This window comes from Oncorhynchus kisutch, linkage group LG29, assembly GCF_002021735.2.
Source record: "Oncorhynchus kisutch isolate 150728-3 linkage group LG29, Okis_V2, whole genome shotgun sequence".
NCBI classification, from domain to species: Eukaryota; Metazoa; Chordata; class Actinopteri; order Salmoniformes; family Salmonidae; genus Oncorhynchus; species Oncorhynchus kisutch.
The window spans coordinates 28,168,379-28,305,340 of NC_034202.2; the positions used below are offsets into that span (position 1 = coordinate 28,168,379).

At 41.7% G+C, this 136,962-nt stretch overlaps 7 protein-coding genes, 1 long non-coding RNA gene, 1 other non-coding gene and 1 pseudogene across 15 annotated transcripts in view; 4 read left to right on the plus strand and 6 right to left on the minus strand.

Annotated features, from left to right (window-relative positions):
• Positions 1-755, plus strand: part of LOC109873658 (uncharacterized) — a 6,150-nt gene extending 5,395 nt beyond the window's left edge. The window contains exon 3 of the long non-coding RNA XR_002252607.2: positions 1-755. This exon is cut by the window's left edge and continues 468 nt beyond it. This is a non-coding gene — a long non-coding RNA (uncharacterized LOC109873658).
• Positions 756-4,943: 4,188 nt separating this feature from the next.
• Positions 4,944-29,871, minus strand: LOC109873641 (phosphatidylinositol-binding clathrin assembly protein). 4 transcript variants are annotated; one of them, XM_031809187.1, is made up of 19 exons: positions 29,056-29,871; positions 27,384-27,526; positions 26,532-26,607; positions 26,212-26,314; positions 25,790-25,883; positions 25,571-25,682; positions 24,635-24,741; positions 23,639-23,680; positions 21,735-21,820; positions 20,751-20,844; positions 20,366-20,493; positions 20,035-20,135; positions 16,850-16,987; positions 16,695-16,725; positions 10,585-10,723; positions 10,065-10,088; positions 9,910-9,966; positions 9,376-9,495; positions 4,944-8,126 (listed from the first exon to the last, which is right to left on the minus strand). In XM_031809187.1, exons 1-19 carry the CDS (start codon positions 29,183-29,185, stop codon positions 8,112-8,114), a joined length of 1,740 nt encoding a protein of 579 aa, XP_031665047.1. In that variant the 5' UTR covers positions 29,186-29,871; the 3' UTR covers positions 4,944-8,111. The 4 variants fall into 4 exon arrangements, with proteins under 4 accessions (XP_031665047.1, XP_020320871.2, XP_031665048.1 ...); XM_020465282.2 differs by having other exon boundaries at positions 4,944-8,144; XM_031809188.1 differs by lacking the exon at positions 23,639-23,680 and having other exon boundaries at positions 4,944-8,144.
• A 242-nt stretch (positions 29,872-30,113) lies between these two features.
• On the minus strand, positions 30,114-32,891 carry LOC109873860 (ras-related protein Rab-38-like; annotated as a pseudogene).
• Positions 32,892-38,633: 5,742 nt separating this feature from the next.
• On the plus strand, positions 38,634-50,568 carry LOC109873649 (ras-related protein Rab-39B). The gene is made up of 3 exons (XM_020465291.2): positions 38,634-39,037; positions 39,816-40,042; positions 46,404-50,568. The coding sequence occupies exons 2-3, from the start codon at positions 39,828-39,830 to the stop codon at positions 46,828-46,830; spliced, it is 642 nt and encodes a 213-aa protein (XP_020320880.1). The 5' UTR covers positions 38,634-39,037; positions 39,816-39,827; the 3' UTR covers positions 46,831-50,568.
• A 6,016-nt stretch (positions 50,569-56,584) lies between these two features.
• Positions 56,585-70,234, minus strand: LOC109873639 (cationic amino acid transporter 3-like). Its single transcript, XM_020465280.2, has 12 exons — positions 70,140-70,234; positions 61,037-61,498; positions 60,716-60,877; positions 60,287-60,476; positions 60,001-60,119; positions 59,030-59,252; positions 58,762-58,901; positions 58,391-58,493; positions 57,992-58,215; positions 57,694-57,860; positions 57,463-57,571; positions 56,585-57,323 (listed from the first exon to the last, which is right to left on the minus strand). The coding sequence occupies exons 2-12, from the start codon at positions 61,401-61,403 to the stop codon at positions 57,175-57,177; spliced, it is 1,953 nt and encodes a 650-aa protein (XP_020320869.1). The 5' UTR covers positions 61,404-61,498; positions 70,140-70,234; the 3' UTR covers positions 56,585-57,174.
• Positions 70,235-73,064: 2,830 nt separating this feature from the next.
• Positions 73,065-77,277, minus strand: LOC109873653 (sorting nexin-12). Of its 3 annotated transcripts, none has more exons than XM_020465296.2 (6): positions 76,865-77,277; positions 76,442-76,537; positions 76,064-76,188; positions 75,703-75,793; positions 74,672-74,678; positions 73,065-74,274 (listed from the first exon to the last, which is right to left on the minus strand). In XM_020465296.2, the coding sequence occupies exons 1-5, from the start codon at positions 77,027-77,029 to the stop codon at positions 74,673-74,675; spliced, it is 483 nt and encodes a 160-aa protein (XP_020320885.1). In that variant the 5' UTR covers positions 77,030-77,277; the 3' UTR covers positions 73,065-74,274; position 74,672. The 3 variants fall into 3 exon arrangements, with proteins under 3 accessions (XP_020320885.1, XP_020320884.1, XP_020320883.1); XM_020465295.2 differs by having other exon boundaries at positions 73,065-74,437; XM_020465294.2 differs by lacking the exon at positions 74,672-74,678 and having other exon boundaries at positions 73,065-74,437.
• Positions 77,278-80,971: 3,694 nt separating this feature from the next.
• LOC109873647 (cytokine receptor common subunit gamma) lies at positions 80,972-86,289 on the minus strand. The gene is made up of 8 exons (XM_020465289.2): positions 85,685-86,289; positions 84,603-84,696; positions 83,506-83,672; positions 83,224-83,360; positions 82,945-83,116; positions 82,749-82,848; positions 82,522-82,591; positions 80,972-82,396 (listed from the first exon to the last, which is right to left on the minus strand). Exons 1-8 carry the CDS (start codon positions 85,752-85,754, stop codon positions 82,175-82,177), a joined length of 1,032 nt encoding a protein of 343 aa, XP_020320878.1. The 5' UTR covers positions 85,755-86,289; the 3' UTR covers positions 80,972-82,174.
• A 9,990-nt stretch (positions 86,290-96,279) lies between these two features.
• hif1al2 (hypoxia inducible factor 1 subunit alpha, like 2) lies at positions 96,280-116,661 on the plus strand. 2 transcript variants are annotated; one of them, XM_020465278.2, is made up of 12 exons: positions 96,280-96,495; positions 109,689-109,939; positions 110,040-110,179; positions 113,501-113,585; positions 113,672-113,769; positions 113,884-114,059; positions 114,171-114,277; positions 114,377-114,524; positions 114,743-114,900; positions 114,997-115,076; positions 115,181-115,440; positions 115,900-116,661. In XM_020465278.2, the coding sequence occupies exons 1-12, from the start codon at positions 96,395-96,397 to the stop codon at positions 116,468-116,470; spliced, it is 2,175 nt and encodes a 724-aa protein (XP_020320867.1). In that variant the 5' UTR covers positions 96,280-96,394; the 3' UTR covers positions 116,471-116,661. The 2 variants fall into 2 exon arrangements, with proteins under 2 accessions (XP_020320867.1, XP_031665140.1); XM_031809280.1 differs by lacking the exon at positions 96,280-96,495 and adding an exon at positions 108,340-108,784.
• Positions 116,662-117,040: 379 nt separating this feature from the next.
• Positions 117,041-117,122, plus strand: trnas-gcu (transfer RNA serine (anticodon GCU)). Its single transcript has one exon. It is a non-coding gene; the product is annotated as a tRNA-Ser (tRNA).
• A 1,546-nt stretch (positions 117,123-118,668) lies between these two features.
• On the minus strand, positions 118,669-121,695 carry LOC109873638 (endosialin-like). Its single transcript, XM_020465279.2, has one exon. It carries the CDS (start codon positions 121,520-121,522, stop codon positions 119,438-119,440), a length of 2,085 nt encoding a protein of 694 aa, XP_020320868.1. The 5' UTR covers positions 121,523-121,695; the 3' UTR covers positions 118,669-119,437.
• Between the last annotated feature and the right edge of the window lie 15,267 nt (positions 121,696-136,962).

Here is a 136,962-nt window from a genome sequence, read left to right on the forward strand (position 1 = left end):
AATAATTAAATATACTGCGCTTGGTAGTAGCAGGGACTGCAAGAAGCCCCTGGAGTGACACGGTGTCCGCTGTGATTGGTCGAGATATCACCACGCGGTGGACTACAACGTCCCTTGACCCCACCCCTACAGCACCGGGAAGATGTAAACGTCATCACTCAGAAAAACGCCTGTCACTCAGTTAGTCTGCCGCATAGCATTAGTGCTCAGCATCCTTAGGCTATTGGGTTTCAGTCAGAGTTATTTAATAGTATATTTAGTGAATGAGCAAGATAAGGGTGTTGATATAAATCATGATATTAGGAAAAGCGTTCATTTCTAGCGAGTGTATTTGATTTGAGTTTCGTTTCTTGGCTGATTAGCTATTGGCTGGCTAGCTAGCTGAGATTGAAGAGATGAGAACGTTTGCTGATTGAATCACATATCTTTTGACCGTGACACAGTGCTCCCCTGTGGACTGAAGCTGAACTTTACTACAACATATTTAACCCTGTTTGAAATGTGTAATGTTGAGGTGGGAGAATTGACGGTGTTCCCCTGCCAGAATTCTCCCCTTCGTGTAAACGCGCACGCACTCAATTCTTCATTGCTGCGACTTGCCTGCTAGTTGAGAATTCGGATCAAATTAGGCAGCGTTTCATTTGATTTTTTAAGTCGGTTTGATCGCGGGGGAGGCACTAGTAATGTCTGCAGTTTTCGGTTTGGCTATTTGTTTCAAGTGTATTAGTCTATCTATAAATCTCTTTGCCAAAATTCGTCATCTCTCCCATGTCTTATTCGACTAGTAGTTGTTCTGAAATGTTTATTGCTTGCCTACATTTTACTCCCTCTATGCTTAATACACATACATGAATTATTCATTTCGTTGGACGTGAAGTTTGTTCTATAGAAAGTATTTGACTCTAGCCACAAAATTAAGGAAATTAGAAGGTAGAGGGCTATTTTCTTGCTTGTCGAAATTCTCAGCCCCCCCTTCCATCTTGGGACTGCAAGAAAATGGCCTTATCGAAATCCCCCCCCCCCCCCCCCCCCCCCTTCTATTTTCCTTAATTTTGTGGTTGTTTTTTTTAAAAAGTATTTTTATTCACAATAGCTACTTAATTGTTCTACTGTTGCATTATTGAGAGGTTAACCTGCTAGTAAGCATTTAATTGCACTGTGTACCTACATGTACACTGAGCATACAACACATTAAGAACACCTGCTCTTTCCATGACATAGAAGGACCAGGTGAAAGCCATGATCCCTTGTTGATGTCACCTGTTAAATCCACTCCAATCCGTGTAGATGAAGGGGATGAGACAGGTTAAAGAAGGATTTTTAAGCCTGGGGTCAATTGAGACATGGATTGTGTATGTGTGCCATTCAAAGGGTGAATGGGAAAGACAAAAAATGAAAGTTCCTTTGAATGAGGTATGGTAGTAGATGCCAGGAGCACCAGTTTGTGTCAAGAACTGCAAAGCTACTGAGTTTTTCACGCTCAAAAGTTTCCTGTGTGTATCAAGAATGATCCACCACCCAAAGGACATCCAGCCAACTTAACACAACCGTGGGAAACATTGGAGTCAACATGGGCCAGCATCCCTGTGGAATGCTTTATACACCTTGTAGAATCCATGCCCCAATGAATTGAAGCTGTTCTGAGGGCAAAAAAAGGATGCAACTCAATATTAGGAAGGTGTTCCTATTGTTTGGTATACTCCTCCATATTATCATGTGTGTATGACAAATAAACAAAGTTGAACTGAGAAGGAAAGGAGGAGGTTAGCCAGAAAGGCAGGGGAAAGATGGTCAGCTTTGTGGTGAGATTGTAGGTGAACACATTGAAAATACATAGGCACTTAAATGATGTGTCCTCAAATGTTATGTAATCGAAAAGTCTCATATTAGCTGGTAGAACTGATGAAATGAATCATAGATGTCTTATAACCTATTCCATTCTACAGGTAATTGGTTTTGGCTCATGTCTCTTTATATTCATATATTTACAGTACCAGTCAAAAGTTTGAACACACCTTCTCATTCAAGGGGTTTTCTTTATTTTCTACTATTTTCTACATTGTATAATAATAGTGAAGTCATCAAAACTATGAAATAACACATATGGAATAATGTGGTAACCAAAAAAGTGTTAAACAAATGAAAATATATTTGATTGCATTTCAATTAACAGGTGTGCCACGTTAAAAGTTAATTTGTGGAATTTATTTCCTTAATGCGTTTGAGCCAATTAGTCATGTTGTGACAAGGTATGGGTGGTATACAGAAGATACAGTAGCCCTATTTGGTGAAAGACCAAGTCCATATTATGGCAAGAACAGCTCAAATAAGCAAAGCGAAATGACAGTCCATCATTACTTTAAGACATGAAGGTCAGTCAATGCGGAAAATCTGAAGAACTTTGAGTGCAGCGGATAAGTTCATTAGAGTTACCAGCCTCAGAAATTACAGCCCAAATAAATGCTTCACAGAGTTCAAGTAACAGACACATCTCAACATCAACTGTTCAAAGGAGGCTGCGTGAATCAGGCCTTCATGGTCAAATTGCTGCAAAGAAACCACTACTAAAGGACACCAATAATAAGAAGAGACTTGCTTGGGCCAAGAAACACGAGCAATGGACATGAGACTGGTGTAAATCTGTCCTTTGGTCTGATAAGACCAAATGTGATTTTTTTTGTGAGACGCAAAGTAGGTGAACGGATGATCTCCGCAAGTGTGGTTCCCTCCATGAAGCATGGAGGAGGTGGTGTGGGGGTGCTTTGCTGGTGACACTGTCTGTGATTTATTTAGAATTCAAGGCACACTTAACCAGCATGGCTACCACAGCGTTCTGCAGCAATATGCCATACCATTTGGTTTGCGTTTAGTGGGACTTTCATTTGTATTTCCAAAAGGAAAATGACCCAACACATCTCCAGGCTGTGTAAGGGCTATTTGACCAAGAAGGAGAGTGATGGAGTGCTGCATCGGATGACCTGGCCTCCACAATCACCCGATCTCAACACAATTGAGATGGTTTGGAATGAGTTGGACCGCAGAGTGAAGGAAAAGCATCCAAGAAGTGCTCAGCATATGTGGGAACTCCTTCAAGACTGTTGGAAAAGCATTCCAGGTGAAGCTGTTTGAGGGAATGCAGGGAGTGTGCAAAGCTGTCAAGGCAAAGGGTGGCTACTTTGAAGAATCTAACATCTATTTTGATGTGTTTAACACTTTTTTGCTTACTACATGATTCCATATGTGTTATTTTATAGTTCACTATTATTCTACAATAAAGAAAAAACCTTGAATGAGTAGGTGTCCAAACTTTTGACTGGTACTGTATATTATACACTGGGTATACAAAACATTGAGAACACCTGCTCTTTCAAATCAAATTTTATTGGTCACTTACACATGGTTAGCAGATGTTATGTTTCTAGTTCCAACAGTGCAGCAGTATCTAACAGGTAATTTCTAACAATTCCACAACAAAACCTAATATCTAACAAATTCCACAACAAAATCGAATATCTAAAATATTCCACAACAAAACCTAATATCTAATAATTCCACAACAAAACCTAATATCTAACAAATTCCACAACAAAACCTAATATCTAACAAATTCCACAACAAAACCTAATATCTAATAATTCCACAACAAAACCCAATATCTAACAAATTCCACAACAAAACCTAATACACACAATCTAGTAAAGGAATGGAATGAGAATAATAAATATAAAACATATGGATGAGCAGTGACAGAGCGGCTAAGATGCAATAGATAGTCTCCATCGGATGAGTTTGGATGGCACTATGGTGTTGAATGCTGAGCTGTAGTCAATGAACAGCATTCTCACATAGGTATTCCTCTTGTCCAGATGGGATAGGGCAGTGTGCAGTGTGATGGCGATTGCATCGTCTGTGGACCTCTTTCCATGACGTAGACTGACCAGGTGAATCCAGGGGAAAGCTATGATCCCTTATTGATGTCACTTGTTAAATTCATTTCAATCCATGTAGATGAAGGTGAGGAGACAGGTTAAAGGAGGACGGGCTCATTTAATGGCTGGAACGGTATTAATGGAAGGGTATCAAACATTATATATATGGAAACCACGTTTGACTCCATTCCAATGATGCCATTTCAGCCATTACAATGAGCCAGTCTTCCTATAGCTCCTCCTCTGGTGGGCAGCTACATCCAGGACTTCCTTCCCAGCGGTGCCTGTGTCCTCCAATGAGCTTTCAGCGACACATACTATAGTAGGGATCAGAACCTGAGAAAGTGGTATTTTATTATAGTTATCCGACCTGTTCAGACCTGTTCCTCATGGAGGTTAATTTATTTTGGTATATTACATACCCCAGGAAGACTGTGACTGACATAGACAGGGAGACACTCCCTATGAGGGAGAACACATCATAAGATAACACTATTTTGAATACCAACTTCCTTTGATATGGCAGATTGTTATGTAATGCACTGTTTCACAATTCCAGTCCTTACGCAACCCCAACAGTCCTCATTTTTATTGTAACCCTGGACAAGCACACCTGATTCAACTTGTCAACTAATCAACAAGCCCTAAATGAGTTGAACGTGGTTTGTCCCGGGCAACAACAAAATGTCTTCTGTTGAGGGTACTGGAGGACTTGGGAAACATTGCTGTAATACATATAGCTAGGTTTCCAGGCTTGTTGTTCACAGCAGGTAGATATTTGTTACTAAATAGATGGTAAACTGTGATTCTATGTCATAGTGAGCGATTGTTGCAATACTAGTGGTAGTGAAATTAGTTATTAATTATACATTTTTGTGACAGGTACTGTATGGATCTTTGAAATGGATAGAGAATAGTGACAATCTTCATCTTGTACACGGTTGTTGTGAGTTACAAGGTGTAGCGGCTACAATGGGCAGCAGGACTACTGCCAAGAACTACATAAAACCTGAGCAAAATATGACATTTTATTCTATTTTATTCCAAAAACAACAACCTCTGCATTTAAAATAAGAACCAATTGTTTATAACAATGTAACTTATCATTGACAATACAGTGTATTATGTATTATCAATCCATTTGATGTACAAAATCAAAAGGTATGGGCCCTCACTCCTCAAACAGGACATCCTGGACAATGCTTTCATCACAGGAAAAATGACAGTTTCCAGACAGACAGTATGGTATACAGTAGGTAATACTGTTCTCACATTGTGAAATATGCATATATTATATATAACCAGAGAACATCAGGCAAAAAGTGAAAACGCATGTTGTTGACATCTTTCAGTGGCCAAAAGATATGGGAGTGAGATTTTCCACTGCAAACACAAAGGAAGCGTATTGGCAAAGAATGATGTGGTCCAATGACAAGGGGATAAGACATCCTTAAAGATGTCCAAAAATGTTGTCAGAGTACTCAAAAAAGAGCAAGCATTCAACAAATGTATTGCAAATAGCAACGCTTTAATAAAGAGGGGTTTTGCAGACTAATGTCTAGCTAGCTAGGTGATGCATGTCATTCACATTCATGTTGTTTCACAAACGTGTGGTCTCAGAACTGATTTGATAGAGCTTCCGAATTGCATTTCGAATGCAACACAGACGTCTGGATATCTGGTGGGACAAACATTTATGAATTCCAATGGATGCTTCTGTAAAGAGGTAAGTAAAATATTGTTTTGCAAACACACGGTAAGTGCAATTTCACACATGATCATGCTTTTTACCGGGCACACAAGTCAATAAAAAGACAACACTAATCATGCATAAAGACTTGTGTCTCTGAAATCAAATTCCTTCAAATTGGATATCAGCAATGTGACCTTGAGAAAAGCTGCGCTTGATGACTTTGGTGCAAAATGTTCCTGTACGGACTGAGAGGACAGTGTCCACTGCCACAATGAAGACACTCTTGGTAGACAAGTTGTGATACTGTTGAGCCCAACCCCCATCCCTCATCAAGATGTAGACAAACATTACAGACGAACAGCCCATGGCATCTCCAAACACAATAACCCCACCACAGACACAGCTATAACAACCCATGGCATCTCCAAACACAATAACCCCACCACAGACACAGCTATAACAACCCATGGCATCTCCAAACACAATAACCCCACCACAGACACAGCTATAACAGCCCATCACATCTCCATGGGCCATCACTTACAGAGAACACATCAAAAACACATGAGGTTATATACAGAGGACAGCAGAACGGTCAGAATTGGTCTATGGGACTGCACAAACTTGCATGAAACCATTTAACTGACACAGAGGACATTGAGACTGAACTACAACGTTTCTAATAACATCTACACAATGTGGGCTGGTCACAGATCAGAATGCAGTAGTCCGACAGGCCAATGATTAGCAGAATGAGAGGCTCTATAGCAATCTAACAGACGGACATGTATTGAGACACGTTACGACACTTGACTACTCATTGCTAAATACACGCTACCGGATTGCCTGGATGACTTCAGTGACCTCATTGACCTCGGAGGACCCAGGAGCTGGGAGGCCTCGTGGAGGATCACTACCCTGTTTAACTCACGGGGAAGGCATGGACATAGAGAAACACAATCAATAGAAAACACAGTTTTCCCCAGCCCCTTCGACTGTACATCCCAGCAATGGTTTTAGTTTTGTGCAGTAGAACGCTCACCCCTCCAGGGTTTGTGCTATATATGCTGTCTGTCACCGTTAGTTCTTTTGGGAGTTTGACAGACATGACCCTTGATCACATTTACAGATCCCTGTACTTCCTCCTCACTTGTCCCCTGCCTTCTGCTAAAGTTCCGGACAGCTGGGCTCTCTCTGGGGCTGGAGTTAGCAACGGTATGTCAGATAGTTGCTGATTCACTAGAGCGAGTGTCAGTTTCACTGTCTCAGGACGCAGTCTCAGAAAGAGCTCCTCAACAACATTCCCCAGTGGTTGGTGAGGAGCTACACTACAATAACTGCCACTCAGAAACACAACCACTCAGTAGGCCTCAACCTGGAGCAGTACATTTAGCTGGAGAAGAAAAACAAAGAACGCACTCTCCCAACATTTACTCACAGACAGGGCAAGACTGGTAGGACCATTACAAGAACAGCACATCTATCTATAAAACGCAACCAGTTTCAAAGAGCAAAATCTGTGGTAGCAGCTCAAGAAACATGGATCATATAAAACAACCTCAAGCAGAGCGAACAATGGACGGGACAGCAGAGGCGGAATGTGTTATGACGTTACATATGAAATTATGAGTGGGCCTTCTTCATTGCTTTCATATGAGTAATACTTTCAGTTTGTGGATGTATGTAGACATGGAGTTCTCCATTTCGAACTAGCAGTGGCCAGTCAATGCCATGCAGACCACAGCTTTCACAGGAACCTATGAAAACAATACACAATAGCCTTTGTACATTTAGATGTCTGAGTGCTACCTAACCATCAGACAGATACACAGTACATACACACAACATGTGTCTCCAAGCCATTTATCCAAGGTCTTACTACAACTGGCTGTGGAATCTGCAGTTAACAACAACATGGAATGAATACTGATGGTGGTGTACATTGATTTAAATACACACAAAAAAAGGACACACTTATCCATGTTACAACGATGGCAACAGCAACTCTGACAGGAAGTTGGAGAGGAAAGACGTAGCGGCACTGTAGTGGTTTGTATGAGATGCTAGGGTGGACAATGCGCATGTAGACATTGATTAAAGTGCGTGAAACTCTTAGAGAAAGAGATAGACACCGGTGGATGGGGGCTGGCAGTTGTCTGGAATTCACTACAAAGGGCCAAGCTCCAAACTGGAATACAGCAGTCATCATACCAGGGGTTCAACAGACAGAACATTACCCATTCAAATGATCAAATAAAATACAGAATGAATGTGAGCTGTGACTTTTCAAAAGACTTGGATGGGACTATCAGTCATGATACACAATGTGACAGAGGTTCCATTCCACAGAGGCCACTGAAAGAGCACAGACACCAACACATCTCCAGTCTCCACCCCGATCTTCTGCTCCTCTATCTTGCATTGTATTTGGTTCTGGATTGGTTTGTTTTGTCTCTCTGCTTTGCTGTCATGGTAAATTACTCCCGGTCCTACATGAAGTGCATCTGCATAGGAAAATAAGCCTGTTACGGTTTAATAACAGATCATTCAGTGTAAGAAACAAAACAGTACGGTAACACTACAAAAAGGTAATATAGTAACAAGATCTTACATTATTCCAGAACCTACTGGCAAACCAACACTAATTGGCATTGACAAATGAAGTATTAAACAGTAAGTGATACATTCTAAAAGGAGCAGAGACAGGATTAGAAGTATGATTATGATTAACCTACTTAGGCCTCTTAACTGATGCCTTGAATCATGATTCACATAACAGAAGTATTTAGGGAGAGGGCAGTGAGGAGTGGAGAGTAGAGAGGACAGTGAGGAGTGGAGAGTAGAGAGGACAGTGAGGAGTGGAGAGTAGAGAGGACAGTGAGGAGTGGAGAGTAGAGAGGGTAGTGAGGAGTGGAGAGTAGAGAGGGCAGTGAGGAGTGGAGAGTAGAGAGGACAGTGAGGAGTGGAGAGTAGAGAGGACAGTGAGGAGTGGAGAGTAGAGAGGACAGTGAGGAGTGGAGAGTAGAGAGGACAGTGAGGAGTGGAGAGTAGAGAGGACAGTGAGGAGTGGAGAGTAGAGAGGGCAGTGAGGAGTGGAGAGTAGAGAGGGCAGTGAGGAGTGGAGAGTAGAGGGCAGTGAGGAGTGGAGAGTAGAGAGGACAGTGAGGAGTGGAGAGTAGAGAGGACAGTGAGGAGTGGAGAGTAGAGAGGACAGTGAGGAGTGGAGAGTAGAGAGGACAGTGAGGAGTGGAGAGTAGAGAGGGCAGTGAGGAGTGGAGAGTAGAGAGGGCAGTGAGGAGTGGAGAGTAGAGAGGACAGTGAGGAGTGGAGAGTAGAGAGGACAGTGAGGAGTGGAGAGAGGGCGGTAGGGAGTGGAGAGAGGACAGTGGGGAGTGGAGAGAGGACGGTGGGGAGTGGAGAGAGGTGAGTGAGGAGAGGACAGTGAGGAGTGGAGAGGACAGTGAGGAGAGGAGAGAGGACAGTGAGGAGAGAGGACAGAGGACAGTGAGGAGAGAGGACAGTGAGGAGTGGAGAGAGGAGGAGAGAGGACAGTGAGGAGTGGAGAGAGGACAATGTGGAGAGGAGAGAGGACAGTGAGGGGGGGACAGTGAGGAGTGGAGAGAGGACAGTGAGGAGAGGACAGTGAGGAGAGAAGACAGCAAGAAGTAGACAGTAAAGAGAGGACAGTGTAGAGAGGACAGTAAAGGGAGGACAGTGTAGAGAGGACAGTAAAGAGAGGACAGTGGGGATTACCTGGGCTCCTGGCATGGGGGCAAATGGATTGGTGTGTCGCAGGACAGGCTGGTTGTACATCATAGACTGTGGTGCCATCATAGGGACTCCACCCATCTGCCCCATCTGATGAGGAGGCATCTACAACGGGGGGAGGAGGACAAAATGTCACCTGAGGATCAGTGGTCTTTGTGTGCAGATCCCCCTTTATTGTTAGGCCTGGGTACTGTACCATGGTGCAGATCATTCCTTATTGTTAGGCCTGGGTACTGTACCATGGTGCAGATCATTCCTTATTGTTAGGTCTGGGTACTATACCATGGTGCAGATCATTCCTTATTGGTAGGCCTGGGTACTGTACCATGGTGCAGATCATTCCTTATTGGTAGGCCTGGGTACTGTACCATGGTGCAGATCATTCCTTATTGTTAGGCCTGGGTACTATACCATGGTGCAGATCATTCCTTATTGTTAGGCCTGGGTACTGTACCATGGTGCAGATCATTCCTTATTGTTAGGCCTGGGTACTATACCATGGTGCAGATCATTCCTTACCATTCCATAAACAGGCAGTTGCTGTGTCGTCATGGGAAAAGCGACTGGTGCTGGAGCCTATGGAGAGAAAGGGTGAAATGGAACAATGCAAGACTAGAAGAACAGACTGAGGAATGCACTACAGGTACTCCCTCTACAGATATTCATGTACTTACATAGCCAGTATAGATCATTCCATTCTGCAGCATGAGGGTAAGAAGAGGAGGAGAAGTAGCAGGACATGTAGATGGGAATGGATGGTGTGGTGGATAATTGAGTGGAAAATGTAAAGAGAAGATGGATGAAAAAATGAAATGAAAAGAGGAGAGAGATAATTAGAGTGCAAACTTATTCAAATATGCAGAGGGAAAATGAGAATTGCCAGCGCCCGAGAGGAGCTGCAATAACCACTTCCATTTTGAAAGATGGGATTTGCAGCAGAATCCCAGTGTGTAATGCGTGCTGTTACATTTTATAAGGAAAGAGTACATCTAATATCAAAGCCACCTTTTGCATTGCTGGCTTGTCCTTAACATTATATTTGGTGAGAGTAAGCAGGATACTCTTGCAACGCCAGGAACCCGTGTTCGATTCCCGCTGGGGCCACCCATATGGAAATGTATGGACATAGTATGATTAATGTCTCTTTGTATAAAAGCGTCTGATAAATGGCATATATTACATATTATCACTCACCAGCTGTGGTATGGGCATAGCTTGAGGAGCCATGAGTGTGTGGTGGCTCCAGTTGGGGGTGGTGCAGGTGGTTTTGGCCTGCCAGTGAGTCCCCCCTGTGGGCCTCTTCTCTACCAGGTGGGTCCACTGGAGCTCTGGCCTGAGGGGGTGGGGGTTATGTATCAGATCATACTGGATCCAATACTGTAATATACTGGATCCAATACTATAGTGTATTATACTGGATCCTATACTATAGTGTATTATACTGGATCCTATACTATACTGTATTATACTGGATCCAATACTATACTGTATAATACTGGATCCAATAATATACTGGATTATACTGGATCCAATACTATACTGGATTATACTGGATCCAATACTATACTGGATTATACTGGATCCAATACTATACTGGATTATGCTGGATCCAATACTATACTGTATTATACTGGATCCAATACTATATTACACTGGATCCAATACTGTATTATACTGGATCCTATACTGTATTATACTGGATCCAATACTATATTATACTGGATCCAATACTATACTGGATCCAATACTAAACTGGATTCAATACTAAACTGGATTATACTGGATCCAATACTATACTGGATCCAATACTAAACTGGATTCAATACTAGACTGTATTATGCTGGATCCAATACTATACTGGATTATACTGGATCCAATACTATAGTGGATTATACTGGATCCAATACTATACTGGATTATACTGGATCCAATACTATACTGGATTATACTGGATCCAATACTATACTGGATTATGCTGGATCCAATACTATACTGGATTATGCTGGATCCAATACTATACTGGATTATGCTGGATCCAATACTATACTGGATTATGCTGGATCCAATACTATACTGGATTATGCTGGATCCAATACTATACTGGATTATGCTGGATCCAATACTATACTGGATTATGCTGGATCCAATACTGTATTATACTGGATCCAATACTATATTACACTGGATCCAATACTGTATTATACTGGATCCAATACTGTATTATACTGGATCCAATACTGTTTTATACTGGATCCAATACTATATTATACTGGATCAAATACTATACTGAATCCAATACTAAACTGGATTCAATACTAGACTGTATTATACTGGATCCAATACTAGACTGTATTATACTGGATCTAATATTGGATTATGCTGGATCCAATACTATACTGGATTATGCTGGATCCAATACTATACTGGATTATGCTGGATCCAATACTATACTGGATTATGCTGGATCCAATACTATAGTGGATTATACTGGATCCAATACTATACTGGATTATACTGGATCCAATACTATACTGTATTATACTGGATCCAATACTATACTGGATCCAATACTAGACTGTATTATACTGGATCTAATATTGTATTATACTGCATCCAATACTATACTGGATTATATTGGATCCAATACTATACTGTATTATACTGCATCCAATATTATAGTGTATTATACTGGATCCAATATTATAGTGTATTATACTGGATCCGATATTATAGTGTATTATACTGGATCCAATATTATACTGGATCCAATATTATAGTGTATTATACTGGATCTGATATTATAGTGTATTATACTGGATCCAATATTATACTGTGTTATACTGGATCCAATATTATGCTGTATTATACTGGATCCAATATTATACTGGATCCAATATTATAGTGTATTATACTGGATCTGATATTATAGTGTATTATACTGGATCCAATATTATACTGTGTTATACTGGATCCAATATTATGCTGTATTATACTGTATCCAATACTATACTGTATCCAATATTATACTGTATTATACTGTATCCAATATTATACTGTATTATACTGTATCCAATATTATACTGTATTATACTGTATCCAATATTATACTGTATTATACTGTATCCAACATTATAGTGTATTTTACTGGATCCAATATTATACTGGATCCAATATTATACTGTATTATACTGGATCCAATACTATACTGTATTATACTGGATCCAATACTATATTATACTGGATCCTATACTGTATTATACTGGATCCTATACTGGATCCTATACTGGATCCAATACTAAACTGGATCCAATACTGTATTATACTGGATCCAATATTGTATTATACTGGATCCAATACTATACTGGATCCAATACTAAACTGGATCCAATACTAGACTGTATTATACTGGATCCAATATTGTATTATACTGGATCCAATACTATACTGGATCCAATACTAAACTGGATCCAATACTATACTGGATCCAATACTACATCCAATAATACACTGTATTATACTGGATCCAATACTACACTGTATTATACTGGATCCAATACTATACTGTATTATACTGGATCCAATACTAAACTGGATCCAATACTATATTATACTGGATCCAATACTAAACTGGATCCAATACTATACTGTATTATACTGGATCCAATACTAAACTGGATCCAATACTATACTGTATTATACTGGATCCAATACTAAACTGGATCCAATACTATACTGTATTATACTGGATCCAATACTAAACTGGATCCAATACTACACTGTATTATACTGGATCCAATACTAAACTGGATCCAATATTATAGTGTATTATACTGGATCTGATATTATAGTGTATTATACTGGATCCAATATAATACTGTGTTATACTGGATCCAATATTATGCTGTATTATACTGGATCCAATACTATACTGTATCCAATATTATACTGTATTATACTGTATCCAATATTATACTGTATTATACTGTATCCAATATTATACTGTATTATACTGTATCCAATATTATACTGTATTATACTGTATCCAACATTATAGTGTATTTTACTGGATCCAATATTATACTGGATCCAATATTATACTGTATTATACTGGATCCAATACTATACTGTATTATACTGGATCCAATACTATATTATACTGGATCCTATACTGTATTATACTGGATCCTATACTGGATCCAATACTAAACTGGATCCAATACTAGACTGGATCCAATACTATACTGTATTATACTGGATCCAATACTATACTGGATCCAATACTAAACTGGATCCAATACTATACTGTATTATACTGGATCCAATACTATACTGGATCCAATACTACATCCAATAATACACTGTATTATACTGGATCCAATACTATACTGTATTATACTGGATCCAATACTAAACTGGATCCAATACTACACTGTATTATACTGGATCCAATATTATACTGGATCCAATATTATAGTGTATTATACTGGATCTGATATTATAGTGTATTATACTGGATCCAATATTATACTGTGTTATACTGGATCCAATATTATGCTGTATTATACTGTATCCAATACTATACTGTATCCAATATTATACTGTATTATACTGTATCCAATATTATACTGTATTATACTGTATCCAATATTATACTGTATTATACTGTATCCAATATTATACTGTATTATACTGTATCCAACATTATAGTGTATTTTACTGGATCCAATATTATACTGGATCCAATATTATACTGTATTATACTGGATCCAATACTATACTGTATTATACTGGATCCAATACTATATTATACTGGATCCTATACTGTATTATACTGGATCCTATACTGGATCCTATACTGGATCCAATACTAAACTGGATCCAATACTAGACTGTATTATACTGGATCCAATATTGTATTATACTGGATCCAATACTATACTGGATCCAATACTAAACTGGATCCAATACTATACTGGATCCAATACTACATCCAATAATACACTGTATTATACTGGATCCAATACTACACTGTATTATACTGGATCCAATACTATACTGTATTATACTGGATCCAATACTAAACTGGATCCAATACTATACTGTATTATACTGGATCCAATACTATACTGTATTATACTGGATCCAATACTAAACTGGATCCAATACTATATTATACTGGATCCAATACTAAACTGGATCCAATACTATACTGTATTATACTGGATCCAATACTAAACTGGATCCAATACTATACTGTATTATACTGGATCCAATACTAAACTGGATCCAATACTACACTGTATTATACTGGATCCAATACTAAACTGGATCCAATATTATAGTGTATTATACTGGATCTGATATTATAGTGTATTATACTGGATCCAATATAATACTGTGTTATACTGGATCCAATATTATGCTGTATTATACTGGATCCAATACTATACTGTATCCAATATTATACTGTATTATACTGTATCCAATATTATACTGTATTATACTGTATCCAATATTATACTGTATTATACTGTATCCAATATTATACTGTATTATACTGTATCCAACATTATAGTGTATTTTACTGGATCCAATATTATACTGGATCCAATATTATACTGTATTATACTGGATCCAATACTATACTGTATTATACTGGATCCAATACTATATTATACTGGATCCTATACTGTATTATACTGGATCCTATACTGGATCCAATACTAAACTGGATCCAATACTAGACTGGATCCAATACTATACTGTATTATACTGGATCCAATACTATACTGGATCCAATACTAAACTGGATCCAATACTATACTGTATTATACTGGATCCAATACTATACTGGATCCAATACTACATCCAATAATACACTGTATTATACTGGATCCAATACTATACTGTATTATACTGGATCCAATACTAAACTGGATCCAATACTATACTGTATTATACTGGATCCAATACTATACTGTATTATACTGGATCCAATACTAAACTGGATCCAATACTATATTATACTGGATCCAATACTAAACTGGATCCAATACTATACTGTATTATACTGGATCCAATACTAAACTGGATCCAATACTATACTGTATTATACTGGATCCAATACTAAACTGGATCCAATACTACACTGTATTATACTGGATCCAATACTAAACTGGATCCAATACTACACTGTATTATACTGGATCCAATACTAAACTGGATCCAATACTACACTGTATTATACTGGATCCAATACTAAACTCTGATCCAATACTACACTGTATTATACTGGATCCAATACTAACTGGATCCAATACTACACTGTATTATACTGGATCCAATACTAAACTGGATCCAATACTACACTGTATTATACTGGATCCAATACTAAACTGGATCCAATACTATACTGTATTATACTGGATCCAATACTAAACTGGATCCAATACTACACTGTATTATACTGGATCCAATAATAAACTGGATCCAATAATACACTGTATTATACTGGATCCAATACTACACTGTATTATACTGGATCCAATACTAAACTGGATCCAATAATACACTGTATTATACTGGATCCAATACTAAACTTGATCATACTGGATCCAATACTAAACTGGATCCAATACTACACTGTATTATACTGGATCCATTACTAAACTGGATCCAATACTATACTGTATTATACTGGATCCAATACTATACTGTATTATACTGGATCCAATACTAAACTGGATCCAATACTACACTGTATTATACTGGATCCAATACTAAACTGGATCCAATACTACACTGTATTATACTGGATCCAATACTATACTGTATTATACTGGATCCAATACTATACTGTATTATACTGGATCCAATACTATATTATACTGGATCCTATACTGTATTATACTGGATCCAATACTAAACTGGATCTAATACTAGACTGTATTATACTGGATCCAATATTGTATTATACTGGATCCAATACTGTACTGGATCCAATACTAAACTGGATCCAACACTAAACTGTATTATACTGGATCCAATACTGTATTATACTGGATCCAATACTGTATTACACTGGATCCAATACTATACTGGATCCAATATATACTATATTATACTGTATCCAATACTATACTGTATTATACTGTATCCAATATTATACTGTATCCAATATTATACTGTATTATTCTGTATCCAATTTTATAGTGTATTGTACTGTATCCAATATTATACTGGATCCAATATTATACTGTAGATAGTTTGCACATCGGTCCTTTTCAAATAGTATTGACACTCACTTTTTGGCTGGTATTTCTCCGAACTGCAAGTCTGGAAAATGAGCGATTAAGATGTGTTACATGTTCAGATGTTATTACAGACCATATGACCATTTAATTACTACTGAAAAATAAAAGAATATGTGAAGCAACAAGTAAAAGCGAGAGAGACTCACTACCAACGAGGGTGGCTAAAGAGGAGTCCAGGTGGCTGGGTATCATCTTCCCCCCAGAGTGCAGTGGGATCCCAGGGCTGTGGGAGTGGACGTGTGTCGGCTGAGCTGGCTTCAGAAGATCCCCTGGGAGCGCCAAACCTGAGGACAGAGACATACAGGGGGATAGAGTTTGTTCTCACAAGGAAAGAGTCCAAGAGTGACTTTTTACTGTTCATTTTTGATTGTTTATTTCCCTTTCATTTATTATCTATTTAACTTGCTTTGGCAATGTAAACATGTTTCCAATGCCAATACAGCCATTTGAAATGAATTAAGTCAGGTCACAGAGACAGAGAGAGGGTCAGAGAGTCAGGTCACAGAGACAGAGGGAGAGAGAGAGACCGGCTACAGAGAGAGAGAGAGAGACAGGCTACAGAGAGAGAGAGAGAGAGAGAGAGACAGGCTACAGAGAGAGAGAGAGACACACAGGCTACAGAGAGAGAGAGAGAGAGAGAGAGACACAGGCTACAGAGAGAGAGAGAGAGAGAGAGAGAGAGAGAGAGAGATACAGGCTACAGAGAGAGAGAGAGAGAGAGAGAGAGAGAGAGAGACACAGGCTACAGAGAGAGAGAGACACACAGGCTACAGAGAGAGAGAGAGAGAGAGAGAGAGATACAGGCTACAGAGAGAGAGAGAGAGAGAGAGAGAGAGAGAGAGAGACACAGGCTACAGAGAGAGAGAGACACAGGCTACAGAGAGAGAGAGAGAGAGAGAGAGAGACAGGCTACAGAGAGAGAGAGAGAGACAGGCTACAGAGAGAGAGAGAGAGAGACAGGCTACAGAGAGAGAGAGAGACACAGGCTACAGAGAGAGAGAGAGAGAGAGACACAGGCTACAGAGAGAGAGACAGGCTACAGAGAGAGAGAGAGAGAGAGAGATACAGGCTACAGAGAGAGAGAGAGAGAGAGAGAGAGAGAGAGAGAGAGAGAGAGAGAGAGAGAGAGAGAGAGAGACAGGCTACAGAGAGAGAGAGAGAGAGAGAGAGAGAGACACAGGCTACAGAGAGAGAGAGACAGGCTACAGAGAGAGTGAGAGAGACAGGCTACAGAGAGAGAGACAGGCTACAGAGAGAGAGAGAGAGACAGGCTACAGAGAGAGAGAGAGAGACAGGCTACAGAGAGAGAGAGAGACAGGCTACAGAGAGAGAGAGAGACAGGCTACAGAGAGAGAGACAGGCTACAGAGAGAGAGAGAGAGAGAGAGAGTCGGGCTACCAGGAGAGAGGGTCCAGCTACAGGGAGAGAGAGAGAGAGTCAGGCTACAGAGAGAGAGTCCAGCTACATGGAGAGAGACAGTCGGGCTACAGGGAGAGAGAGAGTCGGGCTGCAGGCTACAGGTTAATAGCCCTAGCCTCAGGCATATTGTAAGGCTATTTCAGTCCTGTCATATTGTAAGGCTATTTCAGTCCTGTCATATTGTAAGGCTATTTCAGTCCTGTCATATTGTAAGGCTATTTCAGTCCTGTCATATTGTAAGGCTATTTCAGTCCTGTCATATTGTAAGGCTATTTCAGTCCTGTCATATTGTAAGGCTATTTCAGTCCTGTCATATTGTAAGGCTATTTCAGTCCTGTCATATTGTAAGGCTATTTCAGTCCTGTCATATTGTAAGGCTATTTCAGTCCTGTCATATTGTAAGGCTATTTCAATCCTGTCATATTGTAAGGCTATTTCAGTCCTGTCATATTGTAAGGCTATTTCAGTCCTGTCATATTGTAAGGCTATTTCAGTCCTGTCATATTGTAAGGCTATTTCAGTCCTGTCATATTGTAAGGCTATTTCAGTCCTGTCATATTGTAAGGCTATTTCAGTCCTGTCATATTGTAAGGCTATTTCAGTCCTGTCATATTGTAAGGCTATTTCAGTCCTGTCATATTGTAAGGCTATTTCAGTCCTGTCATATTGTAAGGCTATTTCAGTCCTGTCATATTGTAAGGCTATTTCAGTCCTGTCATATTGTAAGGCTATTTCAGTCCTGTCAGCTGTCCAGTAGAAAGCTACAAGCCATGTTGACTCAGCGATCAGAGAGAGAGGGACCCAGCAGGAATTGTGTGTTTTTATTGTATGGATGTGTAGTCTGTGAGCCTCACCTCCCCAGGCGTTGCTGTTAGACGGTACAGTGTGTGTTTGTACTGTATGGATGTGTAGTCTGAGCCTCACCTCCCCAGGCGTTGCTGTTAGACGGTACAGTGTGTGTTTGTACTGTATGGATGTGTAGTCTGTGAGCCTCACCTCCCCAGGCGTTGCTGTTAGACGGTACAGTGTGTGTTTGTACTGTATGGATGTGTAGTCTGTGAGCCTCACCTCCCCAGGCGTTGCTGTTAGACGGTACAGTGTGTGTTTGTACTGTATGGATGTGTAGTCTGTGAGCCTCACCTCCCCAGGCGTTGCTGTTAGACGGTACAGTGTGTGTTTGTACTGTATGGATGTGTAGTCTGAGCCTCACCTCCCCAGGCGTTGCTGTTAGACGGTACAGTGTGTGTTTGTACTGTATGGATGTGTAGTCTGAGCCTCACCTCCCCAGGCGTTGCTGTTAGACGGTACAGTGTGTGTTTGTACTGTATGGATGTGTAGTCTGAGCCTCACCTCCCCAGACGTTGCTGTTAGACGGTACAGTGTGTGTTTGTACTGTATGGATGTGTAGTCTGAGCCTCACCTCCCCAGGCGTTGCTGTTAGACGGTACAGTGTGTGTTTGTACTGTATGGATGTGTAGTCTGAGCCTCACCTCCCCAGGCGTTGCTGTTAGACGGTACAGTGTGTGTTTGTACTGTATGGATGTGTAGTCTGAGCCTCACCTCCCCAGGCGTTGCTGTTAGACGGTACAGTGTGTGTTTGTACTGTATGGATGTGTAGTCTGAGCCTCACCTCCCCAGGCGTTGCTGTTAGACGGTACAGTGTGTGTTTGTACTGTATGGATGTGTAGTCTGAGCCTCACCTCCCCAGGCGTTGCTGTTAGACGGTACAGTGTGTGTTTGTACTGTATGGATGTGTAGTCTGAGCCTCACCTCCCCAGGCGTTGCTGTTAGACGGTACAGTGTGTGTTTGTACTGTATGGATGTGTAGTCTGTGAGCCTCACCTCCCCAGGCGTTGCTGTTAGACGGTACAGTGTGTGTTTGTACTGTATGGATGTGTAGTCTGAGCCTCACCTCCCCAGGCGTTGCTGTTAGACGGTACAGTGTGTGTTGTCTGGATGGTTGGGTTGTAGGCGGGCTGGACGTTGAATAGGTCGCTGGTGAGGTTTGGCACGCTGGGGAGACAGAGGAGAGAGTCAGACAGCAGAGATAAAAAAGATAGCAGAGCAGACCCCTTCAGGGGAGGGGGTTCCTATTCACTAATAACCCAACTAATATACTAGTGTATTAAGCTAGGTCCCATTTTTTATAAGATACATAGAGTGGTTATACAGAGCAAACAAACTGAATGAAACATACCCATAGGTCTTAAACACGACAATTATCAGACAGCGGGTCTGCTTACTTATTTGTCCCGGATAGAACAGATGAGTTGGAGAAGAGTTCTGTGGCCCCGCTGCTGGCACTGCCCACTGACTGGGCACTGGGAGAGATGGTGGGTGTCTGCATGTCAATCACCTTGGCTCCCTCATCCTGTGGGACAGACACACAGGAGTGAATCCACATGAGACAAAAGAACGTACAACAGGGCTGGGTTTTACATGTGTTTCCTAATTAGCCTATATATGAGTACATTATCTGAAAGAACAATGTAGAACAATGTAGAACAAGTGTTTATAAGCGTTATAATTTATTCTCATTTATATAAGTATTCATACAGTAATGCATTTACATTGTAATGGGCTATTCAAAAAAGTTGTTCTACAGTGGTAGCAGTGACCCTGTCTGACCTGGAGGCTGTTCGGGTCCTCCTTCTGTTCCATGAGGCTGAGGGAGATTCCAGTACTGGACAGTGACGATACAGCATTGGTTAAGGTGCTGGCTCTAGAGAGACCACACAGCGCTTGTCAGGGACCACCACGCACACTAACTGTCACACATAGCACTCTGGGACTAACCTCAGGGATCAGAAAAACACTAATAATGTGTCTGACTGTGTGCCTGTATTGTATTTGTATTGTCAAGACATGACAACTAATGGTGGAGCAGTGACTGATAAATATGTTGACGTGCCAGCTTCAGTGACTGATAAATATGTTGACGTGCCAGCTTCAGTGACTGATGAATATGTTGACGTGCCAGCTTCAGTGACTGATGAATATGTTGACGTGCCAGCTTCAGTGACTGATGAATATGTTGACGTGCCAGCTTCAGTGACTGATGAATATGTTGACGTGCCAGCTTCAGTGACTGATAAATATGTTGACGTCCCTGTATCAGTGACTGATGAATATGTTGACGTGCCTGTATCAGTGACTGATAAATATGTTGACGTGCCAGCTTCAGTGACTGATGAATATGTTGACGTGCCAGCTTCAGTGACTGATAAATATGTTGACGTGCCAGCTTCAGTGACTGATAAATATGTTGACGTGCCAGCTTCAGTGACTGATAAATATGTTGACGTGCCAGCTTCAGTGACTGATAAATATGTTGACGTGCCAGCTTCAGTGACTGATAAATATGTTGATGTGCCAGCTTCAGTGACTGATAAATATGTTGACGTGCCTGTATCAGTGACTGATAAATATGTTGACGTGCCTGTATCAGTGACTGATAAATATGTTGACGTGCCTGTATCAGTGACTGATAAATATGTTGACGTGCCTGTATCAGTGACTGATAAATATGTTGACGTGCCAGCTTCAGTGACTGATAAATATGTTGACGTGCCAGCATCAGTGTAAATGCCTCCTTCAGACTCAAAGTGTTACCTGGTGTCTGTGGAGAGCTCCTTGGTTCTCCTCCCCTCCAGAGAGGCCAGATGCTGCTCCAGAGCTTCCAGGAGGCTGCTAGGGGCCTGATTGAGAAAGTGTGAAGTAACAATACTTTACCAAGGGAGAACAGCATTGTGTAGAAAAATTGGGAAAACACACACACCCAAAAGCGTGCTGTCACACACACACACATACACTCACAGGTGCGGTGCGCACAAATTTTTGCACGCACAAGCACACAGACACACACACAGACACACTCACGCACACAGAGCCAAATAACACATTGTTCAGCATAGTCTCCATATTTGCAGCTAGTTTTACATATCAATGCATCTGGTATAATTAGGTTTGGGTTCACACCAGACATGCACAGATCAGTCATCTCTCTCATGCAATCAAGTAGACAGGCCTGGGAGGTCATTACAGTGTATGGGCCTGAGGGGGTCAGAATACAGAAAAGAGCTTAGCCCATGCATCTATGCCCCCCCACACACACACATTCACAGTCCATTAATGGCCAGTTAACCAATGGATTCTGTTTATATGCTAATTTGAGTATCACTATTCATTCATGAATATTAATTTAATAAATTGTATTTTACAGGTTAGAGGAGACATAATATTAGTGGATGCTACAATTTTGTCATTAGCTTAGTGTCCAATTCAAAAAGGGTTTGGGAGCCAAACGAGTTAACTGACAGAAAAGCCAAATATCTGATGAAAATTAGGTAAACACATTTGGCAAATGAATAGCATATTTTATAAAGATATAAAAAAAGATGGTTTAATAAACCAAGGATGAGCTAATTAATTTTGCACATGTCATACCCATGTTTCAACCAGAGGCTTGCTTTTCATTACAGAACACAATCTTAACTCATGCAGCTACTTGTATAATTATTTGGGGGAAACGTGAATAATTAAAATTCTGGATATCCTTCTACAGAGAATGATAGAATATTCTAAAAGTTTCAAGTAAAGAAAAAAACCATCTACAGCTCACTAAAGACATGGGTTACTACTTAGTTGAACAGGGACACATAAGGTCTTCATAAGCACTGCAAACATGACATCACAGTTGACAGAAACATTTGTTCATGATTCTTTTTCTCAATGTGGAGGGAAAACATGAGTGTCATTGAAGAAGGCTTCAACAAGTGTTTGTAGCGTCACATCAGATGTTATGCACTGCTTAGGATGGTATTACGGACACTTGGTAGAAACCATTCGCTGCTCTCCCCACAGCTATGTTGATGGGATATCTTTTCAGGAAAAATATGTACAATAGTGTTCATTTTGAGGCAACACTGTAAACTGTATGAGAAATCATGAAGGGATGTCAAACCTTGATGTACAAAAGGCTTATATGGGCGAACACCATAGGCCCATATCTGCTAGGACAGAGGCTGAATTTGCCTGACTTTTCAGTGTCATTTCAAAATCAAACTAAATATATTTTGTGATTCAACTAGAAAAATAATAATAAAATCAAGGTAGAAAAAAAAAAATTATAATCACCAGCACTTGACCCCCCCCTACTTCTAGCTCTGACTTTACTGATAGCTACATTATTGAGGGAAAATGTACTTTCCATGCCTGTGATATGTGTTTGTCCCAACTAGCTATCTTAAGATGAATGCACTAACTGTAAATCACTCTGGATAAGAGCATCTGCTAAATGACTAAAATGTATGTTTTGCACAATCTCCAAAATTAGAAAGGGTCACATATTTGGAACCCATTTTGAATGTAGCCCCCTCTGTACCCCAGAGCTCAGAGAGAATGGGGGTTCATCAGAATGAGAGGAAGGGCTTGTGGAAGTCTGTAGGGTGAGTAGGGAATGGGAGCGTTTACAATGGAGCCACATGGGAGATATTGAGATGAAATGTACCACTGACCTGTGTGAGATCGGGGATGTCACCCTGATCAATTCCAACTTGCTGTGTCACAAAAAAGGAAGGGAAGGGGGGGGGGGGGGGGTGGAGGGCAAAAACCAAACATAATAAACAAACAAATAAACAAACAAACAAATAAACAAACAACCACGGAATAAAGGGGGGGTAGGTGTGTGGAGGAGGGAAAAAGAAGAATCAAACCAAAGGATCCATTACTCCATGCACTGACTACAAACAAAACAATAAAAAGACAACAGGGGAATTGGCATGCCCACACGTACATACAGTACACACACACACAGGATCTGAAGACTGGTTTGAAATGAATGTTTACACATTGAAATGCCATTGACAGGTGTGCCGGGTACATTGGGCTGTAATACTCATGTGACTGAAAGGTGAGAAACATCCAAAACAAACACACAACTAATGTTGACTTTGAACGAAAAAGGCAGGGGCACAAATGACAAACACATTGTTAGACGACTAAATGAATGGGCCCTTAGAGTCAACGTTAGCCCGTATTTGGATAGAAGCCCACCCCAATCACCCCAAACCTTCCTCCAAATAGTAACCAAATCAGTAAAGACAGCAAGAACGCCTTTTAATAAAAGAATGCAGGAGAAACTATAAAACTACAGAGAGATACTAATTATCTTCGCAAATCGGCCTTCTGAATTGCAAGTAGTACTTTACTTGGATAACAGCAGACATTCATCATTGCAAAAGAGAGAAAGGGAAGGAAAGAGTAAGAAAAAACCTCTTCCTTAGACATGCAACGCAGGCATCAGAACAGGCAGCACATGGAGGGGCCTTCACTGTGAGATTTGTATGCCCACTAATAGGCTAACCTCTGCATTCATGACCTCAGCATGAGCCTCCACCACACAGCAACAGAGGGACAGAGAGACGGAGAGGAGAGGAGAAGAGCCCTACCTTCCTGCTGGATCTATCTGAAACTTTCCTTTCCTCAACACAAGCCAAACAGGGAAACATTACCTCTGCAACTTTGAGAAACTCTGACAGCTTGGTCATTCTGTTCAGAAACGTCTTATAGATCTCCAGGGCGTCTTTGCATTGGTTCTTCTTCATGTCAAAATATTTCTCTTTAGGATAAAAAAAGAGGATATGTTAACTAAGCAAAGAAGAAAACAAAAAGGGACAAAGGATTTTAGCTAGGTCTTTTCTAGATACATTTACAAACATCCTAGTGACACCCTAGTGACACCCTAGTGACATCCTAGTAACACCATAGTGACACCATAGTAACACCATAGTGACACCCTAGTGTCATCCTAGTGACATCCTAGTAACACCATAGTGACATCCTAGTGACATCCTAGTAACACCATAGTGACACCCTAGTGACATCCTAGTGACATCCTAGTAACACCATAGTGACATCCTAGTAACACCATAGTGACATCCTAGTAACACCATAGTGACATTCTAGTAACACCATAGTGACATCCTAGTGACATCCTAGTAACACCATAGCGACATCCTAGTAACACCATAGTGACACCATAGTAACATCCTAGTAACATCCTAGTGACACCATAGTAACACCATAGTAACCCCATAGTAACACCATAGTAACACCATAGTAACACCATAGTAACATCCTAGTGACACCATAGTAACACCATAGTGACATCCTAGTAACATCCTAGTAACACCATAGTGTCATCCTAGTAACATCCTAGTGACATCCTAGTGACATCCTAGTGACATCCTAGTAACATCCTAGTGACACCATAGTAACACCATAGTGTCATCCTAGTGACATCCTAGTAACATCCTAGTAACATCCTAGTGAAACCATAGTAACACCATAGTAACACCATAGTGACATCCTAGTGACATCCTAGTAACATCCTAGTGACATCCTAGTGACATTCTAGTTCTCCTCTAACTAACAGATAGTGTACTTACCCAGCATGTTGATAACTCCTTCATTGTAGGCAGCAAAGAGGCGGATGGAGTCTTTAAAGAGCAGCAAGAAGGCGCTGTTGATGACGCCATTGGTCAATTCATTAGAGTTAGCCTGGGAAGAGAACAGATGAGACATTGAGAGTTCATACTGACAGCTAGCTCACTGTCATCATGTAGCCCATATTATGGACCGCTCAACACCCCAACCATGCAGCCTACCTGAAAGTCCAGCAGAGCATCCAGCTGATTCTGAATGATAGGTAGAGTCTTGATCAGCTTGTCAACGGTCATGGTGCGCATCATACCATCAACCCTGTCAGCAAGAGACACGCAGCGCCACTTTACCAGGACAAGTGATGACTGACTAACAATCATACAGCATGAATCAAACAACTCCCTGTCAATCACGTTGATACTTAATATAATCCACACATTATCCAAAGAGGCTGCTGAAATAAATGACTTGTTTAGCTGGATTACCTTGAATCTATTTAAAGGCTTGTCCCCAATCTTTTGCCATTGTTTCTATGACGAAGTCACTGTTTCTCCCTCTTGAGGTGGGCCTGGCCACTGAGGTAAACTATGTATCCCAGGGTGACAATGTGGAGGTTTTCCACACTAGCCACTACAGGACATCTTACCCTCTCTTCATCTTGGTAAAGTCCACAGCCACCAGTCTGTAGGACAGGGCCTTCTCATTCAGATACCTGCTGTAGCGTCTGATGAACGTTGACATGTCATAACCTGGCAGAGAGGGAGCACTTACATTCATATTTAGAGTGCTGGCATGGCAGCATACAGAACCACACCTCTGCAGCGCGTTCAGAGTGACAGTTTGAATTGTTGTACTGCACACTGTTGTTCATGCATTGCACGATTATAATGTTTTTTTATGCCTGTGACTTCTGTACAGTTTGTCTCTGGTGTGAAATGGCTTGCGTTGAAAAAATCCCTACAGTACCTTGTAATGCCCCCTTATCCAAGAAGTTGCTCAGGTTAAAAAGTGTGTTTCTGGACGCCAGGTACTGGATTAATCGCTGGTGATAAAATACAGAGAGAGTGGGATCAAAACCAGTAAGAATAAAGATTCAATCAAATGTTTGAATACCAGAGGACTTGAACAGTGCATATAATAATACATTATATGCCATTTAGCAGACACTTTTAACCAAAGCGACTTACAGTCATGCGTGCATACATTTCACATACGGGTGGTCCCGGGAATTGAACCCACTATCCTGGCGTTACAAGTGTCATGCTCTACCAGTAACAATTGAGCTACAGTGAAGCCAGTCATTGCCGTACATCATTGGGCTCCCGAGTGGCGCAGCGGTCTAAGGCACTGCATCTCAGTGCTTGAGGCATCACTACAGACACCCTGGTTCGATTCCCGCTATATCACAACCAGCCGTGATTGGGAGTCCCATAGGGCAGCGCACAATTGGCCCAGCGTCATCCGGGTTTGGCTGGTGTAGGCTGTCGTAAATAAGAATTTGGTCTGAACTGATTTTCCTAATTAAAGGTAAAATATAAAATAAAAAAATCATGAGGTGATGATGATGAAGGCCTTGAACCCCAGCTACTAGTGTGTGTTTGTTTTAAACAAGGGAAAAAAATCGGACAAGTGGGGACATTTTGCCGGTCCGACAAGGAAAAAAAAAAATCTGGCAAATGGGGACATTTGGGTTATGGTTAAGGAGTTTTTTTTTTTTTTTAGTTAGGATTAGGTCTAGTTTTAGGGTTAGGCTTAGTGTTAAGGTTAGGGTTATGGTTAGGTTAAAACTGTGTGTGTGCGTGTATGTTTGTTACGTACCTCGTTGCCGTACATCATGAGGTGGTGCGTGGTGATGAGGGATTTGAACACCACCACCCAGCTGTTGTTGGCCGTCCTCTCAAACAATGTGTCAGCCAGGTGGGGGACACTCACGTTCAGCTCGTTGGTGCAGTGGATCAGGTCTGCCAAAAAACACGGCATGTGGGCAATTAAACATTGGACAGTGCTTTCTGTGCTTTACATATAGTCTACTTCACAGGTTGATCAACTCATGCTGAACATTACTAACAGCAGTTAGATCTCTGGTAGGCACCTCCCACCCTTGAAAAATATCCTGTTACTAGTGAATTAACTATCACTTATTATGCCTAAATTACAGTGACTAACCAGCAATTAACATTTCAAACTGGAAATCTGATTGTAAAGCAGACGGTGATCAAAAGAACTCAAATATAATTATGTATTCCTTCTAGACATTTGACTGTAGGAGGGATTTCCCTCCCAGGAGTTGAAGCTTATGCTAAACCATACAAGAGAATATAAAAGTACATTTCCTACATTCTTACCCACAGGGTTTTTCCACTTTCCTCAAAGACTGAAATTTGAACTACGTGAGGAATCAGGATAATCCATAGCAGTACAGACTCTTTAAATAACCACATTTTTAAAGTCTCATTTGAAGTCTACGATTCCACTCAGAAATGACTCTTTGTATTATTTTATGTAATTGCACACAAAATGACTCAAATTTGCACAATTGATTACTTTCAATAAAGATTGGGTAAATAGAGAATTCAACAATGAAAAAAATCCTTCCCAGAAAATAACCAGACCGGCAACACAAGATTTGTTAATTGAACCAATAACCCTCTGGATCTATGGGTTGATACAGGACAGGACTGATTGAGCTTAATTGATTGACTGGACACAGTAATTATTTGGGTAGAAAGCCACCTAACCTAATCATTAGCAGTTAAATGTGGAGAAAATGCTTGATATCCAACACACACTCAAGGTCCAGACCACACACAGATAAACAGAAATATTGAGATCAAGGTTGTCTATGATACTGTTGTCATTGCACTAATATGATTGACCCATGGACACCAGATCACCACAAACTAAAGTAGCTGAGAAACCTCAAAGGGTACATGCAGCACAATATACTGTACCTTTGTGGCAGCAATAATACCATTGTTAATAAGTTAGTCTTAAATTAGACTTATTTTAGTCTAAAACTCAGTAGGAAATAGAGGAAATAATAGTAGATTAACTCAAATTATGCCTCTACACCTAAACTGCCAGAAAATGTTAGCCTACATAGCCAGTCCTATTAAAAGGGGAATTGATTGCATTATTACTTCATACAATGATGAATAAGGTAATAGGCTATTTATGATCACAATGTGTGCATTTGCATGTATGACACTGAGTAATAACCTATTTGTCTCATTATGTTTAGGCTACAGTACGATAGCCTACTGTAGGATGATGACACTGTAATGATTGACTACATGAGCTGTTGAAGGCTATGATGCGCAATTATTCATAGCCTATTACCATAGAATGTCGAAAACCTTGCTATTAAAACTACACCAATGGCCAATCAAACACGATGAAGATACAGGTCTTCTTGAATATTCAATGTTACCAATGCTTTTGTTGCGAAATATGTAGCAACGGCGGGACACTGGTGGTCTACTTAACCTACAGTCAAGGTGTTTCTTCTTTGGTCCGCTGACTTCATGCGTCGTGGCCTTGCAGACGGCTTTGCTTATAGCGGATCCTGTCATGCTGTGCTGAGCCGCAGCGATCCGATCCGTGATAGACTGTCCAGACATGTTCCAAAAGCAAGTAATCGGGGAATTAGAAATCAAAATGTCTTTAGTGGTGATTGGGAGCGTGCCCTCTAAACAGATTGCCCGTCTGGAAACAAAAAACGTACACTGACGCGAATCCGATGGCAGAATTCATACGGCAGCCAAATAAAATATACGGCTACAGTCAGTAAACCATATATTTTATTGGCAATCCAATGGTCCACACATACAAATCCAAAAACCTTATCCAAAACCGAGCACACCGAAATCAGCGGATAATGATTCGTTCGGATGGTCGTGAATGTATCCCCATAAAAGCTTTCTAATGGTGATGATGCCGGTTAGTCTACAGCCAGTACAGTATACTACATGAACAGCAGCAATCATTGATTAGTTAGCCTACCAATGCTCGGTTGGTGATCACACAACGTTCGCGCTGGTTAGATGATTGCTGCTAGACTGATTTTGAAGACGTTACAAAATAGCATATGATTAGTGTATTTTCTCTCAAGCTTCCCTGTGATCGTGTCGAGGTCTTGTAGCAGTGACACCGAGTTTTTCCGTATCCTTTAATTGCCGTGTTCCATATGTTTTAATCTGAAGGCATTTACAAATGGTTCTTACATTTTTACAAATGATTTTTGTTAGGTAGCTGATTATTCATTTTTTCAGTTAAACTTCATGTGTAAAATGGCAGTATCGCCTATGAATCAGGTGACTTAGAAAGGGGTTGATTGGCCAACACAGAAAGGGTCCGGGGTGGGCATCTTAAAGTGGAACACTGCGATTTAATTTTAGGAAGCTGGTTCATGATTTGAAGTGGATGGAATCTGTCTAAAACTCAAACCGATTAGGTCTGCAGTAGGCATGCTGTCCAATCAGATTCAGCCACATCTGAAGACAAACCCCTGGCCTAGTATGGTATTGATGTTATATCATTAGTATTTGGCTATAACAACAACCTTTCACAAAGCACTAGATTCTCAGTTTCCTGGCTCTCTCTACAGTAGGGTTTACCAATGTTAGTGTTCTCCTATGCAATAAAACTAAAAATATACAAATTATGGACAGCTAGGAGACAAGCTAGGAGACAGCTAGGGGACAGCTAGGAGACAGCTAGGGGACAGCTAGGAGACAGAAGACACTAGATCTCAGATGGGGAGTAATCCCAGGGCAGATCTGCTCAGGATTTTAAATCCTTTTACATCCGACAGAAGGTTTATTCTAATCTTTCATCATCTTTATCAATGTAAGCTATCAGCTGGGTTGGCCCCAGTGACATATTCACCCAATCAGCCTTCACACTAAACTGAGTAACTCATTAGAGAGTAGCTGTGAGTGTTCCCTTTCTCTCAGGTTCAGTCTGTGAGGAGGGAACACACATTACACAGCCTGCTGGACCATTTTACATGTTCCTATTCACATTCCCCTTGGCAAACTAGCCTGTGTTCTTCTCAAATGCCCCGCGGCATGCTAGCGTTTCATTCCAATTGATCGCATGTATTTGTGATTACATTCGAATGAGTTAAGTTAACCCAAGCTGACAATCAAAGGCTGCTGTCAAATGTGTTTGTGTTCTTTATAAGAAATAGAGACCATTGTACAAAGTGATCTTCCATAGGACCAAGACTGTCAAATGTTATCAGCCAGGGAGCTCCCCAGCAGTCTGAAATGTGTTTAGATTAGAATCGTTAATATACTGAGGCTAGTCTGTCTCACACACAGACACACACAGACACACACAGACACACACACCATTTAAGTGTATCTTATCTTAGCCATTGCAAAGATACCCTCTAGAGCAGCCCACAGACGGCAGTTGTGAGAGACTAGGAGGACTACAGTAAGTAAGCTGAAGCGTTTCCCTATCTGTGTCATTATCTCCCTCCCTTACCTTGGCTGAGGTCTCAAACCAGCCCAGAAATCCTTTTTCCCCACAGAATGTGTCCAGATTGAGCTGCTGGGAGCAGACTTGGTCGGACGTGTAGGCCAGCACCACAGCTGGGACAGGTTTGCCATGACTGAGGGTGACCTTAGTGTCCAGGTCGTCCTTCCACTTGAAAGGACGACCTGGACACTAAGGTCGTGGGTCACGTGGGTCATGTCAAACACCCCCAGAGCTCCAACAGCCTTCCGGTAACACACACGGGTCATATTCCAATATCTTTCTTGTCCTGGGACAAACAAATACATGAACAGTACATATCAGGGTCAGACCGACATACAGCACTGATCTAGCGTATACTGGAATTATATGTACTTGTAATCTAATTATATTGCATTTTGATTTAGCACATTCCAAAAACAGCAGAAAAGGTCAGGTTTTCATAGTACAGACACACACACACATACAGAGAGCGAGAGAGTAACTAGTGCTCATCTGGCTCTAATGAGCATGAGACCAGGTGAACCCTGTCATTGTCTGTCAGTGTATCTGTCACATTCTGACCTTAGTTCCTTTGTTTTGTCTTTTGTTTTAGTATGGTCAGGGCGTGAGTTGGGTGGGTTGTCTATGTTAGTTTGTCTATGATTTTCTATTTCTGTGTTTGGCCTGGTATGGTTCTCAATCAGAGGCAGCTGTCAATCGTTGTCCCTGATTGAGAACCACATTTAGGTAGCCTGTTTTCCATTGTGTTTTGTTGGTGGTTATTTTCTGTTTAGTGTTGTGTTGCACCTTACAGGACTGTTCGTTGGTTGTTTATTGTTTTGTTTTCAGTGTTCATTAAAATATGAACACTTACCACGCTGTACAGTGGTCCTCCTCTCCTTCCCCAGACGACAAGCGTTACAGTATCAGTGTTTTGTTATTTGTCATGTTTGTTGTAAACCCCAGGAAGAATAGCTGCTGCCTCTGCAAAAGCTAATGGGGACCCTAATAAACAAATAGACAAGACACATGCCCCTCCACAGCACACATACAATTCTGTAGGGAGAAAAACTGTACACTGGTGATTATGATTGTCACACTCTGACCATTATTTGCGTTGTTTGTTTCTATGTTTTGTTTGGTCAGGGTGTGATATGAGTGGGCATTCTATGTTGCATGTCTAGTTAGTCTGTTTCTATGTGTTTTGGCCTGATATGGTTCTCAATCAGTGGCAGGTGTTTGTCGTTGTCTCTGATTGGGAACCATATTTAGGTAGCCTGTTTTGTATTGTGGTTCGTGGGTTATTGTCTATGTGATGTTGCATGTTAGCACTCAGTTTCGATAGCGGTCGGGTTGTTATTTTGTTTGTTTAGTGTACTTCATGGTTTTTTCGTCATTCATTAAAAGTATGTATTCACACCACGCTGCGCTTTGGTCTCCTCACTACGACGATCGTGACAATGATGATACATGTACACAGGCTATCTATGGATAAGACCAAATATAATTATCAAAAGTGTGCTAATTCATTGATATTGAGTTGTTAAAAACAAACTTGAATAAAGTCTGATGTAGACTGATTGTCTGCAGTTTTATCCAAACCACTGGTGTTACAATGAATTGATAATATATCAAGTTATATCAAAGTAAAATGAAGTGGTTTGACATACTGGCAATGTCCCAAAGCTGTAGTCTTATAACGGAGTCACTGTCCCAGTGCAGAACCTTCAGTGCAAAGTCAACATCAATAGTCGCTCGATAATGTTGAGAAAAGATCTGATGGACATAACTCTTGACTGATGTTTTACTGACCCCAAGGTCCGCTATAACGAGAAGTTTTAACAAATGCCCTTGCTGCATGGTCTGTGTTTGTACAACAGCCCATTCAAAACTCACACTGCTGTCTGATCCAATATCTGCCGATGTTGATGGCACATGGAAAACATATTACAATTTCGTTTTAATTCCATTCCAACTAGAGCCTGAAATTCTTTCAAATGTTTCCATACAGAACTTTTAAGGTTCACTGTGCACCTTAACATATGAGGATGTTAAGGATGGAGTCAAGGAAATTATGTTATCCTACTTGATTCCATAGTCCATACATGAAAGGTCACATTTTTATTTTATAAACTTGTCATATGTTCTCGTCAAAATATATACAGTACCAGTCAAAAGTTTGGACACACCTACTCATTCCAGATTATTTCACCTCGGGATAAATTAGCAGAGTCGGTACAGCCACCCGGTTTCTTAAGTTAGCAGAGTCGGTACAGCCACCTGGTTTCTTCACCGGTTTCTTCGCGCATCACTCCGACAGAAACAAACATCTCTCTGGTAAGAAGAAGGGCGGGTGTGTATGCCTTATGATTAACGAGTGGTGTGATAATAACAATATACACGAACTCAAGTCCTTTTGTTCACCTGACCTAGAATTCCTTACGATCAAATGCCGACCGCATTATCTACCAAGAGAATTCTCTTCGATTATAATCACAGCCGTCTATATCCCCCCCAAGCAGACACCTCGACAGCCCTGAAAGAACTTAATTGGACTCTATGTAAACTGGAAACCACATATCCTGAGGCTGCATTTATTGTAGCTGGGGATTTTAACTAAGCTAATCTGAAAACAAGGCTCCCTAAATTTTATCAGCATATCGAATGCGCGACCCAGGCTGGCAACACTCTGGATCATTGCGATTCTAATTTCCGCGACGCATACAAAGCCCTCCCTCAACCTCCTTTCGGCAAATCTGACCACGACTCCATTTTGTTGCTCCCAGCCTATAGACAGAAACTAAAACAGGAAACGCTGTGCTCAGGTCTGTTCAACGCTGGGCCGACAGATCTGATTCCACGCTTCAAGATTGCTTCGATCACGTGGACTGGGATATGTTCCGGATAGCATCGGAAAATAATATTAATGTATACGCTGATCCAGTGAGTGAGTTTATTAGCAAGTGCATCGGTGATGTGGTACCCACGGTGACTATTTAATCCTTCTCCAACCAGCAAACTAGGATTGATGGCAGTATCCGCACTGAAAGCGCGAACCACTGCTTTTAATCATGGCAAGGTGACCGGGAACATGACTGAATACAAGGCAATCAAACAAGCTAAGCATCAGTATAGAGACAAAGTAGAGTAGCAATTCAACGGCTCAGACACGAGACGTATGTGGCAGGGTCTACAGCCAATCACGGACTACAAAAAGAAAAACAACCCTGTCGTGGACACCGATGTCTTGCTCCAAGACAAACTAAACAACTTCTTTGTCTCGCTTTGAGGACATTACAGTGCCACCAACACGGCCCGCTACCAAAACCTGCGGGCTCTCCTTCACTGAGCAAAACATTTAAACGTGTTAACCCTAGCGAGGCTGCCGGCCCAGACGGCATCCCTAGCCGCGTTCTCAGAGCATGCGCAGACCAGCTGGCTGGTGTGTTTACGGACATATTCAATCAATCCCTATCCCAGTCTGCTGTTCCCATATGCTCCAAGAGGGCCACCATTGTTCCTATTCCCAAGAAAGCTAATGTAACTGAGCTAAATGATTATCGCCCCGTAGCACTCACTTCCGTCATCATGAAGTGCTTTGAGAAACTAGTCAAGGATCATATCACCTCCACCCGACCTGACACCCTAGACCCACTCCAATTTGCTTACCGCCCCAATAGGTCCACAGACGACGCAATCGCAATCCCACTGCACAAATCAAATCAAATTTATTTATATAGCCCTTCGTACATCAGCTGATATCTCAAAGTGCTGTACAGAAACCCAGCCTAAAACCCCAAACAGCAAGCAATGCAGGTGTAGAAGCACGGTGGCTAGGAAAAACTCCCTAGAAAGGCCAATACCTAGGAAGAAACCTAGAGAGGAACCAGGCTATGTGGGGTGGCCAGTCCTCTTCTGGCTGTGCCGGGTGGAGATTATAACAGAACATGGCCAAGATGTTCAAATGTTCATAAATGACCAGCATGGTCGAATAATAATAAGGCAGAACAGTTGAAACTAGAGCAGCAGCACAGTCAGGTGGAAGTTGAAACTGGAGCAGCAGCATGGCCAGGTGGACTGGGGACAGCAAGGAGTCATCATGTCAGGTAGTCCTGGGGCATGGTCCTAGGGCTCAGGTCAGTTGAAACTGGAACAGCAGCATGGCCAGGTGGACTGGGGACAGCAAGGAGTCATCATGTCAGGTAGTCCTGGGGCATGGTCCTAGGGCTCAGGTCCTCCGAGAGAGAGAAAGAAAGAGAGAAGGAGAGAATTAGAGAACGCACACTTAGATTCACACAGGACACCGAATAGGACAGGAGAAGTACTCCAGATATAACAAACTGACCCCAGCCCCCCGACACATAAACTACTGCAGCATAAATACTGGAGGCTGAGACAGGAGGGGTCACACTGCCCTAACCCATCTGGACAAGAGGAATACCTATGTAAGAATGCTGTTCATCGATTACAGCTCAGCATTTAACGCCATTGTACCCTCCAAACTCGGCATTAAGCTCGAGACCCTGTGTCCCGACCCCGCGCAACTGGATCTTGGACTTTCTGACGGGCCGCCCCCATGTGGTGAGGGTTGGAAACAACATCTCCACCCCGTTCTCAGCCTTCTCCTGTACTCCCTGTTCACCCATGACTGCGTGGCCACGCACGCCTCCAACTCAATCATCAAGTTTGCAGACGACACTACATTGGTAGGCTTGATTACCAACAATGACGAGACAGCCTACAGGGAGGAGGTGAGGACCCTTGGAGTGTGGTGTCAGGAAAATAACCTCACACTCAATGTCAACAAATCAAAGGAGATGATCGTGGACGCATCACCGGGGGCAAACTACCTGCCCTCCAGGACATCTACACCTACCACCCGATGTCACAGGAAGGCCACAGAGATCATCAAGGACAACAACCACCCGAGCCACTGCCTGTTCACCCCGCTATCATCCCGAAGGAGAGGTCAGTACAGTTGCATCAAAGCTGGGACCGAGAGACTGAAAAACAGCTTCTATCTCAAGGCCATCAGACTGTTAAACAGCCATCACTAACATTGAGTGGCTGCTGCCAACATACAGACTCAATCTCTTGCCACTTTAATAATTGGGAGGTAATACATGCATCACTAGTCACTTAAACAATGCCACTTAATATAATGTTTACATACCCTACATTACTCATCTCATATACTGTACTCTATACCATCTACTGCATCTTGCCTATGCCGCTCGGCCATTGCTCATCCATATATTTAAATGTACATATTCTTAATCAATCCTTTACAGTTGTGTGTATAAGGTAGTTGTTAGATTACTTGTTAGATATTACTGCACGGTCAGAACTAGAAGCGCAAAACCAAAAAAGTGTTAAACCCTTTGCCTTGTTGACAGTTTCTCTCATCCAGCTTCATGAGGTAGTCACCTGGAAGGCATTTCAAGTAACAGCAGATTTTCTCCTCTTCGTCTGAAGAAGAGGTGTAGCAGGGATCGGACCAAAACGCAGCGTGGTAAGTGTCCATATCGTTTATTATAAAACATCAACTGAACACTAAGAAATACTTAACAATAAATGTGACCATGAACAAAAACAAAACTGAAACAGTCCCGTGTGGTGACAACCACAGACACGGAAACAAACACCCACAAACCAACAGTGAAACCCAGGCTACCTTAGTATGATTCTCAATCAGAGACAACCAACGACACCTGCCTCTGATTGAGAACCATACTAGGCCGAAACAAAAACCTAAACATAGAAACACAAAACATAGACTGCCCACCCCAACCATACTAAATAAAGACAAAACAAAGGAAAATAAAGGTCAGAACGTGACAGTAACAGGTATGCCTTGTTAAAAGATAATTTGTGGAATTCCTTTCCTTCTTAAAGCGTTGTGCTGTGACAAGGTAGGGGGGGTATATAGAAGATAGACCTATTTGGTAAAAGACCAAGTCCATATTATGGCAAGAACAGCTCAAATAAGCAAAGAGAAACAACAGTCCATCATTACTTTAAGACATGAAGATCAGTCAATGTGGAGTATTTCAAGAACTTTGAACGTTTCTTCAAGTGCAGTTGCAAAAACCATCAAGCGCTATGATAAAACTGTCTCTCATGAGGACCGCCACCGGAAAGAAGAACCAGAGTTACCTCTGCTGCAGAGGATAAGTTCATTAGTGTGATGTATGGGGGTGCTTCGCTGGTGACACTGTCAGTGATTTATTTAGAATTCAAGGCACACTTAACCAGCATGGCTACCACAGCATTCTGCACTGATATGCCATCCCATCTGGTTTGCTCTTTTTCAACAGGACAATTACCCAAAACACACCTCCAGGCTGTGTAAGGGCTATTTGACCAAGGAGAGTGCTGTATCAGATGACCTGGCCTCCACAATCACCCAACCTCAACCTAATTGAGATGGTTTGGGATGAGTTGAACCGCAGAGTGAAGGAAAAGCAGCCAACAAGTGCTCAGCATATGTGGGAACTCCTTCAAGACTGTTGGAAAAGCATTTCTCATGAAGCTGGTTGAGAAAATGCCAAGAGTTCAAAGCTGTCATCAAGGCAAAGGGTTTGTTTAGCACTTCTTTGGTTACTACATTATTCCAAATGTGTTATTTCATAGTTTTGATGTCTTCACTATTATTCTACAATGTAGAAAATAGTACAAATAAAGAATGAATAGGTGTGTCTTTAAATGAGTAGGTGTTTCCAAACTTTTTACTGGTACTGGTACTGGATATATAATATATATATATTTGTTATAGGTCTACTCGGTAGCTCTCCAACACCTCCGCAATGAGTTTCTGGCTCTCCAGTCACCTCGAGACCAGTGTGCTTTCTACCCGATGTCGGATGTCATAATAAACATCGTTTTTTTTTTACTGCCAAGCCACACTCATTCTCTTGTATCCTGCAGCCTACTGTAGGCCTAACTCAGAGCATGATTCAGACCCTAGCTATTTCAATCATTCAGGTGGTTACACAGTGTAACATCTGCTTCAAACTCACACTCTCAAACATGTAGATCCCCTGATGTCACTCTCCAGATCCCAATCACCTCAATTCTAATCACCTGTTCACACACCTGTATGTCATTATCACACACTATTTAGTTCAGTTCCCTGCACCCATCATTGTGAGGAATTGTTTGTGACACACTTCTATTCGGAGCTCTGGTTTTCCCCTGTAATTGAATCCTCCAGTGTATGATAGTTTTGGCCTGCCTCACTAACAATGCCATTTGCCTATTCCCTGCCTGTACTTTAGCTTATTGGATTTTCTGTTATAAACCTATTGCATGATCTCCCGGATGACGTTACTAGCCTTTTCCTTGCTTGTACTGTTGCCTTTTTGGACTCCCTGTGTATGGCCTTCTGCCTGCCACTGGACCCAGCTACCTGCTTCATCCTGTGGTTCTTTACCAATAAACACCTGCTGCGCCCTGTGCTTGAAACCAGCTCTCTGTCTCCCCTGGTGTTCACACAGTTGTCATCAATCTTTTTCTCCCACAAAGACATTCCCTTTATGTCAGGTATGATAACCTGAATCTGATCTTCATAGGACTCCATTTAAATGCCCATTTGTAGTACCCAATGTAGTGCCCCTAGAGATTTTACTGCGTTGATGTCTGAGTTCTTACGGTAATGGTGCTGATGAGGAGTGAGTAATGCTATGTGATGCTGTTACTGCCATTTCATCAGCGGATTTTCACAAACATCTCCATCTTTAAACATGAAATTGCTATGAAATTAAACCATCGACAAGTTGTTAGCCAATTTTACATCAAACTCGCCATCACAGTAACAGTTCCCTGTGTAGAATAAAATAATACAAAAGGATACTAGGACAAGGCCTATTTGCGTATCACTGCTTGGGGTAAAACAGTGTTTGACTAGGCCTCCTGAGATCACTGTTTCAGAGAGCATCTTCGATATACGAGATTTCTCAAGAACATGGGATTTGCTATTTCCAGCCGTTGATCGCTCATCTAACAAGGTAATTAATTGCACATACAATTAGTACACGACAATGTTCTAAAATGTATTATGGATTAATATGCCATTGCCACAGATAATACCGTTGTAAATCGATTTTAGATTAAGACTATTGTTTACGAAGAGCAGAAAGAAGATAAGTTAAATGTGTTTTAAATGTTATAAGACTCGTTCAGATTTATGTAGCCCAGAACTAATACGTTTTATTTTTTGCAATGGTGAAATTAGTATTCAATACGTAGCCTATTGTTTGTCCATAAAAATGCGCATAACTGCCCTTTTAATTGTGTTTAAGAAAACGGTTTTTATGTCAACACATGTTATTATTGCACTTGATCGGCTTTGCTATGCAACAACTGTGTATCCACATGTGAGCTGAATATGCGAGTGTTCTTTTTTGAGAGCTGTCTGCATTTACCAGGAAAGAGGAGAGGCCTTTCCCTAATAATGTAGGGCAGGCAGATAAGTTTTTCAAGAAAAAGCTAATAAACCGTGCGCTGTGGGCAATTGGGCTTTTAAAGTAGGTCAAACAATCAAGTCGGTTTTCGATGTTGTGCGCGGTTTTGCGCAAACACAAGCACAAATAGGTTTAAAAAATATAAGCAGGCCTACCACACAGAACTACATTTGTAAAAAAAATAGCCCGATAAGGATATCACTGATAGTGGATTGGATAGCCTACGCTTGGGGTCAAAACAAGTGTTAGGTTATTTGTTTAGATGTAGACGGGCCATGCGCATGATTTACTAATCGTCAAATATTTTATTTTTTTCCCATAGATTCTATGAGAGATGGAAGCGATATGGCTGTACCAGTTTCGACTCATCGTCATTGGGGACTCGACAGTAGGAAAGTCGTGCCTGATCCGGCGATTCACAGAGGGACGCTTTGCGCATGTGTCCGACCCCACAGTCGGTGTAGACTTCTTCTCACGCCTAGTGGAGATAGAACCAGGCAAACGCATTAAACTTCAAATCTGGGACACAGCCGGACAAGAGCGATTCAGGTGACACTTTTTTGATAAAAAAAAAAAATTCTTCCATTGTAAAGACCACAAATTGTGTGAAATAAATCAAAGTTTTTTTTTTGTCACCTATAATTATTATTACACTACCAGTCAAAAGTTTTAGAACACCTACTAATTCAAGGGTTTTTCTTTATTTTTACTATTTTCTACACTGCAACGCTTTTCCAACAATCTTGATGGAGTTCCCATACATGCTGAGCACTTGTTGGCTGCTTTTCCTTCTCTCTGCGGTCCGACTCATTCCAAACCATCTCAATTTGGTTGAAGTCAGGGATTGTGGAGGCCAGGTCATCTGATGCATCATGCAATCACTCTCCTTCTTGGTCAAATAACCCTTACACAGCCTAGAGGTGTGTTGGGTCATTGTCCTGTTGAAAAACAAATGATAGTCCCATTAAGCCCAAACCAGATGGGATGACGTATCGCTGCAGAATGCTGTGGTAGCCATGATGGTTAAATGGGCCTTGAATTCGAAATAAATCACAGTGTCACCAGCAAAGCACACACACCATAACACCTTCTCCTTTTTGCAACTGCACTTGAAGAAACTTTCAAAGTTCTTGAAATGTTCCGTATTGACTGACCTTCATGTCTTAAAGTAATGATGAACTGTCTTTTCTCTTTGCTTATTTGAACTGTTCTTGCCATAATATGGACTTGGTCTTTTACCAAATAGGGCTATCTTCTGTATTCCACCCCTACCTTGTCACAACACAACTGATTGGCTCAAACACATTAAGGATGAAAGAAATTGCACCAATGAAAGGCAAAGGGTGGCTATTTGAAGAATCTCAAATATAAACTATATTTTGATTTGTTTAACACTTTTTTGGTTACTACATGATTCCATGTGTTATTTCATAGTTTTGATGTCTTCAAGATTATTCTTGTCACACCCTGATCTGTTTCACCTGTCCTTGTACTTGTCTCCACAACCCTCCAGGCATCGCCCATCTTCCCTATTATCCCCTGTGTATTTATATCCGTGTTCTCTTTTTGTTGCCAGTTCGTCTTGTTCGTTCAAGCTTACAAGCGTTTTTCCTGTCAGCTCCTATCGTTTCCCAGCCTCTCTTTGCTAGTGCTCCCGGTTTTGACATTTGCCTGTCCTGACCCTGTACCCGCCCACCTGACCTCTCTGCCTGAGCCTGCCTGCCATCCTGTACCTTTGTTCCACCTCTGAATTACTGAACCCTGCCTGTCCCTGACCCTGACTCCGCCTGCTGTCCTGTACCTTTGCCTTACACAGGATTTTCGACCCCTGCCAGCATTGACCTGTCTTTGCCTGCCCCTGTTGTTACAATAAATAGTGTTACTTGGACAGTCTGCATCTGGGTCTTACCTTGATTCCTGATAATTCAACAATGTAGAAAATAGTCAAAATAAAGAAAAACCCTTGCATGAGTAGGTGTTAAAAAACTTTTGACCGGTAGTGTATAGCAATATATAATTTGATTTATAATTTGTCTCATCACACTATTTTGCAAAGAAGGTCTACAGTAGCCTCAACAGCACTCTGTAGGGTAGCACCATGGTGTAGCTGGAGGACAGCTAGCTTCCGTCCTCCTCTGGGTACATTGACTTCAATACAAAAACAAGGAGGCTCATGGTTCGCACACCATTCCATAGACTTACACAGTAATTATGACAACTTCTGGAGGATGTCCTCCAGCCTATCAAAGCTCTTGCAGCATGAACTGAAAGGTTGTCCACCTAATCAAAGGATCAAATAATGAATCTAGTACTGAAATAATAAGATACAGCTAGCTAGCACTGCAGCGTATAAGACAATAGTTGAACAGTTTTTAACAAATTCATTTCTTACAAAATTAAAAAGCAAGAGAGAAATAGAGTGAGAGTCATTTTTTTCCACTTTCAGTTTCTATCACATTTCAGGTATAACCCAGATGCAGACAGTGTCGAAGGAACCAACGTTTATTTCTAATACAGGGGCAGGCAAATGACAGTTCAAAGGCAGGCAGGGGTCAATTATCCAGAGAGGGTGAAAAGGATCCAGAACGGCAGGCAGTCTCAGGGTCAGGGCAGGTAGGGGTCAATAATCCAGTGAGGTGGGGCAAGATACAGAAGGGCAGGAAACAGTAGACAAGGGGCTGTAACACATGGGTTTAACTCTGGACACATGAAAGGCTAATAACCTTAGCGATGGGAAAAGGGCCGATAAACCGGGGGGAGAGTTTGCGGGATTCCACCCGGAGGGGCAGATCATGGGTGGACAGCCATACCGTCTGCGCGAGATGATACTGTGGAGCCGGGGTCCGGTGGTGATCTGCTTGTCGTCAATACCTGGAGGTGGTCTTGAGGAAGGACCGACCAGGCTCTCCTCCAGGTACGACGACAGCAGCGGACAAACATCTTGGCCGAAGGTATGCTGACCTCTTCTTCCTGCTCAGGGAAGAGCGGGGGCTGATACCCCAGGAAACACGCAAAAGGTGATAGGCCTGTGGCAGAGCAGGGAAGGGTGTTGCAGGTGTATTCGACCCACACAAGCTGCTGGCTCCAGGTGGTGGGGTTGGCGGAGACCAGGCAGTGCAGAGTAGTCTCAAGGTCTTGGTTGGCTCACTCCGACTGGCCATTGGACTGGGAGTGGAACCCGGAGGACAGGCTGGCCGATGACCCAATGAGGGTGCAGAACGCCTTCCAGAACCAGGATGAGAACTGAGGACCCCGGTCGGAGACCATGTCAACTGGCAGTCCATGGATCCGGAAGATGTGCTGCCCCATGAGCTGGACCATCTCTTTGGTAGATGGTAGTTTGGGGAGAGGAATGAAGTGGGCGGCTTTGGAAAACCGATCCACAATGGTCAGGATGGCGGTGTTGCCATCAGACGGTGACCCATGACAAAGTCCAGGGAGATGTGAGACCAAGGACAGTGAGGGACAGGCAGAGTTTGGAGGAGACCAGCCGGAGCTTGCTGAGGAGTCTTGTTTTGTGCACACAAGCGGCGAAGAATGTGAGACGTCAGGAACCGTGGTAGGCCACCTAAAGCGTTGTCTCACAAAAGCCAGGTTCCGACGGGAGCCCGGGTGGCAGGCAAGCATCGCGTCATGCACAAACATCCGGTTATCCCCCCCCCCCCCGGGGTTCGGCTGGGAACGCTGTGACTCCCGAACCTGCTTCCCTATTCCCCAGCTGAGTGCCATCGCCAGGCACGAGGTGGGAAGGATGGTCTCAAGTTCCGGGGTAGTAGTCGTGGGGCTATAGCGGCGTGACAGCGCAGCCGGTAGGAGAGGGAGAAGTTGAACCGGGTGGTCCCACCTAGCCTGCCTGGAATTGAGGCGCTGTTCGGTGTGGAGATATTCCAGGTTCTTGTGGTCGGTCCACACAATGAATGAGAGTAATCCAATATGCTGTAATAGAAATAAGGCCATGCTCATGAATACTAAAAAAAAAAAAAATATTAAACAGCACTGCCCGCCACTGTTCTCCATGTCACATCCTCTGTGTAAACAGCACTGACCGCCACTGTTCTCCATGTCACATCCTCTGTGTAAACAGCACTGACCGCCACTGTTCTCCATGTCACATCCTCTGTTTAAACAGCACTGACCTCAACTGTTCTCCATGTCACATCCTCTGTATAAACAGCACTGACCTCCACTGTTCTCCATGTCACATCCTCTGTGTAAACAGCACTGACCTCCACTGTTCTCCATGTCACATCCTCTGTTTAAACAGCACTGACCGCCACTGTTCTCCATGTCACATCCTCTGTGTAAACAGCACTGACCGCCACTGTTCTCCATGTCACATCCTCTGTTTAAACAGCACTGACCTCCACTGTTCTCCATGTCACATCCTCTGTATAAACAGCACTGACCTCCACTGCTCTCCATGTCACATCCTCTGTGTAAACAGCACTGACCTCCACTGTTCTCCATGTCACATCCTCTGTGTAAACAGCACTGACCTCCACTGTTCTCCATGTCACATCCTCTGTTTAAACAGCACTGACCTCCACTGCTCTCCATGTCACATCCTCTGTGTAAACAGCACTGACCGCCACACTTGTATACTGAACCAAAATATAAACACAACATGCAACAATTTCAAAGATCAAAGATTTTATTGAGTCACGGTTCATATGAGGAAATCGGTCAATTGAAATAAATGAATTAGGCCCTAATATATGGATTTCACATGACCTTAAAAAAAATGGGCCACACAATGGGCCACAGGATCTCGTCACTGTATCTCTGTGCATTCAAATCGCCATTGATAAAATGCAATTGTGTTTGTTGTCCGTAGCTTATGCCTGTCCATACCATAACCCCACAGCCACCATAGGGCACTCTGTTCACAACGTTGACATCAGCAAACCGCTCACCCACATGACGCCATATACATGGCCAAATTCTCTAAAACAATGTTGCTGGTGACTTATGTTAGAGAAAGGAACATTAAATTATCTGGCAACATCTCTGGTGGACATTCCTGCAGTCAGCATGCCAATTGCACGCTCCCTCAAAACTTGAAACAACTGTGGCACTGTGTTGTGTGACAAAACTGCCCATTTTAGAGTGGCCTTTTATTGTCCCCAGCAGAAGGTGTACCTGTGTAATGATCATGCTGTTTAATCAGCTTCTTGATTTGCTACACCTGTCAGGTGGATGGATTATCTTGGCAAATGAGAAATGCTCACTAACAGGGATGTAAACAAACTTGCGCACCAAATTTGAGAGAAATAAGCTTTTCGTGAGTATGGAACATTTCTGGGATCTTGTATTTCAGCTCATGAAACATGGGACCAAGACTTTACATTGTTGTGTCTTTGGCATCATTAAAAGTGAAGACTGTTATTTTATCAAATCAATTCTCTGTAATTATAATTACGTGATTAAACTAATCATGTAAATGTAATTAACCAGGAAGTTGGGGCACCAGGGAAATCTTCAGATTACAAAGTTATAATTTTCCTAAAGTAACTCTTCAGATATTTGAATATCTGATCAATTAGTCTTCTTATTAATTAATTATTATTTACCTCACGTCAGTCTCATTCTAAATGTCGTAAATGGTTGGTTATCTGCACGAACCCAGCCTTTACTATGAATCATCCATACACCAATTGGCTTATTCATTTATTTACTAACATACTAAATAATCACAGAAATGCATAAACAAACAAAACAGTAGATCTGTTACTAACAAATGATAGGGGATATTCCCTAGTGGGCTAAGCCGATATGATGGCTTGGTGGACAAAGGGAAGTGGGTGTGGACTGAGCGAGAGCGGGAAAGACCAGAGGGATCACTACACACAGTACTACTATAATTAATTGAAATGCTAATCCTTTGCACATGAACGCTCACTCATTCGGGAATAATTGCAATCAATATATACATTTACGCCCATGTGTCATGATCTTTTCTGTTGGAATCCGGTCCGTCTGCTGGAAAGTCAGTTCATCCGCGTCTCTTTCTCTCTGCTGCCCTGAAGATCAGTCTTTCGTGGTTACAATGTATACATCAGAGTATCACTCATAAATAAATGTTTCGGCGGTTGTCAGTAATAGCACCCCAGGTTTACATCATTTCTAGCTGCAGACTATTAATTAGTATCTAAGATTAGCTCTTATTCTGTCGGCATCGATAGTCTGAGTTGAACCATTTCCAGCTGTGTAGCCATGTGGTATGGTTAGGAATTCAATAACTATTCGCAATCACAGCTCACGCTGTGGGTTTGCTCAATCTTTGTACTCAAACCTGTGCCACCTCAGCTGACACCGAGGTATGTGTGGTCTGAAGAGGATTTCCTCAGGAAGGGGTTTTCTTCATAACAGTAGAAAAGGCGGTTCTATGGCGCCTGATCATGACTGTGCTCACGTGGGCGGGCCAATGACTTAGTTCAACTTTAAAGGGAATACATCATTTCACAAATAGTTTCATCTTTACTCATTCATTTTATACAATAATTTGATGCAAACATCATAACAGAGGCACCTGTGTAAACAGAGTTAGGGTAATGTGGCTGTATTGTCTTTCATGAGGTCACAAACATGAAACAAAATGGACCGGATCGTAGCTGGCTTCTCCACCGACCGTTTACACATTCTCCAAAACATGTATATTGTTCCAGTCTCAAATTCTGGAATGTAGTAGAATTTGGCAGGAGTTCCTTTGTTCTACTGTGGAACTCTCTCTCTCCATACTGCATGAAAAGGGGGAGAGAGTCTCCGCCAGGACCTGAGATAACAGAACAGTAGGAGAGAGTGAGAAGCCATGATCTATACACAGAAAGGGCCACGTCACGACAACATGTGATATTTTTTCTGTGTATTTACCACTGTCCCTCTTCTTTGCTTATCCTCTCACCCTCTCTAGGTCTATTACCAGGGCTTATTACCGTAACTCTGTTGGGGGGCTGCTGCTGTTCGACATCACCAACCGTCGCTCCTTCCAGAATGTGCATGAGTGGCTGGAGGAGGCCCGGAGTCACGTCCAGCCTCACAGCATCGTCTTTCTGTTGGTGGGCCACAAGTGCGACCTGGAGCCCCAGAGGCAGGTGAGCCAGCAAGAGGCGGAGAAGCTGGCAGGTACCTATGGTATGCGCTACGTGGAGACATCGGCTCGCGACGCCATCAACGTGGAAAAGGCCTTCACTGAGCTAACGCGGGACATCTTTGAGCTCGTGAAGAGCGGTGACATCAACATCCAGGAGGGTTGGGAGGGGGTGAAGAGTGGCTTGGTGCCCAACGTGGTGCACTCCTCAGAAGAGGTCACCAAGAGTGGCCGGCGGTGCCTCTGCTGATTAGCCTGTCTGTCTAGTTGGCTTCACTCAACCCAGCCCATGCAGTGCTGTTACATTATGTCCCACTAGCTCGCAATCTTGTCACATATATATATCTCTCTCACTCCCATTCTGACTACTGGAAGGCCATTCCCGCTCTAGTCTACCACTGAATAAAACATGAATACAGCTACTTTCCACAGTAACCTTCCTGGCGTCTGTCTTACCTGTTACAGGCACTTGAAAGACAAGAAATGGCCTGTTTTATGATTTCATTGTCCTCCCTGTATTTATGCTTCATCTTGTGCCCCACAAAAGGAACACACCTCAAACTTTACATGTCTGTTCTGTGTTCTGGAGTCTGGGGAACTCACACAACTATCGGGGGGGAGGGGGTGGGGGGTGTTCAATACAGGGGGAAACACCAAATCTATCACAGCTTATTCCACCTTGGCTATGGAAAGAACCAGAAAGCGTGTGTTGTATTACTGGCTGTGTGCAATGCCTCCTGCTTTTGGTGCGAGACTGATGACACCCCCAGACACATGAACAACCAAGAACACTATAGTGTATTGCCATCATCCTTTTCATCACAGATGGAACCAAAGCTTGCATGGACTGAATCAGTTCTACATGAGTATCAACAGGGAATTTGCACAGTTGAGTGTTGAGTAGGCTCAATGTTTTTCATTTGCCATTTTCTTCATTGTTGCTCATATTAAATGCACAGTTGGGGACACAAGGTACTGTATAACATATCACCGTTTTTGACCACCCTGGCCATCCACCATAATCGTTAGAGAATGCGTCCCATGAGAAATACGTTTTATATACTCCATTGGCTTTAACAGTAAGCTCACCCCTTAAACATTGACATCTACGCAACGATAGCGCCTCCTGATGTTGTGAACACCAAGCTTTAAATGGGGTCAGCTGTTCTAGAGTAGTTTTTTCTTCAGTTTATTTAATACTTGCATACTGTAGGGTCACATGCTTGTAGTTTTAACATGATCCTAAACAACATTCCACACGTGTCCAATATTTCTTCCCAGACTATTGGACTCAGCCACGTGCTTTATCTAACAGTTATATCTTCCAACCACAACCTTTAGTACCTCTAAAATGTCTTCTTTCTCAATGCCAGTTTCCACCCTCCCCATTGAACTTTTTGGGTTAGCTATGATCCCATTTGCTGCCAGGCCCATGTCCATATACAACGTTAATCCCAAGCAGACCATATCTGAGAGCAATTTAAAGAGCCTCCTAGGTTCAAAGTATCTATGCAGCAGGAAACAAACCATTTGCTCGAAAGGAAAGCTACAACATGTATTAATCGACCTGAATTTTACTCTCTTTCAGGGTTGTTCAATACAATGTACGTGTATAGTTGCATTTTATCCATTTGTAAATAGCCAGGGTGCACGTGTATAGTTGCATTTTATCCATTTGTAAATAGCCAGGGTGCACGTGTATAGTTGCATTTTATCCATTTGTAAATAGCCAGGGTGTTCTGGATGAATTAATTTCTAGAACATGAAATGTCATAATGGTGTGATAGAAATGGGAAATTCCATGACTTTCAATATTTGTAGGAGATACAGTGCATTCGGAAAGTACTCATACCCCTTGACTTTTTTCACATTTTGTTACGTTTCAGCTTGTAGCGTCATACCCAAGAAGAATCAAGGCTGTAATCGCTGCCAAAGGTTCTTCAACAAAGTACTGAGTAAAGGGTCTGAATACCAGTTTGGGCACACCTACTCATTCAAGGGTTTTTCTTTATTTGTACTATTTTCTACATTGTAGAATAATAGCAAAGACATAAAAACTATGAAATAACACATATGGAATCATGTAGTAACCAAAAAAAGTGTTAAACAAACAAAAATATATTTTAGATTCTTCAAAGTAGCTGCCCTTTGACTTGATGACAGCTTTGCACACTCTTGGCATTCTCTCAACCAGCTTCACCTGGAATGCTTTTCCAACCGTCTTGAATAAGTTCCCACATATGCTGAGCACTTGTTGGCTGCTTTTTCTTCACTCTGTGGTCCAACTCATCCCAAACCATCTAAATTTGGTTGATGTCGGTTGATTGTTGAGGCCAGATTGTTGATGCAGCACTCCATCACTCTCCTTCTTGGTCAAATAACCCTTACACAGCTTGGAGGTGTGTTTGGTAATTTTCCTGTTGAAAAACAAATGATAGTCCCACTAAGCCCAAACCAGATGGGATGGTGTATCACTGCAGAGTGCTGTTGTAGCCATGATGGTTAAGTGTGCCTTGAATTCTAAATACATCACTGACAGTGTCACCAGCAGAGCACCATCACACCTCCTCCTCCATGCTTCACGGTGGGAACCACACATGCAGAGATAATCTATTCACCTTCTCTGCATCAGACCAAAAGACAGATTTCCACCGGTCTACTGTCTATTGTTCATGTTTCTTGACCCAAACAAGCCTCTTCTTCTTATTGGTGTCCTTTAGTAGTGGTTTCTTTGCAGCAATTCGACCATGAAGGCCTGATTCACCCAGTCTCCTCTGAACAGTTGACATTGAGATGTGTCTGTTACTTGAACTCTGTGAAGCATTTATTTGGGCTGCAATTTCAGTGTCTGGTAACTCTAATGAACTTATCCTCTGCAGCAGAAGTAACTCTGGGTCTTCCTTTCCGGTGGCGGTCCCCATGAGAGCCAGTTTCATCATAGCGCTTGATGGTTTTTGCGGCTGCACTTGAAGAAACTTTCAATGTTCTTGAAATGTTCCGCATTGACTGAACTTCATGTCTTAAGGTAATGGACTGTCGTTTCTCTTTGCTTATTTGAGCTGTTCTTGCCATAATATGGACTTGGTCTTTTACCAAATAGGGCTATCTTCTGTATACCACCCCTACCTTGTCACAACTGATTGGCTCAAACGCAACATTTTCCAAAAACCTGTTTCTGCTTTGTCTTGTGTGTAGATTGATGAGGGAAAAAACCTATTGAATCCATTTTAAAATAAGACTAACGTAACAAAATGTAGAAAAAGTCAAGGGGTCTGAATACTTTCCGAATGCACTGTATCTTACAGCAGCTGAAGTGTTGCTCTGTTCAGGGTAATAAGATAGTTTGGTTTCCCCCTCTTTCACTGAAGTCACACCCTCTGATTATGAAAGGAGAGAGATCCCCGGGGAAGTCCACAGCCTTTAGAGAGACATCTGTTACCTACATATTAGACATGCGTATTGAGCCTCCATGTGCCAGACACGTGTGAATATCCTCCCCACCACAGGTGGCTGGTGGCATCTTAATTGGGAAGGACGGGCTCATAGTCATGGCTGGAACGGAATAAATGGAAGAGTATTGAACAAGTGAAATATGGTTTCCGTGTGGTTCATACCATTCCATTCATTTCATTCCAGCCATTATTATGAGCTGTCCTCCCCTCAGCAGCCTCCTGTACTCCCCACCAATGTCGTTGAATGGACTCTCCTGGCTGTATTCTCTGCTAGGCCAGGTACCAGATCAGCTGCTGAATTGACAGCACTGGCGCTAAACCAACTTTGTTTTTCCTTCTAAACCATTGAATGACTGTGATATAGGAATGTAGAGAGAACAAACTTTTCATATTTCATGTTCTCTGCTATACCCCTGAGGCTCTGAGTGATGGTGCTTACCTGCACAGTGTCATGCAGAGGTTTGAAATGGCTATGAATCATGTCTTGATAAACCTAGTCAGAGCTAGGATGTATTCCAATTAAATTGTGACTTGTAGATGTCATTTCTTTTTTTGAAACAAACGTAAAGCAGACCATGTTTCTTTAGCTGTGTATAGGTTTGGAGTGCATAGCACAAGGGCAGGTTCGATGTCTCATATGCTTGTAAGGAATAAACATTTGATCTCAGCAAAGGCATGGTCAATATTCCAGTGCTCTATGATGCCCATCCAAAATACATGTGCTCAGTGTTAGTTGCCTTTCTATGCACACGCATACCCCAATTAATTTTAAAATATTCTCCCAGCCTGGAAAAACACTGTTTATTCAACAAGCAGTTGAAAGAAATTGATATTCCGGAGGTTAAACTGGATGTACACTCTATATAAAAATAAGTATGTGGACACCCCTTCAAATTAGTGGATTCGGCTATTTCAGCCACACCCATTGCTGACAGGTGCAGAAAATCGAGCACACAGCCATGTAATCTCCATAGACAAACATTGACAGTAAAATGGCCTTACTGAAGAGCTCAGTGACTTTCAACGTGGCACCCTCATAGGATGCCACCTTTCCAACAAGTCAGTTCAAGTCAGTTCCCAACAAGCAGCCCCAGTCAACTGTAAGTGCTGTTATTGTGAAGTGGAAACGTCTAGGAGCAACAATGGCTTAACCCCGAAGTGGTAGGCCACACAAGCTCACAGAATGGGACTGCCGAGTGCTGAAGTGTGTTGCACGTAAAAATTGTCTGTCCTCGGGTGCAACACTCACTACCGAGTTCCAAACTGCTTCTGGAAGCAACACCAGCACAAGAACTGTTCATCGGGAGCTTCATGAAATGGTTTTCCATGGCCGAGGAGCCAGAGACAAGCCTAAGATCACCATGCACAATGCCAAGTGTCGGCTAGAGTGGTGTAAAGCTCGCCGCAATTGGACTCTGTAGCAGTGGAAATGTGTTCTCTGGAGTGATGAATCATGCTTCACCATCTGGCAGTCCGACGGACAAATCTGGGTTTGGCGGATGCCAGGAGAACGCAACCTGCCCCAATGCATAGTGCCAACTGTAAAGTTTGATGGAGGAGGAATAATGGTCTGGGGCTGTTTTTAATGGTTTGGGCCCCTTTTCCAGTGAAGGGAAATCTTAATGCTACAGCATACAATAACATTCTAGAGTCTAGAATCTAGACGATTCTGTGCTTCCAACTTTGTGGCAACAGTTTGGGGAAGGCCCATTTCTGTTTCAGCATGACAATGCCCCTGTGCACAAAGCGAGGTCCATACAGAAATGGTTTGTCGAGATCGGTGTGTAAGAATTTGACTAGCCTGTACAGAGCCCTGACCTCAACCCCATTGAACACTTTTGGGATGAATTAGAACGCTGACTGCAAGCCAGGCCTAATCGCCTAACATCAGTGCCCGACCTCTAATGCTCTTGTGGCTAAATGGGAGCATGTCCCCGCAGCAATGTTCCAACATCTAGTGGAAAGCCTTCACAGAAGAGTGGAGGCTGTTATAGCAGCAAAGGGGGGACCAACTCCATATTAATGCCCATGATTTTGGAATGAGATGGTCGACAAGCTGGTGTCCACATACTTTTGGTCATTAATGTTAAGTCAGTGATGTATCTATTTGTACTACAGCAGCTATTATATACTCCCTATTAAATTGTGAACACGTGATAAGAAAATAACCGAAGATTTTTTAAATTAACTAAAGTTAGACCACAACCTGTCGTTTCCAATGGAAGCAAATGAATCATAGTGGGCGGAACAGGCAAGGAGGTGGGCAGAGCCAAGCCGCGTTCTGGCATGTATTTTCTTATTTCCGTTAGGAAACGGCTACTCTTTGAAGTGCGCATGTGCAATAACTCAAACAGAAACTGTATTGAGATCAAATGTTTAATCGATGAGAACTTTAGCAGAAGGTTGGCCAAAATACATCTCACTCCATCTTCCCCCGCTGCCGGCCACTGGGCTTCCTCTCATCACCATATTTGGTAGTGAGTGGAAACGCCAACCGGATGCTTCACATTGATACATCTGGTGAAACATCCGTCTCATTGTTCCATCTGTGAAACAACTGTTTGAAGTCTTCATTAGTACAATGCCATATACAGACACAAGAGGGCAGCACACACTAAACAATTGACCTTGTGAATGGTTACAAGGCACAACTTTAATTTTTTTTTTTTTTTGAAACTTTATTTAACTAGGCAAGTCAGTTAAGAACAAATTCTTATTTAAAAGTTCAAGAACATTAAAGTTCAAATATAGGGTGGCCAAATCATATGGGATTATATTGTGAACTGTGAATTGTGAAACAATTCCTATTAATTGTGAATAATGTAACGTTAACTCCCCAATGGCGATCCACACAGCGAAACAGCACCACGTAGCCAGGTCCAGCTGCATCATGAGGTAGATGTTGACAAAGACACAGAACAGAGGCAGCCAAGGCAGCAGGGGCACCTAGAGGGAAGAGGTACAGGTTAGTCATACTTTTACTGCATATCAAGCTGGATTATAAACTGGTTGTAAAACATGAATAAACACTGGACCTGTTTAAATTAAATAAATATTCAGAAACTGACCTTGAAGGTGAGGGCTTCCAGGTGAGGGCTTCCATGATAATGGCACAAAGGGTACAGATCAGGGCCAGGAGAATCTGAACACTTGTCATGTTTAACACATGAACCAAAATAAATACTTTCAGGTAGATGGATATTAGGCATGCAATGCCATTCCAAAAGTTGCAACGTTTAAGTGTTGTGAATCTGTAGATGTGGAGGAAATGGATATGGATTTTCCCTCGGTTTGATAAGCTTATTCATTTTTACAACATTTTTATATAATTATTTTTTTTAAATACTAAAATAATTCCATCTACTGTTGAGAATCAACAAAGGCATAGAATGTCATTATAATAAACATTTATTTAGAAAAGACAACATTGAAAATACAGCTCATGTCTACATGACAGGCATATATTCACAGTATATAAAACCAAAGACAAAAAATATAATTGATATTTATGTAACAGCATTTAGAGTAGTACTGATCAATCAGTACTATGGCCTGATATGAGTCTTGGTTTACCAGCCCCTGGTATCTGAGGCGGGCGGTATTTTCAGGCACTGGTTTCTTTTTGAGATTCTTACAAGTTCTCAAGAAACAATAGGTTGTTAAAATGTATGTTAAGAAGCACAAGTATAAAACACCTCCTTTGAATAAGTGTCCATTTGTATAATATTCAGCATTATACAAATCTGATACAGCTATTCACATACTGTACATGATTTATTACTGTACTACAACTCACTTAAAAGGAAAACTCCACACAAATACTATTTTGGTATTTGTTTCATTGTTGATATTGGCCCAACATCTTTTGCAAGTCAACAATTAACTTAAGATATCATTTTCTAAATACAGAAATAGTCGTTATGATGCATTTTGCATCATATAATGCATCAGGTTTTGCATGGTATTTTCCTTTAACAAACCATAGAACTCAATTATCCTCACCAATTCCAGTGTCTTTACAGATGAGCACAAATATACTTCAGATTTAGAGAGCAGATTTGGCTGGTCAAATTCCTTATGTCCTTGACCTAGTGTCTCCAATGCACACTGCATTTTGGTCAAGCAGCACCACAACTAGTGATTAATAGCAAATGGAATCACAAGTTGAAGTCTCAATCATTTGGTGGTGCAAAAGTTTTGCTATATAAAGTAAATCATTAAAGGTGGTCGTCAAGAGTACTTTAAAAACTGTACATGTAAGAATACAATAACATCTATAAAAGAACATTACTTTATTAACTTAATTTGAAAAGCATAAAATAACTACATAGAAAACAATTCTACAGAATAGAATGTTCAGATAAAATGATGGAAACTCGACAGCTAAGCTTCCAAGAACAAGTTTCAACGGAAACTAAAAAAACAAACATTTGCTAACATGTTTTCACAAGAATCTACAACTAAAGCTCCATCAGTGGTAGTGCATGACCAGGACTAAAGTCACTGCCTTTAAGATTCAACACAGAGCCACTGAATAGACCCCAAGGGTACTGGTCTTTATTAAACATCTGTAGAGACAGCTCAAGCATTGGAGGCAGGCAGAGATCTCAAACTCAAGTATGTTCATATAAAAAAGGGTAGTTCTGATTTGTAAAGACAAACTCCAGTGAGATAAACAGAGATACATGAAGGGGGGGGGGGGGGGAGAGTACAGTATGGCCCAACATATATCAAATTAAGATGACACAGCAGCAGCCAGCTACAGTGGGGCAAAACAGTATTTAGTCAGCCACCAATTATGCAAGTTCTCTCACTTAGATGAGAGAGGCCTGTAATTGTCATCATAGGTACACTTCAACTATGACAGACAAAATGAGAAGAAAAAAAAATCCAGAAAATCACATTGTTGGATTTTTAATGAATTTATTTGCAAATTATGGTGGAAAATAAGTATTTGGTCACCTACAAACAAGCAAGATTTCTGGCTCTCACAGACCTGTAACTTCTTCAAGAAGCTCCTCTGTCCTCCACTCGTTACCTGTATTAATGGCACCTGTTTGAACTTGTTATCAGTATAAAAGACACCTGTCCACAACCTCAAACAGTCACAATCCAAACTCCACTATGGCCAAGACCAAAGAGCTTTCAAAGGACACCAGAAACAAAATTGTAGACCTGCACCAGGCTGGGAAGACTGAATCTGCAATAGGTAAGCAGCTTGGTTTGAAGAAATCATCTGTGGGAGCAATTATTAGGAAATGGAAGACAAGACCACTGATAATCTCCCTCGATCTGGGGCTCCACGCAAGATCTCACCCCGTGGGGTCAAAATGATCACAAGAACGGTGAGCAAAAATCCAAGAACCACACGGGGGGACCTAGTGAATGACCTGCAGAGAGCTGGGACCAAAGTAACAAAGCCTACCATCAGTAACACACTACGCCGCCAGGGACTCAAATCCTGCAGTGCCAGACGTGTCCCCCTGCTTAAGCCAGTACATGTCCAGGCCCGTCTGAAGTTTGCTAGAAAGCATTTGGATGATCCAGAAGAAGATTGGGAGAATGTCATATGGTCAGATGAAACCAAAATATAACTTTTTGGTAAAAACTCAACTCATTGTGTTTGGAGGACAAAGAATGCTGAGTTGCATCCAAAGAACACCATACCTACTGTGAAGCATGGGGGTGGAAACATCATGCTCTGGGGCTGTTTTTCTGCCAAGGGACCAGGACGACTGATCCGTGTAAAGGAAAGAATGAATGCTGCCATGTATCGTAAGATTTTGAGTGAAAACCTCCTTCCATCAGCAAGGGCATTGAAGATGCGTGGCTGGGTCTTTCAGCATGACAATGAACCCAAACACACCGCCCGGGCAACGAAGGAGTGGCTTCGTAAGAAGCATTTCAAGGTCCTGGAGTGGCCTAGCCAGTCTCCAGATCTCAACCCCATAGAAAATCTTTGGAGGGAGTTGAAAATCCGTGTTGCCCAGCAACAGCCCCAAAACATCACTGCTCTAGAGGAGATCTGCATGGAGGAATGGGCCAAAATACCAGCAACAGTGTGAAAACCTTGTGAAGACTTACAGAAAACGTTTGACCTCTGTCATTGCCAACAAAGGGTATATAACAAAGTATTGAGAAACTTTTGTTATTGACCATAATTTTCCACCATAATTTGCAAATAAATTCATAAAAAAATCCTACAATGTGATTTTCTGGATTTTTTTCCCTCATTTTGTCTGTCATAATTGAAGTGTACCTACGATGAAAATGACAGGCCTCATCTTTTTAAGTGAGAACTTGCACAATTGGTGGCTGACTAAACACTTTTTTGCCCCACTGTAAAATGTAGTGGTGCCAGGATGTCGTTTCAGCAACTTTAAGGTTTAGCTACAATACTCCATGTATTCTTTGGATGAACCTAATATGCATATACTGCTTCAGTTACACAGGGACTAACCACCGTGAAGACAATAACTTACATCATTACTTGGACTATTTTACCATATGTTTAAAAACATTTTCAATGACAAAGACATCACTGGCAACAGATTGTTCATAAATGCCTTTAGGATATTTAGTTCCCACATCTCTGTGGTGATATTTCATCTTACAGAACAAGCTGACACCAACAATAAATACTAGTTTCTGCCACAAGGCGTACAAGGCCCTACTGTTAAATACATTGCTCTGTGACAGGTGATGGAGGACGGTTTGTCTACGCCAGCGATCCCCAAAGCACCTGCATCAGGCCTTGATCCACTAACCCTGTGCTGTTGTCCCAAGTACACAGAGGCTCTGACCAAGATTGTAAACCACATAGACCCACTCTGTTTACACATGGCCCTAACCAACACTCCTGGCCAGCTGTAGTTCATATTGCTGCTGGACACCAGGGGCTAACAATTAGAGGCACAGACACAATCAAACTTGGAAGAGACTAACTTCTAATAAATAAAATCACTAGTAATGTTAATAGCAATGTTTCAACTGTTAAAAATATAATTCCTCAAATGTCCAAATAAGCTTAAAACAGAGATATCCCAAAAATGGAAAAGAAAAACAGATGAATTGTAGTGTCAGTCAGTTGAATTGTCTGCCTTCACTGCAGAGGTATTATGTGTGGGGTTTCCTCCAGCTGTTCAGGGGCTCATCCCCTCCACCTCACTCTCGTCTCCCCCCAGGTAGATGTGCTTCTTCTTGGTCTGGAGGGCAGGCTCATATTTCCCACGGGTGCTGCTGGCTGCCGCACTGCTGTGCCAGATCCCATAAAAGAAGTAGATTGCGAATCCTGAGGGAAGGAGTAACAGGAATGGTTAGAGGAGTCCACACAAATTAAGTTAATATTCTGCTGCTCATAAAAACAGACTTAGTTTTGAGATTCTATTGTGACTTTAGAAACATCTCCTATGTATGTCACGTTAACTCACCAATGGCCATCCACACAGCGAAACGGCACCACGTAGCCAGGTCCAGCTGCATCATGAGGTAGATGTTGACAAAGACACTGAACAGAGGCAGCCAAGGCAGCAGGGGCACCTAGAGGGAAGAGGTACAGGTTAGTCATACTTTTACTGCATATCAAGCTGGATTATAAACTGGTTGTAAAACATGAATAAACACTGGACCTGTTTAAATTAAATAAATATTCAGAAACTGACCTTGAAGGTGAGGGCTTCCGTGCTCTCTGGTTGTCTCCAGATGATAATGACACAAAGGGCACAGAGCAAGGCCAGGACTACACACACTGTGACCCACACAGGCTGAACCTCCATCAACTCATCCAGCTTCCCTGCCAGCACCACACACAGCACAGTGATGAGCACCGCTAGAAAGGATGAAGAGAGAGCAAGTTAAAATTAGCTTTCAAAAAAATTTTTTTTTAAAAGAGCTGCTTTGAAAACAACCAATGGTCAACCGCATAAGACGGCAAGTGTGGGTGAGAAAGGTGTCACTCACAGATAATGGCCGTGGTGGCATAGACAATGTTCCCGGAGGTCTTGGTAGGGAAGGCACCACTGGGGAAGAGGAGGAGGCAGGGGGTGAATTTTTCCCTGAGGGGGCGGTCCTCCAGATCCAGGCCGTACTCATCTCCACTGTCCCCACGGGCCACCTTCTCCCCTCCAACCAGATCCACTAGATTTTCTGTCTGACTGGATGAGCTCAGGGTGCCGGGCTGGTACCTAGACAGACAGACAGGTCAGTCTCCTGGAACATGGGAGGTATTCACACTGAGCGTGCCATGTAAAATAACATAAGCAAATCCAGTATAGGAGGATAATCACCATTTCAATATCACAAATGCTAGGTTAGGTATTAAAGTATGTTTATAATAATGTGGTATAAGTCATCACCTACCTAAGGATAAGCACACAGATGGCCACTAGTGAGTAGGCCAGCAGTGTCCCTATGGACATGAGATCAACCAGGGCAGCCAGGTCAAAGAGGAAGGCCATCAGAGCTACAGGGAGAGGTGACAAAGCAGCATTACTCACTATATAAAGATAATCTACTCCGTGAAGTTGGTTCATTACCATCATACTCAAAAACAATGGAACAAAAAACAGCATTCCGTTGTTCAGAGAATATTTTTCTACGGTCTTCCCTCATGCTGTACATTCCTACTTCCATACATAAACACAGAACAGCAGGAGTTGACTACAGTGAAACCCAGCGGTAGTAGAGCAGAACCAGATGAATGAACAGAGAGGGAGGAGGGCTGAACTCACATGCCACACAGCCAGAGACTATAGTGGCCATCAGGGGGGTCTTGGTGCGCGTGTTCATGCGGGACAGGCCACGGAACAGGAGCCCATCCTCTGCCATGGCGTAGATCACCCTCGGCATGGGGAACATGGACCCAAGCAGGCTAGGAAAACAACAAACATTGACTACATAGCAAAGACAGAGTGACTTAAGTACCGAGTATGAGCGTAGTGGATACATTAAGGGAGCTATAGAACAGTAGCCATAGTGTGATCTATCAGCCTAACTGACCTGGTGGAGAGAGCACAGAGGGAACCCACAGCCACGATGTAGCGAGCAGGATCCCAGCCCACGTAGTTGAAGGCCTCTGGCAGGGGGCTCTGGGTGTCCAGCATGTAGTAAGGCATCATGAGGGTGAGGGCTGCAGACACCCCGAAGTAGGCGAAGAAACAGATGAGCAGAGAGGCCACGATGCCCACGGGGATGGAACGCATGGGGTTCTTAGCCTCTTCGCCTGTGGGAAAATACAAGGCAGCACTATGAGAGAGGACCACCAAAGAGAACTACAAGGCAGCACTATGAGAGAGGACCACCAAAGAGAACTACAAGGCAGCACTATGAGAGAGGACCACCAAAGAGAACTACAAGGCAGCACTATGAGAGAGGACCACCAAAGAGAACTACAAGGCAGCACTATCAGAGAGGACCACCAAAGAGAACTACAAGGCAGCACTATGAGAGAGGACCACCAAAGAGAACTACAAGGCAGCACTATGAGAGAGGACCACCAAAGAGAACTACAAGGCAGCACTATGAGAGAGGACCACCAAAGAGAACTACAAGGCAGCACTATCAGAGAGGACCACCAAAGAGAACTACAAGGCAGCACTATGAGAGAGGACCACCAAAGAGAAATACAAGGCAGCACTATGAGAGAGGACCACCAAAGAGAAATACAAGGTAACCATTTTAAAAGTGACATTTTGAATAACGGAAGGTAACTGACTCTTGAGAAGAAACGAGGTGGACCCATCTAATGTTTATCGCTAGGGCAAAGTAAACAGCTCAAATAACTTGATAAAGTACGACTAGAATTTATATATAAATGCCTTTAGTATTTTAATTTTGGAGAATCTCTTATACAATGGGTTAAAGTTATGTATAGTAACCCTGGGTGTAAAATAGTAAATAATGGCTACTTCTCAGAAAGGTATTAAACTGTCAGGAGTTTGTTTAGCTCTGGAGCAGAGTCAGTAACTCACTGGTAGTGGCGATGCAGTCGAAACCCACGAATGCGTAGAAACAGGTAGCAGCACCGGACAGAATGCCACTGAGGCCAAAAGGAGCAAAACCACCCGAGCCAAACATCTTATCCACAACCCTGAGTGACAGAGAGGACACAGGGTGTTATACTGTTATGTTTCTGAAACCAAATGCAGAGATCAAACACAGCTAGTCAGATACAAACATGATTTACTCCGTACGTTTGGTCTATAATGGAATCTACAGATAATCTCAGCTGGTAGCCATATTAAATGAATGACTCACTCCTGGGATATGCTGGAGGTGTTGGTGTGGTTGGGGTAGGTATTAACAAAGTCCTCCAGGGTGAGGTTCCAGTGCTCTGGGTCTCCCTTCACAAAGCCTGAGATGATGATGAAGCCCAGCACCACCAGGTTGACCCCAGTGAAAATCTTATTGATCAAGGCAGACTCACTCACTCCAAATGCCAGCAGCCCTGGAGGAAGCAACATGATGGCATGATTAACACAAATCTACATTGTCATTTGAGTCATTTCGCAGATGCTCTTATCCAGAGCAATGTACAGTTAGTGCTTTCATCTTTAAGGTAGCTTGGTGAGACAAATCAAGTCATATTACTATACTGTACATACAGCTTTTATGACGGGGTTATTAGTTATGTGCTGCCTCCCCGGGCCCCAACATTATCCATGTTGGTTGACAATGGGTCCTCACCAGTTAATAAGAGCACGATGATGAGTGCAAACAGGTCAGGGTATTCAGCCAGCACACCCCCCGGGACCTTCATGGCCATGGAAGACCTGAAGAAGAAAGAGATCTTCTCCTCCACTAGATTATCAAATGTAGAGCTCCAGGCTCGGGCCACACTGGCTGTACCTTAAGGACAGAGGACCAAGGAGAATAAGTTAACATGACGCAAAACATCAACCAAACTAAAGAGGATAAGCCATCCTAGAAACAAGCCTCCATCCATGAACATAGTGGCTCAATGCGAAGCCTTTGAATGCTTCACCGATTTCCAATCTACCAACTCACCGATGACATAGGAGAGGATGAGGTTCCATCCCGTGATGAAGGCCCAGATTTCACCAACCGTCACATAACTGTACAGGTACGCCGAACCCGTCTTGGGTACGCGGGCGCCAAACTCGGCATAACAGAGCCCGGCCAGCATTGAGGACAGTGCAGCGATGAGGAAGCAGAGAACGATGGCAGGGCCAGCCTTCTCCCTGGCCACTTCACCAGCCAGGACGTACACCCCTGCCCCCAGGGTGGAGCCCACCCCCAGGGCCACCAGGTCCAGTGTGGAGAGGCAGCGGGCAAAGCGTGTTCCCTCATCAGAGCAATCCAGTGCCCTGCGTCGCAGCAGGATCCGGCCGAAGGAGGCCATTTTTTCTACCATGGTTGTCTGTGGAGGGAGCTGGGGCCGAGGCTGTGATCAGTTGCTGATCAGAGCAGTGAAAATGCGTCACGAGCTGAGATGCAGCAGGAGAGATCCTAAGGTCAAACACAGTGGAGAAGCAGATTCATGAGTATATAAGAAAGTCTATAGGCAAAACGTATGCTATTAGTTCTTGCTAATGACATGAAATATTATGATTTAAATTTTGTAAAACTTTGTTGTGTGTGCAATCCTTGTTTGCAAACCAACTGTCTCTGGAACAACAAACTGATTAACTGATTAGTTCTCATGTGCATGAGAGAGAGCGAACAACATGAACATTCAAGAAATTTGCCCTGGCAAAGGAATAGCCTACTACTAAAATGGCTAATATTTGGTCAAGCCGGGACATTACAATTGTGTTTGATGCCACACTAGTATATCCTCCTAATCTGGTAATTCCAGTAATTCTTCCATTTTGGGATTTGGTCCATGTTTTAAATCCCCCTCCTGCATGTTTCCAGACAACCAAACCACACATTCTTCTAAGAAACAGCATGCTGGTATTATGAAACTTCCCAGAATTACATTTATTCACTTTAGGGCTTTATGAAAATAAAAAACAAACTGACACAGAGCTTTGATAAGCAGACATGGAAGTGAACACCAATATCTCTGTGCGCCACAATCCACTTATAACCTTCCTGGAGGACTACTGAGTTAAAGACATGCTGACCAACTTTCAGTCATCAGAAACAATTGTTTATGTAGTCTATTATAAACTGGGTGGTTACAACCCTGAAGGCTGATTGGCTGTCAGCCATGGTATATCAGACCATCTACCACTGGTATGACAAAACTTTTATTTTTACTGCTCTAATTACATTGGTAACCAGTTTATAATACCAATAAGGCACTTCAGGTGTTTGTGGTATATGGCCAATATACCACGGCTATGGGCTGTATCAAGGCACTCCGCCTTGCGCATAAGAACAGCCCTTAGCCGTGGTATATTAGCCATATACCACATTTCCCCTTGTGTCTTACTGCTTAATTATACTCTAGTACCCAATAGGCTATATTCTATCACATATTCAAGTCCATATCAAGTTTCCAGAATACAGATAGTAAAAAATGTTATCCTAATGAAATGATACCATGTGGTAAGACAACCACTTTGGCATTTAGCCTACATACATTTAAAACAAATGGTATTACCAATTTCAACACTGTCACAAGGTTAATTTGCATTCCACCAAGAGCATGTATCAGCGTTTCCCCTATATTCATTTAGCAGCAGCGGGCCGCCAATGCCCAAAAAATTGTCTCCACTCCAAAAGATGACATTTAAAAAAAGATATATATATATATATATTTTTTTTTAAAGACACACACGGTAAAAACAGTTTCAGTGTAAGCTTAAACGACTAAACCCATATATAAATGTACATATTATAATGGAGCTATATATTTAGGAACTAGCCATCACCAAAATAAAAACTAGACAGTCAGGGAGAAACAAAAATCACAAAAATGTTATGGCATGGGGCTGCCATTTTGTTCATGTTTGAGCCCCATGGCAAAAAGTGTAGAATAGCAGGAAATCAAACTGAACAAAAATTATTTATGTCTGTACTAAAGCCCTTTTGTGGGTGGGCCTATGACCTCCCAAGCCCACCCGCGGCTGTGCACCTGCCCAGTCGTGTGAAATCCATAGATTAGGGCCTAATTAATGAAGTTCAATTGACTGATTTCTTTATATGAACTGTAACTCAGTAAAATCTTTGCAATTGTTGCATGTTGCGTTAATATTTCTGTTCAGTATAGCTTTAAAACAGCATTTTTTTTTTGTTCAGCCCCATTACAAAATGTGTAGAATAGCGGGAAACTAGCTTTAAAACAGTAAAAGTATATCTCAGCCAATGTCAAAATGTGTAGAATTGCAAGAATTTAGCTTTAAAACAGCTTTAAAAAAAATCTAACATTTCCATTTGGCGACTCTGCCATTGGCCACGCCCACTACCACACCCTTGTATACATTACGCATGTTGCACAGTACTTAAGGTCATCATGGCTACTGCTTATTCTACATATCTGAGACACTGCCTCTTCAGCAGCACACCACAAACACTCTACAAAGCCTGGAGACTTGTAGCTTAGCCTGTGACACTTAATAATAATAAATGTGTACAGGCCCATTCTAAATGTTGTTATCCATAGAACACAGTGCACAATCACCGGAAATGTGTTGAGAAAACTATTTGCATGAGGAATGGCAGTATAAAATAAACATAGCCCCTGGCCTCTGAAGGTATTAGGAAATTAAAACAATTGTTCAAAAATAACAACTTTCATGTATCGGGCATTGCGTCTGCCACAAACTGTCAACAGGGAAAATAGCCAAGCGGGTTTGATCAGGCTAGCAGCCGTGATTGGATCAGGATGGTGCTGGTATGGGGCCAAGTAGAAAATAATTGCAGCCAACAATACTGTCTCCTTTCCTTGGACACGCACAATAGCTTCCCTCATTTCAGTCTGCATGGGCTTGGCATGTCCACCTTGTAACTTAAACCACTGTTCTAAAACACGGAAAGTATGACTGTGCTCTCCAGGGGTTGATTTAACAACTGAACAGTTCCACAACACTGACATGCTAAAACAGATACCGAGTTAAACTAGCGATTAACCACCTTGGGCCAGTAACCGAAAAGTTACTGGTTCGAATCCCCGAGCAGACTAGGTGAATAATCTCTTGATGTGCATTTGAGCAAGGCACTTATCCCCCCCTGGATAAGAGCATCTGCTAAGTTACTCAAAATGAAAACGTAGCCATTTTAGAGTTAGGCAGGCCGCATGTGTGGCCCTGGGAATGTGCCCTCTGGGAATCTCCCTGCCAGCGATTCATGCCCAGTGCCTGAGAGGTTTAGTCTGTTTTGTTCTGCCTACTCAGTAAGCTCTCGAGATAGCCTCTTTGGTCTGAGTGATGCAGGGTGGCTGGCCTGTGTGTGTATGCGTGAGTGGATGTGTGAAACCAGGTTGTGAAGAAGCGAATGCTCAACTCTTCTAAATGTAACGTCTGAAAGCTCAAATCAGACATGCTCGTTGGAGCCTCCAGGCTGAAAGGGTTTAGTGTCCACCTGCCCTTCTCTGTAATAGGTTGGCTGTAGTATACAATGGATAGGACAACTTCAGCAGACCTAAATGACTAGGCCTAGGCTAACTGGCCTAATACCATTTGGATTGCATTTAGGCTTTTGCTGTAGTGCTTTTCACTAGCCCCCCACCTTCCCTCTGTAGTACAGTAGATAGTGAATATTAGGTGCCTCGCTGACCTTTTGTAAACATATCTAAAACGATTATCCCAAGACTAACCAACCTGTTCATCTCATTAGGGACTGTTGCTCACTCTACACAAAGCATGTTATTGTTTTGACTCTCACTGTCAACAACATGTCTGTTTACTTCTTGTCTAGCCCCACAAAACAAACACGCTGAAGACCAAATGAGTCGCTTAGTTATTAGTGTACAAGTAACTGGAAAGAGTGGGTTCCCTTGGTGGTTATAGACAGAGTTCCTGCCCACTGGTAAAGTTCACTATTCTTCTTTTTATACCCAACCCAAGTCATAGACACTGAAATACATAGATATGGACTAACATTAGAAAACAATTAGGCTTACACACAATGTAGATGAGAAGACCCACGGAGATAATAATAATAAGGTGGAAGTAATATGGTATGGGGGATTTATTGTCTCGCTCAGTCCCGGCGTGTGAGATAGAGAGGAGGGTTGGTCGACAGGTTGTTCTGCCGGTCACTTGCCCTCACCAGTCTCTAAAGGGGGATTTGTAGAGAGATTGCACAGCTTGATCAATATTGTACTACATTGTTGAGGAGAGTTATGCAAGTAACTAATAAACTTATATTTTGCTCTACTCATAACAAAAAAAAAACATTTGAACTGTAACAAGCATACCCATTAATGAGTGCACTGTTCAACATGACTGGATCAGAAAATTGCGGCCCTACATTTCATGTTCGACTAACGACTGCAGACATCATGACCAGAATAATCACATGACAAACCGGATCACCATGTAATGTGGGTAGAGCAGCGTTAATTGGGGAGTGGATACTTTTTAAGAGGTTTGTACAAATGCAGCACTCTTGTCAGCGTGGGGAATTCAAGAGTGTCCTTTCAGCATTCTAATCTCAGTGGGTAGCTCACCCTTGGAGCTACGTGATGGGCGGCTACATTTCATATGTCATTGTCAATAGTTGTCCAGCTGTTTGAAGTTATGGAACAATCTGTTTTCTTGGCAAAGAAGGACATACTGCTGTGAGTGAACTGCGCAACCCCTCAAACCAATGGAACCAAGCCAACAGGGTCCCTCCCTCCTTCCTCAAGGTCCAATACATTGCCTATGGCAACTGACCAGTCTAGGACATACACCAGTCTAGGTGCAAATTGGCCCCCGAACATTTCTGAAAATGTCCCTGTAATTATCATTTATTTCCATCAATCAGCTTAGAATGCTAAGGTGAACAAATAAACACCTCCAATGCAAAAAGCGACCCCTTGAAAGAGTCAGAAGGTGCAAAAAAATATAACATGATTTGTCCTCTGCATAATGACCAACCTGAACATCAAACTCAGTGAGTGCAAATAAAAATGTAAAATAAGACTGAAGTCAAACACCACAACTCAACACATGATCCTCAATTTGAAAATTACATTAAACAAAAATGTTGCTACTGTAGTGGCTAGCTACAAATGTAAAACGCAGCCATCAAGATAATGTAAGCTACCTGCCAGTAGCCCAAACTGATGCAACACATCAAAAGGCGCTAGCTGTCATGCCAAGCCCAAAGACCTGTTTATTGGCTACTAAACTCAGTCGTAAAAATCCAAATAACTTCACAGATCTTCACAGAACTTAGGACACTAAGAGGCCTTTCTACTGACTTTGAAAAACACCAAAGGAAAGATGCCCAGGGTCCCTGCTCATCTGCGTGAACGTGCCTTAGGCATGCTGAAAGGAGGCACGAGGACTGCAGATGTGGCCATGGCAATAAATTGCCATGTCAGTACTGTGAGACACCTAAGACAGCGCTACAGGGAGACAGGATGGACAGCTGATCATCCTCACAGTGGCAGACCACGTGTAACAACACCTGCACAGGATCAGTACATCCAAACATCACACCTGCGGGACAGGTACAGGATGGCAACAACAACGGCCCGAGTTACACCAGGAACGCACAATCCCTCCATCAGTGCTCAGACTGTCTGCAATAGGCTGAGAGAGGCTAGACTGAGGGCTTGTAGGCCTGTTGTAAGGCAGGTCCTCACCAGACATCACCGGCAACAACATCACCTATGGGCACAAACCAACCGTTGCTGGATCAGACAGGACCGGCAAAAGGTGCTCTTCACTGACGAGTCATGGTTTTGACTTACATGGGGTGATGGTCAGATTCGCGTTTATCGTCGAAGGAATGAGCGTTACACCGAGGCCTGTACTCTGGAGCGGGATCGATTTGTAGGTGGAGGGTCCATCATGGTCTGGGGCGGTGTGTCACAGCATCATCGGACTGAGCTCGTTGTCATTGCAGACAATCTCAACACTGTGCGTTACAGGGAAGACATCCTCCTCCCTCATGTGGTACCCTTCCTGCTGACTCATCCTGACATGACCCTCCAGCATGACAATGCCACGAGCCATACTGCTCATTCTGTGCGTGATTTCCTGCAAGACAGGAATATCAGTGTTCTGCCATGGCCAACGAAGAGTCTGGATCTCAATCCCATTGAGCACGTCTGGGACCTGTTGGATCGGAGGGTGAGGGCTAGGGCCATTCCCCCCAGAAATGTCCTGGAACTTGCAGGTGCCTTGGTGGAAGAGTGGGGTAACATGGCAAATCTGGTACAGTCAATGAGGAGGAGATGCACTGCAGTACTTAATGCACCTGGTGGCCACACCAGATACTGACTGTTACTTTTGACCTCTCCTTTGTTCAGGGACACATTATTCAATTTCTGTTTCTGTCACAGGTCTGTGGAACTTGTTCAGTTTATGTCTCAGTTGTTGAATCTTGTTATGTTCATACAAATATTTACACATTAAGTTTGCTGAAAATAAACACATTTGATGGTGAGGACGTTTCTTCTTTTGGTTAGTTTATTACACTAACCTGTGAAAGTTGTCTATGATCGGTTTGCTAGTTAGCTACCTTAGCGTGTGTTCGTTCACTCTGGCTATCTACTCCGATTTCAGAGCACTCTCGTTTGAGCGTGCCAGAGCGCAGAATAACTGATGACTAACGCCCAACACGTGTTGAATATGGGCGGTGCCAGTAAACATCGGCAAAAAAATTTATTAAATTGTTGCCAGCAACACAGTTAAATACACCAACACTCTGGATAACATGAAAACAGACTAACCAGCTCTGCTAGGTCAAGTAAAATGGTCAGTGAGGTGTTCTCTCATTTTTGTCTCGAAGTAACGTAAACTCACCCCATTCCGTACAAATGTGCGCAACCGCAACATTCAAACAAGGCTACAAAGAAAACTAATGGGATTGTAGCAACTTTGCTGACTTCAAAATCTGGGGTGTGAACTAGGTTTCTATTCAAGCGTTGATCGACATGGTAATGGCTCTATAGTATTGGAGAAAAGTTGAAAAAAACTGACCCTCCGTTACATCGTGACGCGTCATGTCGTAACGTACAGAATGCATAAAGCAACTATTTCTGTCTTACAATCTCTCTCCACCAGGTGCTCTCATCATTTAAAAACAAGAAATGGACAGTGGGGGCCTCCCGGGTGGCGCAGTGGTTAAGGGCACTGTACTGCAGCGCCAGCTGTGCCACCAGAGACTCTGGGTTCGCGCCCAGGATCTGTCGTAACCGGCCGCAACCGGGAGGTCCGTGGGGCACAATTGGCCTAGCGTCGTCCGGGTTAGGGAGGGCTTGGCCGGTAGGAATATCCTTGTCTCATCGCGCACCAGCGACTCCTGTGGCGGGCCGGGTGCAGTGTGTGCTAACCAAGGTTGCCAGGTGTACAGTGTTTCCTCCAACACATTGGTGCGGCTGGCTTCCGGGTTGGATGCGCGCTGTGTTAAGAAACAATGCGGCTTGGTTTGGTTGTGTATCGGAGGACGCATGACTTTCAACCTTCGTCTCTCCCGAGCCCATACGGGAGTTGTAGCGATGAGACAAGATAGTAGCTAACAATTGGATACCACGAAATTGGGGAGAAAAAGGGGTGACATTTTTTAAAAAGGGGAAAAAAGAAGAAATGGACAGAAACGTAAATAAAACACTATAAAGAGTTTATATAATGTGTCATTACATACCTATTTGAAGGTTTGTCGAATTTGAATTGTGTTTTTAGGGCGGTGCTAAAGTGATCTTAGAAGTAAACAGCGACTTTGAGAATGATGATCGCATACAATGATGATGTAAAAAATGACTAGGTATCCCCCCCTAGTCATTTTTTACATCATCATTGCATGCGATCATCATTCTCAAAGTCGCTGTTTACTTCTAAGATCACTTTAGCACCGCCCTAAAAACACAATTCAAATTCGACAAACCTTCAAATAGGTATGTAATGACACATTATATAAACTCTTTATAGTGTTTTATTTACATTTTAGAGGCGATAAGGTGCTAAGTTGGACAGATCGAGTGAAAAAAGCTATTTTCCCCACACAACATCTCTCCTTCTCACTATCACGCATTAGTTTCGCTTCCCCACCCGCCATTTTTAAAAAGAGCCGATGGGGCTCCATTGCCTGCTTGAATTATGCAGAAACAGGCAGCGTTTAGGTCATGTAATTGATTCTGTTGGAAAGGGGAGAAATTGTGCTTTACAATGGTATTGACATTACAGTTGATCTGGAAGTATTACGTTTTGGGGGCGCTAAAATAAGGGCAATTGTACGGACCAAGGCGATGTACGAGTTTACGTTAATTTACGTTAGCTAACAAGCTGGCCAACCTTGGCTTGGGTGCTTGACTGTCGCTGTGGTCAGGACGCTCGGATCAACGCTACTTCCTGGCCAGAGCGGCCAATTGAACGCTCCGAGAGCGAAACGCTCTTAATTTACCAACGCCCAGTGTGCACTCCAGAGCGAATTTACGAACGCATACATATTTATGCTACACACATCCACACAGTTCGTTGATGTGTTGTTTCCTAGCTAGCTAGTTAAATATATAAATTACATTGTTAACTAACGTTAGTTAGATAACGTTTGCTAGTTGACTCAAGACTTAGTTTGTTTGTTTGCTTGCTAGCTAGCTTGCTAGCTAGCACGAACTGGCTTAACAATAATGAATTGACACTTTTTCACACGGCAGACAGTTGCAGTAATGTAAATTTAAACTGCACGTATTTAATAAAATTGATCATTACAATACAATATTAGCAATATGCTAGTTAGCTATCGTCTAAAACAATCGCATAGCTAGCAATGCTGGTAACGTTCGTTGTAAGATGTTAGGTTTGGTAAACATTATGTTTCAAACAAATAAATTCCACTGATCATTCTAACACCGAAACAATATCCTTGAATGTATTGTTTCAAAATTGAGTACATCTGACAGCACACGAGAAATAATTGCGTCAGAGTTATAATAAAAGACTACGGAGCCTCGTGCAGTTCATGCAAACACATGGACCACGATATCAAAAGGTATAAAGCCGACCTACTTTTCAGTAAAATGTGTGATGTTTGCAAGCTACTTTACCGTTGCTCTTCACTCTGAAGTGTTCGAATGACCTAGCCACCGCACGACAAAATAATGCTGACTTCCATAGGCTGATGAAACATCCCGATTTCCTCGGTGAAATTTCCTTGTGGACTTTTTAATTTTCAGAGGGCGGAGCCAGTGACGTGTAAATCATAGTATAAACAAGCCCTTCTTTTTGGGGCAGTGCTATCAGTGATTCTTTGGACCTCCACACCCTAAACCCCACCTTAACCATTTTACATTTCAACTTCAAAGGTGGGTATGAACGTCCCAAGGAACGTCCCAAAGGGGGGTATGAACGTCCCAAAGCAGGGACCGTTCTTTGAGGGGTGGAGCAAACCATTCATGAATTCCAGGGTGCTTCTCAATGTTCTAAAGTGGCTTCCTGTGTGTGGGTGTGTGTGTATGAGAGAGAGAGAAAGATTACACAGACCCACAAATAATTAGAAAATAAATCAAATTTTGAAAAAACTATCTATTGGGTGAAATACCACAGTGTGCAATCACAGCAGCAAAATGTGTGACCTGTTGCCACACGAAAAGGGCAACCAGTGAAGAACAAACACCATTGTAAATACAAACTACATTTATGTTTATTTATTTTCCCTTTCGTACAATTTGCACATCATTACAACACTGTATGTATACATAACATGACATTTGAAATGTCTTTATTCTTTTGGAACTTTTGTAAATGTAATGTTTACTGTTAATTTTTTATTGTTTATTTCACTTTTGTTTATTACCTATTTCACTTGCTTTGGTAATGTAAACATATGTTTCCCATGCCAATAAAACCCTTTAAATTGAATTGAGAGATGAGAACTCATCATGTTCATGTCTCCTTCGCCCAGATACTGGTTCAGGCAGCAGCCTGCCTTCCCCAAAAGAGGCTTATCCAAGTATGGAAAGAGAGGGTCATTCTCTTTTCAAGATCTTTCACTCCAGCCACTGACCTGGCACCAAGGACTTTCCACGATATCCTCTGTAGCTTTATCACCCAGATTAATAGAAGAAAAAATGTTATTCATCTCCGCCCCCAATGCCCTTGTGTGGAGTGTTAGAGGTGCAATGACCATGTTAAATGAGGAAATACTGATGCTGTCACCAAATATCTTTAGAACTAAACCAAATAGAAACCAATGAGTCATGTGGGCAGAACAAGTAAGGCGGTGGGCAGAGCCAAGCACAAGTTTACGAGATCCTCTTGGTGAATTTTAGCATATATTTGCATATTTACGTTAGGGAATGCCTACTCTGTGAAGTGTGCGGTTGCAATAACTCAATTCGCCTTTGCACTCCTTCGAAACAATAACATTTTTTAAACTTTAGCAAAAGGTAAAGTCAAATTATCTTAGTCCACTCTGTTCATAACAGATTCTAGTTTTGGGAACAGAAAACGGTATTGAGATCAAATGTTTCATCGATGAGAAAATGTGCAGAATGTCAGCCAAAATGAATCTCGTTCCAGCTTCTCCCACTGCCGGACACATGGCTTCCATATTTGGTAGTGAGTGGAAACGCCAAGCGGATGCTTCACATTGATACATCCGGTGAAATATCTGTCTCATTGTTCTGTGGTGTCACTATATGTATGACATATGGCCTCCCAAGTCCTCATATCTCATTGGGCATGCAAACTCTCCATAACAGACCATAATAAGAATAAAACAGAAATTAAAATTATAAAACAAATTATATCCCACAATGCTTCATTTGGTTAGTCTTTCTATTTTACTATTTTCAGTTTAACTTTGGTTAATACCCAACATATTGTCCTTGCTCAGTGACGTCTGCCTCCCTCAAGGCCGGCATCGAGTTGCTCTTTCAATTAACTACCACTTTATCAAGCTGACAAAACTGCGTGTTTCCCTAAATAAAACAAACATCGTCACCACTAGCCTTATGCTCTGGGATGGTATCGCCATCTGCACCATTAACATAACACTGCTAATCTCACTACTGTCCCATGCAGTTCAACCATTCTGCCCCCTTTCATTGCACAGGACAAGGCCTGTAGATCAAAAGAGAGGCCTGTTTTTTTTTGCCATCAGTAGATATTCTCAGTCTCGATTGACATCAAACATAAGCTCTGCAGTTTTGGTAATGGGTTCTCCAAAAACTCAACTCTTTACTTCACACATCATTTTTGTTTAGCACTATATTCTAAGAAATATGACATGGGGACATGATCTAAAGCATGTTTAACTGAAAAAAATATGTAGTGTTTGTACTCAAGCATTCTTTTATAGCATGAACAGCCCATTGTGAATAATTTCATCTCGTGCTATAGTAACTAACTGACCACACCTGCACACTGTATGTGGGGTGGCTACAAAGGAGCAGAAAATCCCATTATTTTAGTGCTACTTTCAATTTGAGCCATGAACCATACAGGTCAGGTATTTTGGGGAGAAGTTTAATCCCCTTGACTACACTTTCCTTCCCCCTGTTAATCCCACAAATTCCTAGAGTATGCTACTAAGAAATTAAAGTTAAAGTTTAACAGAGCAAGTAACCCCATTCATCCATCCACCAAACTACAGCACTCAGTACTTTGGTTGTCCATGGAGTGTAATCTTATATAACCATGCTGACCTATTTTTGAAGTTATTAGTTATACCAAGAGTTTACATTTTAACACGGATTATGATTGCTGGAAAATGCTTATAAAGGGAAAATAGCTGGTTTATTAGAATATGACTTGCTCTCGACTAAGAACTATGTTTCCATAAACTAATCTCTTGGAGCAACAGGGACTATTCTACTTCCGGAATCAGCTGGACACATACGAGGCCACCTAAGAAATGACATTCTAGTTAAAAATCTAATTCAGGAAATAAACAGTATGGTCCTGTACAAGATGCATTAGGAAACACATATCCCGACATGAATTTGAACAGACCATTTAAAAGAGACAACTGGACATAGCCCTACAGGTAGAGGGAATTTTATTTATGGTACAAACAAGGCAGCTCTTCTGAAAACGGAGATTAAATGTACATGATAATAATGAAGACAAAATACATACGACAAAAAAGGCATTCAAGAAATACTTTAGGTCAATAAACTTCATGCCAAAAGCTTCTTTATCAATAAAAATGTGTGGATTATTCATCAGCCCCTTGTTTTCACAGTGGTTTGATTACCTGACATTACATTCCCATAAACAGACTGAAGACGATGCAAAGACTGATAATGAACAATTCAAGGCAAACAAAGTTAGAAAAAAAATCTGATAATAAAAACTAATCATAATAGAAAAATCTAACTGCATGAGCATGTTGGAAAGCCACAAATTCTTATTTCAATGGAAAATGCAAAGAAACATGGAATGTCATGTTAGAGGAAAAGTATGGGAAGATCTCCCTTTAAAAAACTTTTTTCCTATGATGCTACATTTTGCTTAACTTTGGAAGGTACCATTGTTTACTGACATCCATCAGAGATTTTAATCATACAATTGGAGAAACAATTTTGGTTACTGTGGGTACCAAGGGACAGAGATACCTTTAAGTGTTCAATCATAATGTAAGAAATCAGACTATTACAAAAGTGAAACGTCTCCAGAAGGAATGACAGAAATATGTATTTTTTCATTATTGATGTGTGAAAAAAATGGGCAACCCATTAACTGGAATGACAGAACCATGAACATATAATCCTTTAGGCTATGCTGGGCAGAGAGAGTATAACAATTTCCTCTCAAACAGCTATGTATTTTCTATTAGGTTATCATATACTTTACACGTAGACACAGCCAGTCTTCTATGGATGAAGATCATTAGAGAGAGAGAGATTGTGATTTGTGGATTAAATCATTCAAGAAAATAATTTATTGAGGGAGGGACAAAGACAAGTGAAACAAATGTAGCTGGGAGGTTGAGCAGATTATGAGGCATAGCTGGAATTGATACATAGAGGTGGACTCAACTACAGTGTCAAATGCAATGCTTTTTTTTAGGGGGAAAATTCAGTCAGATACAGATTTTTTTAAAGAAAATCTAATTTCTGTTTATTTGTAAATCTGAAACAATGTACTAACTTCCCTGTAACACACCCCATTTAGTGTGCTTGGCTACACACACATTATAGGGCTGCGGAGGGCCGTGAACCGGTGTTGCTGGGGTATCTAGAAGAATATACAGTACAAGGCATTAGAGAGACAGAGGCAGCTGTCAGAGGTGGTTGCGGCTGCGACGGGGATAGGGCTCTGTATGCTTTATCAGGACGAGGTGATAAATCAGACGGGTTCTGGCCGGTGCTATGCACATCTCGCCTCTGGATCACTGGATCTGGATCCCAAACAATTGTGCCACATATGATCAGATATCATCTTTCCATTAGTGAAAGAGATGTTCCACACATTGTGTAAAGTCAGGTCAGATTTATTTTATTTTATACTAATTAAGCAGCACAGATATATTAGCTATGTGAACTGTCACTAACATCACAAGATTTTGTGGCCATGCTATCATCTGACTTCCAAAAGATTTTAGTGTTTAAAAAGTAAATAAAGTGAAACTTACTTCATACCTGTATAAAAAGAGAATAAATAGAATCAGTAAACACACCACTCAATTAACCATACACAGTAGTATATACAACATATGAAATAAAACAAGTACCGTAATTTCCGGACTATAAGCCGCTACTATTTTCCCACGCTTTGAACCTCGCGGCTTATACAATGACGCGGCTAATTTATGGATTTTTCCCGCTTTCACAAGATTCATGCCGCAAAAAAACTGATCACCGTCACACAATGTGACGGAAATCGAGCGTGCTCAAACTTCCCATCATTCTGATTATTTTAGTCATTTTGTCACCCTCATCATGGCAAAGACACTGAGAAATGCATATGATGCAGCTTTCAAGTTGAAGGCGATCGATCTGGCTGTTGGAAAAGGAAATAGAGCTGCTGCACGGGAGCTTGGCCTTAATGAGTCAATGATAAGACGTTGGAAACAGCAGCGTGAGGAACTGACTCAGTGCAAAAATACAACAAAAGCTTTCAGAGGGAAGAAAAGCAGATGGCCCAAACTAGAAAATGAGCTTGAAGACTGGGTCAACACACAGAGAGCAGACGGCCGAGGTGTTTCAATTGAGGCTATTCAATTCCGACACCGAAGGAGATGACTTCAAGTGGTTTCAGTGCACAGAAGGAGGAAGATAGTGACCAATGACTTTCTTGGTAGGCTACTGTTTACTGCATTTTTTTATTTTTTGTTACAAGCCGTGTTTCGTTTAAAAGCCTATTTATTTTTGTTACAAGCCGTGTTTCGTTTAAAGGCTGTGTAAAGTTCATTTGTTTCAATGTACCGGCAGGCACCTGCGGCTTATAGACATGTGCGGCTTATAAAATGCATATTTTTTTTAAATTCAGTGGGTGCGGCTTATATTCAGGTGCGCTTAATAGTCCAGAAATTACAGTACTGCACTACTTTGAATGGCAAAGAGCTCAGTGGAAAAATAACAAATGAGAGAAGGGGAACAGAGCAAGGGAGAAGAGCAGAAAGCAGTCATTTCCACAGCCCATTGTCAAACCCAACGGCTGTACCTTTCCGGGAATGTAGTTACGGTCAAGGCTCTCGTCCTGCAAAAACATGTGAAGACAGCGCTCGTTTTGAGCGAGAGGATGACCTGCAATTCTAGAAAAAAAGAGAAAGACATGAATTTATAAAAAAAGATATGCATTTAAACATCTTGCCGACTGTGCATTTCAAAAATGGTGTCTAAAAATATGACTTTTAGTTATCCACACCAGTAGAAGCCAATTCCAAATCTGTCACCACAACATTGTTTTAGCTTACTTCACATTATTACAAAAAGGTTGATCTTGGTTAGCTCAAAATGTATGTCTTCTCCTGGCATCGGTTGTCTCAAGATGATCCACTAATGTTTAATAAGTTAAGACCCACCTGTTGATGAACTGCTCAAGACCCACACGTCGCTCTTCGATGAAAGCCTCTTCAAAAATGCCTTCATCCCCACGGAAAGGTAGCTGTCTCTTCAGTGCCTTCCCAGGCAAGGGCGGCACTACAATCTGGAATAAATCAATAGCAATGTACTTAGTCCTTAGCCGTTAAAATAGCTGATTAATTTAACCATGACTAATTACATTATTATTTCTCTAACTAATGACATTAGTAATGTAATAAGCAACTTGTGTAGACGTCACCATTGAGAAAAACCCTACTGTAATGATATGTAGATACAGTATTTATTATAGTCCATCAATATAGGTCCTACCCAAAATACATTTTAACCCAAAACAAATAGATAAATCTTTCACTCACCTTGCTGTCTCGCTCCAACTCATTCTTCAACCACTCAAAGTCACTGTATCTTCTTCGCACAATGGAATCCTTTAACTTAAAAATCGGCAGGTTTGTCTGCATTTAATGAAAACAGAAACAAGAATATTCTCGTCAAGAGACAGCCACCAAGTATATAACTAACGTTAGCTAACCCTGTTCGCCTAAAAGGGATAGAAAGTTAACGTTACCTCAAAGGGTATTTTAATAACTTCCCTAGCTGACAATGCTAGGTTAGCTATCTAGTAGGCCCGTTCTTAATACCTCAGTGAGTAGGCCGGACTAAATCCTGGGCCTCGATTTTCATCCACCTAACGTTCGTAAGCTATAACTAATTAGCTAGCTGAAAATGTTTGTAGGTTTAGCTAGATATGTAACGACAGATATCTATCTTCAGCAACCTACCCGCATACGGACTTCGTAAGTTGTGAAACGGTTCCGCCCGACTCCAACAGTTTGTGGGTCATAAACGTCAATTTCAAGAAAATTGCTGGGGGGACCATAAGCATCCGTCAGGTCCTGAGGCTTTGAATTTAACCGGCGAGTATCAGCCACTGTGGGATCTGACATTTTCCTTATCCGACAACCCAGTGAGTTCACGTCAGAACACTCAATACTGAGAAATAATTATTAGATCTCCCCTTTCATTAATTTGATGTGGTATGCAAATGTGGTGTAAATGAATCTACCCTGATTTAGAGGGCCACCCTGTGCCCTCTCTCGCTACACACACCCAGCCACACTGAGGGAGTTCGATTAAGTGCACCGGGGCTATGGCCCATGACGTAAAAGCGGTGTCGAGGGGCGCCCTCTCAAATGGAACAGTAATCTGCGCCATTCGGTCATGTTTTATCAACAAGGCAACAATATGTATCGTTCAAAAACATACAATATCTCCTTTCCTTAAAATATATGCTCAAATGTTACAACTAGTTTTCATTGGGAAGGTAGATAAAGACTTTGAAAACACAGAATCCTACAAATTACTCCACGTGCTTAACCTACGTTGGTTTTGAGACGACTTTCGGTGTCGGCCTAAACGGGTTCTAAAATGAACGCAATCAACGCTAACCCGGGAATGCCCGGATAATTAATCGAATCCCCACACTGACTGAACGTGCCACAGTATCAAATCCGATCAGTGATGAGTACGTCCATTCTGTAAATGTCATAAAATAGATTCAAACGCCTCAAACCTTAGACAAACATACTGTACATCAAGACAAAGGAGATGATTGTGGACTACAGGAAAAAGAGGACCGAGCACGCCCCCATTCTCATTGACGGGGCTGTAGTGGAACAGGTTGAGAGCTTCAAATTCCTTGGTGTCCACATCAACAACAAACTATCATGGGCCAAACACACTAAGGCAGTCCTGAAGAGGGCGCGACAAAGCCTATTCCCCCTCAGGAGACTGAAAAGATTTGGCATGGGTCCTCAGATCCTCAAAAGGTTCTTCAGCAGCACCACCACCTGGTTGCATCACTGCCTGGTATGGCAACTGCTTGGCCTCAGACCAAGCAGTCTGAGGCTGAAGTTTGTTATTTGTCAGATAAACTCACTCCTGGGGGGGGGGGCTAAAGAAAGCATTGTTGGTTAAGGGCTTGTAAGTAAGCATTTCTTGGCTGATTCACGTGATGTCTTGCCTTTGTGCTGTTGTCTGTGCCCAATTAGGTTTGTACCATGTTTTGTGCTGCTGCCATGTTGTCATGTGGTGATGCTGCCATGCTGTGTTGTCATGTGTTGCTACCATGCTATGTTGTTGTCTTAGGTCTCTCTTTATGTAGTGTTGTGGTGTCTCTCTTGTTGTGATGTGTGTATTGCACTATACTTTTATTTTGAATCCCCCATCCCCGCAGGAGGCCTTTTGCCTTTCGGTAGGCCGTCATTGTAAATAAAAAATTGTTCTTAACTGACTTGCCTAGTTAAATAAAGGTTAAATAAAATAATAAAAATGTCACGGTAAGTCAAATCAAATTGTATTTTTCACGTGCCACCTTACAGTGAAACGCTTACTTACAAGCCCCTAACAAACAATGTTTTAAGAAGTTTAAAAAATTGATAAGTAAAAAAAAGAAAATAACAAATAATAAAACAGCAGCAGTAAAATAACAAGCAAGGCTATATACAGGGGGTACCGGTACAGAGTCAATGTGCCGGGGGGCACCGGTTAGTCGAGGTAATTGAGATAATATGTACATGTAGGTAGAGTTAAAGTGACTACTTATAGATTATAAACAGAGAGTTGCAGCAGCGTAAAAGAGATGTCTGGGTGTCCCTTTGATTAGCTGTTCAGGAGTCTTATGGCTTGAGGGTAGAAGCTATTAAGAAGCCTTTTGGACCTCGACTTGGCGCTCCGGTATCACTTGCCGTGCGGTAGCAGAGAGAACAGTCTATGACGAGGGTGGCTGGAGTCTTTGACCATTTTTAGGGCCTTCCTCTGACACCGCCTGATATAGAGGTCCTGGATTGCAGGAAGCTTGGCCCCTGTGATGTACTGGGCCATACGCACTACCCTCCGTTGTGCCTTGTGGTCTGAGGCCAAGCAGTTGCCATACCAGGCAGTGATGCAACCAGTGCCATGCTCTCGATGGTGCAGCTGAAGAACCTTTTGAGGATCTGAGGACCCATGCCAAATCTTTTCAGTCTCCTGAGGGGGAATAGGCTTTGTCGCGCCCTCTTCAGGACTGCCTTAGTGTGTTTGGCCCATGATAGTTTGTTGTTGATGTGGACACCAAGGAATTTGAAGCTCTCAACCTGTTCCACTACAGCCCCGTCAATGAGAATGGGGGCGTGCTCGGTCCTCTTTTTCCTGTAGTCCACAATCATCTCCTTTGTCTTGATCACGTTGAGGGAGAGGTTGTTGTCTGGCACCACACGACCAGGTCTCTGACCTCCTCCCTATAGGCAGTCTCATCGTTGTCGGTGATCAGACCTACCACTGATGTGTCATCGGCAAACTTGATGATGGTGTTGGAGACATGCCTGGTCATGCAGTCATGAGTGAATAGGGAGTATAGGAAGGGACTGAGCACTCACCCCTGAGGGGCCCCCATTTTGAGGATCAGCGTAGCGGATGTGTTGTTCCCTTCCCCTACCACCTGGGGGCAGCCCGTCAGGAAGTCCAGGATCCAGTTGCAGTGGGAGGTGTTGAGTCAGCATGTCCATGTCCAATGTTGAGTCAGCATTGACAGCATGTCCAATGTTGAATGTTTATCCTTTTAAGCTTGGAAAGAGACCCTTAAACTCAGACCACACACCCATTCCACTTAATAGCAGGCTAGTGATTGCTTTGCAATGCTTGCAGTTAACCACTGATTCCTTTCAAACCACTCAATGTTGAATTTGTGATTTCTAACTTGTTGTGTAATGTTTTTGTCTAATGGCTTATGAGCACTGATACCTTTGATCTATAATTTATATTCATAATTTTTCTTCATGTGACAAGGATTGAAAAAGATTTGCCAGCTAAGATTTTGAAAGTACGATGTTGACATAATCAGTCCAATCAAAGCTACGGTAGATTTAACGTGATTTGACGTCATTTATCTGTGGCCAATTATTATCATATTTTTTTATTTAACCTTTATTTAACTAGGCAAGTCAGGCCAATGACCTTGACCCTTCTTGGGCACCTCTAATGTAACTAATGGGCACCTCTAATGTAACTCTATGGCAGCACCCAAGGGTCTAGAATTTTCTATCTCTACCCATAGATTTTATGGTGATGTAGTGTCATCATGACTGCCAGAACACTAAACCAATCACAGCGCAACTAGAGAACCTTAACAAACCCTAGGCTCCATATTTTCCCCTGGCTGCCCCACCACCACAGAAAGCCCTGAGCTAGGCTGAAACACCTGCATTTTGGAGCTGCCTTACATGCTGACCAGACCGCTCGTGCGCATGCATGCACATGTTGATTTTGTCCACCCACACCAGACACAATCAGGACACGCAGGTTGAAATATCAAACAAACTCTGAACCAACTATATTAATTTGGGAACAGGTCAAAAAGCATTAAACATGTATGGCAATTTAGCTAGCTAGCTTGCTGTTGCTAGCTAATTTGTCCTGTGATATAAACATTGGGTTGTTATTTTACCTGAAATGCACAAGGTCCTATACTCCTACAATTAATCCTCAGATAAAAGGGTAAACCGAGTTCATTTCTAGTCATCTCTCCTCCTTCAGGGCTCTTCTTCTTCTTTGGACTTTATATTGCGGTTAGCAAGCAACTTTAAAGTGCATTGGCACCACCAACTGGAATGTGGCCCTCAGTTCATCTTTCAATCACATATGTGGGTATATGCTCCTAAAAATCAATGAGGAGATGGGAGCGGCAGGACTTGCAGCGCATCAAGTGTCACAAATAGAACCAAGTTCTATTTTATCGCCTGGCTACACAGACACTCGTTGACTCGCGCGAGCAGTATGGGTTCAATGGTCAGCATGTGTGCAGCATGTGTGCAGCATGTGGTCAGCATGTTACTCAAGAAAGCAAAAAAAGAGACCATGTTTACTGCAGCTTTATTATCTCAATGAATATGTTATTTTTTTTACATTGTTTGCAAACTGATATGACTTAAAACAGGTGGGGCACCTGCCCTGAATGACAGGTCGCCACTGGTAGGATTACAGGATATCATGCAACATTAGGAAGCAACGTTTATCTTATTTATTTAAGAGGAAATAGGCCAATAGCAGTAACCCCCGCTTGGAAACAACATTTTAAAGAAAATACTATTACAATCAGATTTTAAAAAACAGATTAAAATATACCTTATGGAACAGCGGGGACTGTGAAGAAATATACACAAAGGTACAGACACAGGCATAGGCACACAAGCGCTAGCACACTCACTCTCCACACATGTACATTGTAATATTGTTGTATGGTGGTATTATACATTTTGTATTGTAGATATGCAGTGGTGTAATAATGTTGTATGATGTACTGTTTTATCTTTTGTACTATTTTATAATTTGTTTTATATGTAATGTAAGTGCCTTAATGTGTTTGGACCCCAGGAAGAGCAGTGGGTATCCCTAATACATTTAAATACAAGCTCTTTTAAAATACAATTTTATTGAAGGTATAGGCTAATATTCCACATTTTCAGATGCTCCCTCTATTCCAACGAGATACAGTGTGCAATAGTACAATTTAAATTTCGCAAGGGATTGTTTATAATATTAAAACTGTCAGCTGAACACTCAATCAATTCCAACTATGTTTAACCCTGTGCTAAGATAATTTTTTTCATTAGCTTGTATATGCATAGATGTCTTTTTTTTTTAATGACATTATTAGAACCATTTTAGACATGCACGCTCATAAGTAGCCTAGCTCATAATGGTACGCTATATTGTATGTGGTCAGTTTGTGTAATTAACAGTGTTTTTTCTCGCAATAGGAGGGTATGTCATTATTGCAATGTTCAATGCATTTGACGTTTTACTCTCTCTCAAAAATCGATGCATTTAAAAATCTTACAAATGGTTGAACATCAAACAAAAATGCTTGCATTTAATACAAATTGGGTGCCGTAATATTAAGGATGTTCATATGTTAAAATTCAACAACAAAAAATATGATAGAAACTCCCTTTAGCCCATGCATACACCCAATCTAATACGTATTATCAATGAGGGGGAGCAAGCAAGTGCACACCTAGGGGAGAAGGGTAATTAGAATGCAGCAAGTGTAAGTCTCATTCAATACCAGCTTGTTCATTTTCACTTGTGGCAGGAAAAGTGGAAGCTGAGGAGGAGCACGTGGACAGGCAATCTGACTGGTCTGTTAGGATGGAGAAGTTGCTCTCAGATTCACTGACGCTGCCAGTTTGTGGAACCAGACTGTACTCACGAACAGGACAGGCAAGCTCAGTGAAGTTAGACTGGAAGCAAATGTCCTTGGAGATTTGACGCCAGGCCTTTAAAAGGTAAAGGTTACATGTAATATGTGAGATATAAGATGGGATTTACACTGTAGATAACAGTAATAGAGAAACAAAGATTATAATGAAGTGCAATGCATGGGCCCAGGGATAAATATTACCTCTACATTCTCATCTAGGTTCTTTCCTGGATTAGGCACAATGGGAATGAGGATGAATCTTAGTCGTTCTCTACAAAGAGATAGGGTCAGTTCAAAATCAGAGTATCACTTTTTTTCAGAGGAAGAATGGAGGAGACTGATTTTTTTTTATAATGTAAACTATACCCCTTGATTTTAGTCTTTATTTGGGGCCTAAGTGTGGCGTTAACTTCTGTTGGCAAACCCACCTTTCCCTGTAGACCAGCATGCAGGCCAATATGAAGAGTGTCATGGTACCCACTAATGACAATACTGGCTTCCACACAGACATTGAGCTGCCAGATATGTCTAGGCCAAAGAGAAAGGTTGACATAACAAAGTCCTGACAAGTCTGAGCACTACTTTATAACCATAAAGCAAAGCAGAGATTTTGTATGTATTTACCTGTGATGTTATTTCCCTTCATGGAATCCCATTGAATAGGCTGACTCCATTCACTCCAGAACTTGGACTCGCCACACATGTCGTTTACTCGTGCTCTCACTTGAAACTCATACCGACTGCTCTTTAACGGGAAAGCCACAGCATACTTCTGTTCCTTGCTTGGAGTAGATGTCTGAAGAAAGGAACAAAGAGAGTGGAGGAGAGAGAGAGTTTTTTCATGACCAGTAGGCTACAGTGTCCAAACAATGGTCCAACTCCTGAGTCCTGATCCATGCCCACCTTCCACTTGTCGCTGTTTATTCTGTAGCGAACTTCACTCTCAATGCATAAGGTGTTCTTGCTGTTGTTCCAGTACAGATTCAGCTCTGGGTCTTTGTTCATCTCAACTGACAGGTTGACAGGAGGGTAAAGCTTCACTAGAAAAAGCGTTAAGGAGGGTCAAATGTTAACGACACATCAAATGAAAAACACAAGTTAAAAAGCCTAAAGATGACTGTTGCTCTTCATGTTACATGCTGTTCTGTATGTAAGGTTCTGATTTGATTGAGAAAAAGAACCTACCCATGCTTTTCAGGTTATGGTCCTGCACATAACTGTTGTTCTGATGGACCAGCTTGGTTGTCAGTGTTCTAAACCTGTCAGAGTTGTCATAGGACAGTCTACATCCCACAGCATAACTCTCCTCCAGGAGATATGTTGTGCACTCCTCCATATTACCTTTGATGAACCTAAACACATACCATGTGAAATTGATGAATGAGAATTAGTAGCGAAGTACGGATATTCAAGATTTGACAGAGATACACTCCCCCCCCCCATTTGTATTCGGACAGTGAAGCGATTATAAATGTTTTGAGCTCTATACTCCAATATTTTGGATTTGAGATGTTTCCTATGAGGCAACAATACAGAATGTCAATTTTTATTCAAGGGTATTTTCAAACATAATGTATGTATTTTACAGTTTGGAAATGAAAGCATTTTTATGTATCTAGTCCCCCCATTTGAAGAAGTCTTAAGTATTTGGGCAAATTAACTTATGTATTATAGTAGTCAAAAGTGACAAACTTGTTGGATGCATTTGCAGTTTGTTTTGAGTTATATTTTGCCTAATAGCAACTGAATGGTGAATGATGACTGGAGTAATTTTCTTTCTGTGATAAGATGTTTCTGAACACTTCTAAATTAATCCTGATAATGCCATGATTAAGAAAATAAATCATGAATAGTGATGAGTGAGAAGGTTATAAAAGATACAACAAAACATACTAACCTCTCACCATTACCAATAACAGGGGAGGTTAGCATTGTTAGGGGGTATGATCTTTGTGCCTCTGCAACCTTCTCACTCATCATTTTTCAGGATTCATGATTATCCATAATCATTATAGTATCCACATTAATGTAGAAGTGTTCGGGAACATCTTAATTTCTTAATAACAATAAAAGTCACTCCAAAATGACATAATACATTATTCACCATTCAGTTCCTATTGGGCTAAATATAATCCGAAATACAACCAAAACAAAATGTAAATGCATTCAAAGAGTTTGTAGAGTCACAAGGTTGATGTGGTCATTGAGTGCTAGGAATTTGGGACCAAATAGTTGGCAAGCATTTTGGGCAAAGACCTCAACACCCATCACATTGCACTAACCTGCTGCTGAAAAATGTGAAGTTGACCTCTGGGATCCTCTGTTCACTCCAGATGCAGTTGACATAATCCAGATTAATGATCAGGCAGTTTACATCTGAAAAAATGGAACAGAATTTGAAAATCTGTTTCTAATATGACATTACACCGAATCTTTTAAAGGGGAGCTGTGTTATGATATCAAGATGAGTTGCATAATTACATTGGGCGTTTACAGTGTTTTAAGAGACAAATCAGATAATATATATTAAGGGTCTATACCTTCATGTATATCATGACTAGAGTACTTTTCCACCATCACATTGAATTAAATGAATCATTTTATCAGTATGTGAATGTATGAGACAAGATGGATGGCCATGTTACAGGAAACCACAAAGTAGTTGACGTCAATCTCAGACTAGCAGGGGACTTTTGGTGTCGCATCAGCAATAGAAATGGCACATGAAACTTTACTTTTCAGATTATTTTGTGTTTCTAGGAAGTTATGTAATAGTTTGATCAAATAAATTGCTATAATACCTGGTATAAAGTGTAATTTGTTTATTATTTGTTTATTATTTGATTATTTGATTACAGAAGGGTAATTAAATTGGCATTATGTAATTACATTACATACCAGGTAAGTTGATGTACATCAATTCAATAAATATAGTTCAACCAAAAACTCTCAAGTTTTTGAAATGTAACGATTATATTTCCTGAACATAGAATACTATGTGTCATAGTCTAAAACAGTTATTAATAACTGGATAAAAAAAATATATATATAAATTTGCTGAAACACTTTTGTGAACATTGAAAAAAAATTCAAGACAAATGTCAACTGAGCGGAAACCATCCATCAACATGAGTACACGATAAAATGATCAGAAGATAATCTTATTAACACAAATACATGTAAAAAATTATAATAAATCCTAAAATTAAAATAAAAATTCTCTAAGATTAAAAACAGTATCAAAAGTTAAGGGCACATTGGCCGGATGTGTTGTTGCAGCACCAGGTCTTAAACAGGTTGAATAAATTAACATTAAAATAAATGGCACAGGTGTAGCATCATTATTCCAACAGAACAATCTTACTGGGGGTGGAGGGAGCCTCATATCCTTGGAGAGAGATGAGGAGAAACAACCAGCTTCCAACCATCTTCATGTCAAAATGGATGACAGTGGAAATGAACGTAACCAGCTATACGCTAACGTATTTGTGTATGGCTGCTCAGTGACTTCCTCTTTCATCCCCTTTAGTTTAACTTTTTTTTAAACAGCCATGGTAGGTGTTACATTTCCTGTTCCACTGGCCACATCCTTAAATCTATGAAAAACATAGAAAGACAAACTACAGAAAAGAACATTACAAGGGGATTGTACAGACCATTAATAATCTACAACTATAAAGTAAATTAACTATGCACGTTCATTAACAGTCAACAGGTAAGCACAGAACACAGAAGTTTTGTGTGTTGTTATGTGTTAATAACATTTAGACTACGTTACCCAGCAGGCTATGCGGGCGCTGGTTAAAGAATGCCTTGCATGGCTAAACATGGAGTTGTCTAGCTGAAGTATATGTTCATTAAAAGTAGTTAAACCTACGACCCGGTTTGTCATTATATAAGGAACAAACATAACATGGTGTCAGAATGGTAGTCGCTATGACGAGACAGAGAAAAGTAAGGAGTAACTCTGCAAATTTCCGCGACGAAAATTGAACATGCTACCACAAGTCAAGTGACGTGAGTAGTCGAAGATGCTAGCTTGCAAGAGCGAGGATAACACATTCATTAAATAATAGTCCTGTACAAGGTATTTCCATAGCTGGTAAAGAAATTAATATAAGCCAGCTGGCAGACGAGACTACACTTTTTCTGAAAGACGCTAACCAAATTCCCATATCGATCAATTGATTACAAACCATTTCCAAAGCGTCGGGTCTATATCTTAACATTAATAAATGTGAACTCATAGCTGTCAAAGATTGTGTGACACCTTCATATTATGGTATTCCAGTAAAAGAAGAACTTACATATTTAGGCATAACCATTACAAAGGATCAGAAGTCTAGAGGCTTACTAAACTTTAACCCTCTTATTAAAAAAACCCAGAAGAAACTAAATCAATGGCTACAGAGGGACTTATCTTTAAAAGGTAGAGTCCTAATAACCAAGGCTGAAGGTATCTCTAGACTAACATATGGTGCTCTATCTTTATATCTTGACAGTAAAATAAGCAAGGAGATAGACCAGATGCTTTTCAACTTTCTTTGGAGAAACCGTACCCATTACATTAGGAAAACTACATTAGGAGAATGGTGGACTGAATTTTCTGGACTTTACTACTTTAAATAATACTTTTAAGATCAATTGGATAAAACAATTCCTAAGAAGACCCACTTCTATCTGGAATTTTATTCCTTATCATGTCTTCTCTACTTTTGGTGGCCTTAACTTCATGTTGTTTTGCAATTGTAATATTGACAAAGTTCCAGTGAAACTTTCTGCTTTTCATCAGCAGGTTTTCTTGTCATGGCCCTTCATTTATAAACACAATTTTTCTCCACACATATATTATATATGGGATAATCGGGATATATTGTATAAAAATACCTCTCTGTTTTTAGAATATTGGTTCCGAAATAATATACTATTGGTGAGCCAACTGGTAAATGCAGAGGGTCTTTTACTCAGTTATAAAGAATTCTTATCACTTTACAAGGTTCATGTAACACCTAAAGATTTTGCAATTGTTTTAGATGCCATTCCCTCAGGTGTTGCTATGTTATTCAGGAACGTGTCAAGACCTGACCCTCAGAGCCTACCTTCTATTGACCCTGTTGACTCATCAGTAGGAAAGATTTGTTTCTCTTTTGATCCATTCAACAACAGAGCGATACGATCCTTGTTTCAGCAGGATGTTGTATCTATACCTTATGTCATGCCTTATTGGAATGGATTTATTGATAATATCTGTTGGAAAAAAGTTTGGATGTTGCCACACACATACCTACTTGTTAACAATTTTAAAGTTTCCTTTAAAGTTTCCTTTAAAATTATTCATAAATATTATCCTGCCAACCACTATATGAAGACGTTTAAGGAAAACATCAACTCAAATTGCTCCTTTTGTAATGACCACCCAGAAACAGTGTTGCATCTTTTTTGGCATTGTATGCATGTAAGAAAACTGTGGCAAGACATCAGTAGGTTTATAATTGAACACATTTATGAAGATTTTACACTAATGTGGAGAGATGTACTGTTTGGATTCTTTACATACAATACAAATAAGCGGAAACATTTTTATGTAATTAATTTAATTATTCTTTTGGACAAATTTCATATACACAAATTTAAATTTACAAACAAAAAAACACATTTTCGTACCCTACAAAAAGAAATTGAACTGTATTTAAAGACGGTTAAATGCTCTACTAACAAAAAAGCTGTTAGAATTGTAAGTATATGCATGTCCCTTAAGGTCCTTGTGTAATTGTAATGTGATATTGTACCCCCTAGCTCGATTGTCTATTGTTTGTAATCTATGTATGCTTGTGTTCCCTCATGTGCTTTATGTATTGATTTGTTGTTAATAAAAAAAAATATAAAAAAAAGAGCGAGGACAACGAGCCGCAGCAGCGAGAGTGACAGCAGCGAGAGCGAGGCTGCATTGGAATCTTTTGACGAGCAAGTTGATGAGCAACATACTGAATGAAGTAAGGGAAATTGACACTGTTCCTGTTATGAGGATTCTGTGTTATGCACTATATCCCGTTACCATATATGTGATTGAATATTATCTGCTGTTGGCTTGTGGATGTATGTGACTTGAAACATTGTTAACAGTTTCAGGACCATGGGCCTTTCTCATGATGGAAAAATACAGAATAACATGAAGACAGTACCTGTGCAATGAGTTGGGGGGGCACATTCAGAACGTAGTGTTGCGAGAACAAACAGTCTTTTGTTAGATAACAGGAGCCAGGTGCGAGATAACGGTATCGAGCATGAGTGCATAGATATTCTTCACAGCAACAGTTACATCTATCAACTGAAGCGCTTAGGGGGCTGGGACCAGCCTCTGCGCCAACAATCAACGATAGGCTGGGTGAGTTTAAACCACGCCCAGTCTCTACTCTGACAGGCCGGCTCGGAAGCAGGAACTATTTCTGTCAGGGTATATTTATAATATCTTTGTCAAGAACATGTCAGTTCTCTGTTTGCCCTGCGAGGTGGGACAGAGAGCCCGTATATACGAAAATTGCATTTACCACTTATTGCTTAGCTAATAAAAAATACATAGTATACAATCGGTGACTCATTGTCATATTTATCCTGATACCAGATTCGAATTGACGCAACTCTAACACTACTCCTATGCAGTTAACAGGCAATTTAGCTGACAATTGGAAATGTTTCAAGCAGAGATTCAATATCTACCTAGCAGCCAGTGGTGCAAGGGGAGATGATGACAAATTGAAAGCTTCCATTTTTCTGCATGTTATTGGAGAGGATGCATTGGACATTTACAATAGCTTTCAGCAAGACGAGGCAAACTTGACATTGACTGTGCTAATGGATAAATTTGAGGAGTACTTTGTACCAAACCAGAATGTCACGTTTGAGAGATACAAGTTTTTCTCTCATGATCAGAAACAAGGAGTCAGTTTTGACCAGTGTTTGACTGAGCTGAACACACTGAGCAAAATGTGTGAATTTGAAAATCTGAAAGACTCACTAGTGAAAGACAGGATAGTCTGTGGCATACTTGATAATGGACTCAAGGAGAGATTGCTGCATGAGCAAGATTTAACTTTGGATAAAGCAGTGAATATGTGTCAAGCAGCTGAAACCACCAGAGCACAAGCTAAAGAGCTGTGCGGGCATGAGACACACAATGCCTTACAAAACAAAAACAAGCAAAAGAGAGAAATCAAAACACTACATGTGGATTTATCCACAAGCCAAAAGAATGCCCTGCATATGGCAAATCATGTAACAACTGTGGGAAAAATAATCATTTCTCAAAATGCTGCAAAGCTAAGGCTACAAAGAAAAAGGTTCACACAGTCGAGATGGAAGAATTCTTTGTTGATTCTGTGGAAATATGCAATGCAGTAAATTCTGAATGGATTGTGCCATTGACTGAATGAAACTATAATACCATTCAAGCTTGATACTGGAGGTAAACCTGTTATCGCTGGATGACTACAAAACACTGAAGGTGAAGAGCAAAATGCACCCGGTGAAAATTAAGGTTACTGGTTATACTGGGGAGAACATACCAGTCAAAGGTAGCTGCATAGTAACTTTACAGCATAAAGGAAAACAGTTCAGAGCACAGCTGCTGATTGTGGAAAAGAGTGTACAGCCTATTCTAGGAATCATTGCATGTGAAAAGCTCAATTTGTTGAAAAGAGTATGTAGTGACATCACAGACTGAAAATGACCAAGAATCAATACTGGCTGAGTATGAGGATGTGTTTGAGGGTCTTGGATGTTTACCAGGAGAACACAAAATATGTACTGATGACAAAATTACTCCAGTTGTGCATGCATGCAGAAAAGTTCCATTTGCACTGAGGAAAAAGCTCAAAGAGGAACTCGGACGCATGGAAAAGATGCATGTCATCACAAAAATGGATGAACCTACAGACTGGGTAAGCTCACTGGTTATTGTGGTGAAAAAGAACGGTGATCTCAGGATATGTCTAGACCCGAGAGATCTCAACAAAGCAATCAAGAGAGAGCATTTCAAGTTGCCAACCAGAGAAGAGATAATGTCGCCGTTTGCTGGAGCAAAGTGGTTGAGTAAGCTTGATGCCTCATCAGGATTCTGGCAAATTAAGCTAGATGATGCAAGCTCAAGGCTATGCACATTCAACACACCTGAGGGCAGGTACAGATTTCTTCGTCTACCATATGGGATTCTCTCAGCGCCAGAGGTCTACCACAAGACAATCCACATGATCTGCGAGCACCTTCCAGGAGTGGAGACTATGATGGATGGCATCATCGTCTGGGGGTCCACAAAAGAAGAGCACGATGCGAGAGGGAGACAAGTGCTGGACCTGACACAGAACGTCAACCTAAAACTAAACAAAGACAAATGCGAGTTTGGTGTGAAAACACTTACCTTCGTGGGAGATGTACTTTCAGAGGACGGAGTCAAACCAGACCCAAGGAAAACATCAGCCATCAACAACATGGCGCGCCCGAAGAACAAGGACGATGTGAGACGCTTCATGGGCATGATCACCTACCTTGCAAAGTTCATACCTCAACTGTCAGCACAGTCTGCTCCACTCAGATGTCTTCTGGAACAGAAAACATGAATGGGAATGGTCCCATGAACAGGAAAACTGCTTCAAATACCTAAAGAAGACAATCACAGAAGAGCCAGTGCTCAGGTTGTATGATCCAGAGAAAAGCACAAGGATTTTCTGCAGATGCGTCACAGTTTGGCCTGGGAGCAGTTCTTCTGCAACAGCATGACAACACATGGTAACCCGTCACTTATGCGTCCAGAGCCTTGACAGGCACAGAGACAAGGTGTGCACAAATAGAGAAAGAACTACTGGCAAGCACGTATGCTTGCAAAAGGTTTCACCAATACGTCTAAGGACGAGACTTCGAAGTAGAAACCGACCACAAAGCATTGGTGTCAATCGTGTCTAAGCCACTGAATGATTGTCCAATGAGAATCCAGAGAATGTTGATCAGACTGCAAAAGTATGATGTGAAGATGATCTATACCCCGGGAAAGTTCATGTTCGCCGCCGACACTCTTTCTCGAGCAGTTGACAAGAAGGAGAGCTTCGACACACAGAAAAACACTGAGATTCAGGCCTACGTCGACAGGATCGTAGCATCACTTCCTGTGTTTTCTGAGAGAATGGAGCTGATCAAAAGAGAGACCGCAGCTGACCAAACAATGACAGAGTTGAAAGAAACAACACTGATAGGATGGCCTGCACAGAAAAACAACTGTCCAAGGAGAATACAGGATTACTTGGTATGCAGAGCAGAGCCCACCGTTGTGGATGACATAGTGTTCAAAGGCAACAGGATTGTCATTCCCATGACACTACGCAAAGAAATGCTACAGAAAATACACAAGGGCCACTTGGGTGAGGAAAAATGCAAACGACGAGCACGAGAAGTAATGTACTGGACAAGAATGAACCAGGAAATCAGCCAGACCACTGCTTCATGTGAACTGTGTTTGACCTACAGGCCAAAGCAGCAAGCAGAGCCGCGAATGCCTCATCCAGTACCCAACAGACCCTACTACAAAGTTGGAGTTGACCTTTTTGACTGCAATGGCAAAAGTCACATTGTTGTTACCGACTACTACTCAAACTACCGTGAAGTAGCAACACTGCCAACGACCTCCAGCAAAGCTGTAATCACCTACCTGAAATCAGTCTTTGCAAGACATGGGGTTACGTCTGAACTGTACTCGGACAATGGCCCGCAGTTTAAGTTACGAATTCCGATCGTTCGCTAACGACTGGGGATTCCGACACAACACCTCCAGCCCCAACTACCCAAGGTCCAACGGCTTAGCAGAGAGTTCAGTCAAAATTGTCAAAGGTCTGATGAAAAAGGCACACGATGGAAAGGAGGATTTCCTAAAAAATCTGATGATCTACCACAGCACACCGCTGTAGAACGGACTTTCACCTGCACAAGATGTTGATGGGACGTCGCATCAGAACCAACCTACCCATCCATGAGGACTTGCTAACTAACACCCAGAGGTGCTCACAAAGTCAAACTCGCACAGGAAAAACAGAAAGACAAACAAAAACAGCGACACGACAAAAGTGCAAGACACTTACCTGGACTGAATGTTTTGTTAATGTGAATAGAAATAGGGCCACAATAGAGTATTGTTGGACAAACTATATTTAGTTGAAAAACTATTTTATTTTTAAGGGGAAACATTTTTGGGGAAAGAAATGTGTGTTATTGAAAATTGCATGTTATGCAGGTTGAGTAAACAAATGTGATGTGACATGTGTAGTTACATAGAAAAGTAGTTTTCTTTTAAAGGAAAGAAGATGTGTTGTTATGTGTTAATAACATTTAGACTACGTTACCCCAGCAGGCTATGCGGGCGCGGGAGTTGGTTAAAGAATGCCTTGCATGGCTAAACATGGAGTCGTCAAGCTGAAGTATATGTTCATTAAACGTAGTTAAACCTACGCCCCGGTTTGTCATTATATAAGGAACAAACATAACACTTTGTACATAATTAGATTATAAATAACACTTAATCCAATGTTTGTTAACAATCAAAAGTTAGTAAAAACAAACATTTAGTATGTTATATCCTTTTGAATTTAAAGTAGGCTGTCTATAAATATGCGTTGTGGTGATACTGATTAACTTGAAGCAAATGAGAAGTTCCTGTGTAAAACATTTTTTTTACATTTAAAAAAAGTTTCAGTTAGTATCAGTTCCACTACTTAAGCTTCAATCAAGTTGCCAGAATTCATCAGCTACATCATCTGTCTTTTTTCTACTTAAAAAGGGTACAGGCACCAGAAGGAAGTCTGTGGCAGGGCTTTGACACGGAAACATACAGGTGTAGGATCTTAATGTTGTGACCCTGTTGTTGCAAGAACATTTCCTGCACTTCAGAAAATGCTAACTTGTTGTGTATTCAATGTTTAAAAAGGGTTCTAAAGTTTGTAATTTCCACTTTAACATTTCAGACTTTATTTGGTCTAACAAAATTGTATCAAACCCTACACAAAAACATTTTTATAATCCACACAATAATTCTAATTTCTTATTGCTGCAGGATTAAACTCCTCAAATTAAGATCCTACATCTGTAGACCACAATTTAATCAGACCATACTATCTTGAGCTAGTGTGATAAAATGTCATGCAGAGACACAAAGCTGGTGAACTATAGTGTTGCTTTTATGAAGATTGACATACAGTACGATATGTTCTTTGCATCATTTTCCTGATAACGTTTCATCATTTGTTGTATTTTCCCTGTATCACATTGCACACTACAATGCCTCCATTCTTGATTCTGTTTTCACAATGTAATAAAACTCCCAAGAGCATCCATAAACAGGAAATGACCCAAAATCAACTATTGAACCTCACCTTGACCACCCAGGTCTCTGATCTACTCTTAGAAAAAAAGGGCTCTTCGAAGGTGTATCCTATGGGGACAGCCGAAAAACCCTTTTAGGTTCTAGATAGCACCTTTCTTTTTCTAAGAATTTACCTCCAATTCTCCTCAGCTGGAATTTGATGCTCTCCTAACTCCCTACCACATTCATTCCACTAACTGATACAGTAGACATCACGTCAGGGTGGAGGACAACATGCCTTCAGGGCCTTCAAATATACTCTTCTCTTATTATAAAAAAGTAAGTTATCCAACCTGTTTCTAATAAGTAAACACCGGTTTGCCTGCTCATGAAGTGGTCGTTTTTTTCTCTCTCATGATGACACTAGGTATTTTTGTCATAGATGACTGCCTTTTCCACGGGTTACTTTCTGCCTAGGAACATTCCGTTGTGTTGCTTTCTGTTAGCTAATTGTTGGATGCTGATAAGAGAGAACCGTGACTGGTGGCCCTCAGACTGGTCCCTAGGTGACTTGTTATAGAAGCGAGGGTGGCACGATACCCATCCGTCATGCCGTTTCTGTGTTTATTCCGGGCTTGGGCGGTTATGGCGCCAGGCACTTTTGCAGTGTGGGGCATCACGTCCTCCCATCCTACAAACACTGCATCAGCTCCAGATGCCAATAACTTTACAAGGCCAACCAGTGGATGACCCGAGCATGGTCTGTGACCAGTGCAACCTGTTGTAACAGAGCTTTAGCACCTCAGGCCTATGAGCTGTTTTACCCCTCATAATTTATTCTGCTGCTCTCATTAGTTGAAGGCATATTGGTTCAAGTGGTTCTACCAGCTTGATTGGCTTCCCTTGTCCCCAGGCTATTGACATATTTCTTACTCTTGTCTAAGACTCATGCCCTTGCGTTCAGTGTATGGAATCTCCTACAAGTATCAAGGGTCCAGTCTCAATAAAAGAGATCCGGCTTTATGGGTTGTGCACTGCGTTGGACTGAAACTGAGGCATTCCAACCAAGCTGACCACAGGAAGACACTCTCTATTAATCACCACTACCTGTCATCTTTTTGGAATGGTAGAAAGCAGAGCTTCCCACTGCCTCTGCACACTGCCGCAGACAAACAGAGAAAGACAGCGACAGAAATGCAGTAGTTCTCTGGATGCATAATAGATAGATGGAGACGTCTATATTTTATGTTCTATATTCTATGTTCTTTATACGACTCATTCACTTGTCCCTGCAGATTTCTGGATAACCAGGGTACACTCATAATGGACTCATCTGGACTTACATTGTACTTCACGGTACATCCCAAGGATAATGAACACAGTTTCAAGACGTGATGAAATAAGCAGAAGAAAGAACAGAGGGAGATGGCTTTTTTAAATCGCTGCCTTTATCAAAACCTGTTGTACGGGATGAGACTGAAGTGCTCCTCTTTGATCATGAAGCATCCAGTGTGAGAAGACTCCATTCAGTGGACAACCAAAGAAAAATAAAGTGGAAAGCAGCTTGTGTATGTATTACATCTGTCAAACTGAGTATTGATTTAAACAACTTACAGAGATGACAGCCTTGTATAAATTAGCCACTTTTATGAAAAGTTTTTGAGCCACTGTATCTACTAACAGGGCCATAGTTTATCCCTTCTGAATAAATTCTGTTTTAACAAGTTGATTGGATATAAAGGAAAGACACTGACAGCCCTTGATATCTAGTGGTCAGTGTTAATTATATAAAAGTGTATTTTTTATAGTATACTTAAGCAATAAGGCACAAGGAAGTGTGGCATATGGCCAATATAACACGGCTAAGAACTGTTCTTACGCGCATCGCACCGCGGATTGCCCGGATACAGCCCTCAGCTGTGCTACATTGGCCATTAACCGCAAACACCCGAGATGTCTTATTGCTGTTATAAACGGGTTACCAACATAATTCGAGCATGTTTTGTCATACCCGTGATATACGGTCTGATATACCACGGCTGTCAGCCAATCAGCATTCATGGCTCAAACCACCCAGTTTATAATGTTTACTTAGTATGTGTTTACTTCACTTGCACAACATTAGGCAGATAATGTGTATGTCTGTGCCCTTGTGTGTGGTGGGGTGGGTGGAGGAAGTGTTTACAGCATAAGGCATGCAACTGGCGCCACAGTTTAGGATCAGGAATCATGCCAGATGTCCTGCTAAATCTTTTTAAAACACAAAAATTTGGGTTGGTCAATGTCTGTGACAACTTTACCCTAATCCATCACCTCATGGGTAAGACAACATTTAAAAGAAAATACCATTAAGCAAGTTAGTATTTAGTTTTAGATTTCACTTTAAGAAAGGATAAACATCAACTTTACGATACAATCCACTAATGTATTGATAAATGCTACCGTGTTAATTTCTTCTACTGTAACACATTTGGTAAATGGTCATTAACTGATAGTTCTGTGCCCAAAGGAGATTGTTTGTAAACAAAGTGGTTGAGAGACCCTCCCTGGTGGGAGGTGGCATTTACAAAAGAGGCGGAGTCTCAGGAGAAAGATGAATGACTTGCCACTGGACATTGGTTCAGGAACCTGTTCTAGTTCAACCTCCAAAAGTACAAGTGGGACGAAATGCTCGCGACCGCATGACTGGCATGTGTCTGTGATTACTAGCAAGTGTCCATTCAGAGATTTTGGATAATGTTTCCTCATTTAGGAAATTCTCTGGAAGATGCTTGTGATCAAAAGCTCCACAAAACAAAGAGACAGAAGGACAGAATTAATGGACAGAAGAGAAGCAGGTGAGTTACTTCTCTAATGAATTACTCTAATAAACAAAACAAACACACCACTTTACTTAGGTTTTTATTTTAGACATGGGAAAGTCAGGAGTGGATTTAGTACTAACTGATCACTAACTGACAAAACATTATATTATTAACATTATTAACATATTTGCATTAGAAATGTACAGGATTGTTTTGGTCATATACTGTCAGGTCCATAATTATTGGCACCCTTGCTGGGGCTATTTTGCTTCTACTGGTCCTGTGGCCCTTGTTAAGGTCAACGACATCATGAACATTACCAAGTACCAGAAAATTTTATACCACAACCTGGTTGCCTCTGTCAGGAGGCTGACTATTGGCAGCAAGTGGATCTTCCAGCAAGACAATAACCCCAAGCACACATCAAATTCACAAACAAATGGTTAATTGACCACAAAATCAACATTTTGCAATGGTTATCTCAGTCTCCAGACTTGATTACCTGTTAAACAAAACCTCTTTCTCTGAGCAGCTTTATTAGTATAAAATAATATAATTCCCCCTTTTTTTGTTTCATACAATATAGCTCAGTATTTGTATTATTTATTTATTTTATGCTTTACTTTTTCCCCCTCATCTTTATCAAGGGTGCCAATAATTATGGACCTGACTGTATATGATCAAAACAATCCTGTACCTTTCTAAGCACTTCAGGACATTTTGCAAGAGTTAGCTATACCAGATATGCTATAGCGTAGTAGTTAGTTGCTGTATCTTTGGAAGCAGACAACCAAGACTGGTTGTGATAAGCTAGCATGACGTAGCTGTGATGTTGTTGCCTCCCATGGCTGAAAGTCGCCCTTTATCTACTCAGGAGGTTCACACTCTTCGCTTCCCTTTGGCAGAGATACCAGTGATTTGGGCTGGATAACTATAGAATGTATGTCATGGAAACTGTAGTGTTACGTAAACATCCCCTCAGTTTTTCTCCCTAGCAGGGGTTGGAAACACAATTATTTCCCAATAATTTTGTTGTGAACAGAACCACTATTGTTTTTTGTTTCGTTCCACAGTTCCGACCAGCAAAATAAAGTTCTGAACCGGTTCGAACCCCAAAAATGTACCGTTTTATATTGTACCTTTCTAAAAATCCACAGTTTTTACATTTAGCTCATTAAATGACTTCACCAATCAGTGCGGACAGAGCAGACAAACTAGGTGTTTACATGTGTGATGGACAGACAAATGTAGCCTAACTATTGGATCAAGATGTGACTGAAATTTTGTGAGTTGGAAAAGAGCGTGAGAGGGTTGTTTGAGGAGGAGGCTTGAAGCGCTGGGAACCTTGTTATGTCATGCATTATCTGAATGACATCCACAGAACTTTTAATGTCCTTTGAGCTAGCTAGTTAATTAAAAAGCGTGAGCTAGCTAGCTCATACGTTTGTGTGAGTGTAGAGCTGCAACAGAATTAAAAACACGTCTTACCCTTTTCTAGTTAATAAATCCAAGGTAAAATGGGATAAATACGCCTATATTATCCATAACTAGCAGTGTAGAAGTTAATCCATGATTCTCTAGCTAATTAAAAATATCCCTCCCTATCTTCTGAGGGGGGGGGGAAGAGCCTACCCCTCCCCCCTTCATCTGCAGGAACCCCTGTTATTGCTTCTATTCGCAATTTTTATTTATTTTTAATTACCATCTTGTCTCATCGCTACAACTCCCGTAAGGGCTCGGGAGAGACGAAGGTCGAAAGCCTTGCGTCCTCCGAAACACAACCCAACCAAGCCGCACTGCTTCTTAACACAGCGTACATCCAACCCGGAAACCAGCCGCACCAATGTGTCAGAGGAAACACAGTGCACCTGGATACCTTGGTTAGCATGCACTGCGAGCGAAGGACTCTGTGTGCTAGCTAGTCCTAAGGAGGACTCCGGTACACAGCAGGTGGAAGGCACACCATTTCACTAACTATCAAGCTAGCTTGTCTCGAGGTATTGCTAGTCTCGAGGTATTGCTTGCCTGAGGTAGAGTACCTTATGATAAGCTGTCGACCACACGATCTACCAAGAGAGTTCTCATCTGTATTATTCGTATTTACCACCACAAAGTGAAACTGGCACTAAGACCGCTCTCAACCAACTCTATAAGGCCATAAGCAAAGAAGAAAATGCTCAACCAGAAGCAGCGCTCTTAGTGGCCGGGGACTTTAATGCAGGCAAACTTCAGTTGATCCAAATATTTACCGGCATGTCCTCCTGATTCTTGCATACAAGCATAAACTTAAGTAGGAAGTACCAGTGACTCGCTCACTACGGAAGTGTTCAGATGACGCAGATGCTACACTACAGGAATGTTTTTCGGTAGCCGATGTGAACAAAACCTTCAAACGGCTCAACATTCACAAAGCCGCTGGGCCAGACAGATTACTAGGACATGTACTCAAAGCATGCGCGGACCAACTGTCAAGACACTGACATTTTCAACCTCTCCCTGACCGAGTCTGAAATATCTGAAATGTTTGAGCAGACCACCATAGTCTGAAATGTTTCAAGCAGACCACCATAGTCCCTGTGCTCAAGGAAGCGAAGGTAACCTGCCTAAATTATTACTGCCCCGAGGCACTCACGTCGGTAGCCATGAAGTGCTTTGAAAGGCTGGTCATGGCTCACATAAACAGCATCCTTCAGGACAACCTAGACCCACTCCAATTCGCATATCGCCCCAACAGATCCACAGATGATGCAATCTCAATCGCACTCCACTCCGCCCTTTCTCATCTGGACAAAAGGAACACCTATGTGAGAATGCTGTTCATTGACTACAGCTCAGCGTTCAACACCATAGTGCCCATGAAGCTAATCACTAAGCTAAGTGTGCTAGCTAGCTAACACACGGTGTCACTTCTTAGCTAGCTAGGTGAAGGACACTGTATACCGGTCGTCCCCGCCATGTGGGTGACACTAGCTAGCTAGTACATGTGTGCTAGCTAGCTAATTAGCAAGCTAGCACACGGTGTCACTAACTAGCAAGCGTGTCCTTCACTCCCACCTGTCAGGTACTGTTTCCCCACAGTTCTGTTAACGAAGGTGAGGGCAGGTCACTGTCTACCGGTGTCGCTCCCGCTAGCTAGCAAGGAGGACTCCGGTAGGCAAGGGTGTTCATTAGGAACCAATGGGATGCTTGAGGGGGGGCATTCCTGCAAATGCAGCAATGCCCACATGCTGTAACGCCCCGAATTGTGAGCTGCACTATTGCACTCACAGGCAAAGATTTTCATCTTGCAGGCAGACACTAATAACGCCTAGTTCATGTTACCGATAAGCACTCTGTTATTTTGCACCGGAGGTTATGCATTTCAATGGGGATATCCACAACGGAGTTGAATCGCAACATCCCCTTGTGGTTTAAGGCTCCATTGCAAGATGGACAGACGCCACATCAGTATTGCCAACTAATTTTCAGGGTAAGTTGCTAGAGGCAGGTTGATTTGTTGCTAAATTACGTTGTGATGTCATTGCGAGATAACGTAAAACTGCGTCATTACGTAGAATACACAATAACATTACTCAAATTGACTGGCCATCTCGGGAAAAAATATGATTTGACATTTGTTCAGGTACAGACTCCCACTCTTTTCTGTACTTCTGGCTGTACAATTTTGATTGAGACATGTTGATTGATGTTGTAAGTTCTGTTCAAGATCAAACATTCTTGACCAACTATATTCATTGGGTTTGGCTCGTCGAACAATTTGCTGAAATTGCTGGAGGCCTTCTGCACAAGCTGAGCGCCTGCTGCTGCTGACATCACTCACAATGCACTGAGTGTGTGACAGAGAAAATAATTTTTGTGTCATTTAGAGGGGAAATGCGTGCATTTTAGAGTTTAAGTCACTTTTCAAAAGTTGCTAAATGTTCCAAATACATTTTTAAAAGTAGCTACATTTGTTGCTAGGTGCTGCTTGAAAAAAAAAAGTTGCCAGGGTAGTCTGAAAAGTTGCTAAATCTAGCAACAAAATTGCTAAGTGTGCATCCCCACAGTGCTTTGATTTTTTAAAAAGTTTATCTTCAGTCCAGCCAAAGATGATGGATATACTGACATGGTACATGTCTTTCCGCCCTAGCAGTGAGAGTCATAGCTCATAGCTCATAGCTCCCGCATATCTTTTCTTTGGATTGATGGATACATCTCATTATTGTAATCTTTTTTTAAATATTAATTGAGGGTTGTTGACGTCAACCGCCTGTATTCAATGGAGAGAGATGTATGCCACTAGCCTCATCCATGAATGTGCATAGCCATCTCAAGACAACTCCAAAATAATTTCCCCCCCCAAAGTTAACGTGACCTACTTATATTTGTACACTCTTAACAACTTAAGCATTACAAAACTTATATTAGATCAAATAAACCTTATGTAGCAAATAAGCCATACATTGTTTTGTTGTCCAAATTCAACACTCATTGACCGCCATAAAAAAACTCCTTGCTTGGTGGGTGAAACAAAAACATTTTTGGGCCTCTCTCTTCTTTTTCCTTTCTGGTCCAGCCAGAGTCCATCGAAGAACAGGAAGTTACCAAACCACAGAAGAAGATAAAAATATGTTGTTTTCAGTGATGGCTTCATGGGATAGCTAGCAACTTGTAAACATTTACCCCTTCCTATAATAAGATGACCAGATGTCTGAAAATTAAACCGGGGACATTTCCAGTTCGGCGGTCAATATATCATTAAAGTTTGCTGAGTAGAGTGTTGGAGGCTATTTTATAGATGACATCGCCAAAGTCAAGGATCGGTAGGATGGTCAGTTTTTCGAGGGTATGTTTGGCAGCATGAGTGAAGTAAGCTTTGTTGCGAAATAGGAAGCCGATTCTAGATTACATTTTTGATTGGAGATGCTTAATGTGAGTCTGGAAGGAGAGTTTACAGTCTAGCCAGACACCTAGGTATTTGAATTTATCCACATATTCTAAGTCAGAGCCGTCCAGAGTAGTGATGCTGGATGGGCGGGCAGGTGCAGGCAATGATCGGTTGAATAGCATGCATTTTGTTTTATTTGCATTTAAACCTTTGGGGCTAGGGGGCACAAGGAGTTCCCTAAAGGGAACACCCCCTCCCATTCAGCTGAAATATATATTCTTTAGAAATATTTTACTTTCACACATTAACAAGTCCAATACAGCAAATGAAAGATAAACATCTTGTTAATCTACCCATCATGTTCGACTTTTAAAAATGTTTTACAGCGAAAACACAACATATATTTATGTTAGACCACCACCAAATAAATAAAAAAACACAGCCATTTTTCCCAGCCAAAGATAGAGTCACAAAAGCAGAATTAGAGATAAAATGAATCACTAACCTTTGATAATCTTCATCAGATGACACTCATATGACATCATGTTACACAATACATTTATGTTTTGTTCGATAATATGCATATTTATATCCACAAATCTCAGTTTACATTGACGCCATGTTCAGAAATGCCTCCAAAATATCCAGAGTAATTACAGAGAGCTACGCCAGATAATAACAATACTCATCATAAACTTTGACGAAAGATACATGTTCTACGTATTATTAAAGATACACTGGTTCTTAATGCAACCGCTGTGTCAGATTTTTTTTAAACGTTACGAAAAAAGCCTACCATGCAATAATCAGACGGCGCTAAGACATAAATATATTTCTCAGCCATGTTGGAGTCAACAGAAATACGAAATTACATCATAAATATTCCCTTACCTGTGTTGATCTTTCATCAGAATGCAGTGCAAGGAGTCCTAGTTCCACAATAAATCGGTGTTTTGTTCCATAATGTCCAATACTAGTGTCCAATTAGCTGCATTTGCTAGCACTCACGTCCCCAAAAGCTGACGCTGGTCCAGGCAAACTCAGAGGAAAACTTCAAAAAGATATATTCCAGGTCGAATAAACTGGTCAAACTATGTAAAGAATCAATCTTCAGGATGTTATTTTCATATATATCCAATAACGTTCCAACCGGAGCATACGTTTCATCTGCAGCCAAATGGAACGATGGTGATATCAACAGACAAATGCGCAACAGGGAAATTGCATTCTGCCAGGACAGTGACTCATTCCCCTCCCATTCGGTCAAAGTTGACACCAGAGGCTCCCTTCCACGTTCTACTGAATGAGGACATCTAGTGGAAGGCGTAGGAAGTGCTAACAGATCCATATCTTATTTGGAAGTGAAGAGGCGATGACTTAAAATTAGACCCGCATTCAGAATTTCACTTCCTGTTTGGAAGATTGCCTGCCCTATGAGTTCTGTTATACTCACAGACATAATTCAAACAGTTTTAGAAACTTCAGAGTGTTTTCTATCCATTAGTAATAATAATAATATGCATATATTAGCAATCTAGGACAGAGTAGGATGCAGTTCACTATGGGCACGCAATTCATCCAAAGTGAAAATACTGCCCACTATCCCCAACAAGTTGCAGTTGGAGGCCACGGAAGGAGAGTTGTATGGCATTGAAGCTCGTCTGGAGGTTAGTTAACACAGTGTCCAAAGAAGGGCCAGAAATATACAGAATGGTGTCGTCTGCGTAGACGTGGATTAGATAATCACCAGCAGCAAGAGCGACATCATTGATGTATACAGGAAAGAGAGTCTGCCCGAGAATTGAACCCTGTGGCACCCCCATAGAGACTGCCAGAGGTCCGGACAACAGGCCCTCCGATTTGACACACTGAGCTCTATCAGAGAAGTAGTTGGTGAACCAGGCGAGGCAATAATTTGAGAAACCAAGGCTGTTGAGTCTGCCAATAAGAATGTGGTGATTGACAGAGTCGAAAGCCTTAGCCAGGTCGATGAATACGGCTGCACAGTAATGTCTCTTATTGATGGCGGTTATGATATCGTTTAGGACCTTGAGCGTGGCTGAGGTGCACCCATGACCAGCTCGGAAGCTAGATTGCATAGCGGAGAAGATACGATGTGATTCAAAATGGTCAGTAATCTGTTTGTTAACTTGGCTTTCGAAGACCTTAGAGATGCAGGGTAGGATAGATCTAGGTCTGTAGCAGTTTGGGTCTAGAGTGTCTCCCCCTTTGAAGAGGGGGATGACCGCGGCAGCTTTCCAATCTTTGGGAATCTCAGACGATACAAAAGAGAGGTTGAACAGGCTAGTAATAGGGGTTGCAACAATTTCGGGTGATAATTTAAGAAAGAGAGAGTCCAGATTGTCTAGTCCGGTTGATTTGTAAGGGTCCAGATTTTGCAGCTCTTTCAGAACCCCAGCTATCTGGATATGGGTGAAGGAGAAATGGTGGGGGCTTGGGCGGGTTGCTGTGGAGGGTGCCGGGCAGTTGACCGGGGTAGGGGTAGCCAGGTGGAAAGCATGGCCAGCCGTAGAGAAACGCTTATGGAAATTCTCAATTATAGTGGATTTGTCGGATGTAACAGTGTTTCCTAGCCTCAGAGCAGTGGGTAGCTGGGATGAGGTGCTCTTATTCTCCATGGACTTTACAGTGTCCCAGAACTTTTTTGAGTTTGTACTGCGGATGCAAATTTCTGTTTAAAAAAGCTAGCCTTAGCTTTCCTAACTGCCTGTGTATATTGGTTCCTAACTTCCCCTGAAAAGTTGCATATCACGGGGTCTATTTGATGCTAATGCAGAACGCCACAGGATGTTTTTGTGCTGGTCAAGGGCAGACAGGTCTGGAGTGAACCAAGGGCTATATCTATTCATGGTTCTACATATTTTGAATGGGGCATGCCTATTTAAGATGGTGAGGAAGGCACTTTTAAAGAATAACCAGGCATTCTCTACTGTCGGTATGAGGTCAATGTCATTCCAGGATACCCCGGCCAGGTCGATTGAAAGGCCTGCTCGCAGAAGTGTTTTAGGGAGCGTTTGACAGTGATGAGGGGTGGTCGTTTGCTCGCAGACCCATTACGGATGCAGGCAATAAGGCAGTGATCGCTGAAATCTTGGTTGAAAACAACAGAGGTGTATTTGGAGGGTGAGTTAGTTAGGATGATATCTATGAGGGTGCCCGTGTTTACGGATTTGGGGTTATATCTGGTAGGTTCATTGATACATTGTGTGAGATTGAGGGCATCAAGCTTAGATTGTAGGATGGCTGGGGTGTTAAGCATGTCCCAGTTTAGGTCACCTAGCAGCACGAGCTCAGAAGATAGATGGGGGGCAATCAAATCACATATGGTGTCGAGGGCACAGCTGGGGGCAGAGGGTGGTCTATAGCAAGCGGAAACGGTGAGAGACTTGTTTCTGGAAAGGTACATTTTTAGAAGTAGAAGCTCAAATTGTTTTGCTACAGACCTGGATAGTAAGACAGAACTCTGCAGGTTATCTTTGCAGCAAATTGCAACACTGCCCCCTTTGGCAGTTCTATCTTGTCAGAAAATGTTATAGTTAGGAATGGAAATGTCAAGGTTTTTGGTGGTCTTCCTAAGCCAGGATTCAGACACGGCTAGGACATCCGGATTGGTGGAGTGTGCTAGGGCAGTGAATAAAACAAACTTAGGGAGGAGGCTTATAATGTTAACATGCATGAACCCAAGGCTTTTACGGTTGCAGAAGTCAACAAATGAGAGAGCCTGGGGGATGGGAGTGGAGGTAGACACTGCAGGGCCTGGATTAACCTCTACATCACCGGAGGAACAGAGGAGGAGTAGGATAAGGGTACGGCTAAAGGCTAACAGAACTGGACGCCTAGTACGTTCAGAACAGAGAGTAAAAGGAGCAGATTTCTGGGCACGGTAGAATATATTCAAGGCATAATGTACAGACAAAGGTATAGTAGGATGTCAATACAGTGGGGGTAAACCTGTGCATATAGTGATAATGAAAGAGATTTTGTCTCTAGAAATAGCATTTAAACCAGGTGATATCACTGCGTGTATGGGGGGTGGAACTAAATTGTTAGCCAAGGCGTGTTGAGCAGTGCTAGAGGCTCTACAGTGAAATAAAACAATAGTTACAAACCAGAACAGCAATCGACACTGCATGGTGACTTTAGGGAAAGGCATGCGTTGCCGGGTGATCATACAAGTCCAGTGCGTGGCTTCAAGCAGCTAGCGGCACGGGGCTAGCAGGCTAACAGAAAGGCCTTAGAGGGATGACGCGACGGATCAGCAGGGCTCCGTGTGGTAAACCAGGCCAATTGGCAAAATATGTGGCCGAAGATATATGTCCGAAGGGCCTCTTAAATCAGCAGTCCAATGTGCTTAAGATAGCTAGCAGGCCGCAGATTAGCGGCTGTGCGTTCAGGGGTCGTTAGCTGCTATAATTCCAGGTGGAATAAAAATATTAAAAAATATCATAATAAAATTGTTTATTAAAAAAAATTGGTTCAGAACTTGCGGTAGGAATCTGGAGATAGAGAAGAATAAGTCCGACTAGCTCTGGTTTGAGTCACGCTGTACAGACTGGCGAGAGTTGTCCGGGATAAAGGTAGCTGATGACCGCTAGCAAAGGATAGCTGACTGCTAGCTAGTGGCTTCGGAATGTATTCGATGGGTCTCGTAAGCCAACAGTCCGTTGTGCTCTAGACATCTAGCATTCAGGGGATGTTAGCTGCGAAGGTCGGAAGGTGAGAAGGTTCAGAGCTTGCGATAGGTATCGGGGATATGGAGAGAAAAAATAGGTCTGGTATGCTCTGGTTGAATCGTGTTGTCCAAACTGGCGAGAGCTTTCCGAGCTAAAGTTAGCTGATGACCGTTAGCTGGCTAGTTTATGTTGGAGAGATTACAGTAAGAGGCAAAGAAAAATAAGTTCGAGAAAAAGCAGGTCCACACCACATTGGGTGAGGCGGGTTGCAGGAGAGTATTTTGAAGTAAGGGTTTAGAAAAATATAAAAAGATATGCGAAGAAAAATATATATACATGGGACACGACAAGACGAAGGACAAATACAAAGACTGCTACCCATTGCTTGCCTCATTTTTGTATTTTATCTAAAAAAATTGTATGGAATAATAAATTGGCAGGCTCTGTAATCATATCTTTACCTTTCCTCTATCTCTTTCACTCTTCTTCCTATCCAGTCTTCCTCCTCTCCTTCCTCTCCACTCTCTAACAGAAAACATTATGCTAATGTTATCCATGAAAATGTAAAAATATATATTTTCACACTAATTATTATAATCCCAAACCAAACCGGTTGTGAGTCGGGGGCAGTATTTTCATTTTTGGGAGAAAAAAACGTTCCCGTAGTAAACGGGATATTTTGTCAGGACAAGATGCTAGAATATGCATATAATTGACAGCTTAGGATAGAAAACACTCTAACATTTCCAAAACTGTAAAGATATTGTCTGTGAGTATAAGAGAACTGATGTTGCAGGTGAAAGCCTGAGAAAAATCCAATCCGGAAGTGCCCCATGTTTTGAAAGTGCTGGGTTCCAATGAGTCCCTATTGAGCTGTGAATGGGCTATCAACCAGATTACGCGTTCTACGTATTCACTAAGGTGTCTACAGCATTGTGATGTAGTTTTACGCATTTATGATGAAGAATAGCCCCCAGAGAGATTCTCACGTAAAATACAGAGGTAGCCATTACTCCAATCGGTCCTACTGAAAAACGAATTGTCCCGATGGATATATTATCGAATAGATATTTGAAAAACACCTTGAGGATTGATTATAAACAACGTTTGCCATGTTTCTGTCGATATTATGGAGCTAATTTGGAATATTTTTCGCTGTTGTCGTGACTGCAATTTCCGGGCGAGAAGAACAAACACAGCTATTTCACCTACAAAAATAATATTTTTGGAAAAAAGGAACATTTACTATCTAACTGGGAGTCTCGTGAGTGAAAACATCCGAAGCTCATCAAAGGTAAACGATTTAATTTGATTGCTTTTCTGATTTCCTGCTGCTAGCTGGACAAAATGCTATGCTAGGCTATCGATAAACTTACACAAATGCTTGTCTAGCTTTGGCTGTAAAGAATATTTTGAAAATCTGAGATGACAGGGTGATTAAAACCTGTTAAGCCTACCCCCTACTTTTTCGAACATTCTGTTAAAAATCGCGCAACATTTCAGCGTCCTGCTACTCATGCCAGGAATATAGTATATGCATATGATTAGTATGTGTGGATAGAAAACACTCTCACGTTTCTAAAACTGGTTAAATCACGGCTGTGACTATAACAGAGCGTGTGTTTCATCGAAAAGCGCATAAATAAATGAAGTAGCGTTTTGAAACGGTGTTTTTTTCTGAATCACACAGTTTCCATAGATGGATATTTTGGGTATATATGGACCGATTTAATCGAAAAAAAGACCCAATGGTGATGTTTATGGGACATATAGGAGTGCCAACAAAGAAGCTTGTCAAAGGTAATGAAAGTTGTATATTTTATTTCTGCTATTTGTGTAGCGCCAGCTACACTAATTATTTTGTTTACGTCGCATTCAGGTATTTCGGGGTGTTGCATGCTATCAGATAATAGCTTCTCATGCTTTCGCCGAAAAGCATTTTAATAATCTGACTTGTTGGCTATATTCACAACGAGTGTAGCTTTAATTCAGTACCCTGCATGTGTGTTTTAATGAACGTTTGAGTTTTAACGAGTGCTATTAGCATTTGGCGTAGCGCATTTGCATTTGCTGATGGCTAGATGAGACGATTGCGTCTCGGGTGGGGCTTAAGAGGTTTTAACAAAAGGCTAAGCTGTGTGTCAATATATTTCATTTGTGATTTTCATGAATAGGAATATTTTCTAGGGATATTTATGTCCGTTGCGTTATGCTAATTAGTGTCAGGCGATGATTACGCTCCCGCATGCGGGATGGGGAGTCAATAGAGGATATTATTAAAATTGTAATCTACAAATAAATATTAAATATTCTCATAATGAATTGTGCATTAATTTAATATAATCATATTTTCAAAATAGCCTGTCCACTGCATGTTTACATATGAACATTTTTTAACCTAGCTACCATAACAGTAGCTGGCTAACCTAGCTAGATAACTTAGTCGACATAGCTAATGTTAGCTAGCATAACCTATTTAAAACCTTATGGTGCAGATCATCTATCTATATAATAAATTGTGACATTTTAACATCACTAGCTAGTATCTCAAACGATTGTACCTGGCTTGAAAAGACGTTTGTGGTGATGTTGTGGATGAACTTGTCACCTTGTTAGCTTCTGTCCGAGTTTTCCACAGCAGTTTTCTCTAAAACTAGCAGGAGCAAGTAGTTACTAGAAGAAGAAGAGTGAATGAAGCTTCTATAGCGAGAAGCCCCCTCTGCTGGACGAAACAAGCACAACGCGATTGATAAGTCAACTGGTAGGCTCTGCTGCCCGGTCTTTCTTGCCAATTAAAATATTATTTTACTTTGCAGTCTGTTTTTAATGCACTGTTAAAAACGAGGACATTTCCGGGGACAGGCCACCAAAAACGGGGACGTCTGGTCACCCTATCTATACATACTATTTTAATAGTAATGTGTTAACAGCCAATGTGTATTATATGACCGTTGCCTCCTGTTTAAGTTTATTGCAATAACGTTTGTTTTGTATTCCAATTATTAGGTGGAAGTTGTTAGCTACGATGGTATCTTTAACCTAGCCTAGATTTTAGCCAGCTGCTCTGCAGTGCAAGCTAGCTTGACTTGCCATAAAGTTCGAGAAACAAGTTGAGGAAAGAGTAACTAAACACAACATGTTTTATTATTACCAGAAACAATATATTTATCCTGTCTTGAATGAACAGATCATATTTTACAATCTTCCAAAATAAATGTGATCTCTGACAAGAGATAAGCTCTCCTCCAGCTTGAATTAAAAACACTTTTCAGTTGAGGGGCAAGACTCTCTCAGTTGAGGGGCATAAGTTTCTGAGTGACAGAGTGAGGGCTTTCCATAGGAGCTTTGTTGCGTTTTGTTGTGGGACTAGAAAAAAATTCCTGGAACATAAAAGAAAGCCATCAACTGGTTCCCATGCTTTTAAAAACAATGGTTAGGTTCCAGAACAGTATGGAACACTTTCATTCCAAGTTCTGTTTCTGTTCCTTGAAAAATGTATTTATTTTCCGGTTTTCTGTTCTGTTCCCTGAACCTGTTCCAACCCCTGCTCCTTAGGCCCCTTCACTTCCTGTCTCTCTCTGTAGTTCTCTTTCTTCATTCCTCTCAACTGCATACTATTTTCAGAAATGTTCTCTCTTAATGGTATGACACTGCTTGTACCACAGGGTGAGTACGGAGCGGCTGCGGGCCCAGTCCCGTGTTGCAGCTAAGAGTAGGAGGGAGAGAGAGAGACGTTTGTTTGGGGAGCTGGCAGCATGGCTACCTCTGCCCTCTGGTCTGACTGGCCACATAGACAAGGCTTCTATCGTCAGACTCACACTGGACTACCTGCGTCTGAGAGCGCTGCTAGACCATCGAGACAATGTCACACCAGAGACCAGGGTCTGCTCTGACACAGTCCACTTCACCATGCACGGTAACCACATTCTGTTGGGCTTTTGGAATGTCTAAAAGGCTTTTAGAGTGTTCAAGGGTTTAGAAATATAGTAGAAGGTATTGTCCTCTGTGTTATTTAGGGCGATACCCAATGGCTGGGATTTTCTCTGTGGAGACAGTGCTGGAGTCTGCTGTTGGGGGTTTCATGCTCTTGGTGTCTCAGAACGGCCAAGTTATCTTCACTACAGGGGACATAAGGACACACACTGGCATCAACCAGGTACAGTCATATTATACTGAACAAAAATATAAACACAACATGCAACAATTTCAATGATTTTACAGAGTTACAATTCATATAAGGAAATCAGTCAATTGAAATAAAATCATTAGGCCCTAATTTCACATGACTGGGCAGGTGCGTAGAAATGGGTGGGTCTGGGAGGGTATAGGCCCAACCAATCAGAATGAGTTTATTCCCACAAAAGGGCTTTATTACAGACAGAAGTACTGTGGCTTGCGAAACTATTCACCCCCTTTGCCATTTTTCCTATTTTGTTGCCTTACAACCTGGAATTAAAATGGATTTTTTGGGGATTTGTATCATTAGATTTACACAACATGCCTACCACTTTGAATATGCAAAATATTTTGTGAAACAAACAAGAAAGACAAAAAAACAGAACTTGAGCGTGCATAACTATTTACCCCCCAAAGTCAATACTTTGTAGAGCAACCTTTTGCAGCAATACAGCTGCAAGTCTCTTTGTTGCCTCTCTGATTAATGCCCTCCTTGCCTGGTCTTTGAGTTTTGGTGGGTGGCCCTCTCTTTTTTTATATAACCTAACTCTGATCTGTACTTCTCCACAACTTTGTCCCTGACCTGTTTGGCAAGCTCCTTGGTCTTCGTGGTGCCGCTTGCTTGTTGGTGCCCCTTGCTTAGTGGTGTTGCAGACTCTGGGGCCGTTCAGAACAGGTGTATATATACTGAGATTATGTGACACTTAGATTGCACACAGATGGACTTTATTTAACTTATTATGTGACTTCTGAAGGTAATTGGTTGCACCAGATCTTATTTAGGGGCTTCATAGCAAAGGGGGTGAATACATATGCCTGTATTATTTTTTTGTTTGTTTTTATTTCACTTCACCAATTTTTACTATTTTGTGTATGTCCATTACATGATATCCAAATAAAAATCCATTTAAATTACAGGTTTAAATGCAACAAAATAGGAAAAGCGGCAAAGGGGATGAATACATTTGCAAGGCACTGTACTTCTCAGTTTTATCGGCTGTCCGGGTGGCTGGTCTCAGATGATCCCGCAGGTAAAAAAGCCGGATGTGGAGCTGGCGTCGTTACACGTGGTCTGTGGTTGTGAGGCCAGTTGGATGTACTGCCAAATTCTCTAAAACGGCTTATGGTAGAGAAATTAACATTACATTCTCTGGCAACAGCTCTGGTGGACATTCCTGCAGGCATCATTCCAATTGCAGGCTCCTTCAAAATTGAGACATCTGTGGCATTGTGTTGTGTGACAAAACTACACATTTTAGAGTGGCCTTTTATTGTCCCCATCACAAGGTGCACCTGTGTAATGATCATGCTGTTTAATCAGCTCCTTGATATGCCACACACGTCAGGTGAATGAATTATCTTGTCAAAGGAGAAATTCTCACTACCAGGGATGTAACCAAATTTGTGCACCAGATTTGGGAGAAATATACGTTTTTGGTGCATATGGAACGTTTCTAGGATATTTAATTTCAGTTTATGAAACATGGGACCAACACTTTACATGTTGCGTTTATCTTTTTGTTCAGTATACAGTGGGGCAAAAAAGTATTTTGTCAGCCACCAATTGTGCAAGTTCTCCCACTTAAAAAGATGAGAGAGGCCTGTAATTTTCATCATAGGTACACATCAAATATGACAGACAAAATGAGAATAAAAAAATTTAAAAAATCACATTATAGGATTTTTAATGAATTTATTTGCAAATTATGGTGGAAAATAAGTATTTGGTCAATAACAAAAGTTTATCTCAATACTTTGTTATATACCCTTTGTTGGCAATGACAGAGGTCAAACTTTTTCACACACTGTTGCTGGTATTTTGGCGCATTCCTTCACTTATAATTCACTGTATCACAATTCCAGTGGGTCAGAAGTTTACATACACTAAGTTGACTGTGCCTTTAAACAGCTTGGAAAATTCCAGAAAATTATGTCATGGCTTTAGAAGCTTCTGATAGGCTACTTGACATAATTTGAGTCAATTGGAGGTGTACCTGTGGTTGTATTTCAAGGCCTACCTTCAAACTCAGTGCCTCTTTGCTTGACATCATGGGAAAATCAAAAGAAATCAGCCAAGACCTCAGATTTTTTTTTTGTAGACCTCCAAAAGTCTGGTTCATCCCTGGGAGCAATTTCCAAACGCCATGGTTCATCTGTACAAACAATCGTACACAAGTATAAACACCATGGGACCATGCAGCCGTCATACCGCTCAGGAATGAGACGCGTTCTGTCTGCTAGAGATGAACGTACTTTGTTGCGAAAAGTGCAAATCAATCCCAGAACAACAGCAAAGGACCTTGTGAAGATGCTGGAGGAAATAGGTACAAAAGTATCTGTATCCACAGTAAAACGAGGCCTATATCGACAAAACCTGAAAGGCTGCTCAGAAAGGAAGAAGCCACTGCTCCGAAATCTTCATTAAAAAAGCCAGCCTACGGTTTGCAACTGCACATAGGGACAAAGATCATACTTTTTGGAGAAATGTCCTCTGGTCTGATGAAACAAAAATAGAACTGTTTGGCCATAATGACCATCGTTATGTTTGGAGGCAAAAGGGGAAGCCTTGCAAGCCGAAGAACACCATCCCAACCGTGATGCATGGGGTGGCAGCATCATGTTGTGGGGGTACTTTGCTGCAGGAGGGACTGGTGCACTTCACAAAATGGATGGCATCATGAGGGTGGACAATTATGTGGATATGTTGAAGCAACATCTCAAGACATCAGTCAGGAAGTTAAAGCTTGGTTGCAAATGGGTCTTCCAAATGGACAATGACCCCAATCATACTTCCAAAGTTGTGGATAAATAGCTTAAGGACAACAAAGTCAAGGTATTGGGGAGGCCATCACAAAGCCCTGACCTCAATCCTATAGAACATTTGTGGGCAGAACTGAAAAAGCATGTGTGAGCAAGCTCTGTCAGTGGAAATGGGCCAAACTTCACCCAACTTATTGTGGGAAGGTTGTGGAAGGCTACCCAAGTTAAACAATTTAAAGGCAATGCTACCAAATACTAATTGAGTATATGTAAACTTCTGACCCACTGGGAATGTGATGAAAGAAATAAAAGCTGAAATAAATTATTCTCTCTACTATTATTCTGACATTTCACAATCTTAAAATAAAGTTGTGATCCTAACTGACCTAAGACCATTTTTATTAGGATTAAATGTCATGAATTGTGAAAAATTTAGATTAAATGTATGTTGAGTGTTCATATTGTACTGGAACTGAAGGCAAAACAGATGGAAAACCAAAAATATTTTTCTAAACAACAAATGTTTTTATTTCACGTGTAGATGGATCTGATTGGTAGGAGTCTGTTTGACTTCATGCACCACTGTGACCAGAGGGAAGTCAGAGATATCCTCTCAAAAATGATAGGTAAAGGGGACATCGCATATTTTAAACAAGATATTAGTTAGCAAAGAGGCATATTGTTTATCTTCTGTATCGTGTCTTTCTATCAGCTACTGAGAGACAACAGCAGTGTGACTTCCTCCTCCGTGTGAAGAGCACTCTGACCTCTCAGGGACGAGCTGTCAACCAAAGACACACACGATGGAAGGTCAGTACTTCATCCTAGTTTGAAGCAGAGTATTAACATGTTGAGTTTTATTCTTCTCTGTTGTAGAAATACAAACTTCACTTTCTCTTTTCTCTCTGTCTCTCACACACACAGGTGATTCACTGCGTTGGGGTTAAGAAACAATCTCACCTTCCAGAGTCAGCCTGTCTTGTCCTAATGTGCCGACCCTTACCCATCTCACAATGCATCATCAGGGATGCCAGCTTGAATCACAAGACCTTCCTGAGCGGACATCACCCGGATATGAGGTTCACCTACTGCCATTCAGGGTACAGTCACTAACTCAGCACTCATCTGGTGACGCTAATGAAACGAGACGAGTAATACAAGGATATTACATAATACTTTTCATACTGTTTTTCATATGATTTTGTTTCTAGTGTCAAGGAGTTGACTGGATATACAGAAACAGAACTTCTGGGCCAGTCTGTGTATCAGTATTACCACACATCTGACTGCCAGCACATTCACAAAGCACACCAGAGCTGTGAGTTACCTCGAATCATGAGGTGTATATAAATATTGTTAATATCACTAGTATGTTCTGACCATGTTAAATTGATATGTGATCATGTGTCTGGGACAGTGCTCTCTAAGGGACAGGCTACCATGGGCAGGTACCGTCTGCTGCTGAAAGGTGGTGGGTATGTGTGGGTAGAGACGGATGCATCGGTGGTGTACAACAACCAGACTGGGCAGCCCCAGAGTGTTGTCTGCATCAACTACATTCTAAGGTGAGAAGTGATGTCGGGGTCCAATGAAAGCATCTAATGAAATGACAACTCTTACCAAGACTGTGTGGATAAGAAGTTGGTTAGACTAGATATCTGTTCAGCTGTTTACAAGTAAAATCCCTTGTTCCTTGTGCTACCAAGTTGTATGCACCGTATCTGGTGTAAAGATATCTTCTCTGTCCTTTTTCCGTTTGCCCTATCTCGTTGTCTCACCACAGTGAGGTGGAGCTACCAGAGATGGTGTTCTCACTGCAGCAAACAGAACCTCTACTGAGGCCCTGTTACTCTGATCTTGTGGGGCCCATCCTGCAGAATGAGACCTATCCTGCAGCAGAGACAGCTGTTCATCTACGCAACACAAAAATACCAACTCCAGGTCTGTCCCTTTAGCTGACGATTATTTGCATCTAACCGAAGAGGCGTTAAGATACTTGTGGCATTGAATTGTTACGTTCCTCCCAATCTGATCTAGAACACAACAATGAGATCCAAACCTATGAGGGATATTCAGAGCTCAACCGAGAGGATCAAATGAACATGAACTCACTCTCTGTAAGTAGGCCTATCTCTTTGCTCACGGGTAAAACCTGGGCTGAAATTGGTAGCATGGTGGACTTTTTCAATCCCTTTTTTAATTGCATATTTCCTCCCTGCAGGAACTATGTGAGCTGGACCTGGACTCGTTGGCTCCATACATACCCATGGATGGAGAAGACTTCCTCCTCACTCCAGTTTTAGATGGGATCTTGGCCATGATAGAAGGTCCTGTTCTTCCACCTGGTTTGGAAGGCCATTGTTCCTTGGGGAAGTCCCCTATATCTGCTGGTTCTTTCACCACACATCAAATGAAAACCTTGCAGATAGAGCCCCCTTGTGACTCAGGGGTGTCACATACAGTCAAAGAGTCAGAGTTCAGGTAAGCACCACTGTGTGTGGGCACAAGCTTCTAGTCTCAGTCAATAGGTATACTGTTAAAAGGTATAAGCAAGTCCTGGTATCGATATTAGCATTCTTGCCGCATTATGTTACAATCATCTATAAGTGACTTTGTTGAGCTTCACAATCAATTTGAGATACTTTCAGACATGATGCGTGAAAAATGCTAATATCGATACCAGTACTTGGATGGGATTTTTTGCCACATGCTCAAACTCTGGAAACAATGCCAGGGAAACTAAACCAAATTATGAATTGCTGTCAAAGTGAAGACACCATTTTGTCATTTGGGTGAACTGTTCCTTTAACCGTTCATCAGTGGCATAATTGTTGCTGATTGTTTTCTTTGGATATAGGGAATCATACCATCATATCCTTGTCTCATTGTTGGCCATTTCAGATGTTTCTTGGTCCTATATAACATCTGCTCTTTCTCCAGGGACCATATGAAGTCAGTCTATAGAGGAGGCAGTGCTGTATTCAAGGAGGGCCCTGACCATGCCGGATTGGAGGGCCTTGTCCCGAACGAACAGTGGAGTGAGAAGCACATGTCCTGTAGACATCCACAGGCACTTATGGCTGCTGCTGCTAGGCTGCCTTACCGGACCGTGGAATATTTCCCCATTCACCCACAAGATGGATCCCCTTGCTTGTGTGGATCACCATCAAGGCAAGTGTTGTGGAAATATACACAGCAGCCCAAAATCCCAAGCACAGGCCCTCAGCCACCTACCAATCATATAGACGAGATGTCAACATGCCATGTTCCTTTCAGCCTGCCAGTACTGAGCAGGCTGGACTGTGAGGTCACACTGGGGCCAACCAGCTGCCTGCTTCAGGGGTCAGAGATCACCTCCGTCCTGGACCAGGCCCCCTCCAGATTCTTACACATGACAACATGGGGCATAAATCAGCTCTCCACCCAATATGCCCATCCTTGTTACGCACCCAGATCAGCTATTGAAGTCAGCTCTGGCACATCGACATCATATGCTGAATGGATAACATGAACTTGATTATCCCATGAATTGTGCCAATCTCTCCTGAACTAGGCCTATATTGTGACTTTTACTGGCAATTTAACTGACAAATGTGGATGCATAGCCTAGTTATTAAATACAGCACTTAATTACAATGATCAATATTAAAACTGTTGTCTTTGTTTTGTTTACTGTACAGTGCCCATACAAGTTACAATCTATTTGAGTTTTTCTTATCCACTCGGATTCTGCATGCAAAAACTGCCATATATAGCTAGCTCTGTTATACAAAGATTCTCTGCTGTTTTTAAACCCCACTCCATGGTGAAAGTTTCGGTGAAGGAAGTTTATGATGAACCTTTTTTCACCATGGAGGGGCGTTTAGTCCGCTACGGTCGCAACTGCCTGGGAGATGGGGACTAATCCCACCTCATGTTGTATAAATCCAAAGCAATTTAACATAGTTTTGGAATTGTATATTCACTACAGTAGTAAACTGGTGCAAATAAAACGAAAAGCAAAGCATAATAGCAAATTATTAACGCGCATAAAATAATTTTCTACGAATAAATTTAGATAATTTCCGCAAATACTCCAACCGACGAGGTGGCCGAGTGGTTAAGGCGATGGACTGCTAATCCATTGTGCTCTGCACGCGTGGGTTCGAATCCCATCCTCGTCGACATATACATTTTTTCATTACTTTTGCAAGTGTTGCGATGATCTATTAGTCTTTACAAGAATAACGGCGAATTATGAGTATTTGTATTATATTGTATATTATTGTATTATTTGTATTATAAAGCAAGACAAGTGAAGGCTTTATACAACCTTTCATGTAGTACTCTAAATCCTTGCATACCATAACCATTCTAAATGTCCATATAATGCAGATATCCGTATAATACGGTATTCATAGGAAGTGTTACCAAAATTAGGAAAAAGAAGAATATGGATATGATAACCTATTATAGCACTATTATGTATAGGCTGAGTAAAAGTCCTGATGATTGTGTTTATGTTTAATCTTAAATGTTTAGAAGACACCCACATTATTTTGTTAGTGAAAGTGATACAGTTTTTAATCTGTATGTCACAGTAGAAAACATGGAAATAGTCCTATTTTACAAATGTAGGCCTAGACCCTAACTGCGTGGGGGCGCTATTACCTAATAAAAGGCAAAAGGAGGCAGATTGAACTATTTCTCTTGGTGTTGGGTATAGAGAAATTGTAACGGACTATTTTTGTAGCCACTAAAACAAGCTGACCAGACCTCACGCGCGCGTGCGTCCGCGTGTGCCATCGCGCGTATGTTGATTTTGGCCCCCCACACCAGACCAACTATATTAAGTTGGGGACAGGTCAAAAAGCATTCAACATTTATGGCAATTTAGCTAGCTAGTTTATTGTTGCTAGGTAATTAGTCCTGGAATATAAACATTGGTTTGTTATTTTACCTAAAATGCACAAGACAATTAATCCACAGATTAAAGGGTAATCATCCTTCTTCAGGCTTCTTCTTTGGACTTCATATGGTGGTTGGCAACCAATTTAAGGTGCATTACCACTATAGACTGGTGTGTGGAGCTTAGTTCATCTTTCAATCACCCACGTGGGTATATGCTCCTAAAAACCAACGAGGAGATGGGAGAGGTGGGACTTGCACCGCATTAAGCTCCACAAATAGAACTAAGATCTATTTTAGCGCCTACTCAGACGCTAGTTGAATTGCGAGAGCAGTGTGGGTGCAATGATTGAATAACATGTATGTGTATATTTGGTTCGTTGGACAAAGCCCATGGAGAAATTAATGGCGTTTTTGTAAGGTTTTTGGATAAACACTGAAAATAAGGTCGGTGGGAAACACAGACTTAGGAGATCTTATTTTACATTTTGTTCCATGTGATCATTTTCATCAGCCAACTTCACTTTTTATGAATGTCGAAGCATATATGTTACAAAGAAAAGCACATAAAGGCTTCCTAATTCATAAAGGACAATGTTAACTGACTGATATTATCTCATAGAACAACAAAATATAAGATCTCCTAAGCCTAGACCTTATATTTGGTGTTGATCCCCGAAACCCTATTCTTTCCCCATTCCTTTAACCCATAGATATGTCTGAACAAACCAGAGGTTAGTTTTCTGTTTTAGGACTACAAGCTGGCTCGCTCTATTCATCATCGTTTTCACGGCATGAGGTGTGTCAGTCAAACAAAACAGAAATGGTTTATTGATTTTATTCAAATCCAATGCATACTCAGTGCAACGAATCTAGAAGGACAGAATTCAATGTAGGCCTAACTAACAAAAGTGGGTACACATTACAAATGGCAACACATCCAAATATTCTGCAATTGGAGCATTTTGCTTGCACAGTGTTTCTTCTCAATAAATGTTATGGGCTTGTTTCTCATCTAGGTTTCTTAAATTAATACTCTGAAGTTTATTCTGTTGATTATCATTAACCTCAATAACGAGGTCTACAATACACTTTAGCACCTGCTAAATTAATAATTGTTTAAGACATTTTTCTGATGGTGGCGAAATAAGCACTAGCAATGAAATATGAACCCCTTCCTCTCGGTAAAGTCATCTCCCCTGTCTTCAGAAGCACTAGCAGTGAAATATGAAACCCTTCCTCTCAGTAAAGTCATCTCCCCTGTCTTCAGAAGCACTAGCAGTGAAATATGAACCCCTTCCTCTCGGTAAAGTCATCTGCCCTGTCTTCAGAAGCATTTATCAGATCTTTACAACACCTAAAAAAACAGCACTTCATTTATGTTGTCATAATTAATAAGCACTATTTGTAGATTAACTTCAGACAGAGACACTAGAATGTTCCGCAGGAGTATGCAGGGGTTCAGTTTCACTGTGATAGCAGCAGAGGCCATCAGATGGGTGGTCTGGATCCTGTTTTTTATTTAACCCTTTATTCACCCCCCCTCCCCATTCAGAACTGTTCATTAAAAAGTCAGTATGCCCTCTATTGGTCAAGCAGGAGATTTCGCCTTGTTCTTGTCCTCTGATTTGGAGGTGACGATCCAGCGGTAACAGTCAGTGATTCTCTTGTTTTGTTCTACAGCACAGCTAGTGCAGTACACAATGCCCAGAGCCAGCATCACCACAATGAAAACACACAGGGGCACCAGGAGTGCTACGAGAAGCCAGCTCTTGTCCTGCTTCCTTTTGCCCTTACTGTCAGGCCGCTCTGCCCCTAATGCGAATGCTGTTGTTTGGGCTGGAAGTGGGACTCTGAGTGTGATGGTGGGGGTGGTGGCGGCCTTAATCTCAGAGTTACTGTCTGGGGTTTCTACCACTCTCCCAGCCCCCCTGTCATTCTGGACTGCTGGGTGGTGGCTGTCATTAACGCTGGGCACCACTGAGAGATCACCTGCTTGGCTTTGAGTGACATCATCTTCCTGGGAGGATGAGCTGGGCAAGGGTGTGACAGTGTTCTGAGCGGGCTTTCTCCGTGTGAGAACATCCCAGTGTGAGTTATGGTCATTCGACGGCCTGTGTGGAACCGGCATAGAGGCTGTCTTCTCAGTAGGAAGCATCTCAAGGCTGGTCTGCTCTGTCAGCCACTCCAAAGCTGTGGTGTCAGTAACCCAGTCTGGGAATTCGGGGACCCAGGAGAAAGAGGTTTGGTAGGATGAGGTAGCTGTGGATGAATACTCATGTTCACCCTCTGGAATGGCCATACAGGAATACTGGTCTGACTGCAGCTCGTACCCTGCCTCACAATAGCACTCAAACCCACCCACATAGTTGAGACACTTCTGGTGGCAGCTGGTGGAGATCTGACAATCATCGATGTCCTGGCATAAGCCTGGATCATCGGGCAGCTCAGTGTAGCCTTGGCGGCAGTGGCAGGCATAGGAACCAGGGGTGTTCTCACATCTGTGTGCACAGCTGCTGGAATCTTTGCATTCATCGACATCCACACATTCTCCATCTTCATCAGGCTCGTAGCCCTCATTGCAGCGACACTCAAATGTCCCAGGAGCATTTACACAGATATGAGGGCAGGGCGCCTGCAGACACTCATCAACATCCAGGCAGTTGCGTCCACCAGGTGCCAACAGGTAACCATTTGGACATTTGCAGCGGAATCCTTTAGTATTCTCTTCACAGTCAAACTCACAGTTGGCCGTGCCACAGGAATGGTTCGGCTGGCAGGTCTGGCCGTCCTCTGCCAGTGTGAAGCCTTCAGAACACTCACAGTAATAGTGTGTGTCAGCATTCTGACAGAAATGCTCACAGCCACCATTTTCCTCTTCACACCAGTCCTGGGGTCCATCAGAACAGAGGGGGGCATCCTTTGACCAGCCCACACTCCCATCCTCCCTCAGCATGCAAAGAACAGACTGGTCTCCCAAGCTGTCTTCATTATCTGGGCAGGGCAAGGTGGCTACTGAACCAAAGGGGATGTGAGTGAGGATGGTGCTGAGCAGGTTGAAAGGGGTGGTATACAGTGCAGGTCCCCCTCCCTCACTCTTCAGAGAAGGGCACATCCCCCGGTAGTTGTAGTGACACATGAATCCATCCACAGCCAGTGAGCAGGAGCCATCCAGCCATTTGAAGTTGTCGTGCTGCTCCCGGGTGTCAGCAGCAGTGTTGACGCTTATGACGACACAGCGGGGTGCGGCACAGGTGCTAGGTGAGTCCGCTCTCAGCCAGTTTCTGTACTGCGTGTCCTGTTCACCTGTGATCCATTGGAATCCCCTGAGTGGGCGTGTGGCAGAGCACTGCCTGGGCTGGCGATGGAGCCCAATCCACAGTCTGACCCTGGCCCGAGGGCCGCGCTGCTCCACCGACGAAAGGAGCTCATGGACCATAGCCGCTTCCTCAGAACTCTTTAGGGTTGCCAGGGAACCACGTTTGTCCTTGCAGAACCTTGCAGATTCCCGAAAAGTCTTACGTTGGAAATAGACGGCGTAGCAGCCATCTGCAGTGCAGAGGGCATCTTGTTCCTGCAGCTCTTGTCCCAGAGTCCAGGGAGGCCAGCAGGCACACAAGACTGCCAGAAGAGCACAGGAGCGCAAGGCACAGCTCATCTTCCCCATCTGTACCATTGTCTTTTCTCACCTAACTACACCTCTCTCTAAGTTATACTTTTTTTCTTTCTGCTTTTTAAAAAATACTCCACAACTTTTCCCCAAACAAAACTATTCTCTTACATTTAGTCAGAGGCCTTTCTCCTGAGCTCCCTGCTGGTCTACCTCTGCCTTGGTAGCAGCATTCTAACTGATCTGCAGGAGAAAGAAAGGAGACGGGAGGGAGGGGAGAAAGAAAGAAGGAGGGTACGTGAAGGAAAAAGGATTGTGTGTTTTTGGAAGAGGGGCTGGGTAATGACTGACTGTGTGGAGGAGGGGGGGGGGCTGCTGTGCTGGACGATGGTTTTCTCTTGTGCCGTATGGTTTTCATAACTTTAAGGGAATGACTCGCAACCCTGATACCAACCACCCCCCACCACAACAATTTCTTCAGCTCTAGCCACAATAATGGAAACTGATTCATTTCCCAGTTTCTCAGACGGATAAAGAGTGGAGACTGTCAAAACTTAGAATTGTTTTTGTTCTAATGACCGATCTTTCCTACAGTCTAGTCGTTTCCATTCTCTTTCTGATGTATATTCAACCGTGAAAACAAACCATCTCAGGTACTGAATTCCATGTCCAGATTCTCGTAAAAAATTGTCTCTCTTTTTCAAACGTCTGTTGGCTGTTACGTTTAGAGAGTTTACATGTGGCTGGATTTATCCCCCCCCCCCAAAAAAAAACAAATATGATGAATAGATGTTCATTCTTGACACACTCATGATGCCTCGAGATGTGAAACATTGGTACAGTGTTGGATGATTGGGTCAAGATGTGTGACTACGCAGGTTTACATAATCTGTGGGAAATGGAAAGTATGCAGACAAATAGTTTGTGTGCAGAGCTTTTTAGGGTCAGGATGAAAAGGAGCAAGGGAGTTCACTGTGGCGTTACCAATACAATAGCCAATGTACCAGTTTACAGGTTATCCAACAGTCACAGAGTTCAAGCAATGGCTGTTTTTGTTCTCTTTGTCTATTTTCCAACCGTCTCACTACTGCATCACTGTCACAGCATGTATTAGCTTGATATTTTTGACCATCCCTGGGGCAAAATACAGTATGTTTCAAACAGTCTGAAATCGTACTGGTCTTTTCCAAGTCAAACAATTCTGGTTCAGGACAATATCCTTCCAGATGGCTACCAGATCGTATTTTCCATAATGCTAGTAGGCTAGATACAGTACTGTGCCAAGGGCTTAGTATAATACACATAGAAGAATATGTCTTTCCTGCTGTTGACATCTGGGTGAATTTGTATCGTGGGTTATTTCAGGCACATGACCTTCTGAGATGCCACAGATATCAAAACACACTTAACAGATCAGTATCAAAACACACTTAACAGATCAGTATCAAAACACACTTAACAGATCAGTATCAAAACACACTTAACAGATCAGTATCAAAACACACTTAACAGATCAGTATCAAAACACACTTAACAGATCAGTATCAAAACACACTTAACAGATCAGTATCAAAACACACTTAACAGATCAGTATCAAAACACACTTAACAGATCAGTATCAAAACACACTTAACAGATCAGTATCAAAACACTGTTTGAATATCTGTTTTTTTGGTCATCATTTCATCTTCATTTTGGAATGACCAATGTGAAGGTCCGGTTAGCCCATGTCTGTTGACATAGTGATAGGAAACTGATCAATACAGTGTCTGCTCCTCCAATCACTGAGTGTTTAGGCCTACAATACAGTGTCTGCTCCTCCAATCACTGAGTGTTTAGGCCTACAATACAGTGTCTGCTCCTCCAATCACTGAGTGTTTAGGCCTATGCCTACACACTCATTGAGGTCATCTGGGGCATCAGCTCAGTGAGTTCCAGATGTCTATCAGATTGACCTGCTCTGCTGGATTGAGTTTCAGTGCAAACAAATAGGAAACTTGAGCCGTATGAGGTCACTTCCTGCTCCAGGTGAACTCTGCAGAATTTATCGAGCATGCATTCCTTTTAATCTCTTTTTTTAAATATTTTTTTTTAACAAGTTCTTTTCTTGATTGTTTTATAAATGAATACATCCATTCTGCAGCTTGAGCTGCAAATAACTTACTCATAATAAGTTAATGATAACTAAATAAATAATGTTTGTTAGCTTGACTATCACTGATTTGGCAACACTGAATAATTGACCTTTACATAGTTTGAAACTGTGAGTGCAGCTTTAATTGAAGTTATCCTAACACTGGCTGTCAGAGGAAGGCCTTAAAAATGGTCCAAGACTCCAGTCACCCCAGTCATAGACTGTTCTCTCTGCTACCGCACGGCATGCGGTACAGGAGCGACAAGTCTAGGTCCAAGAGGCTTCTAAACAGCTTCTACCCCCAAGCCATAAGACTCCTGAACACCTAATCAAATGGCTACCCCAAACTATTTGCATTACTCCCCCTTTTACGCTGCTGCTACTCTCTGTTATTATCTATGCACAGTCACTTTAATAACTCTGCCTACATGTACATATTACCTCAATTACCTCGACTAACCGGTGCTCCTGCCCATTGACTCTGTACCGGTACCCCCTGTAAATAGCCTCGCTATGGTTGTTATACTGCTGCTCTTTAATTATTTGTTACTTTTATTTGTTACTTTTTTGTTGTTGTATTTTTCTTAAAACTGCATTGTTAAAAATACAATTTGATTAGATTATTCTGTTCTTTGGGATTTGTTTAGCTTGGCTGACATGGCGCACATAATTCACAAGGTCAGCAGCATGTATTCCTGTTATGTCATATCAGTGATCCAGAACAGCTACGTTTGAACTGTTGGACACGGAGCCAAGTAACAGAAGTAACAGGACTCAAATGCGCTATGGTTTGTGTGAATAAAACCATTCATTCTGTATTTTGTAAACTTGTGTGAACAGTGTGTGAAGAGAACGTTTTGTTCTTTTTTAGTCACGAGAAAGACTTGTTTCTCCACAAACTAAGGCTTGGATCAATCTATGAATTAGCTAGCCAACCAATAGGAATGGTAAAACAATGAAGCCACTGAGAGCAGACCTCTGCCCAAGTACACACCAGACTAGACTATTTATCTATACCCATCTGGGACACTGACCAAAAATGAAGGGGTGTTCAGCTCCACATCTTTCCTCCTGACCTTACCGTTGCAGTAGCAGCAGGGAGGACACCAGGACTTTATAAATCTGACCAGCTCTCAGACAGAGCCCAGAGACCCACGGGGACCTCTCTGGCGTAGCTCTCAGACAGAGGAAAGAAAGATTGTCTGTGGCAGGAAGAGAGTCTTGTGGTAGGGATGGCTCTTTCTTCCTCTCTTTCTCACACTATTTCTCCCTCTCTTATTCCCTCTCTTTCTCCCTCTCTTTTCCCCTCTCTTTCTCCCTCTATTTCTCCTTCTTTCTCCCTCTCTTTCTCCCTCTCTTTCTCACTTTATTTCTCCCTGTCTTTCTCCCTGTCTTTCTCCCTCTCTTTCTCCTTCTTTCTCCCTCTCTTTCTCCTTCTTTCTCCCTCTCTTTCTCACTTTCTTTCTCACTTTCTTTCTCCCTCTCTTTCTCCCTCTCTTTCTCACTTTTTTTCTCCCTGTCCTTCTCCCCGTCTTTCTCCCTCTCTTTCTCCTTCTTTCTCCCTCTATTTCTCCCTCTCTTTCTCCCTCTCTTTCTCCCTCTCTTTCTCCCTCTCTTTCTCCCTCTATTTCTCCCTCTCTTTCTCCCTCTCTTTCTCACTTTATTTCTCCCTGTCTTTCTCCCTCTCTTTCTCCATTTCTTACTCTGCCTGGCTTTCCAATTAGTCTGCATGAGAGTCTCAGATATGTTAGCCCCTCCTGCTTCCAAAGAGCCAAAATCCAGCCTTCGCCGTTTTCAGTGAGGAGTTCTGGAGTTGCATTATGGAATTGCAATAGATAGAACAGACATGGTTCTATATATTCCATTCTATATATTCCACGTATATGTGAATATGCTGAGACCTAGCATCCTATTGAAAATGTCCCAGGTGTAGTATAAACTGCCACGACCTCTCTTATACCCTCTCCTCCTCTTTCTGTCCTCACCATTAATGCATGTAGCATGTGTTGCTCTTATTGCTGCTTGTGTGGAAATCATATGTTGCCTCTGTCTCTATGGACCTGGCAGCCAGTTTACACATACCTCAGACCTTGTCTGATATGCAGTGCAGTGCTAAGGCACAATAGATTAAAACGTTGCCTTTTATTGTGATTGATGGCTTGCTTTTGTCCAACTATTCCTACTGTATGTATGAACCCTGGAGATATTAAAGTAGTTCAGGTTCTCAGACTGGCTCCACCTCTTTTTAGTTACTCAGTAGACCTTCTCTGAGTCTCAGTATTCTCAGCTGATCTTTCTAGTTGTTTTTTAAATTTTTAAATCATGTCATTTTTGTCATCATTTATTCATTTCATATTTGGATATTCTAATTTACGGGTGTCTTGTTCCTTGACTTTTCTGACAAAAGGGCAAAGTTCAGGCTCAAAATCAGCCGTCTTGTAAAGATGTAAACCGTATCACTGTTTGCTTGTGTTGGTCAGACCGCCCATGTCCTTCATGTTGGCTTCCAGGCACCATGCATCAGCCGCCCGAGGACTCCCATTAGACATACTGAAACAATTAACTACAGCCATGTGGTCAACTAATGGTAGGGAACAAATTCCCATTGATTTTGTTATGGGGTAAAGGAAAAAGAAGATAATTATATCCACGTCTTATACTACACTGTCTCAAACCGTTTGCAATTCATAAGCAAATGTTTTCAGGCTACCTCTCTTTCAACAAATACATTGAGCTCCAAAAGTATTGGGACAGTGATAATGTTGTTGTTTTGTCTCTATACTGACTATGAGGTTAAAGTGTCGACCTCATTCCAAATCCAAAATGCTGCAGTACAGAGCCAAAACAACATTAAAAAACTTTTGGAGCTCACTGTAATTACACATTCAGATGCATTAAAGGTACAATGCAGCCATTTGTATCTCAATATCAAATTATTTCTAGGTAACAATTAAGTACCTTACTGTGATTGCTTTAAATTAAAATGGTTTTAAAAAATCTACCAAATTAGCTTCTTACCAGAGAGCAATTTCTCAAGCAAGAATTTTTCTAGGACTGTCTGTGAGTGGTCTGAGTGGTGAGGGGAAAACTGAAAACTAGCTGTTATCGGCAGAGGTTTGGAACTCTCTTCCTTATTGGTCTATTAACTAATTTACCGCCTTGTGATGTCACCTTGCAGGCAAAACTCCATCCCACCAAAGAAGGCTGAAATTTCAGTCGGTCTTTTCAAACAGCTCTTACACTAGGAAATGTAAATAACTTTTACAATTTCACAGTATTATTCCAACTTCACAGTCTGGAAATATATATAAAACGTTTTTGACTGCAACAGGCCTTTACTAAAAAAGAGACCAAGCAGTTATTCAACTCTGAAATCTTGACCGTGAACAAAAGTTTCAGAGAGTTAATGTGTACATTGTGGAATTCCCTGTTTATTCCACCAGGTCCTAGAGGTCCCATCAGGGTGGGAGTGACAACATAATAGAGTCATAATGACCTCCATAAAATAGGACCCTAATGTCCACACCATAGAATGACATTTAATGATAGGTTCTCTATGGTCCACACAGCTAGCTGAGGCTGCTGATATAGTGAGTGTACAAATATATCTAGGCCCCTGAACTTCTGGTAGGACATATGAGTAGAGGGTACTGGCTATATCTGCCTATTATTTTTACCTGCTTTTTAAAATTAAACTTGGCAAGTCAGTTAAGAACAAATTCGTATTTACAATGACGGCCTATAAAAGATGACCATATTATAGTGTAATGAGACGTGTTTATGTTTTGAGTGCTGAGATGAAAGCCACCAGAAATGCAGACACTACCCCCCAGTCTTAACTCTGTTCAGTCTCAAGGAGGAAAATGAGGAAAATGAAGAACCTCCTCTACTTGCAGTGCTCGATACTTCCCAGATAGTTTGAGTGTTTTTTTATTTTTTTACCAGACTCAGATTCCTGGCCAACACTGAAATCTCTATCCGACACAGTGTGGTATATCTGTTTCCATCATCAACATTTTTAGCTGTCAAGACTTGTCTTTGGTGGAAAATTAGGTCATGCTTTATGTTTGTGAGGGTTGCTGAGATTTATAAAGATTGTCCTACTTGAGCAGTATACTGATTTGTTCTGTCTTTCAACTGTGAAGAGGTCATTTAAATGTCTGATTACAACAATTACAACAATATCATCACAACCTCTTTTCCACATGGGATTTTGTCAACGCATTTGAGGTGGGCTCTTGCTGAAATGTTGATGTCATCTTTATAGTTCTGTACATGCTCTACTCACAGTTACACATGTTTTATTTCACAACACTGAAGTATGGGATGTAGTATTTCATGTTTTGTGTACTGGATAGATTTCAGAGGTTTATCATTTCAGTAAGCCTGTTAGCCCTATGCTGTACCAGTAATACAGATTTAGGAGACACCACACCCCGTCTCAGCTAACTCTGGAGATCCCTTCCATCTTCACTGAGTTAAGGAAATCTCCATTTCATTTATCGAATAATCTTCAAAGCCTCTAGGGAAATTCAGATGTCTGATTGTGGACCTTTTTAATGACACATTTGTTTGTTTTCTATGATTGTGTTATGCTTTTCGTGTATTGACGTGTATAGTGATGTGTGTAGGGATGTGTATAGTATATTTTGATGTGTATATTGTATATTGATGTGTATAGTGTATACTGAAGTGTATAGTGTACAATACTGTGCAAAAGTTTTAGGCAGGTGTGAATAACTGCTGGAAAGTAAGAATGCTTTAAAAAAAATAGACATGTTAATAGATTATATTTATCAATGAACTAAATGCAAAGTGAGTGAACAGAAGAAAAATCTACATCAAATCCATATTTGGTGTGACCACCCTTTGCCTTCAAAACAGCATCAATTCTTCAAGGTACACTTGCACAAAGTCAGGGATTTTGTAGGCATAGTCAGGTGTATGATTAAACAATTATACCAAACAGGTGCTAATGATCATCAATTCAATATGTAGGTTGAAACACAATCATTAACTGAAACAGAAACAGCTGTGTAGGAGGAATCAAACTGGGCGAGGAACAGCCAAACTCAGCTAACAAGGTCAGCCATAATATTACAACACATATTATAGCTGAACTCAAATGTGCTGGTTGATAAAATACCTTTATTTATGGGAAATTGTTTGAAAAGGGTATTTTGTTCTTAAATGATATTGTAAATTGGAATGGTAGAGTTATGTCTTTCATGGAGTTATCAGAATTATACGGGAAGGTCTGCTCACTCCAAGATTTCAACCAATTGATTACAGCATTGCCCCAAAAATGGAGGAGGCAGGTGTCAGCGGGAGGAGGTAGGGAACTGGTCTGTCTGCCCATTATAAAGGATCAAAACTGGAGGAGACAGGTGGCAACAGGAGGAGGTAGGGAACTGGTCTGTCTGCCCATTATAAAGGATCAAAACTGGAGGAGACAGGTGGCAACAGGAGGAGGTAGGGAACTGGTCTGTCTGCCCATTATAAAGGATCAAAACTGGAGGAGACAGGTGGCAGCGGGAGGAGGTAGGGAACTGGTCTGTCTGCCCAATATAAAGGATCAAAACTGGAGGAGGAGGGTGGCAGTGGGAGGAGGTAGGGAACTGGTCTGTCTGCCCAATATAAAAGATCAAAACTGGAGGAGGCAGGTGGCAGAGGGAGGAGGTAGGGAACTGGTCTGTCTGCCCAATATAAAGGATCAAAACTGGAGGAGACAGGTGGCAGTGGGAGGAGGTAGGGAACTGGTCTGTCTGCCCAATATAAAAGATCAAAACTGGAGGAGGCAGGTGGCAGCGGGAGGAGGTAGGGAACTGGTCTGTCTGCCCAATATAAAGGATCAAAACTGGAGGAGACAGGTGGCAGTGGGAGGAGGTAGGGAACTGGTCTGTCTGCCCAATATAAAGGATCAAAACTGGAGGAGACAGGTGGCAGTGGGAGGAGGTAGGGAACTGGTCTGTCTGCCCAATATAAAGGATCAAAACTGGAGGAGGCAGGTGGCAGCGGGAGGAGGTAGGGAACTGGTCTGTCTGCCCAATATAAAGGATCAAAACTGGAGGAGGCAGGTGGCAGCGGGAGGAGGTAGGGAACTGGTCTGTCTGCCCAATATAAAGGATCAAAACTGGAGGAGACAGGTGGCAGTGGGAGGAGGTAGGGAACTGGTCTGTCTGCCCAATATAAAGGATCAAAACTGGAGGAGACAGGTGGCAGTGGGAGGAGGTAGGGAACTGGTCTGTCTGCCCAATATAAAGGATCAAAACTGGAGGAGGCAGGTGGCAGCGGGAGGAGGTAGGGAACTGGTCTGTCTGCCCAATATAAAGGATCAAAACTGGAGGAGGCAGGTGGCAGCGGGAGGAGGTAGGGAACTGGTCTGTCTGCCCAATATAAAGGATCAAAACTGGAGGAGACAGGTGGCAGTGGGAGGAGGTAGGGAACTGGTCTGTCTGCCCAATATAAAGGATCAAAACTGGAGGAGGCAGGTGGCAGTGGGAGGAGGTAGGGAACTGGTCTGTCTGCCCAATATAAAGGATCAAAACTGGAGGAGGCAGGTGGCAGTGGGAGGAGGTAGGGAACTGGTCTGTCTGCCCAATATAAAGGATCAAAACTGGAGGAGGCAGGTGGCAGCGGGAGGAGGTAGGGAACTGGTCTGTCTGCCCAATATAAAGGATCAAAACTGGAGGAGACAGGTGGCAGCGGGAGGAGGTAGGGAACTGGTCTGTCTGCCCAATATAAAGGATCAAAACTGGAGGAGGCAGGTGGCAGTGGGAGGAGGTAGGGAACTGGTCTGTCTGCCCAATATAAAGGATCAAAACTGGAGGAGGCAGGTGGCAGCGGGAGGAGGTAGGGAACTGGTCTGTCTGCCCAATATAAAGGATCAAAACTGGAGGAGACAGGTGGCAGCGGGAGGAGGTAGGGAACTGGTCTGTCTGCCCAATATAAAGGATCAAAACTGGAGGAGGCAGGTGGCAGCGGGAGGAGGTAGGGAACTGGTCTGTCTGCCCAATATAAAGGATCAAAACTGGTAGAGGAATAAACATAGCATAAATAGGAAAGTATACCATTTTCAATTGAGGACCAATATGTTGACATCTGTGCCATACAGATTGCAAAATAGTTGGGAAGAGATTTTTGATTCCATGGTACAGGGTGTATGAGTTGATATATAAAATGATGCAAGATTCAAGACTTCAGCTAAAATTATTATATAGAATTCTTGCCACCAACAAATGTGAATATTTGGGACATAAAATCATCAAAGCTCTGCAGATTTTGTTGTGAGGATACAGAATCAATAGAACATTTATTTTGGTATTGCCCTCAGGTAGCCTGTTTCTGGTCTCAGGTTCAGGAATGGCTGAAAATGATTGAAAATTTTCCCTAGAAATAGTACTGTTGGGATATCTGGAGAGACCGGGTCAGTCAATTACTGATATACAATACTCTTAGTAAAAGTATTTATCTTCAACATGCAGCCTGTGGATTCTATTCCATTAGATAGATTGAAATTGTATGTTAAACATCATAGTTGAAATATATATGTTGCGTAGAAATCCGAAGAGGGTGGCCAGCAGAGATAGATGGGATGGGCTGAGGGAAGCTGAGGGTTGGAATGTGGAATTGGAGACACGTGGGAGTAGAGTTGCTGGGCGGGAGATAAAGTATAAAAAAGTCCAAATCAAAGGAAAAATAAAACATAATAAAAAGTAAGTTTGAATGACACCGAGGGGCAGTGTTTTTACAACCAATGCCGGTTTGCCTGAGGCTGATGCCGCACAGGCGTTTGTACACATGCATATACATACACTCTCATACACTCTCATACACTCTCATTCAAATACACACATACACGGACACACACATATGTAAATAGTGCCAGACATGCACTCAAACATATACAGTTGGCCTTGCTGTTATGACTTAGTTGTCCTTGATGTCTTTATTTTGTATTTTTTTGCATTATTGTTTTCTTTTGTCTTTTCCTTTTTTCTCATGAGTTCCCAATGTTGGTGCATTTGGGGAGATCGCGAACCCTGAACTGTTCGTGTCCCCGTTTTTTATGGCCTTGTGGGAGATCTTGTCAACTCAACTATGCAAGAAAACACAGGAATTGGGGTACATAAAAATAGCAGCAGGTGCTCTTGACTGATATTTGGCCGTAACAGAAGGCAGTTTGTTCGCCAAAGGGTTGGAGAGCGGTACACGAATGAGTGTCTGCAGGCAACAGTGAAGTATGGTGGAGGTTCCTTGCAAGTTTGGGGCTGCATTTCTGCAAATGGAGTTGGGGATTTGGTCAGAATGAATGGTCTCCTCAATGCTGAGAAGTACAGGCAGATACTTATCCATCACGCAAAACAATCAGGGAGGCATCTGATTGGCCCCAAATGTATTCTGCAGGATGACAACGACCCCACACATACAGCAAAAGTCATTAAGAACTATCTTCAGCGTGAAGAAGAACAAGGAGTCCTGGAAGTGATGGTATGGCCCCAACAGATCCCTGATCTCAACATCATCGAGTCTGTCTGCGATTACATGAAGAGAGAGAAGCACCTGAGGCTGCCTAAATCCACAGAAGAACTGTGGTTAGTTCTCCAAGATGTCTGGGCCAACCTACCTGCCGAGTTCCTTCAAAAACTGTATGCAGGTGTACCTAGAAGAATTGATGCTGTTTCAAAGGCAACAGGTGGTCACACCAAATATTGATTTGATGTAGATTTTTCTTCTGTTCACTCACTTTGCGTTTTGTTAATTGATAAATATAAACTATTAACACGTCAATTTTTGAAAGCATTCTTACTTTATAGAATTTTTTTCACACCTGCCTAAAACTTTTGCAAGGTACTGTATATTGATGTGTATACTGTATATTGATGTGTACAGTGTATACTGATGTGTATAGTATATATTGATGTGTATAGTGTATAATGATATGTATAGTGATGTGTATAGGGATGTTTATAGTGTATACTGATGTGTATAGTGTATACTGATGTGTATTGTGTATAGTGATGTGTATACTGATAAGCATAGTGATGTGTATAGTGATGTGTACAGTGCCTTGCGAACGTATTCGGCCCCCTTGAACTTTGCGACCTTTTGCCACATTTCAGGCTTCAAACATAAAGATATAAAACTGTATTTTTTTGTGAAGAATCAACAACAAGTGGGACACAATCATGAAGTGGAACGACATTTATTGGATATTTCAAACTTTTTTAACAAATCAAAAACTGAAAAATTGGGCGTGCAAAATTATTCAGCCCCTTTACTTTCAGTGCAGCAAACTCTCTCCATAAGTTCAGTGAGGATCTCTGAAGGATCCAATGTTGACCTAAATGACTAATGATGATAAATACAATCCACCTGTGTGTAATCAAGTCTCCGTATAAATGCACCTGCACTGTGATAGTCTCAGAGGTCCGTTAAAAGCGCAGAGAGCATCATGAAGAACAAGGAACACACCAGGCAGGTTCGAGATACTGTTGTGAAGAAGTTTAAAGCCGGATTTGGATACAAAAAGATTTCCCAAGATTTAAACATCCCAAGGAGCACTGTGCAAGCGATAATATTGAAATGGAAGGAGTATCAGACCACTGCAAATCTACCAAGACCTGGCCGTCCCTCTAAACTTTCAGCTCATACAAGGAGAAGACTGATCAGAGATGCAGCCAAGAGGCCCATGATCACTCTGGATGAACTGCAGAGATCTACAGCTGAGGTGGGAGACTCTGTCCATAGGACAACAATCAGTTGTATATTGCACAAATCTGGCCTTTATGGAAGAGTGGCAAGAAGAAAGCCATTTCTTAAAGATATCCATAAAAAGTGTTGTTTAAAGTTTGCCACAAGCCACCTGGGAGACACACCAAACATGTGGAAGAAGGTGCTCTGGTCAGATGAAACCAAAATGGAACTTTTTGGCAACAATGCAAAACGTTATGTTTGGCGTAAAAGCAACACAGCTCATCACCCTGAACACACCATCCCCACTGTCAAACATGGTGGTGGCAGCATCATGGTTTGGGCCTGCTTTTCTTCAGCAGGGACAGGGAAGATGGTTAAAATTGATGGGAAGATGGATGGAGCCAAATACAGGACCATTCTGGAAGAAAACCTGATGGAGTCTGCAAAAGACCTGAGACTGGGATGGAGATTTGTCTTCCAGCAAGACAATGATCCAAAACATAAAGCAAAATCTACAATGGAATGGTTCAAAAATAAACATATCCAGGTGTTAGAATGGCCAAGTCAAAGTCCAGACCTGAATCCAATCAAGAATCTGTGGAAAGAACTGAAAACTGCTGTTCACAAATGCTCTCCATCCAACCTCACTGAGCTCGAGCTGTTTTGCAAGGAGGAATGGGAAAAGATTTCAGTCTCTCGATGTGCAAAACTGATAGAGACATACCCCAAGCGACTTACAGCTGTAATCGCAGCAAAAGGTGGCGCAACAAAGTATTAACTTAAGGGGGCTGAATCATTTTGCACGCCCAATTGTTCAGTTTTTGATTTGTTAAAAAAGTTTGAAATATCCAATAAATGTCGTTCCACTTCATGATTGTGTCCCACTTGTTGTTGATTCTTCACAAAAAAATACAGTTTTATATCTTTATGTTTGAAGCCTGAAATGTGGCAAAAGGTCGCAAAGTTCAAGGGGGCCGAATACTTTCGCAAGGCACTGTATATTGATGGGTATAGTGTATTTTGGTGTGTATAGTGATGTGTATAGTGCATATTGATGTGTATAGTGTAAATTGATGTGTATATTGTAAATTGATGTGTGTAGTGTATATTGATGTGTATAATGTGTATTGATGTGTATCATGTATATTGATGTGTATAGTGTATATTGTTGTGTATAGTTTATTTTGATGTGTATATTGATGTGTATAGAGTTTAATGATGTGTATAGTACAGTCAAACGTTTTGAGAATGACACAAATATTAATTTTCTCAAAGTCTGCTGCCTCAGTTTGTATGATGGCAATTTGCATATACTCCAGAATGTTATGAAGAGTGATCAGATGAATTGCAATTCATTTCAAAGTCCCTCTTTGCCATGCAAATTACCTGAATCCCCCAAAATCATTTCCACTGCATTTCAGCCCTGCCACAAAAGGACCAGCTGACACCATGTCAGTGATTCTCTCGTTAACACAGGTGTGAGTGTTGACGAGAACAAGGCTGGAGATCACTCTGTCATGCTGATTGAGTTTGAATAACAGGCTGGAAGCATCAAAAGGAGGGTGGTGCTTGGAATCATTGTTCTTCCTCTGTCAAATATGGGTTATCTGCAATGAAACACATGCCATCATCATTGCTTTGGCACAAAAAGGGCTTCACAGGCAAGGATATTGCTGCCAGTAAGATTGCACCTAAATCAACCATTCATCATTCATCAAGAACTTTAAGGAGAGTGGTTCAATTGTAGTGAAGAAGGCTTCAGAGTGCCCAAGAAAGTCCAGCAAGCGCCAGGACCGTCTCCTAAAGTTGATTCAGCTGTGGGATCGGGGCAACACCAGTACAGAGCTTGCTCAGGAATGGCAGCAGGCCGGTGTGAGCGCATCGGCACGCACAGTGAGGCGAAGACTTTTGGAGGATGGCCTGGTGTCAAGAAGGGCAGCAAAGAAGCCACTTCTCTCCAGGAAAAACATCAGGGGCAGACTGATATTCTGCAAAAGGAACAGGAACTGCTGAGGACTGGGGTAAAGTCATTTTCTCTGATGAATCCCCTTTCCGATTGTTTGGGGCATCTGGAAAAAAAGCTTGTCCGGAGAAGACAAGGTGAGCACTATCATCAGTCCTGTGTCATGCCAACAGTAAAGCACCCTGAGACCATTCACATGTGGGGTTGCTTCTCAGCCAAGGGAGTGGGCTCACTCACAATTTTGCCTAAGAACACAGCCATGAATAAAGAATGGTACCAACACATCCTCCGAGAGCAACTTCTCCCAACCATCCAGGAAACGTTTGGTGATGAACAATGCCTTTTCCAGCATGATGGAGCACCTTGCCATAAGGCAAAAGTGATAACTAAGTGGCTCGAACAAAACATTGATATTTTGGGTCCATGGCCAGGAAACTCCCCAGACCTTAATCCAATTGAGAACTTGTGGTCAATCCTCAAGAGGTGGACAAACAAAACCCCACAAATTCTGACAAACTCCAAGCATTGATCATGCAAGAATGGGCTGCCATCAGTCAGGATGTGGCCCAGAAGATAATTGGCAGCATGCCAGGGCGGATTGCAGAGGTCTTGAAAAAGAAGGGTCAACACTGCAAATATTGACTCTTTGCATCAACTTCATGTAACTGTCAATAAAAGCCTTTGACACTTATGAAATGCTTGTAATTATCCTTCAGTATTACATAGTAACATCTGACAAAAATATCTAACGACACTGAGGCAGCAGACTTTGTGAAAATTAATATTTGTGTCATTCTCAAACCTTTTGGCCACGACTGTATATATTGACGTGTATAGTGATGTGTATTGTGTAAATTATTGTGTATATTGATGTGTATAGTATATAGTGTATATTGATGGTATAGTGTATATTAATGTAAATAGTGATGTGCGTAGTGTATATTCATGTGTATAGCGATGTGTATAATGTATATTGATGTGTATAGTGTATATTGATGTGTATAGTATATAGTGTATATTGATGGTATAGTGTATATTAATGTATATAGTTATGTGTGTAGTGTATATTCATGTGTATATTGATGTGTATAATGTATATTGATGTGTATAATGTATATTGATGTGTATAATGTATATTGATGTGTATAGTGTGTATTGATGTGTATAGTGATGTGTATAATGTATATTGATGTGTATATTGATGTGTATAGTATATAGTGTATATTGATGGTATAGTGTATATTAATGTATATAGTGATGTGTGTAGTGTATATTGATTTGTATATTGATGTGTATAGTGTATATTGATGTGTATAGTGTGTATTGATGTGTATAGCGATGTGTATAATGTATATTGATGTGTATACAGGGCTCATCTGTGAAAAAGACCTTGGCCTCAGCATGACTCCCTGTCAAAATAAAGGTTAAATAAATCAATGTAAGCAGAAGTGGTAACGCTTCTCTTACTGTGCTTTTCAAAGGGCTATCATTCCTCCTCACGTATATAGTGTTGAAGGGAATAATTGTGGTAGGATAATATTCTGAGTACAAAATGACTCATAGATCATTCATTTACCAGATGAGATATAGACTCAGCTTTTCCATATTTCACACATATCAGCGTGTCTGTCACTGCCTTTCTGAGGGCAGGAAGAAATGGCCGTATCAACGTGAAGGATTATCAAAGGAAGATGACTGGATCCTGGTAAATG

Excerpts from the sequence above, each read along its gene's own strand:
- LOC109873641 (XM_020465282.2), bottom strand. The coding sequence starts at position 29,185 with ATGTCTGGACAGTCTATCACGGATCGGATCGCTGCGGCTCAGCACAGC. Across the intron at positions 20,845-21,734 it reads GAGCTCTCCACAGACACCAG|AGCCAGCACCTTAACCAATG; the intron begins GTAACACTTTGA and ends TGGTCTCTCTAG. Across the intron at positions 20,136-20,365 it reads GTTCTATCCGGGACAAATAA|CGTGCCAAACCTCACCAGCG; the intron begins GTAAGCAGACCC and ends CTGTCTCCCCAG.
- LOC109873638 (XM_020465279.2), bottom strand. The coding sequence starts at position 121,522 with ATGGTACAGATGGGGAAGATGAGCTGTGCCTTGCGCTCCTGTGCTCTT.
- LOC109873647 (XM_020465289.2), bottom strand. The coding sequence starts at position 85,754 with ATGAAGATGGTTGGAAGCTGGTTGTTTCTCCTCATCTCTCTCCAAGGA. Across the intron at positions 83,361-83,505 it reads CCATAACCTGAAAAGCATGG|TGAAGCTTTACCCTCCTGTC; the intron begins GTAGGTTCTTTT and ends CGCTTTTTCTAG. Across the intron at positions 82,397-82,521 it reads ACCTAGATGAGAATGTAGAG|GCCTGGCGTCAAATCTCCAA; the intron begins GTAATATTTATC and ends TACCTTTTAAAG.
- hif1al2 (XM_020465278.2), top strand. The coding sequence starts at position 96,395 with ATGTTTCCTCATTTAGGAAATTCTCTGGAAGATGCTTGTGATCAAAAG. Across the intron at positions 96,496-109,688 it reads AATGGACAGAAGAGAAGCAG|GGTGAGTACGGAGCGGCTGC; the intron begins GTGAGTTACTTC and ends CTTGTACCACAG. Across the intron at positions 109,940-110,039 it reads AGTCCACTTCACCATGCACG|GGCGATACCCAATGGCTGGG; the intron begins GTAACCACATTC and ends TGTGTTATTTAG.
- LOC109873653 (XM_020465294.2), bottom strand. The coding sequence starts at position 77,029 with ATGTCAGATCCCACAGTGGCTGATACTCGCCGGTTAAATTCAAAGCCT. Across the intron at positions 76,538-76,864 it reads CTTACGAAGTCCGTATGCGG|ACAAACCTGCCGATTTTTAA; the intron begins GTAGGTTGCTGA and ends CATTAAATGCAG. Across the intron at positions 75,794-76,063 it reads CTTGAGCAGTTCATCAACAG|AATTGCAGGTCATCCTCTCG; the intron begins GTGGGTCTTAAC and ends CTTTTTTTCTAG.
- LOC109873639 (XM_020465280.2), bottom strand. The coding sequence starts at position 61,403 with ATGGTAGAAAAAATGGCCTCCTTCGGCCGGATCCTGCTGCGACGCAGG. Across the intron at positions 60,120-60,286 it reads ACCTCCAGCATATCCCAGGA|GGTTGTGGATAAGATGTTTG; the intron begins GTGAGTCATTCA and ends TCTGTCACTCAG. Across the intron at positions 59,253-60,000 it reads CGACTGCATCGCCACTACCA|GCGAAGAGGCTAAGAACCCC; the intron begins GTGAGTTACTGA and ends ATTTTCCCACAG.
- LOC109873649 (XM_020465291.2), top strand. The coding sequence starts at position 39,828 with ATGGAAGCGATATGGCTGTACCAGTTTCGACTCATCGTCATTGGGGAC. Across the intron at positions 40,043-46,403 it reads GCCGGACAAGAGCGATTCAG|GTCTATTACCAGGGCTTATT; the intron begins GTGACACTTTTT and ends CACCCTCTCTAG.